The sequence below is a fragment of the Oncorhynchus nerka genome, linkage group LG9b (assembly GCF_034236695.1).
Source record: "Oncorhynchus nerka isolate Pitt River linkage group LG9b, Oner_Uvic_2.0, whole genome shotgun sequence".
Taxonomy (NCBI): Eukaryota; Metazoa; Chordata; class Actinopteri; order Salmoniformes; family Salmonidae; genus Oncorhynchus; species Oncorhynchus nerka.
In genome coordinates, this window is record NC_088424.1 from 26,696,888 (window position 1) to 26,807,316 (window position 110,429).

Consider the following 110,429-nt stretch of genomic DNA (forward strand, 5'->3'; position numbering starts at 1 on the left):
GTCTTAGGTCAGTTAGGATCACCAATTTATTTTAAGAAAGTGAAATGTCAGAATAATAGTAGAGAGAATGATTTATTTCAGCTTTTATTTCTTTCATCACATTCCCAGTGGGTCAGAAGTTTACATACACTCAATTAGTATTTGGTAGCATTGCCATTAAATTGATTAAAATGGGTCCAAAAAATTCAGAAGGTAGTCTTACACAATCATCCCACAATAACTTGGGTGAATTCTGGACCATTCCTCCTGACAGAACTGGTGTAACTGAGTCATGTTTGTTGGCCTCCTTGCTCACACACGCTTTTTCAGTTCTGCCAGCAAATATTCTATAGGATTGAGGTCAGGGCTTTGTGATGGCCACTCCAATACCTTGACTTTGTTGTCCTTAAGCCATTTTGCCACAACTTTGGAAGTATTCTTGGGGTCATTGTCCATTTGGAAGACCCAATTACGACCAAGCTTTAACTTTCTGACTGATGTCTTGAGATGTTGATTCAATATATCCACACAATTTTCTTGCCTCATGAAGCCATTTATTTTGTGGAGTGCTCCAGTCCCTCCTGCAGCAAAGCACCCCCAGAACATGATGATGCCACCCCCGTGCTTCACAGTTGGGGTGGTGTTCCTCGGCTTGCAAGCCTCACCCTTTTACCTCCGAACATAACAATGGTCATTATGGCCAAACAGTTCTATTTTTGTTTCATCAGACCAGAGGACATTTCTCTAAAAAGTACGATGTTTGTCCCCATGTGCAATTGCAAACCGTAGTCTGGCTTTTTATGGCGGTTTTGGAGCAGTGGCTTCTTCCTTGATGAGTGGCCATTCAGGTTATGTCCATTTAGGACTTGTTTTAATGTAGATATAGATACTTTTGTACCCGTTTCCTCCAGCATCTTCACAGGGTCCTTTGCAGGGTTCTTCACAGGGTTCTGGGATTGATTTGCACTTTTCGCACCAAAGTACATTAATCTCTAGGAGAGATCTCCTTCCTGGGAGGTATGATGGCTGCGTGGTCCCATGGTGTTTATACCTGGGTTCTATTGTTTGTACAGATGAAAATGGTACCTTCAAGCATATGGAAATTGCTTCCAAGGTAAACCAGACTTGTGGAGGTTGTAACGGTATTCCTCCTCCTCTTCTGAGGATGGATCGGAGGACCAATGCGCAGTGTGGTAAGTGTCCATAACGTTTTATTTTAGGATATCAACTGAACACTATGAAAATACAAAACAATAAACGTGAACATGAACATGAACGAAACCGAAACAGTACCGTGTGGCAACAAACACACACACGGGAAACAAACACCCACAACTCAAAAGTGAAACTCAAGCTACCTAAGTGTGATTCTCAATACCCCAACATAGAAAAACACACATAGACTGCCCACCCCAACTCACGCCCTGAACATACTAAATAAAGACAAAACAAAGGAAATAAAGGTCAGAACGTGACAGAGGTCTGCAATTTGTTGGCTGATTTCATTTCATTTTCCCATGAGGTCAAGCAAAGAGGCACTGAGTTTGAAGGTAGGCCTTGAAGTACATCCACAGGTACACCTCCAATTGACTCAAATTATGTCAATTAGCCTATCAGAAGCTTCTAAAGCCATGACATCACCTTCTGGAACGTTCCAAGCTGTTTAAAGGCACAGTCAACTTAGTATATGTCAACTTCTGACCCACTGGAATTGTGATACAGTGAATTGTAAGTGAAATAATCTGTCTGTAAACAATAGTTGGAGGAATTACTTGTGTCATGCACAAAGTAGATGTCCTATCCGACTTGCCAAAACTATAGTTTGTTAACAAGAAATTTGTGGAGTGGTTGAAAAATGAGTTTTAATGACTCCAACCTAAGTGTATGTAAACCTTAGACTTCAACTGTATCACAAAGAACTGCAAACGTTTTGAGGATGATTGTACCATACTGAATCTCACTGAAAATGAAAATGAATCAGATGATGAGGAAATCCATGATTTAAATAAAAACATGTTCATTAAACCAGACATTGTATTCTTCTGAAACGGCGATCAACAGAGTTGTTGTGACGGAAGAAGTTGACCGAGATTTGAAATCAGTGGAATGCCCAGATTAAGCAGAGTTTGATAGCTAAGGACATAGAGAACATTTGGATGTTTGATTGCAAATATGCGGAGAGAGTCGAAAAGAGAACACACAGAAGGCTGTTGTATAAAACACCTGTCTTCGGATGACATCTTCAAACTAAGGGCAACCATGGCATCCGTGACAGAGAGGGATAAGCGTTCATCCATGTATACGGGAAAGAAAGTCTAGCTAGCAACATTTTCAGATATTATACATTTCTAATTTTGTCAGAAAGTCATTTTTATTGCAAGTTAAAGCGTTGTGTTAGCTAGCTAGCTTGCATTGAACCTAGTTGGTTATCTTTAGCTACCTGCAGATTCATGCAAAGCTGTAACGTTATGATTTAGGAATATGGTTCGTTGTTAAGAGCTATCTAGCTACATGTCTAAACAAAATACTCTACTATGCAAGTAACCATTTCACTGTAGCGTTTACACCTTCTGTATTCTGTGTATGTGATAAATAAACATACATTTTATTTTATATAGTGTGTGTTTACCAGAGACAGTCATGTGAAGAACAACTTGACCTGCACCAAAGTCAAATTAGAATATAATGTCAGGCCAATGAGACAGTGTCCAAGTTCTAAAATTCTCTGGTAGAATGACCTGCTTTTATTTCGTCACACTCACAACCGTAAACTATTTTCTGTAATTACCTCGCCATTAACTTGTAAGTAATGATCTCGTTGTGAGTTTATTTTCCTGTTAAGACATAGTCAGCTATGATATGGTCATTACTTGAACTTGCTAGCCAGCTAACTTAATGTTAGCTAACTAGCTAACAAGCTAGAAACAGACCACAACGTTGTTTAGAAAGTTCCTTTTAGATGCCTGGTTTGCTAGTTTGACATACACTAAATACATTTTTAAACGGATGGGTTTATTGGTGTTACAATGCAACAGTTATGCTATTTTGGACCACCAGGCTGCTGATTTCATACATTTTCTTTTTGTGTTTATACTTATTTATAACGACAATGACAAGTTTGATCTCGAACGACAATAGAATGTTCATGATGTCACTGTGTCAACTGTCTACAGGCACGTCGATAGATGTACATAGTATAAACCAGCTTTTAGTTTGAAATCTTTGGTTGTTTAGTACACTAACGTACTCACTCTGTTTAGCACATGGCCTCACATGTGAATCCTTTAAGAGGCTAAGGCTTAAGAGGAAGTGAAAGATGCTGAATTGGTGTAAACAAAGAAGAGCTCTCCAGTAGGTGTACCAAAATATTCAAGGGACATTTTCTCAAAGTGGCCCTTGAATACCATGTTCTAGCTCTGAGTCTCTACTTTTATCCAGTGTAAAAAACATAATTTCAAATTTTGCTACATAAGACCGAATTGAGCCGGTCGGTCCAAAATGTTCTCAGTTTGACTAAATTGGCTCAACGGAAAAATAATTCAACCATCAAATATTGCAATCTCATTATCTTGATGAACCTACGATAGTCTTTTTTGTTAGCATGTTCAATGTCCACTCCGTCCGTGCTACCCAATTACGTCTGTAGTCATTGTTTCTAACTTGTGATTCATGGGGCAAAATAATCAGCTATACAACTGGATTTACTACTGAGGTAGTTAGCATTATCAACTTCCAATATAATGTTCTGATGTCCAGAAGCTGTTTTTGGTCATCGGAAATGATGGTGGAGACTCCTGACCAATTCTGCTACTTTATGTTTTTTAACTTCTTCGATATAGGGGGCGCTCTTTTAATTTTTGGATGAAAAACGTTCCCGTTTTAAACAAGATATTTTGTCACGAAAAGATGCTCGACTATGCATATAATTGACAGCTTTGGAAAGAAAACACTCTGACGTTTCAGTTTGCTACTGAGGAGAAACCCAACTGCCACGAAGGATTTATCATCGAATAGATATGTGAAAAACACCTTGAGGATGATTCTAAACAACGTTTGCCATGTTTCTGTCGATATTATGGAGTTAATTTGGAAAAAGTTCGGCGTTGTAGTGAATGAATTTTCGTTTTTTTTTCTTAGCCAAAAGTGATGAACAAAACGGAGCGATTTCTCCTACACAAATAATATTTTTGGGAAAAAATAAACATTTGCTATCTAACTGGGAGTCTCCTGAGTGAAAGCATCTGAAGTTCTTCAAAGGTAAATGATTTAATTTGGTTGCTTTTCTTATTTTTGTGAAAATGTTGCCTGCTGCCAGCACAGCCTAGCATAGCATTATGCCATGCTAAACTTACACAAATGCTTGTCTAGCGTTGGCTGTAACGCATATTTTGAAAATCTGAGATGACAGTGTTGTTAACAAAAGGCTAAGCTTGTGTTTGAATATATTTCTTTCATTTCATTTGCGATTTTCATGAATAGTAAACGTTGCGTTATGGTAATGTGCTTGAGGCTATGATTACGCTAGAGGTTAAGCTGATCTGAACTTTTTTTTGTACATAATAATTTGTACATAACGCCATCATGACCAAAAACAGCTTCTGGACATCAGAACAGAGATCACTAACCTCAATTTGGATGACAATTTCTACTTAAACGAGATGGCAGCTCTAGATGTTCCGCAAACTCTGGACCAGGTCTTAATACGTGGGACTCGAACGAGGAAGCGACGGAGCATGAGAAGCAAACGAGCTGGCATCCTGACGAGACTACGTTGGCGAGAACATAAACCACCTCTACCCTCCGTTCTATTGGTAAACATACAATCACTAAAGAACCAACTGGACGAGCTCTGCTCCAGACTATCCTATCAATGGGATCTGAAGAACTGTAATATTCTATGTTTCTTGGAGACGTGGTTGAACAAGGACATGGATAATATACATCTCGCTGGTTTCTCCATGCATCGTCTAGTATGAAGGCAGTCTTGGGTAAGGCGAAGGGGGGAGGAGTGTGTTTCTTAGTTCACAGCTAGTGTTTAACGTTATTAAGTAAGTCTTGAGTTTTTGCCCGCCTGAGTTAGAATACCTCATGATAAGCTGCAGACCATACTATTTACAGAGAGAGTTTTCATCTATATTTCCGTAGCCGTCTATTTACTAACACAAACTGATGCTGGCACTAAGATTGCAGTCTGTGAGCTGTATAGGGCCATAAGCAAACACGAAAATGCACACCCAGAGTCGGCACTTCTCGTGGAAGGTGATTTTAATACAGGGAAAACTTGAATTACCAGGATGTCACCTGTGAAACTAGAGACAACAAAACTCTTGATCACCTTTACTCCGCACATATAAAAGCATACAACTATCTCCCTCGCCTTTCCTTTGACAAATCTGACTATAACCCTATCCTCCTGTTTTCTGGTTACAAGCAAAAACTCAATCAGGAATTTCTAGTGACGCGCTCAATACGGAAGTGATCTGATGAAGCAGATGGTAAACTACAGGACTGTTTCACTAGCACTGAATGGAATATGTTCCGGGATTCATCCAATAACACTGTGGAATTTACCACATCAGTCAGTGTCAGGCTTTATTAATAAGTTAATGGACAATGTTGTCCCCAAAGTGACAGTATATACATATCCCAACCAGAAGCCATGGATTACAGGCAACATCCGCACTGAGCTAAAGGCTGTTGCTGCCGCTTTCAAGTAGCAGGACACCAATCCAGATACTTTTGCACTCTACACTGCCCTCTCCCACCTGAACAATACTAACACCTACAGTGGCTTGTAAAAGTATTCACCCCTTTTGGCATTTTTCCTATTTTGTTGCCTTACAACCTGGAATTAAAATTGATTTTAGGGGTGTTTGTACCATTTGATTTACACCACATGCCTACCTACCACTTTGAAGATGTAAAATATTTTTTATTGTGAAACAAACAAGAATGCTTCAATACTTTGTAGAGCCACCTTTTGCAGCTATTACAGCTGCAAGTCTCTTGGGGTATGTCTCTATAAGCTTGGCATATCAAGCCACTGGGATATTTGCCCATTCTTCAAGGCAAAACTCCTCTAGCTCCTTCAAGTTGGATGGGTTCCGCTGGTCTACAGCAATCTTTAAGTCATACCACAGATCCTCAATTGGATTGAGGTCTGGGCTTTGACTAGACCATTCCAAGACATTTAAATGTTTCACCTTAAACCACTTGAGTATTGCTTTAGCAGTATACTTAAGGGCATTGTCCTGCTGGAAGGTGAACCTCGGTCCCAGTCTCAAACGTCTGGAAGACTGAAACAGGTTTCCCGCAAGAATTTCCCTCTATTTAGCGCAATCCATCATTCCTTCAATTCTGAAGGAATGATGATTCAATTCAAGACATAGCGTCTTCCTTGATGGCCAAAAAGCTCACATTTAGTATCATTTGACCAGATTATCTTTTTCCATATGTTTGGGGAGTCTCCCACATGCCTTTTGGCGAACACCAAACGTGTTTGCTTATTTTTTATTTTCGCCAAGGGGGATGAATACTTTGCAAGGCACTGTATATGAGAATTCTGTTCATTGACTACAGCTCCATGTTCAACACCATAATGTCCTCCAAGCTCATCACTAAGCTCAGGCCCCTGGGACTCAACACCTCCCTCTGCAACTGGATCCTGGACTTCCTGACGGGCTGCCCCCAGGTGGGGAGGGTAGGCAACAACACATCCACCACACTCACCCTCAACATGGGTGCGTGCTCAGTCCCCTCATGTACTCCCTGTTCACTCACTACTGTGTGACCGTGCACAACTCCAATGCTACAACATGACGGTGGTAGCTAGACCTGATCACCAACAACTATGAGACAGCCTATAGGGAGGAGGTCAGTGACCTGGTAGTTTGGTACCACGACAAGAAGATCTACCTCAACGTCAACATGACAAAGGAGCTGATCGTGAACTACAGGAAATATAGGGCTGAGCATGACCCCATCCACATCGACGGGACTGTAGTGGAGCGGGTCGTGAGCTATGAGTTCCTCTGTGTATAAGGAATTAACATGGTCCACACACGTCAACACAGTAATGAGGAAGGCACGACAATGCCTTTTCCCCCTCCCGAGGCTAAAAATATTTGGCATGGTCCCTCAGATTCTCAAAAAGTTATACAACTGCACTATTGAGAGCATCTTGACTGGCTGCATCACCGCTTGGCATGGCAACTGCTCGGCATCCGACTGCAAGGCGCTACAGAGGGTAGTGTGTAGGACCCTGTACATCACTGGGGCTGAGCTCCCTGCCATCCAGGACCTATATACCAGGCGGTGTCAGAGGAAAGCCCTAATAATTGTCAAAAACTCCAGCCACCCAAGTCATAGACTGTTCTCTCTGCTACCGCACAGCAAGCGGTGCCAATGCACCAATTCTGGAACAATCAGGATCTTGAACAGCTCCTACCCCCAAGCCAATAGATTGCTAAATAGTCTGGGTAGCTATTTGGTTAATTATTTCACTATCTGCATTGACCCTTATTGCACTCTTTTGACTCATCACATACACTGTTGGCCACTGGACTATTTACATTGACATCCCCCCCCCCATTTGTTTTGAACACTGCTGCTACTCAGTGTTTATTATCTATGCATAGTCACTTCACACCACCCTTCACACCATGTACAAATTACCTCAACAAACCTGTACCTCCACACGCTGACTCGGTACCGGTATTTAAAAAAAATATTTTCTTAACTCTTCTTGAACTGCACTGTTGGTTAAGGGCTTGTAAGTAAGCATTTCACGGTAAGGTCTACAATTGTTGTATTCGGTGCATGTGACAAATAAAGTTTGATTTGATACGGCTTACTATGTTATTATCTATCCTGTTTCCTAGTCACTTTACCCCTACCTACAGTATATGTAGCTACATACCTACCTCAATTACGTCATACTCTTGCACTTCAAATTTGTACTTGTACCTCGTGTACGTAGCCAAGTTATCTTTACTCATTCTGTATTTATTCCTTGTGTTATTATTTTTCTAATTATTATATATAATTTTTGCCTTCTCGGGAAAGGCCCGTAAGTAAGCATTTCACTGTTAGTCTACAGGACTAGTTAGCCTTCAATACAACACACTATTGTGCAATAAACCAGGAGAGGACATCTCATTTCGATATTTTTATGATTTACTGTAGATTACTTGTTTTGATATGAGTAGCAATACAATATTTTTTTTTTTAAATGTGTAGCTCATGAAGAGAATTGTGTTGACTGTGTCCTTGATTCCTTACTAGAACACCACAACAGACTGGTGAACCAGGAGTGTTGAGCAAGCCAGGCCAGCTCTGTATTGACTTTCCCGTTACACTGAGTGAGCCCCTGAAAAGCCGCACATCAACACTGGGAAAACATTTAAAAACATTGGCCCACACTCAACATTTGGGAAAAAGTGACATTCCTAGGTTTATCTGTGGAAAGTAATACAGACAGACTTAGCAAACTTGCCATTGTCAGTGACTTTGGGAAGCTGAAGCATAGCAGAGAAGTTGTTATTGTAAGAACCGTGTTGATTCAATGGTTAAGGAATGGAGCTGGAAAAACACATTGAACATATAGGCTTTGAGTCAATCACAGACACTGACAAGATGTGGGGCGATGTGCATTGGACCTGTTATATAGTGAGGGCAATTTGGTAGGATAGTTCGTTTTTTTCTTTTAGTGGCTGATTCATAGACAGAACATACATTACATGACCAAAAGTATGTGGACACCTGCTCATCGAAAATTACATTACAAAATCATGAGCATTAATATGGAGTTGGTCCCCCATTTGCTGCTATAACAGCCTCCACTCTTCTGGGAAGCCTTTCCACTAGATGTTGGAACATTGCTGGGACTAGCTTCCATTCAGCCACAAGAGCATTAGTGAGGTCGGGCACTGATGTTGGGCGATTAGGCCTGGCTCGCAGTCGTCATTCCAATTCATCCCGAGGGGGTTCGATAGGGTTGAGGTCAGGGCTCTGTGCGGCCAACCAAGTTCTTCCGATTTCGACAAACCGTTTCTGTATGGACCTTCCTATGTCATTGTCATGCTGAAAAAGGAAAGGACCTTCCACAAACCATTGCCACAAAGTTGGAAGCAAAGAATCGTCTAGAACGTTACTATATGCTGTATGCTCTACCTTGTCACAACACAACTGATTGACTCAAACTCATTAACTTCTTGGATATAGGGTGCGCTCTTTTAATTTATGGATAAAAAAACGTTCCCGTTTTAAACAAGATATTTTGTCACGAAAAGATGCTCGACTATGCATATAATTGACAGCTTTGGAAAGAAAACACTCTGACGTTTCCAAAACTGCAAAGATATTGTCTGTGAGTGCCACAGAACTAATGCTACAGGCGAAACCAAGATGAAATTTCATACATTCATACATCATTGGAAGATTGACCTTAAGAGACTACATCTACCAGGTGGCCGCTTGGTGTCCTCCATTGCAATTATTGCGTAATCTCCAGCTGCGTGTATTTTTCGTTTGCTTCGAGGAGAAACACAGCTGCCACGAATGATCGAATAGATATGTGAAAAACACCTTGAGGATTGATTCTAAACAATGTTTGCCATGTTTCTGTCGATATTATGGAGTTAATTTGGTAAAAAGTTTGGCGTTGTAGAGACTGCATTTTCGGGTTTTTTTCTTAGCCAAACGTGATGAACAAAACGGAGCGATTTCTACTACACAAGTAATCTTTTTGGAAAAACTGAACATTTTCTATCTAACTGAGAGTCTCCTCATTGAAAACATCCGAAGTTCTTCAAAGGTAAATTATTTTATTTGAATGCTTTTCTTGTTTTTGTGAAAATGTTGCCTGCTGAATGCTAGGCTTAATGCTATGCTAGCTATCAATACTCTTACACAAATGATTGTGTAGCTATGGTTGAAAAGCATATTTTGAAAATCTGAGATGACAGTGTTGTTAACAAAAGGCTAAGCTTGTGAGCCAATATATTTATTTCATTTCATTTGCAATTTTCATGAACAGTTAACGTTGCGTTATGGTAATGAGCTTGAGGCTATGATTACGCTCCCGGGTACGGGATTGCTCGACGCTAGAGGTTAACCTCTTTCAGCTAGGGGGTGGCACTATTTTTATGTTTGGAAAAATAACGTTCCCAATGTAAACGGATTATTTCTCAGGCCCATATGCTAGAATAGGGATATAATTGACAGATTGGGATAGAAAACACACTAAAGTTTCCAAAACTGTCAAAATATTGTCTGTGAGTATAACATAACTGATTTTGCAGGCGAAACTCTGAGGAAAATCAAACCAGGAAGTGGCTTCTATTTTTAAATCTTCTTGTTCCATAGCCTGCCTTTGCTCCATTTAAAGGGATATCAACCAGCTTCCTTTTCCTATCGCTTCCTCAAGGTGTCAACAGTCTTTGGACATAGTTTCAGGCTTTTATTTTGAAAAATGAGCGAGAAAGATAACATCGCGTCATTGTATGGCTGGGTACCAGCATCATTTTGTAAGCGCAACAGAGCTTGGGCAGCCATTGCCTTTCCCTCTCCTACTGAAAAAGACAGTTGCGGTTGATATATTATCGATTATATATTTTAAAAACAACCTGAGGATTGATTATAAAAAACTTTGACATGTTTCTGTGGACATTACGGATACTATTTGGAATTTTCGTCTGTGTTGTCGTGACCACTCTTTCCTGTGGATTTCTGAACATAACGCGCCAAACAAACTGAGGTATTTTGGATATAAAAATCATCTTTATGGAACAAAAGGAACATTTATTGTGTAATTGGGAGTCTCGTGAGTGAAAACATCCGAAGATCATCGAAGGTAAACGATTCATTTGATTGCTTTTCTAATTTCGTGACCAAGCTACTTTGATGCTAGGTGTTCATAATGTTTTGTCGAGCGATCAATAAACTTACACAAACACTTGGATTGCTTTCGCTGTAAAGCATATTTTCAAAATCTGACACGACAGGTAACAAAATGCTAAGCTGTGTTTTGCTATATTGCACTTGTGATTTCATGAATATAAATATTTTTAGTCATATTATTTGAATGTGACGCTATGCAATTCAGCGGTTGTTGATGACAATTATCCCGCTAAAGGGATGGGTAGAGTCAAGAATTAAGGAGGAAAGAAATTCCACAAATTAACTTTTACCAAGGCACACCTGTTAATTGAAATGCATTCCAGGTGACTAACTCATGAAGGTGGTTGAGAGAAGGCCAAGAGTGTACAGAGCTGTCATCAAGGCAAAGGGTAGCTACTTTGAAGAATAACAAATATAAAATATATTTTGATTTGTTTAACACCTTTTTGGATACTATATGATTCCATATGTGTTATATCATAGTTTTGATGTCTTCACTATTATTCTACAGTGTAGAAAATAGCAAAAATAAAGAAAAACCCTTGATGAGTAGGTGTGTCCAAACTTTTGACTGATACTGTATATATATATATATATATATATATATATATATATATATATATATATTAATTGTTGCCTGTTTTACATGTTATTTTGGCATTAATACGTGTCACATATCAGTTTGCAAACAATCTTTGAGTTAATAAAGCTGCATACTAACATGGTCTCTTTTTACTTTCTTGACTATGGCAACTCCAAAATGCAAACGTTTCAGCCTAGCTCAGTGCTTTCTGTGATGGTGGGGCAGCCAGCGGAATATACGGAGCGTAGGGGTTGGTAATGTTCTCTAGTTGCACTGTGATTGGCTCAGTGTTCGGTCACTCATGGGGACACTACTTCAATGCAAAATCCACGGGAAAAGCTTGAAAATTCAAGTGTTGCCATAGAGTTACATTAGAAGTGCCCATCCAAGAAGGCTCAAGGTCAATGGCTACAGATAAAATTACATAAAATCACGTTATATCTACTATAGCTTTGATTGGACTGATCATATGTCACGCACCTGTCCTTGTGCTTGTCTCCACCCACCTCCAGGTGTCACACCCTGATCTGTTTCACCTGTCCTTGTGCTTGTCTCCACCCACCTCCAGGTGTCACACCCTGATCTGTTTCACCTGTCCTTGTGCTTGTCTCCACCCACCTCCAGGTGTCCCACCCTGATCTGTTTCACCTGTCCTTGTGCTTGTCTCCACCCACCTCCAGGTGTCACACCCTGATCTGTTTCACCTGTCCTTGTGCTTGTCTCCACCCACCTCCAGGTGTCACGCCCTGATCTGTTTCACCTGTCCTTGTGCTTGTCTCCACCCACCTCCAGGTGTCACGCCCTGATCTGTTTCACCTGTCCTTGTGCTTGTCTCCACCCACCTCCAGGTGTCACACCCTGATCTGTTTCACCTGTCCTTGTGCTTGTCTCCACCCACCTCCAGGTGTCACGCCCTGATCTGATTCACCTGTCCTTGTGCTTGTCTACACCCACCTCCAGGTGTCACACCCTGATCTGTTTCACCTGTCCTTGTGCTTGTCTCCACCCACCTCCAGGTGCCACGCCCTGATCTGTTTCACCTGTCCTTGTGCTTGTCTCCACCCACCTCCAGGTGTCACACCCTGATCTGTTTCAGCTGTCCTTGTGCTTGTCTCCACCCACCTCCAGGTGTCACGCCCTGATCTGTTTCACCTGTCCTTGTGTTTGTCTCCACCCACCTCCAGGTGTCCCTATTATCCCCTGTATATTTATACCTGTGTTCTGTCTGTTGCCAGTTCGTCTTGTTCATTCAAGATTACCAGCGTTTTTCCTGTCAGCGCCTATTGTTTCCCAGACTCTCTATACTAGTCCTCCTGGTTTTGACCCTTGCCTATCCTGACCCGTACCCGCCCGCCTGACCTCTCTGCCTGACCCTGAGCCTGCCTGCCGTCCTGTACCTTTGCTCCACCTCTGGATTACTGAACCTTGCCTGTCCCTGACCCTGAGTCGCCTGCCGTCCTGTACCTTAGCCCTACCCTGTATTTTCAACCCCTGCCTGCCTCAACCTGTCTTTGCCTACCCCTGTTGCTACAATAAACAGTGTTACTTCAACAGTCTGCACCTGGGCCTTGCCTTGATCCCTGATATCATGTCAACATCATACTTTCAAAATATTAGCTAGCAAGCTAGAAAACCAGTCATCGTCATGAATCAAGTCGACAATCTACTTGCAAATCCTTTTCAATCCTTGTCATATGAAAATAAATTATAGATAAAATGTATCGGTGCTCATTGGCCATTGGACATAAACATATTACAACAAGTTGGAAATCACAAAATCAACAATGAGTGGTTTGAAAGGATTTAGTGGTTGCAAAGCAATCACTAGCCCGCTATTCAGCGGAGTGGGTGTGTAGTCCAAGTCTGGGTTTAAGGGTCTCGTTTCCAAACTTTAAAGGATAAACATTCAACACCATTGGACAGAAAAAGTTGAATAAATTGGCCATGCTGTCAATCAAGCATGACTTCTGCCGCATTCAAAACAACTGGAAAGTCAGAAATCTCAGACTTCAGTGAGTTCAATACAACTGGGAACTTGGAAAAATACGAGCTCCGACTGGGAAAATACATTTTGAACGGTCATCCAACACGGAATTCCAAGTTGGGAACTCGGGCCTCTTTCTAGAGCTCCGACCTAAATATCACAAACATCATGATTCGACCTTCCGAGTTCCCAGTTGTTTTGAAAGCACCATAAATCCATAGAATGCCAGACTTTGATGACATAGTTTGATAACAAATGTGCCCACGAAGGACTGCCTCACCACCTTCCTGTTCAAGATGTGTCCAAAAATGTATTGTATGCTGCTGCATAAATGATGTAATATGCCAGGGAGATATGTATACTGTAGCTAAGATAGTAATACTAAGTGTATGTTGTGTAGTAAGTTGTTAGTAGCCCATGTGTCTCACCCTAATAATTTGGCTTTCCCCCCCTTTCCCCCTCATAACTTAGCCTACTGTTCTGACCTGATTGTGCACATGTAGCCTATAGCCTGTTTTAGAGAAACGTAATCATCGAATATTGTAAGAGCTTTCATTGTCTGCTTATATGCCCCCTTTATTTATCCTAAGGTTCTAACTTGGTGTACAGGGAGAATACTTTAAGGAATTCCAATGTTTGTCTATGGTGATTGCATATATGTGTTCTCAATTTTATACACCTGTCAGCAACGGGTGTGGCTAAAATAGCCGAATCCACTCATTTGAAAGGGTGTCCACATACTTTTGTATATATAGTGTAATCTACATCCACTTGGACCATGGCGGTCCTGATTTGAAAGGTGATTTGAGTATTTCGTTGAGGGACAAACAACATGCCTATCAAGGGGTGACCTCATCCAGGACATGGCTTGACATCTCGGAAAGGCAGAATTGCTGAATATTGGCCTATTTCCTACATCACACACATGCACACGCACATCAACAAAGTAAATGTTTTTTTGTACATCAATAAAGTGTGTTTATTACAAAATCTGAGATAACCCAACTTTACACTGTACAAGATACAACGTTGTTTACAGCTGTAGTAGTCATTTATTTACAAAGTTCTGCGTATCAAAGTGATGCGCTAAAAAGGCATTTTTCAATCACTGTAAGCATTTATAGAAGTAAGGCAAAATACTTGAAACTTGATGTATTTACATTTTTGCAGATCAAGGGAAAGTCGTCATCTCTCTATCTAATGGTCATAGTCTACAGCATGGGAGTTGGAAACACTGTGATTCTACAGCTGCCACAGATGTTGCTAAGTCTGTACGTATTTGCAGAATACTGTTTTCTGTGTGTGTGTGTGTGTGTGTGTGTGTGTGTGATGTGTGTTGTCTATGTGTGTGATGTGTGTCTGGTGCATGCAGGGGTGCATGTCTCTGTGTGTGTGTGTGTGTGTGTGTGTGTGTGTGTGTGTGTGTGTGTGTGTGTGTGTGTGTGTGTGTGTGTGTGTGTGTGTGTGTGTGTGTCACAGAGAATGTGTGAAGGAGCGAGCATACATACGTATGTGTTGGTGGTTGTGCGTAAGAGAGACTGTTCCAGGTTTGGCATTAACTAAAGTTCTATAGCCTACATCGGGGACTCAAGGATGAGGGCATCGCACTGTGGGTCAAAGCCAACGCAACTTACCCAATGCCTATTTTACCGACCTCCCTGTCCCTTCAAAGCCTTGGCTACAGCCTGCTGCGTGTAAAGCCGACACAGGACACACACCCCCACACATAATCCCTATCAGGGCAGAGCAATGGACGAATAACAAGCCTTGATCAATACACAACTCGACAAGTTCATGGATGCAAACAAAGCTATGTCTGACTGTGTGTGTGTTGCACCTGGTTCCCTACATTAGAAATGTAACACTAAGTGACTTACCCTTATGTAAAACCAGACCATTCTGGTTCTAAACAGTCTTACCAAACAGCCATGATTATTTGTTTGGATCCATGAGACTTAAAATATGTCATATGCAGGAAACCATATATCTTGACTATTGAGTGTTTGACCCCCCCTGACCATGACTGAAAAGCCAGAAACCTAGACGGCGGTAGTGCTCCTTTTGTGAAGGACGAAGTACTAAACAACAGGATGTTAGAGGAGCTCATTGCTTTGGTTTACACTGGACAGGAAACAAGACCAGTCCAGACCAGCACTAACAGGTCATGCACTACTAAAGACGTTGTGTCAAAAGCCTTTTGAGATACTTTTTGAATGTATAAAAATGTGTATTTGTGCTATTTCATTTAAGATTTAAGGTCGAACACCCACATGCATACACACATATAAATACTTGTGTATGAATACACACATGCATGCATACCGTATTTACAGTACACGAAAACTAGCCTATTACACCTTGAAGGATGGAATGAATCCTTGGCATAATCAGAGAAGAAGACATAAAAAGTTCCGTCTTTTTATGTGGATAATACTGGGCTGTGCTTTGTGCATGTCCCCCTGTTGGGAATGTACACACACAGAGGGACAACACACTATCACCTGGCTGTCACACTCACTCATACTTCTGGTCATGTCACCAGGAGCCTGATGTTCCCATGCTGGAAGCCGGAAATCTTCAGTTGATTGTGTTTGGTTGCAAACAGTGGCAAGTCACTATTTATGTAACAACAAACTCAATCAAGTCTGCGTGATTTTATCGTGCAGCCATCCTAGGTGTGATTGTCCAGTTGTCCAGTCTGACCATCCTCAGAGACAGGTAACTCCTCGAGGAGCATTTGTGCAGTGGGCTGTCCCAGTATCCCAGTGTACCATTTACCCACAGGAGACCCTGGTTCAATCTTTAGTGGGACCCCCAGTGACTCCTGACGGATGTGATAGCCCAGGACGGGGAGGTCTGGAACTCAAGTTTATAACAGTGCGGCACTTCTTCTCTCCACCTCCCTACACAGCCAATTCTTTCACCCGTTCCACCACCACTCCTCCCACATCTACATCTGTCTCCTCTTCTTCATCCTCCTCTCCCAGTGTGGGCACACAGGGTGAGGGCAAGCATGGCATGGGGTGGATACTGACATTGACACTGGGGCTAGAGCTGCTGTTACCCGTGCCACCGAGGCTAACCATGCTGGCGCGAACTGTGAAGCTGGCGACAGAGTTGACACTGCCCAGTTTGGTGGGAACGCTGGCCTTGCCGCAGGAGTGGGCACGGCGGTTCAGGCTGGCAGAGCGCACCACGGAGGAGGTGGTGGCGCAGCCCGCGCTGTGGACCTTGCCCTCCAGGAAATAGGTGAGCATCTCACCCTTACCCTTCACGCTAACCTTCCCCCGGCACACCAGGTCATAGTTATCCCCCAGGATACGGTACACATCCTCTGTTACCTGGGGGAGGAAAGGAGGGAGTGCGAGAGAAAGAGAGAGACAGGGAGGGAGAGGGAGAGCGAGAGAGAGAGAGAGGTTAAACCACTGTCATACAAATAGATTTACTCACCAACACCAATCTACTCCGGGCCAATCCTCAAGCCTCAAACATAACTCCTAATTGAATACGGTACCTGTATCTTGCCAGGGACTCCGGTGCTGTCCATGCGACTGGCCACGTTCACTGTGTTCCCCCAGATATCATACTGAGGCCTCCTGGCCCCGATCACCCCCGCCACCACCGGACCCACGTTGATACCCACTCTCAAGACAAAGTCGTTGTATGACTGGTAGTTGATTTCATCCAGCACATCAAACATCTCAATAGCATAGTCTGCAACTGTGCTCAGGTGATCATAGACAGATCTTTTGTCCTGTAGAAAGGAAGTAAGAATATATATACTGTATGTCATAATCACATTCATTCATTGTCCTTGTTATATTCATATTTTTTAATTTATTTATCAAACATGCGCAAGCATACACACACACGCGCACACGCACACGCGCACACATACACACACATACACACACACCTTTGTTCCGATGGTGGGGACTAGACCCACAGCTGCCATATACGTGCTGCCAATGGTTTTGATCTTCTCAATGTCCTTATAGCAATCTTTATCCATGAGCTGAGGAAAAAGAAACAAGATTCACAGCCATACACAGAAGAATAGAACACATTCTCCCAGTTAAGTAGCAGCCGAAAGGGCCTCACCTCGTCAAAATCAGCGATGATTTCATTGAGTAGTCTCAGACACTCTACTCCCATGTTGTTCCCATCCAGCTCAATGTAGAAGTCATTGAAGTTGGGGATGGAAGCAAACAGCACTCCGACTTGGGCATAGGACTGGTAATACAGATCCTATAGGAGAACAGATAATCACCCTTAGGCCATACATACAGTGCATTCGGAAAGTATTCAGACACCTTTACTTTTTTCCACATTTTGTTACGTTACAGCCTTATTCTAAAATTGATTCAATAATTTTCTCCCCTCATCAATATACACAAAATACCCTATAATGACAAAGCAAAAACAGGTTTTTAGAAATGTTTGCAAATGTATTACAAATAAAAAACTGAAATATTACATTTACATAAGTATTCAGACCCTTTACTCAGTACTTTGTTGAAGCACCTTTGGCGCCGATTACAGACATTCAGAGACTTGTTATGAAGACACTTTTGTGTTGTCTTGTCTGTGTGCTTAGGGTCGTTGTCCTGTTGGAAGGTAAAACCTTCGCCCCAGTCTATGTTCCTGAGCGCTCTGGAGCAGGTTTTATCTCTCTGTACTTTGCTCCTTTCATCTTTCGCTCAATCCTGACTAGTCTCCCAATCCCTGCTGCTGAAAAACATCCACACATCATGATGCTGCCACCAACATGCTTCACCGTAGGGATGGTGCCAGGTTTCCTCCAGACGTGACGCTTGGCATTCAGGCCAAAAAGTTCAAAAGGTTCTATCCTTTATGAAACATCAATGCTGTCTGTCTGTCTGCCTGCATCTGTCTGTCCGTCTAGCCGCCTGTCCGTCCATTGGACTCACCATGTTTCTGGGGTTGGACAGGAGGAAGTGTTGAGCCACATGAGCAGGAAGTAGGTTGAAAAGAATCCGCCTGTTGTCCAGCTTGACCTTCTCCATGCCGTCCCTCTCCTCCTCTGCCTGACAATGCACACACATGCACGCACGCACCCACGCACGAACAAATACCATATACTAATTAGAATAAAACTGGAACATTACATTCACCCCACAGTACAACTCAAGCCTGCAGTTCAAGGTTCTTACCATAAGGTGTCAGTAAAAACTCTAAATGTACTCCAGGACTGAGGTGCTGTGTTAGCCTGACGTTATGGACAAGGAGCACTAGGTAGAATCAATAGCTATAAGTTCCAAACCATATAATTAAGAATTAGAATATTATATAGCAATGTAATAGGATCTCTATGGTCCATCCTAAAGCCAGCCCCTACTAGAGACCTATCGTTGTCCTATCGTAACCAACATTCCAATATCAGACACCACCACTGCCCGCAGCTTTAACAGCCAATAGCCTGGCACTGGCTGTTACACACAGTGACACACACACAAACACACACCTGTGTGGCCCAAAGAAAATCCAGTCGTAGTTTAAGGTCCAGTTGTCTGGAGTGGAGGGCCAGGGCACTGGTGAACAGCAGCAGGGATAGGATGGGCTCATAGCCCCGGATCTGGAGATTAGACCCCCCACTGTGGGACAAACCAATAGAGACATCGGCAACATATACAAAAGGACTGTACCAAATTATTAATTAAAAGGGGAGTTGAAGTACATGGGGAGACACCCTTCCATCCCCACAGAGATATAACGCTATGGACCCCATCACGGTTGGACAAACCAACAGAGAAGTCAGCAATATAAGTAGGTACACAGTTAGACTGTACCACATCATACATTAATAGGGGAAGTGGGGAGCTGTGGATAGACCAACTGAGACGTCAGCAACATGATACTGTAGGACGGTACCACATCAGTAATAAAAGGGGGAGTGGGTGACCAGATAAATACAGTGGGCAGTACAACTTCACAAGGGGCGGCAGGGTAGCCTAGTGTTTAGAGTGTTGGACTAGTAACCGGAAGGTTGCAAGTTCAAACCCCCGAGCTGACAAGGTACAAATCTGTCGTTCTGCACCTGAACAGGCAGTTAACCCACTGTTCCTAGGCCATCATTGAAAATATGTTGTTCTTAACTGACTTGCCTGGTTAAATAAAGATACAAATAAAATCAACAAGGGAGATGTGGAAAGAACCCCCACTTTGTGAGAACCAACTTTGATATCAGTCAAATGTTCTGTTTAGTATGGATCCCAAACCAATCCAAATGTGGTATGCATCAGTCAGAAAATCGATTCAAATGTTATGAATCGGGGAATCCCATTCTTTAATTAGTTTATTTTTACCTTCCGAAAATACCTCATATTTTGTGACAACTGATGTGTCCTCTTCTTCAGTGTGTTGTGTTGATTGTGTTGACAGTCATTGATCTACATGTCATTTTGAATGACGAGAACAACCCTATGGAATATCAGTAGCCTGGTCAAACTGTACACTGTGCCAGCTTCGCGCACTGACCATCGCCAGGAGGAAGGCGGCCCGTTTCTGATTTAGCAAATCTGAGCGGCACCTTCAGCATTCAAATGCTAAAATGGCATGTGTGGTATTAGGCTTTATTAGGTATGTGACAACCTATGTCATTCGATAGGTTATTGTGATCTGTTCACTGTTGAAAATGGTGTTTTACCAGAATAAAAGGAAACTAATGGAGGCCCAACTCTCATGTGGCTATATCCCACCTGCTGAACGGGGCTTACAATTGATTTCATTTTGATTGTTCGTGTTCACCATCAGCAATCGTCTTTGTAGTTTTGCTTTCTGTTCATATGATCATTTTTATATGGAGAATGGAAAATTAATGTGTTTATGCAACAACAAATTGCATCGAATCGTTCTTGAATCAAACCGAATTGCACCGAATCATTTCAAACTAAAATTCATTGTTCCTGTATCGTATCAGAGCCCATGTATCTAGATACGTATCGGTTCATCTTGAAAGGGAAAGATACACATCCCTAGTAAATATGTGTATCCTCTCTTTCACCTGACAGTGTGTGTGTATGTTCTGTCTTCTCTCTTACCTCGCGGTGCGTCTGAATCCGCTGAGCTCCAGCACAGTGACATACAGCACCCCCAGGAGGAGCAAAAGTGCCATCTTTGGCATCCAGGATACGCGCAGGAAGAGTGCCAGTGTCAGCGTGCCCACAACGCATGACAAGAAAGCGTAGCGGGCACCGTCACATGGCAGCTCCATCAAAGTACGGTTGAAGCTGCGTAGCGGGCCTGCTGTATCCATGTTGACAATGGAGCTGTTGGAGTGGTGGGGACTACCCCACAGCCATGGCATGCAGCCCACCTGGGAGAAAAACATAGGAGAGGAGAGGAGAGGAGAGGAGTATAGAGGAGAAAAGAAGAGAAGAGAAGAGAAGAGAAGAGTATAGAGGAGAGGAGAGAAGAGGAGAGAGGAGAGGAGAGGAGTGGAGAGGAGAGGAGAGGAGAGGAGAGGAGAGGAGAAGAGAAGAGAAGAGAAGAGAAGAGAAGAGAAGAGAAGAGAAGAGAAGAGAAGAGAAGAGAAGAGAAGAGAAGAGAAGAGAAGAGTATAGAGGAGAGGAGTGGAGAGGAGAGGAGAGGAGAGGAGAGATGGGAAATGTTAATACCTCTCGAGCAGTAATTCAAAGGTTGGTTCTTTGCATATTTGATTGACATGACATTTACATTCATGTGTTCAAGAGTACTGCAATGAATATAATGAGTCTAGGTGGTTTAGTGCCAGGTTGTTAACCCTACTTACCACACAGGCCTGGGCTACAGCATAGATTAAGAGCACTATGAGAACACACAGAACAGTACGGATCTGAATAGTGAGGCACCCTGGAAAACACTGAGAGAGAGCGAGAGAGAGAGATTGATAGAGAGATTAAGGAGAGAGAGAGAGAGAGAGAGAGAGAGAGATAGAGATTAAGGAGAGAGAGAGAGAGCGAGAGAGAGAGATTGAGAGAGAGAGAGATTAAGGAGAGAGAGCGAGAGAGAGAGAGAGAGAGAGAGAGAGAGAGAGAGAGAGAGAGAGAGAGAGATTAAGGAGAGAGAGGGGATAGACACAGAGAGAGAAAGAGATTAAGGAGGAAAGGGGAGGGAGACTGGTAAGAATTTGAATTTGAAAATGCATTACATTTGTATAATATTAGCTGAGGGGATTGGGAAAGTCGGAAAAAGTAAAACTGTCAACCTCAACGAAAACTGAAATTAATAGACTTAGCATTGAGTTTGAAGGAAAACTGAGTGTGATTTCCAAAGTTTTCTGAAGGCCATTGACATCAATATACATACACCAGATTCCCATTATAGACTACTTATGAAAATATAATTGAATATTTGCCTATTTAAGCTGAAATGTTTTATATTTGCTAAATTAAATTTACCAGCACTAACTTATGACAAATGATTTATAGCTTGAGCCAAGAGTTTCTCGTGGCCACTTGACCTACCAAAGGAAAACTACTTACAGCTAATGAGCCAGTCAAAAAAGTGAGTGAGTAAATGAGTAAAAGAACGACATGTTAAATCAGATGGTGACCAAGGCATCAAGCAGGCATTTACCTGTAATTTAGTGACATGCAGGTACATGATACAAACTACTAGGAAACAGATGCAGGTGACCAGTAGGACCAGAACCACTGTTCCCCTGGTGACAGAAGCAGGAGAGAGGAGGAATAGAGTGGAAGAAAGAGGGGAGAGAGAGAGGAGAAGAAGAAGGGGGAGAGTTAGTGGACAGAGCCTGTGGAAGTCAACTGAAAAGGCAGCAGAACCAAAGAGAAGAGGAAGATATAGTGTGTTCTGCGGGGGGGGGGGGGTGGCAAGCAACTCTAGTTGCTAGAGGGGTGGGAATGGGTGGGGTTGGGGGACGGGAGGTTAGGTGTGGAGGCTCACTTCTTTTTGTTTATTTTCCTTTACATACTACATGTATTATTATTATTAGTTAACTCTGTGATATGGTCATAATGATCAATACTTTGTATTTATGTACCTTTAAAAAAAGTTTTCTCTTCTTGAGTAGCAGCCCACAGGTGAATATGAACTGAATATAAAATTATATGAATTTCTATATTGTACCAGTAATAGCCACTCCCCACCCGCCCATAAAGAAAGGCAAAATAAATAAACATTTGGTCACAAAAATAAATAAATCATACAGTAAAATGAAAGTGGGAAAGAGAGAGCTGCAGAGGGAGCTGCAGAGAGATGCAGAGAGAGATACAGAGAGAGCTACAGAGAGCTACAGAGAGATACAGAGAAAGATACAGAGAGATACAGAGAAAGATACAGAGAGAGCTGCAGAGAGCTGCAGAACGATACAGAGAGAGACACACAGAGAGAGCTGCAGAGAGAGCTACAGAGAGCTACGGAGAGAGCTACAGAGAGCTACAGAGAGAGTGTGTTGCTGTCAGACATCATATAGTAAAATGAAAGAGAGAGATCGAGGGAGAGAGAGAGAGAGAGAGAGGGAGAGAGAGAGAGAGAGAGAGAGAGAGAGAGAGAGAGCTGCAGAATGAGTTGCTGTCAGATATCCTCTAAAAATGTAATGCATACTGAGAGAATAGAGGAGTAGGATGACACCTCTAATAATCTAATACATACTGTGGTAGGATGATATCCTGTAATAATCTAATACATACTGTGGTAGGATGATATCCTGTAATAATCTAATACATACTGTGGTAGGATGATATCCTGTAATAATCTAATACATACTGTGGTAGGATGATATCCTGTAATAATCTAATACATACTGTGGTAGGATGATATCCTGTAATAATCTAATACATACTGTGGTAGGATGATATCCTGTAATAATCTAATACATACTGTGGTAGGATGATATCCTGTAATAATCTAATACATACTGTGGTAGGATGATATCCTTTAATAATCTAATACATACTGTGGTAGGATGATATCCTGTAATAATCTAATACATACTGTGGGATGATGAGAAAGTAGACAAGGCCGAACAAGGCAGCTAGGATTAGAGAGAGGACAACAGCGCTGGAGAAGTACTCATCATGTAGCTGGTGGTACTGTCAGAGAAACCAGAGAGAGGGATGTCTCAGATATATGCAAAACAATGAATTATGCAGACATGGATGCAATGTCTATGAAAGAGTCCGATTCAAAAGTCATTTTACTCCTTATGTTGCAGAGTGTGCAGTTGTGTGTGTACATGTGTGTTGTAAGTGCAGTACAGTAACTCACCCTCTGCTCACGCTCAGAGCACTTGTACATGAGTGTAAGGAAGTTGAGGTCAGCTGTGTCCGACTCTGTCTGCCTCGCCTCGATCAGACGACCAATGTAGCGGTTGACCCGCGTGCCCGGGCTGGCCTGGCTCACGTTAGCTGACACCGAAGTCCGGTTCCGCAGTTTATCTGGAGCTGTCCGCAGGGCCCTCCGCTGTGGCACAGCATTGTGGGAAACGGAGTCCTGACTTAACTACGTTCAGAGGGTTTGATACCAGCTGTTCAAAACAATGGAGCTTGGAGGAAAAATACTACGGGGCTTTTACTGTCTATTGTTGAGGATCACTGCGGGGTAGAGAAAGTTTATATCTAACTGCATGTAGGTAGGGTTGTGATGATACCAGTATCGCAATATTTGATTTTCCATGTCAAAAAATAAAACACAAAGCAGAAGGTCTTTGGACCTTAAAAACCTACTTTAAGTCAAATATTCTGTGCTGTAGGTGTTTTTAAAGAAAAAAGACCCTGGAGGACAACATAATAATGTTTGTTTCAAACATTAGGGCTTTTTTACTCAATAAATTAAATCTACCTCATTGTTTTGTTTCCTTGCCACGATACGTTTGAGTATCACGTTACTGGTATTGTAACAACTCTATTTAGCAGGTATATCACAAACCATTCAACAACAATATTGACCATGGAGTAAGAAGAGATTTGTTCTAATTGTATTCAATTGGGCAATGAAACAAAGTCAATCATTGTGGTTGACTTGACTTCACATTCTCAATAACTGACATCAACTTAATAAATGCTTAACTTCACACAACAAACAAAAACCCATTGTTCCCTCTACAGTTAACATTCATTATTCCCTCTACAGTTAACATTCATTGTTCCCTCTACAGTTAACATTCATTGTTCCCTCTACAGTTAACATTCATTGTTCCCTCTACAGTTAACATTCATTGTTCCCTCTACAGTTCAGTTAACAGTCATTGTTCCCTCTACAGTTAACATTCATTATTCCCTCTACAGCTAACATTCATTGTTCCCTCTTCAGTTAACATTCATTGTTCCCTCTACAGTTCAGTTAACAGTCATAGTTCTCTCTACAGTTAACATTCATTATTCCCTCTACAGCTAACATGCATTGTTCCCTCTTCAGTTAACATTCATTGTTCCCTCTACAGTTCAGTTAACATTCATTGTTCCCTCTACAGTTAACATTCATTGTTCCCTCTACAGTACAGTTAACAGTGATAGTTCTCTCTACAGTTAACATTCATTGTTCACCCTTCAGTTAACATTCATTGTTCCCTCTTCAGTTAACAGTCATTGTTCCCTCTTCAGTTAACAGTCATTGTTCCCTCTTCAGTTAACAGTCATTGTTCCCTCTTCAGTTAACAGTCATTTTTCCCTCTACAGTTCAGTTAACATTCATTGTTCCACCAAGGTTGCCAGGTGTACGGTGTTTCCTCCGACACATTGGTGCGGCTGGCTTCTGGGTTGGATGCGCGCTGTGTTAAGAAGCAGTGCGGCTTGGTTGGGTTGTGTATCGGAGGATGCATGACTTTCAACCTTCGTCTCTCCCGAGCCTGTACGGGAGTACGGGCGATGAGACAAGATAGTAGCTACTAAAACAATTGGATACCACGAAATTGGGGAGAAAAAGGGCTAAAATAAAATAAAAAATAAAAAAATAAAAACATTCATTGTTCCCTCTACAGTTCAGTTAACATTCATTGTTCCCTCTACAGTTCAGTTAACATGCATTGTTCCCTCTACAGTTAACATTCATTGTTCCCTCTAAAGTTCAGTTAACTTTTTATGGCTGCAGGGGCAGCATTGAGTAGCTTGGATGAAAGGTGCCCATATCAAACGGCCTGCTCCTCAGTCATAGTTGCTAATATTTGCATAGTATGATTAGTATTGGATAGAAAACAGTCTGGCGTTTCTAAAACTGTTTGAATGATGTCTGTGAGTATAACAGACGTCATATTGGCAGGCAAAATCCTGAGTTGAAATCAAAACAGGAAGTCAGAAATCTGAGCTTGTATGTATTCACCAGAGTCCCCAATGAAATCCCCTTGAAATATGAATAATGTTGCACTGCCTAGGGGTTCCAGGAGATGTCAACCATCAATATAAATTTTAATGAGGCTTCTATGTTGTTGTGGGAGTGAATGAGAGCAGAATATATCAGATTTTTATTTTATTTTTATTTCACCTTTATTTAACCAGGTAGGCTAGTTGAGAACAAGTTCTCATTTACAACTGCGACCTGTCCATCAAGCAGCCATTTTGTGATCGCGCTTTTTCCTCATGGTAGTCACTTGCGTTCCATTGCTCATGAAGACAAGAAGGAATACTCCGGTTGGAACTTTATTGAAGCTCTAAACATCCTAGTGATTGATTCTGTACTTATTTTGAAATGTTTCTTCAACCGGTAATATCACTTTTTGAAGTTTTTGTCCGATATAACGCTGACCAGAATTTGCGTTTGGATATGTATACCAAACGCGCTAACAAAAGAAGGTATTTGGACATAAATAACGGACATTTTCGAACAAAACAAACATTTATTGTGGACCTGGAATTCCCGGAGTGCTTTCTGATGTATATCATCAAAGGTAAGGGAATATTTATCATGTCATTTTTTGTTTATGTTGACGCCATCTTTGCGGCTGTGGTGTTTTTACTTTTGAGCGCTGTCTCAGATTATTGGATGGTGTTCGGCGGTCGTCGTCACCGTCCTACTAGCCACCACCGATCCCTTTTTCGTTTGTCTGTTTGTTTTGTCTTATTAGTTTCACCTGTGTTCTGTTGTATGGCTTAATGAGCTTCCCTATTTTAAGTCCGTGTACCCGCCCTTGTTTTGTGCAGGATTGTCTTTATGTTACGTGTGTGCGTTTTAGGTAGAGGTGGATATATTTTCAGAACATGGCACCCTGTGTTTTTATGGTAGTCACTTTGTTGTCCGCGCCCTGTGTTGTTGGGTTTCTCATTTTTGTGTGCAGTATTAAAGAGCACTTTTCACAACTGGAACTCTCTGCGCCTGATTCCTTCACCCACCTAGTCCCGCGTGACAGTTGAATGATGTGGCTATGCAAAATTACTTGATGTTTTTGGAACTAGTGAATCTAACGCGCCAATGTAAATTCTGATTTTTCTATATAAATATGAACTTTATCAAACAAAATATGCATGTATTGTGTAACATGAAGTCCTATGAGTGTCTTCTGATGAAGATAATTCAAGGTTAGTGAATAATTTTATCTTTATTTCTGATTTTTGTGAATGCAATATTTTGCTGGAAAATGGCTGTGCTTATTGTGGTTTGGTGGAGACCAAACATAATCGTTTGTAGTGCTTTCGCTGAAAAGCTTATTTGAAATCGGACACTTTGGTGAGATTAACAACGAGAATAGCTTTAAAATGATATAAGACACATGTATGTTTTAGGAATTGTAATTATGAGATTTCTGTGGTTTGAATTTGGCGCCCTCTATTTTCACTGGTAGTTGTCATATCGATCCCGGTATCAGGATTGTAGCCATAACAGGTTAACAGTCATTGTTCCCTCTACAGTTAAAATTCATTGTTCCCTCTACAGTTCAGTTAACAGTCATAGTTCTCTCTACAGCTAACATTCATTGTTCCCTCTACAGTTAAGTTAAACATTCATTGTTCCCTCTACAGTTAACATGTATTGTTCCCTCTACAGTTAAGTTAACGTTCATTGTTCCCTCTACAGTTAACATTCATTATTCCCTCTACAGTTAACATTCATTGTTCCCTCTACAGTTCAGTTAACAGTCATTGTTCCCTCTACAGTTAACATTCACCGTTCCCTCTTCAGTTAACATTTATTGTTCCCTCTTCAGTTAACATTTATTGTTCTCTCTACAGTTCAGTTAACAGTCATTGTTCCCTCTACAGTTAACATTCATTGTTCCCTCTACAGTTAACATGCATTATTCCTTCTACAGTTAACATTCATTATTCCCTCTACAGCTAACATTTGTTCTCTGACCCAATTAAACACCCTTTTTCTTAAGTGTCCATAGGAAGTAAATATCATTATTATGTGGGGCAGCAGAGCAGAAGCAGTGATTTAACACCAGAGAGAAGGAGGATGCATCCCAGATGGCACCCTATTCCCTTCATAGTGAATGTAGGGAATAGGGTGCCATTTGGGACGTTGCCTGAGTGAGTCTTCCTGGATGAAGGCAGAAAGCCATTGAGCTGTACCACAGTATCACAGTATCACAGTGTGAGAGCCAGTGGGTGGGCAAGGAGAGGCTGGAGAGAGTGGCTTCATAATGGGGTTAGGGGGGTGACAGAGTGAATGACGAATGTTGCAGAAGGTTAACACACACCCCATTGACTTCATCCTCATCATCCTTCATCCTTTAACACCTCTCGCTTTTGTTGGTTGTTTCGGAGGTGTGTGTGCATTCATTATACTAATGAGTATTTATATGTCTATGTTAAAAGCCGTATTTCTCTCTCTCTAGTCTCTCTCTTCAGTTTCCCCCTCTATCTCCCACTGTAATATATTCCCCAGAGGATGTGAACTTCTACATATGACCCAATCGTTTGGAGATGGTCTGGGGAGCATAGGACAGTCATCACATCATACACCCACACCTGCTCTGAGCGCACTCATCCTTTCTCTCCTTCCTCCTCTCCTGTCACCCTCTATTTCTCTCTCTCTATTTCTCTCCCCAAGTCTGTATCATTTCCAACAACCTGGAGAGAGAGTTTGTGTGTGGCCTGAATCCTAATCTTTCATTCTGTGTCGAGTATATTTACACTTTGTCATTTTCCTCTCCTATGTATTGTCTTGTCTATGTCTACATGTTTTCATCCAGGGTTATTACGAAGCAAATGGAAACAGTTTTAAACTGTTAGAGATGATCGCATGAACTTTACATAGTCACAGCTCTATGACATATTACATGAGTGTAACCACATATAGGTAGGTGAGTGTACCAAGTTTCATGCTTTTATCTGAAAGTGCAATATTCATTTGGTTCTCCTCCCTTTTCCACACACATCCACACAGACCCAGGCATCTGCATTTAAATACCCTGAGCATCTGCATTTCAATACCCTGATTATCTGCATTTCAATTACTTGAGCATCTGCATTTCAATACCTTGAGCATCTGCATTTAAATACCCTGACCATCTGCATTTAAATACCCTGACCATCTGCATTTAAATACCCTGGCCATCTGCATTTAAATACCCTGTCCATCTGCATTTAAATAACCTGTCCATCTGCATTTAAATACCCTGAGCATCTGCATTTAAATACCCTGAGCATCTGCATTTAAATACCCTGAGCATCTGCATTTAAATACCCTGACCATCTGCATTTAAATACCCTGAGCATCTGCATTTAAATACCCTGAGCCAGAGTTGAACTGTAGCCAGACCTCAGGATTTCTTCACAAGAATAGCAGGTCAAGTAAACACACTGACACTTAGCCAGATTACCACAGGATTTGAAAGTAAGCTGATGAAGGTCAACTAAGTCTAGGTGGCTGGGACTCCTCATCGAGGACACACACACACATTCCCCCACACACACATGCACGCTCGCACACACTTGCACGCACACACACACACGTGTGTGCTATGTCAACACACACATGCGCATACAACGCCTCTCCCTGTTTCTACATTCCCTAACACAACACACACTCATGTACACACAAAAACACATTTCATGTATACACACACATACAACTTCTCTGTCTCTACACTCCCTTACATAACACACAGACAGAAAGCCCTTACCTTGTCACCATCCTCACAGTTCATGGCGTTTGAGAAAGGTATCTCGGCCTTGAACATCTTCCTACAGTGCATGAGCTGCACCAGCAAGTAGCACACCGTCTTAAACTTCATCTTTTTGGCAGGTTTTATATCCGAGAGAATCAATCCTGGGAATATCTGTCAACAAACAAGCAGTGAGAGCAGGTGTTAAGATACACACTATGATACAGGAGATACACTTCAGTAGATATGGTTTCAACCCAGATTACAGAACACAAACACAGACACAAACACACAACTGTGGCGTCTCCTCTCTCTTAGATGAAGTAGAGTTGTCGGTGCGTCTATTAAGAGGATTAACCAAAGCTGTGTCTTAAATGGCACCCTATTTCCTATTTAGTGCACTTGTTGAAACGTGGTGGACTTCATGGAGAGTCATTTGGGCCACAACCTTAGTCAAGGGTCCCACCACTCACAGAGGAGGAGAGTAGAAAAAGACAGGGTGGTTGAACAGCCCTCTGAGACACTGTGACACTGCTGTAAAGGTTCATGTAAGGATCCACATACATACACTTTTACATCATGTGAAACCTGGTGGATAACAGTGCACAATTGCTAAAGAAAAGTTGTGCACTCATCTCTCCTTCCTTGTAGATTTATTAGCCAACGCTTCGGCTGAAGAGCCTTGACTGTTTCATTTATCTTCCGCTAGTCAGCAGTCTCAGCACCTCACCAGACTGTGCATTGTTCATTTCTTTACAGTGTACCATTGGAATAGCCAAGCAGCATATAATAAATACACAGGCGTCAGGCATCCGGAAGTCAGATCCTCTCTCCAGACCTAATCAAATCTGCAAGACGAGGGTAGGGTAGGAGAAGGAGATAGCAGGAGAGGAGATAGATAGATCACGACGAACAGTCTTGTGCTGACGTTGCTTACAGAGGCAGTTTGGAACTCCGTAGTGAGTGTTGCCACAGAGAACAGACCATCTTTACGCGCTTCAGCACTCGGCGGTCCCGTTCTGTGAGCTTGTGTGGCCTACCACTTCGTGGCTGAGCCGTTGTTGCTCCTAGATGTTTCCACTACACAATAACAGCACTTACAGAACATCAGCGAGACTGTAAGGGAACCCATCTCATCTGAACAACCCTACCAACGTGAGGGAGTGACAACTCAATGAAAACGTACCAAACACTTTCTAGTATACACACAGCATATGGAACATGTAGGCCTACACTACTACAGCACTAAAGTACTGTCTTTCCAGACCTAATAGGATGAAAATGCAGGCTAATGAGAGGTTAAGTCTTTTATAAATCTGGATGTAAAATTGACTATCCATCCTAACTTCTGGCAGTCTTACTGCATCTGTCCATGTGCAGTATGCCAAAGTTATGTGCAGTTCATGTATGTATTTCCAAGTATTTCCAATGTTATTTTGAGTACTGTATATCCAAGCATGTTCAAGTATGTCCCATACTGTGTTTCCTAGTCCAACTAAGAATGCTAGTATAATAATTTAGTAATAATTTGGTGGTTGCTTATATTTGTCCTATTTCACAAATGTACGTGTGATTTAGAAATATATTTTTTGCATATCCCAACTCCCCCTGAGACACCCTCAGACAGTGTGGTCACGGCCAGGGTCAGTCATTATCAGTGGCAACCTTAGAGCAATTAGGGTTAAGTGCCTTGCTCAAGGGCAAATCGACAGATGTTTCACCTTGTCGGCTCAGGGATTACAACAATCGACCTTTCGGTTACTGGCCCAATGCTCTAACCGCTAGGCTACCTGCCGCCCAAAATGCGAGTTCCCATACCGGGAGTTGAACCCGGGCTGCCTGGGTAAAAACCAGGAATCCTAATGGCTAGACTACTGCGAGTAGGCTTACTTCATGTTCCACAGATGTCATCACTGAACCTAAGTTAACTACTAAGACCAAATGAGATATGTGTCCTAAAATGTGTCTATTTTTACTTTGCTTCATAATGTAAACACACACAAACACTCATCCTCACACACACATACACACACCTCTAATCCTACACACACATACACACTCCCATGCAGGAGATCTCACATAGTGTACACACACACACACACACATGCACGCACCCAGACACACACACATACACACACACACACACACACACACACACACACACACACACACACACACACACACACACACACACACACAAACACACACACGTATGCAGACACAAACACACCTTCCGTCGGTGAGTTGGCACAATGAAGAAAGTCTCGATCTGGTGTTTGAGGAGGAAGGCATTTCTCTCATGACCGTTGCCTGGTTCAACCTCATAGTCTCCATTCAGGGAGTCCAGGGTCGCCTTGGTGATGTGGACCTTCCTGGTGGAGAAGGACAAACACAAACAGTCAGCCTCATGTGGTTCTACCTACTGTCGTTGTGCTTTAGAGCAAGGCACTTAACCCCTAATTGCTCCAGAGGTGCTGCTCACAGTCTGTGTTGTGTGTGAAGTTGTTGTGTGTGATGTTGGGACAGTAGATTTTGGCATGGTGGTAACTGGTACTAACCCAGGCAGTCCCCCTGCCTCCATCACGTTGGCCAGTGTGACATCGTTGGACCACACGTCATACTGCCACTTTCTCAGTCCCAGGACCCCACACAGAACCCGGCCCGTGTGGAGACCCACACGCATGTTCAGATTCACCTCGGTGGCCTCCGCTACCGACCTGCAGGTGCACGAGGAGAGTAATTACAATATTAAAACATTGATACTGTGTGTATGTGTGTGTGATTGTGTGTGTATATGTGTGTGTGTGCGTACGTACGTGTGTACCTGCCTGCCAGCCAAGTGCCAAGTCCCTAAGTGTGCCTGCATTCATGTGTGTGTGAGTGTGTGCATACGAGTAGATGTTTGTGTGTACTATAGCATTCCTGTATACAAATAATTTATTGCCTTAGCAGGCAATGTCATAAATTCCACAAATGTTATTCTTCCATGATAAATGGTGCTGCTCCTCTTCACCTAATAATATAGAAAGGCCAGACAGCTGAGTTCCAACCTCCCTCCCTCCCTCTCTCTCTCTCTCTCTCTCTCTCTCTCTCTCTCTGGAGGAAAAAGTACATGTTCTGGGGAGATAAGCCAGAAGGACAAAATGGTTGCTACTCCGGATTCTAAATTATTTTTTACTTTTTTTTTATTAATGTAAGAGTGCAGACAGAGGAAAATTCCACCCATATGGAGGGAGCAGGGTGAGATTTAAGAGCAATCTTTAGACTCTAAAATAAACAGGGCAAAATGCTATACTAGTCACCAATAGGAATATAAATGAATATGCATATGAACTACCGTTAACAGAGAAAGGCATGTGTTTTCATTGTGCATTGTAGCTCTATGTGTCTGTGTATAGTCCTATATTGTCTGTTTATGAATACTGACATCCTTTGTGGCCTTGTGCACATAGAGCCATATAAGACCAAATCCATGGCCATGCATTTAATACGGGATGGGATAAAGCTTTTTGAAGTGTTGAGCTCTTTCTTCTTTCTCCAAATTGTGCAGGACATGCAAATGAGACAAACACTTTCACGCTTCATAAGGAAGCATCCAAATACATTTCCATTCCCGCGCCCTCAAATGAGATTCCACTCTCCACTCTATCTGCAGTCTTGGCATGTATTCATAGCAGCCATTGACAATCCCACTAAGGAATCCTTCAGCCTGGACTCACTTGAACCACTGTGGTTTAGATGAGAAGAATAGAGAATAGCAAAAATATCCCCAGTCTTCAGTTGGGCCTTTATCCTTGGTCAAACCAAATGAATCAATATAATGGCTGAAAGCCATGCAGCAGGCTCATTCCATAGAGCCATACAGAGCTATGTGATATGGTGTCCATCACAACTCAATGTGTCTGTACCTAGGGCTGTGGCAGTCACAAAATGTTGGTCTCATGGTAATTGACCGTTAATTATGTAAACACATTTAGCATCCTCCAGGCTTCCACACACAGCCTACAAGACACTGATGCAGACCTCTGGAACAGCTACATTTTTAAAGTCTAATAAACCCATGTAATACAGCCTACACCATCACAATCACAATAACCTGTCTATTTTAGACAGGTCTAAAGAAGCATGATATGAAGAAAATGTAGTCTATTTCTGTAACGGTTTTCCTCCTCTTCTGATGACGAGTATGAAGGATCGGACCAATGCGCAGCGTGGTAAGTGTTCATGTTATTTTATTGGAACAGAAACACTAAACAAAATAACAAAGAGAGTGAAACGAAAATGAAACAGTCCTGTAAGGTGCAGCAACACAAAACAAAAAAACATAGAACAAAAACATAGAATGCCCACCCAAACTCACGTCCTGACCAAACTAAAATAGAGACATAAAAAAGGAACTAAGGTCAGGATGTGACAATTTCAGAAGAACAGAATCTCTGAGTTGTCCTTATGTTAGGTCCTGATCTGGCTATGCCAAATGGTCGTGTGCTACACTAGTTCATTTAGCAGACAGGTGACGTGTTAACCATGGACGACCCATACAACCTGGGACATCACATCACATCAGCCTGGGACCTGGCCAAGAACAGGACGTCATGGAGAGACAAAGGTGCAAGCAATGACTGAGTGAGTGTTTACCAGAAACCTATAGACTCACGTGATGGTGTCGATCATGTCCAGGCCCATCTCCACGCAGCAGTGAGCGTGGTCAGTCTTGGGCTGGGTCAGACCTGACACACAGTAGTAACAGTCTCCCAGGATCTTTATACGCCTACAGTGGTTCTCCTGTCAATCAGAGACAGAGACGGGGTAGAGAGAGAGAGAGAGAGAGAGAGAGAGAGAGAGAGAGAGAGAGAGAGGGCTATATAAAGCAGGCAGACAGGCATCGAGGCATTCAGTTACTGTTCGATTGAATGTTGTAATGGGCAAAACGAGTGACTTAAGCAACTTTGAGCGTGGTATGATTGTCAGTGCCAGGTGCGCCGGTTCCAGTATCTGAGTCGGCCAGCCTCCTGGGCTTTTCACACACGACAGTGTCTAGCTTTTACAGAGAATGGTGCGACAAACAAAAAACATCCAGCCGGTGGACGTCCTTTGGACAAAAACAGCTCTTTGATGAGAGGTTGAAGGAGAATTGCAAGAATCGTGTAAGCTAACAGGCAGGCCACAAACAGGCAAATAACGGAGAGGTACAGTGGTGTGCAGAACGTCATCTCTGAACGCACAACTCGTCGATCCTTGTCACGGATGGGCTATTGCAGCAGACGACAACACCGGGTTCCACTCCTATCAGCTAAAAACAAGAAGCGGCTCCAGTGTGCATGCGATCACCAACACTGGACAACTGAGGAGTGGAAAAACATTGCCTGGTCCGACAAATCCCGGTTCCTGTTGTGTCATGCAGATGGCAGAGTCAGGATGTGGCGTAAGCAGCATGAGTCCATGGCTCCATCCTGCCTGGTGTCAACGGTACAGGCTGCTGGCAGTGGTGTAATGGTTGCTCAATTGAAACCAATTCAGCAACGTTTCCATACCCCAAATAATTCAGGCAGTTCTGGAGGCAAAGGGGAGTCCGATCCGGTACTATGTGGGTGTACCTAATAAACTGGCCACTGTGTATACCCATAAGCTTTCTAATATTCAGAGCAGTATGCCAGACCTACGATGTTAGATTGCCTGGTGCCCACTATCTCATATTCAACCCCTCCCTATCTAATATCCATTCCCCTAAGCCAGTGGATCTCAATCCTGGTCCTGGGGATCCAAAGGGGTGCACATTTTTTTTTTCTTCCCCAAGCACTACACAGCTAATTCAAATGATCAACTCATCATCAGGCTTTGAGGTTTGAATCAGGTGTGTAGTTCACCCATTTGGGTCCCCAGGACCAGGATTAAGACCCACTGCAAGCCATTCAGGGAACATGCTGTATGTTAACATACTGTATGAAAATCTGTGCATCTGAATTGGGTCTTATATCCATATACAATATGCACTAATGTGCAAATACACTATGACCTATCCGGTCCCACTTTAAACAGAGTACAATTTATAAAGGCTTTATATAGCATACATAAAGGCTTCATAAGCACCTTATATATGCTTCACAAATCTTCTATAAGCACATGTCATACTAGATGGTCTCTAAATATACATATGTCATAATCTATAAATGGTCTATAAACATACATGTGTCACATTTTGCAATTCATTCTACAGTTAGAATTGTTAAGTCCTTATGCCTTTCATTTCATGTGTTAAGAACCTTGAAATGCATGTGTTGTATCAACGTGCTATATAAATACAATTTGATTTCATGTTGTGCTTTATACACCCTTTGTAGAGTATCCCATATGCTTATAGATGATTTGTGAAGCATTTATGTAGTGCTTATGAATCCTTTATGTATGCTATATAAAGCCTTTATAAGTTGTACTTAATTTATAGGGGTACTGCACATTCGGTAGGCTACTGTGCGTGATGTACACACTAATGTGAACATACAGTATATTGCATCATGTTCTGCACAGCACACAATTCTTATATATTTCTTACTTTTTTTTAGGTAGTTTCTTAAAACTGAATTGTTGATTAAGGGCTTGTAAGTAAGCATTTCACTGTAAAGTGTAATGCCTGTTGTATTCGGCGCATGTGACAAATAACATTTGATTTGATTTTATATAAAAAGTAATTCAATGAAAACAGATAAAAACAGTCCCCACTCCAACAAGTACCATCAATGTAGTATAATGTAGGCTACTGTGTGTGAAGTACACGCTAACGTGAACATACAGTTTATTGCAAGATGTACTGTACAGTACAATTCCAACTTAAATGAGGAAATGCTTCTAAGCGCAGAACCACAAGAGTCCCCACTCCATCATATCATATGATCAATGTTGTAGACGTTTGTTGGTGAGTCACACCGCCTGGCTGCCTGCCTGGCTGCCTGGCATGATGTGAAGCTGTGCTCTGTTCTGGGATGAAAGGTGCGGTGGAAGTCTAACCCATCATTAAGGATCTGTGAACCACAGACATCACTGTGAGCTAGCTGAACTAAGGGTGGGGGCTGGGCTGCTATGGGGCAATACAATATCCCAGCTCCCATTGTTTTTCCATGGAAGGGATGTGATCGTGGGCTGAGCAGAGCATGTGAACAAAAAAAACTCAGAAGAAGAACGTGGAGATGGAAGCTCTATTTCTAACATTCATGTCTATTTGTGTTGAATGAGGGAGAGCGAGAGAGCGAGAGAGCGAGAGAGACAGACAGATAGACAGACAGACAGACAGACAGACAGACAGACAGACAGACAGAGAAAGCCCCTTGAATTGAATTGAATTGAGAGAGCTTGTTAGCTGCGTAAAATATGGTTTTACTTTCCATAATTGTACCTACAGGTTACACACGCTTTGTTATCGCTCAGTGGCACTGAGGCATATTTCTTTCAAGTCAGATATTGTCTTAAAAGATAAACATAAAAAAAGGAAATTCTGTGTTTTGATATGAGCTTAACAGCAATAATGAATGATGAAAATAATGTGGAAAAACTCTGATTCGTCTAACGGACAAAATCATCATTCATCATAAATCAAATCACATTATATTTGTCACATGCGCCGAACACAACTGGTGTAGACTTGACCGTGAAATGCTTACTACAAGCCCTTTCCCAAAACTTCCCTTTGGAGTTTGGAGTGTGACTGTTTGAGGTTGTGGACAGGTGTCTTTTATACTGATAACAAGTTCAAACAGGTGCCATTAATACAGGTAACGAGTGGAGGACAGAGGAGCCTCTAAAAGAAGAAGTTACAGGTCTGTGAGAGCCAGAAGTTTTGCTTGTTTGTAGGTGACCAAATACTTATTTTCCACCATATTTTGTCAATAAATTTATTAAAAATCCTACAATGTGATTTTCTGGATTTTTTTCTCTCATTTTGTCATAGTTGAAGTGTACCTTTGATGAAAATTACAGGCCTCTCTCATCTTTTTAAGTGGGAGAACTTGCACAATTGGTGGCTGACTAAATACTTTTTTGCCCCACTGTGTGTGTGTGTGTGTGTGTGTGTGTGTGTGTGTGTGTGTGTGTAAGTGTATGGGTAGAGTCCAGTGAGTGTGCATAGAGTCAGTGCAAAAAAGGGTCAATGCAAATAGTCCGGGTAGACATTATCAGTCCCGAGATCCTAGCAAAAATCAGCTTTTCATTTATCTGACTTATATTTCGACAATTAAGTGTTTTACCATGATCTTTTCAGGACAACCAGTAGAACACAAAATCATTTGACAAAACCAGTTGCATTCATGAGTTTTATTGACAAATGTAAATTTAAAAAAGGTAAGTCGTAGCAAAAACCTGATCAAAAGGAATTTATATGAACTCTGTAATTAGAGAAATGTTTTGCTCACTGGGAAATTAATATCCAACTAGTCAGCGTTAACTGTGTGGAGTTTGGAGTTTGACAACAACTATGTGAGCTTATTACAGAGTTATAGACACTATGTCCTGGGATTACCAATAATCTTCTATTTAGAAGAAGCCCTTACCTTCTAACAACTGTTGTGAGCATCTTAGAGAAAAACATGTTTTTCTCCTTCGGGATCCGCCCTTGCCTGACAAACACAGCTCTAGCTCGGCCCCGTTAATCAAACATACTAATGGTTGGTATCTATGGATGCAGAAGAACTAGACAAATTGCGTGTTTGAGCTACAACAGAAGTCTGTAGCTCAAACACACAATGTTTAAAAAGGGTTAGAAGTACAAAATGCACCAGCAATACGGTGGGACTCATTGGGTTAACTGTTAAGAAGCCTTTTGGTCCAAGACTTGGTGCTCTGGTACTGCTTGCCATGCGGTAACAGAGTGAACAGTCCTTGGCTTTGGGTGGCTGGGGTCTTCGGCAGTTTTTCGGCCTTCCTCTGACAACGTGTGTTCCTCATATCCAGGTGGGAGAGGCCAGTGTGGAGTGCAATAAAGATAGCGTCATCTGTGGATCTGTTGGGGCGGTATGCGAGTTGCAATAGGCGATAGTCATTTAGACAGGTTACTTTGTCGTTCTTGGGCACAGGGACTACAGTGGTCTCTTGACCACATAACCTGTCAAGGCAAAACTAGGTCTTAGCTATCTAATCATAACCAATGAGATGGGAGACACGTAGCCTCACTTCTGAGAAGACAGTAGTATTGATTAAAGAATCGAACAACAGAAAGAACAAATAGAAAAACGTACACCATCAACCCTCCAAAGCCCAAAACTAATCTCAGCTTACTAGCCAGACCCAACTAGGTAGAATGAACAGTGTAACCTAAATCAAATAGACACAAAAATAGTTTGGAACATGTACTGAAACCTCTGAAACTTCAGAGGAGAGCAAGTGTATTGGGCTCTATTTGAGGCCTCGAGCTATTTCACTAGGTCTTTACAGCTGTGCGACTGCAGAAACAACAGAGGCTATACATTTTCATTAGAACTTCTGAGACTCCACTTCACTTCCTCTGTTCCATCGGGCCCCTACACACACATTTCAAATAGACAGCTTAGCTGTGCCAAAGGAGCAAGCCACAGAGTTAAGCCACCTGCGTTAAGGACGTGCGTGCCAGCTGTTCACTAACAGGTAAGTCTCCGTCTACATCCCAATTGGCACCCTATTCCCTACAAAGTGCATTACATAGGGATTAGGGTGCCATTTGACACTTAGCCTTAAAAAGAAAAGAAGAGAGAATTAATTTTCTCTTAGTTTAACACTCAATGGTTGCCAGGCTACCCAGACTCCTTGCTCCGGCTAAACACTATGCCACACCCACGGACATTAGTTTCTTCTCCGCAATGAGTCTGGATTTGAGTACCTCCCCGTCTCTTCAGCGAATGCGAACAAATTCGGGGCTGTCTGATTGGTCCAGAAACCGATGGGTTGGGTAAGAGCCAGAACACATTTGTCGTTGGAAAGAGAGAGACCAGAGAGACCAGAGATTGTTAAAGAGAACATCCTCCTACTGTACAACATAAGAGCTACACTATATAAACAAAAGTATGTGGACACCCCTTCAAATAAGTGGATTTGGCTATTTCAGCCACACCGGTTGGTGACAGGTGTATAAAATCAAGCACACAGCCATGCAATCATAGACAAACACTGGCAGTAGAATGACCTTACTGAAGTGCTCAGCGACTTTCAACGTGGCACCGTTATAGCATGCAACCTTTCCAACAGGTCATTTCATCAAATTTCTGCCCTGCTAGAGCTGCCCCAGTCAACTGTAAGTGCTGCTATAGTGCTGTAAGTGCTGTTATAGCGTCTATGTGCAACAACGGCTCAGCCGCGAAGTGGATATCTTAGGGCCAAGACAGTGAGGGTATAACAGGTGGTGGGATATATAGAGCCTGGCTATAGATAGGCTTTAGTGGGTAAATAGAGGCTGGAGCTGTGGACAGAAAATCCCTGGTGCTTAGAAAGGCTCCTCCTCTCCTCTCAGTCCTCTCACTGTGCTGTGCTGCTTCTCTTCTCCTGTCCCTGTGTTAGTTCATCTGATCTACCTAGTGAGCTAGGGCTTAGGAGGCTGATTCAAACCCAAGCCATGCAGGATTACTCTGGCCCTATCACGTGACCATACCCCCCATGAGCAATCTATACAGCCATAATGTACAGAGTAGAGGTCGACCGATTATGATTTTTCAACGCCGATGCCGATACCAATTATTGGAGGACCAAAAAAAGCTGATTTAAAAATGTATTTGTAATAATGACAGTTACAACACTACTGAATGAACACTTATTTTAACTTAATATAATACATCAATAAAATCATTTTAGCCTCAAATAAATAATTAAACATGTTCAATTTGGTTTAAATAATGCAAAAACAAAGTGTTGGAGAAGAAAGTAAAAGTTCAATATGTGCCATGTAAGAAAGCTAACGTTTCAGTTCCTTGCTCAGAACATGAGAACATATGAAAGCTGGTGGTTCCTTTTAACATAAGTCTTCAATATTCCCAGGTAAGAAGTTTTAGGTTGTAGTTATTATAGGAATTATAGGACTATTTCTCTCTATACCATTTGTATTTCATTAACCTTCGACTACTGGATGTTCTTATAGGCACTTTAGTATTGCCAGTGTAACAGTATAGCTTCCATCCCTCTCCTCGCCCCTACCTGGGCTCGAACCAGAAACACAATGACAACAGCCACCCTCGAAGCAGCGTTACCCCATCGCTCCACAACTTGAAATCGGAGAGAGAGAGCGAGCCAGAGACCAGACAGACAGACAGACAGACAGACAGACAGACAGACAGACAGACAGACAGACATATGGGGAGAAGGGGACAGATATACAGACACACACTTTAGAACACACACATGTATATAGACTCTTGTTGGTGTTTAGGGGTTAATGGGGTTAATGTTTACATCCAGATCCTAACTGTTACATGTCCCCTCCCTCTTCAAGATGACAGGGCGTAGTAGAGAATGTCATCAAGACAAGACGGCCTGGCCATGACCCTAGCCCATCAATATTGTGTTATATTGATCTGTGTCATTGTGTCAATGACAACATACAGGTAACTGCCAAAATGAAGGAAACACCAACATAAAGCGCCTTAATAGGACATTGGACCACCACGGGCTGCTGGAGCCATCAGAACAGCTTCAATGCACCTTGGCATAGATTCTACATGTGTCTGGAACTCTATGGGAGGGATGTGACACCATTCTGCCACGAGAAATTCCATCATTTGGTGTTTTGTTGATGGTGGTGGAAAACGTTGTCTCAGGCGTCGCTCCAGAATCTCCCATAAGTGTTCAACTGGGTTGAGATGCGGTGACACATACACACACACACACACACACACACACACACACACACACACACACACACACACACACACACACACACACACGTTAAAAACTCTTTAAACGCTCTGCCTAATCTCGCTCCGCCTTATCTTAGCTCCGCATTATCTCAGCTCACTGGTCACCATAGCAACACCCACCCATAGCAAGCGCTCCAGCAGGTATATCTCACTGGTCATCCCCAAAGCCAACACCTACTTTGGTCGCCTTTCCTTCCAGTTCTATGCTGCCAATGACTGTAATGAATTGCAAAAATCACTGTAGTTGGAGACGTATATCTTATCTTAGCTCCGCCTTATCTCAGCTCACTGGTCACCATAGCAACACCCACCCGTAGCACGCGCTCCAGCAGGTATATTTCTGGTTTCTGGTTTCACCCTGGTTGCTCACCTGATTGTTTGTGATTGTTTATATTAATTTTAAGCATTAGCTGTCAGAGCAGCTTTACCGGTCGCTGCAGCTGTACACAACCCATCTGTAAATAGCCCATCCAACCAACTATCTACCTCATCCCCATATTTGTTTTTCTGCTCTTTTGCACACCCTCATCTGCACATATCACTCCAGTGTAAATTGCTAAATTGTAATTACTTCGCCCCTATTGGAGTATTTATTGCCTTACCTCCATACTTCATTTGCACACACTGTATACAGATTTTTATATTGTGTTATCGACTGTATGTTTGTCTATTCCATGTGTAACTCTGTGTTGTTGTTTTTGTTGCACTGCTTTGCTTTATCTAGGCCAGGTCGCAGTTGTAAATGAGAACTTGTTCTCAACTGGCAAACCTAGTTAAATAAAGGTGTAATGAATGAAACATTTTTAAAAAGTATTCTCTTTTCCGGCCACTCTTTCAAAGTCACTGAGATTTTAATTGCTTAATTAACTCAGGAACCACACCTGTGTGGAAGCCCCTGCATTCAGAATACTTTGTACCCCTCATTTACTCAAGTATTTATTTTGTCAGTTACTTGTAGGCCAGTCCCTTCCCTAAGGACGCTATGTGACATGGGACTGCTGTGCTCAGCTGTGTCCAATGGCTTCTCTGACACTCCACTCATTTACACAATGATGATAATGTGTGTGTGGTGTGCTGGTGCGTGTGTGTGTGTGTGTGTGTGTGTGTGTGTGTGTGTGTGTGTGTGTGTGTGTGTGTGTGTGTGTGTGTGTGTGAGATCCAAAAAGGAGCTCTGACTTGTTGAAATAATCCAAAAGGTCAGAGGAAGAAATATCAAAGCGTCCAACAAAAAATGGAAGCCCACCAATAAGCGGAGGAAACAGAGGGAGAGAGGAACAGCATGGGGAAGAATGACACCGTTCAGGGAATCAAGCTGCTGTGAGCCGGTCTAAGAGCTCAGATGCAAAGAGGCGTTAAGAGAAGAGAGGAAGAGAGAGGAAGAGAGAAAGGAAAGGGAGAGAAGAGAGAGGGGGGAATAAAAGCTGTGTGAAACTACAATGGAAACTGAGGAAAACACACACATGCACACACGCTCACATACGCACGCACGCACATACAAGCATGCACACACACACACACACACACACACACACACACACACACACACACACACACACACACACACACACACACACACACACACACACACACACCAGAACCATTCAAATGAATTGCATAATATTGCTGTATTAATCAGCCCTGAGTGTGTCTCTTTCTGCACAGAGACTGTTGTTTCAGGTTCTGTCTTGATGGAGAAAAACTAAACAGAGAGAAACAGTGTTTAAACAGTGCTAGAGCAGGAGGGGGATGGATGAAAAAGTGGAATGTGTTTCTTCATCACAAGCTAATTGTATTTTTCCTACCCCTCGAGACCTGATCACAAAAAAACTCCAAGTTATGGGCTATGATAGGGCCTGGAGATGGGTTACAAATGTGTTATGAAGTCATCATTTAGGTTAGGTGCCCTTCAAATAAAGGAGAACCCCATTATTTAAGACAGAATGGCTTAAACAAATTAAGAGTAATGGTATTTTTTTAAACGTATATTTTGACACAATCACAGAGCAACATCAGTTCACCTTAAGGCGCAGGGAGGGCAGTGAAGGAGAAGCTGTGACAGAAGCCAGCGTAATTCAGTCTGTTTACAGCACAGGTTACAAAGAGACTGAGACCGCAAGGGAAGTGGGATCAAGCACAGCGCAGGTTAAATATTTTACAAGCCTGAAGTCAAATAACACTAAGTTATTACTCATTTGCATTGTGCATGTCTTAGGGAGAGAGAGGGGAGGACGGGGAGATAGAATGTGGGTGGGGAAAAAAGAAGTGTGAGAAGTTAGGGAGAAGGAGAGGAGAGCACAAGGGAGGGGAGAGGAGAGCACAAGGGAGGGGAGAGGAGAGCACAAGGGAGGGGAGAGGAGAGCACAAGAGAGGGGAGAGGAGAGCACAAGGGAGGGGAGAGGAGAGCACAAGAGAGGGGAGAGGAGAGCACAAGGGAGGGGAGAGGAGAGCACAAGGGAGGGGAGAGGAGAGCACAAGGGAGGGGAGAGGAGAGCACAAGAGAGGGGAGAGGAGAGCACAAGGGAGGGGAGAGGAGAGCACAAGGGAGGGAGAGGAGAGCACAAGGGAGGGGGAGAGGAGAGCACAAGAGAGGGGAGAGGAGAGCACAAGGGAGGGGAGAGGAGAGCACAAGAGAGGGGAGAGGAGAGCACAAGGGAGGGGAGAGGAGAGCACAAGAGAGGGGAGAGGAGTAAAAGAAAGACAGGCGAGCGGTAGGAGAGAAAGAGAAGAGAGGAGGAGTTGCTAAGGCAGGACATTTGGAGAGAACGCTGCGTTCCTGGCCCACTACCACGGCGGATAGCCAACAAGTCCAACGGTTGGACAGGTGGTGTGTAGGGATGGTGTGGGGACGGGCAAGGACTGGCGCGCTGAGACGCTGCCTGGTGGACATGTGGAATCGCCCGCTCATCGTCTGGAATAGGGAGAGACAGCGTGTGTGTGTGAGTGTGTATGTGTGTGTGCTGTGGCAAGGCAGGATGAGTCACTTGCACTGCCACTTATTGCCAGCCTGGATCACAGTGACTGGGGCTATGGGTCAGGACACAGGGTGGAACCTCTGGTGAGGGAGTTTAAGTCGGGGGACAACTGTCAGTGTGACACAGCCACTGGGGAGATGGAAGTGTGAAAATGTGATAGCTGCAATGCAATACACAATAGTTTATGAGAAATAGCTTAAAGCTCGATTTGAAATGTGGTCGCACATGTCGGTATTTATTTACAATGTACTGTACCTACAGGCTGGCCATGACCTTCTTCTGAATAACTGGTAAGACATACAGTACTGTAAACCAAGGCATTGTAATATATCAAATCAAATATGGAATAATGACAAAATAACCAATGTCACAATGACTTCTAGGAATTCCCTTTTACTATCTTGACTGCCATTCATCACTTTTAGAAAAACTACAGTTGTCTTGTCCGATTCTGTTTTAATGCATGTAAACAAACAGACCTTTGTTCTATAAAAGCAAAAAATGTTTGGTTGTAACCCAGTGGATTAAGGGATTGCACAGGCATGTGCACAGTGTAAGTAATGGGGGCCAGATTACAGAGAGATGTGAGAAAATGATCTGCTGGGTGTGTGTGAAAGGGTGGGGGTCTGAACCCTCTAACTCTAACACAACAAATACATGTGAGCCTAATATCAAGGTCTGGAATTCCCTGTAGAAGAGAAGGGATGGGTTGAGGCTACTACAGTAACCATGCCTCTTGTGAGACCTGAATCTTAGAATTGATTCCACATTTGCATTTTCCCTGATTGTAAGAATATCAATGATAATTGAAACAATCTAAATAGGCCAAAACAAGGTGAAGTACTAAAGTGTAAAGGCTTTTTTTGTTGTTGCATGGACTTTCAAGGCACCAACATAGCAAGAGAGTTGCTAAGAATGGAATACTGTATATTGACAGATGGACCATGCAAATATTGGGAAAGATTGGGACAGATATACAGTAACTTAGTCCACTATTAGTCAACTTTCCCCTCCCCTTTACTCAGTTCATTCAGACTATCACAGAGGAGACATATGAGCTTTAGTCAGGGGTAAATCTGGGATGGATTAAGAGTCCTGTCATCTCTTTCTCAGATGAGAGTGCGTATAATCATATTAAAAATCACATGGGGCCCTGATGTTCCTGATGACATCCTACTAAGCTGTAATGATAGCTGCGAGAGCCAGTCGACTGTATCCCACATCCTTAAATGAAGACAGACACTATCCATATGGCTGTGGGTCAAAACCTGACCGAAGCCTACACAGACCAGGGAGCAAAAGGACAGTCCCTGGTCTAACACAAACTGAAAACATTAGAAAATTGTAGGTTGAAGGCACTGTTGAAGGCAGATAGCGCATCAATTCCACCTGCATTGATCAGTCTCATATCTCGCAAAGGGTAAAGATTAAAAATAGTTTCGGACACAACATGCTGTCACAAATGTTGAAAATATGACTTAGGTGACAGTGTCTGCTGAACCCCATTTCTGCCTCAAAACAGTCCATCTAAAACAATACATCTCTATAATGTTTACCTCTTTTGGTTTAGGTTGAAGATACCCAGGTTAGTACAAATTATGATTCCATGCGCTGTAGCTAACTAGCATATTTGGTTCAACTGTTAAAAATTCTTCCTCATTTATGCAAAACCTATATATATATTAGAATCCTCTAGTCTTAACCTTTGTCATTTTCAACCTAGTTTTGGAGAGAAAATCTTAGTCACACCATTTTTTATCTAGCAAAGGAGTTTTGTGTTTCAACAAGCAGTATTTTCTGAAGACTGACATGAACGCTAGTTTAAATCTGTCCAACATTAGCTTGCTAGCTGAGCCAGTCACACTTTCATATAGAACGAATGGGATGCTGCTAACCAACGAGCTACCCTGTGCTGCACACACAATGCCGAATGCTTCCACCAAAAGCTAGCTAGCTAGCCACTTTAGTAGCTAGTATTATTATGACTTTTCGTCTGTTTTCATGAAGCAGCTGCCTGTTCTGCTGCGAGTCTTCGTAGTAGCCTCCTGAGTCAGCTGCTGCTGCGTTTAGCTGACCCAATGTCACAACATAGCGATCGCGGCACAACATGTTGATCTACGAATTGATTTCTGATAACATTCCCTCTTACTTTTGGGGCAGCATGTCTACAACTTGAGGGTAATTAAACAAACCAAGCAAGCTGTTTAGCTTTCAGTAAGGTAGAGCTAGCTGGCAAAACTGTAAGCTAGCTACAAGTTCTTCTGTGATAAGTCATGAATAAACCTTCAATATCTTCCTCAATGATAAAGCAGCAAATTACTGAAATCCATGTGCCAAATTCCAAATGACCACAGTACATGATTTGGTGTTAGCACTTCAACAATAGGCACTAGGGTATCATGTAGATAAGGATGGACCACGTGACTGTATAGCAACTGAACAACACCTTGACCATGCCAGCATGTCTAGGAGCCATTCTATGGAACAGAGTGAGAATGCTAGTAAGTTCCATATGTGTCCAGCAGTAGACAGCCAGAGAGAGGGAGGACAGGAAAACTGTAGACTCACTGTGGCCAGCTCATCAAACTTCCCAAAGAGCTCGTTGAGTAGTTTGACCAGTTCCTGGGCTGTACACTGGGACGCCAGACTGGTGAACCCCACGATATCAGCAAACAGGATACTGGGAGAGAGAAGGAGAAATAGTTACATACAAGCTATGTTTTATTTAACATTCATTTAACGAGGCAAGTCATTTAAGAACAAATTCTTATTTTCAATGACGGCCTACCGGGTTAACTGCCTTGTTCATGAGCAGAACGACAGATTTTTACCTTGTCAGCTTGGGGATTCTATCCAGCAACCTTTCGGTTACTGGCCCAACACTCTAACCACTAGGCTACCTGCCACCCCATGCTAAGTCAGACTGTCTCATTGGATTTGTTAAATTACATTTAGAAAGCAACTCCAAAGTGGAAGTGAGTGAGCATTGTCTCTATTCATAATGTGTTTTCCTCCAATCAATCAAACGTTGTGATTAAACGAACCGTGACAGCCAATGAGATGATCCCTGTTCTGTTCCACTGACTGACTGGCAGTGAAGTCAAGCAGATGAACTCAGAATAGAAACATGGATAATTCTTCCCTAGATCATTCTCATAGGAATCAAAGCAGAGCCATACCCTGTTAGGAACTAGACAGAAATATAAATACATCTCAACCCTTAGACAAACTAACTAGATGAGTAGATATTTACATTTACATTTAAGTCATTTAGCAGACGCTCTTATCCAGAGCGACTTACAAATTGGTGATATTATAAGCAGACACAACTCATATAGGGCCCAAAGTTTGTCTTGACTGGGGAAAACTCTAGCCCCTAGTTACATGGTGTAACAGGTCCTTAAGGGGACCAAACAACATGAATATGTATCTGTTCAGACCTGAGAAGCTTAGTTATCTTGTATGGAATTGTCCTAACTGCTGGGGGAGCAGGGGAGGTGTGGTAAGTGGATCATTCCTCTTCATCTACAGATGAAGGTTGACCATACTACTTTGCATGTCTGTGTTTAAGGCTCTTGTGGTCGAAGTGCCCTGCTGTCTTTCTTTGGGATGGACTTTTCACAGTGTGACAGAGCATGCACACACACACACACACACACACACACACACACACACACACACACACACACACACACACACACACACACACACACACACACACATAGCGTGTCCCTCCGGCGTGACGATCTGTGAGCTGCTAAATGCCAGTTTGTCATATCCCAGATGTCAATGTAATGAACTGCAATGGATTCAATTTACTGTGATTGTTTTAATTGGAAGCCATCTACGAGCAGCAAACATGTGGAGTGAGAACTTGAAATATTGTGCTCATGGTGAAACATGAGCTGTGGTTAAACAGCCATTTTAATGCAGCTCCAGTCCTATCCCACAGCCCCAAACCTAAATAGCACCAACCCCCAGCTCCCACCCCAAAACCCACCCCAGACACAAAATGAATTGCCTCTTAAGGACATGAACGTTTTCTGAATCAAACAAATCATCCTATTAGGGCCATTTATGTGAGTCAATGTTATTAGCCAAATGTTGAATATTGTCCTCCCCCAGTGCCCCATCACCAGGCCAGGCAGAAATAGTTGACCTTCCCATAGTTGACCTTCCATCATGTCCCCCACCCAGATCTCATCTCATCTCATTCCAAGGACCATCTCTTCTCTCTCCCTATTATACTAATGTGTGGCGAGGTTAGGAGCTGCTGTGACAGCAAAAACTAACACATTTCTGTTTTATCAAGTTTATAATGGACCAATAAAGATTGTATTTTATTGTAATGTCACCAAGTCCCTCTGAAGCAGTCAGCCGCTAACTAGAACTAGACCCACACAGCAACCCAGAGGGGGTCAAGCCTAGAGGTCCCTCAGGGGTGGAGTGTGTGTGTGTGTGCGTGCGTGCGTGCTTGCGTGAAGTAGTTGTTGACATCAAGGCTCTTGTAAAGAGAAGGACAGAAACATTCTGCTTGAGGAGGTGGCGTGTGTTGGGCGCAGCGACTGATCAATGCCACCTTGAGCAGAGGGTCCCTGGCTGGATAATGCTGTTAAATCCCTGTGTGAGAGGACAGGTGGCATGTGGTGCCGTGACACACACACACACACACACACACACACACACACACACACACACACACACACACACACACACACACACGACACATCATCAACAGGCATAAAGCCCCCAGAGGACCCTGCTCTAGGAACACTAGACCTGTCAGGTGTGACAAGAATGTGTCAGGTGGGATTCAGGAGACGACTGTGACGCAACCTGTCTGTCTGTCTGTCTGGGATTACGCAACAATAGCAGACTGTCAGCAGGCTTGGGCATGTTGCAGTAGTGGTACATGGGTAAACTCAATGGGGCATGTTGCAGTAGTGGTGCATGGGTAAACTCAATGGGGCATGTTGCAGTAGTGGTACATGGGTAAACTCAATGGGGCATGTTGCAGTAGTGGTGCATGGGTAAACTCAATGGGGCATGTTGCAGTAGTGGTGCATGGGTAAACTCAATGGAGCATGTTGCAGTAGTGGTACATGGGTAAACTCAATGGGGCATGTTGCAGTAGTGGTACATGGGTAAACTCAATGGGGCATGTTGCAGTAGTGGTACATGGGTAAACTCAATGGGGCATGTTGCAGTAGTGGTGCATGGGTAAACTCAATGGGGCATGTTGCAGTAGTGGTACATGGGTAAACTCAATGGAGCATGTTGCAGTAGTGGTACATGGGTAAACTCAATGGGGCATGTTGCAGTAGTGGTACATGGGTAAACTCAATGGGGCATGTTGCAGTAGTGGTACATGGGTAAACTCAATGGGGCATGTTGCAGTAGTGGTACATGGGTAAACTCAATGGGGCATGTTGCAGTAGTGGTACATGGGTAAACTCAATGGGGCATGTTGCAGTAGTGGTACATGGGTAAACTCAATGGGGCATGTTGCAGTAGTGGTACATGGGTAAACTCAATGGGGCATGTTGCAGTAGTGGTACATGGGTAAACTCAATGGGGCATGTTGCAGTAGTGGTACATGGGTAAACTCAATGGGGCATGTTGCAGTAGTGGTGCATGGGTAAACTCAATGGGGCATGTTGCAGTAGTGGTACATGGGTAAACTCAATGGAGCATGTTGCAGTAGTGGTGCATGGGTAAACTCAATGGGGCATGTTGCAGTAGTGGTACATGGGTAAACTCAATGGGGCATGTTGCAGTAGTGGTACATGGGTAAACTCAATGGGGCATGTTGCAGTAGTGGTACATGGGTAAACTCAATGGAGCATGTTGCAGTAGTGGTACATGGGTAAACTCAATGGGGCATGTTGCAGTAGTGGTACATGGGTAAACTCAATGGGGAAGATAATCCAGGAAAAAAGCCATGTTTCCACCTGTGTTCTGATAATTGCATTGTTTTCTTTATTACTCATTAGTTCTTACACCACCTTGACAACATGGTGACAACAGTCACACAGTGGCAGAGCAAATTCAATATCACATTTTTTATTTGTTATTATATATTATTTATTTTTTTCCTTTTGTTTATTTGTTTTGTTTATTAGTTATATTTTAATTTTAATTTTATTTGTAATTTTTTGTTTGTTTATGATTTAATTTTACTTCAGTTTATTTAGTAAATACCTGTTAAATACTTATGTTTGTTAAAACTGCATTGTTGGTTAAGGGCTTGTAAGTAAGCATTTCACTGTAAGGTCTATCTATACCTGTTGTATTCGGCGCAAGTAACAAATAAAATTTGATTTGATTTGTTTCATCGCAAAACCAGAGAGAAACATCTATCCGGTGAAGTCCACAAAACAAACACAGTTACATGACCTACAGCATGGTAAAGCAAGTCAATGTGTTAGACGTTTTTAAACTGCTAGACTACTATGTATTTAGAATCACGGAGAGTTACCGCAAGTCGCAAAGAATCCAGGAGCTGCCTCCGCTATTCCAGCACCATTTCAACTTCAACATTTCAACATCATCAAATCACCTCTGCTTAGTGTAATACAGTGACAACTTAAATATACCAAGAAAACAATTTAGTGTAATTAAGCTAAATATCATATGGCTGTCCATGGTGCTGATTTCTGTGTGTAGACCTGTGTGTGTATACACACATGTGCGCGAGTAGAAAAAACATGTTTACTCACCCAACTTGTAGAGGAATGCTATGCCAACCTCTCTTTCATGTTGCCAAAACGTCTATGACTCCTGTCACAGAGTAGTGCACGCTTTTAGTATTTGTTGTCCTAGACCACCTTGCTCAAATACTTGCTTGCTTTACTTCCTTTCATGGGCAATGATGAGACAGCTAGTTAACATTAGCCTATACTACATCTAACTTAGTTAGGTACATATTGATAAAACAATTGTTTTGGCCTTACTGCTATTAGCCCATACAAAAGCATTGAATAACAGATTCACTACATGGTAAAACAGATAGTTCCAAAAAAGGGCCTTCAGGCGAGTCTTGTGAGGCCTGTGGGCGTCCTAAAGCAGGCCAACCCGTTCTGATGCTACAGGCGAGTCTTGTGAGGCCTGTGGGCGTCCTAAAGCAGGCCAAACCGTTCTGATGCTACAGGCGAGTCTTGTGAGGCCTGTGGGCCTCCTAAAGCAGGCCAAACCGTTCTGATGCTACAGGCGAGTCTTGTGAGGCCTGTGGGCGTCCTAAAGCAGGCCAAACCGTTCTGATGCTACAGGCGAGTCTTGTGAGGCCTGTGGGCGTCCTAAAGCAGGCCAAACCGTTCTGATGCTACAGGCGAGTCTTGTGAGGCCTGTGGGCGTCCTAAAACAGGCCAAACCGTTCTGATGCTACAGGCGAGTCTTGTGAGGCCTGTGGGCGTCCTAAAGCAGGCCAAACCGTTCTGATGCTACAGGCGAGTCTTGTGAGGCCTGTGGGCGTCCTAAAGCAGGCCAAACCGTTCTGATGCTACAGGCGAGTCTTGTGAGGCCTGTGGGCGTCCTAAAGCAGGCCAAACCGTTCTGATGCTACAGGCGAGTCTTGTGAGGCCTGTGGGCGTCCTAAAGCAGGCCAAACCGTTCTGATGCTACAGGCGAGTCTTGTGAGGCCTGTGGGCGTCCTAAAGCAGGCCAAACCGTTCTGATGCTACAGGCGATTCTGTGAGAAGACTGATTTTCAGGATGTCTCATGGTGTGACAAACACCGCTCTGGCTCTGTCACCTTTCACTGCAGATGTCTCATGGTGTGACAAACGTCACCTTTCACTGCAGATGTCTCATGGTGTGACAAACACCGCTCTGGCTCTGTCACCTTTCACTGCAGATGTCTCATGGTGTGACAAACACCGCTCTGGCTCTGTCACCTTTCACTGCAGATGTCTCATGGTGTGACAAACACCGCTCTGGCTCTGTCACCTTTCACTGCAGATGTCTCATGGTGTGACAAACACCGCTCTGGCTCTGTCACCTTTCACTGCAGATGTCTCATGGTGTGACAAACACCGCTCTGGCTCTGTCACCTTTCACTGCAGATGTCTCATGGTGTGACAAACACCGCTCTGGCTCTGTCACCTTTCACTGCAGATGTCTCATGGTGTGACAAACACCGCTCTGGCTCTATCACCTTTCACTGCAGATGTCTCATGGTGTGACAAACACCGCTCTGGCTCTGTCACCTTTCACTGCAGATGTCTCATGGTGTGACATACACCGCTCTGGCTCTGTCACCTTTCACTGCAGATGTCTCATGGTGTGACAAACACCGCTCTGGCTCTGTCACCTTTCACTGCAGATGTCTCATGGTGTGACAAACACCGCTCTGGCTCTGTCACCTTTCACTGCAGATGTCTCATGGTGTGACAAACACCGCTCTGGCTCTGTCACCTTTCACTGCAGATGCGGAAGTGCGACATCGGCGAATGCAGTGGAATGCATTCGCCTATTGTATTGTATTTTTGTATTATGCGAACTAGATATCCTCGGGGGCCCGGGCATCTACTGTAGGGGGTTAATGCTACGGGCTTGTCATACTAAATGTCATTCCTTCGTTGGCCAGACAGGATCAGATACATGGACTACAGATACTGAAAACAGAGGGGCGCCGTTTCGATTACTGAGATTCTTTCTCTGGTTGAAACATTCAGCTACTTGCGAATTACGAAAGAGACAGACGGTTGGTTTGTAGGCTGCAAGGATAAAGCAAGCCTCTTTTGGTCGCATGAGGCAGATGGCATTCTTTGCTGACTGGATAATGCTACTGAGATATTTTTTTGCTGTTATCACATTGTTAGTTCGCAAACAGGCAAACAGGTCTGATGCATTGCTTTCCTAATTTTCTTTACATCTCTACTTCCCTCTCTTTCTTTCCCAGTATAATTCTGCACACACCAGTGCATATTCTCTCCCTTGTTTTCTCCCTCTCCTCAGTGGAACAGAAACAGACACACACAGATTAATGTGCTGTAAATTGAGAGATGAATAAATACAATCTCAGTTGAAAGCATCTATGAAATTAGACTATACAGTATTACATAATCTAGTTTACAAAGCAGATGCCCATATCAAGAAGACTCACACTATGGCTGGCATTTCATGTGTGGTTATGTTCTGTAACATATGATGGTTTTACTTAGTAAAGGGCAACTCCACCACTTTTCAACCTCATATTAATTATCCCCAGCACCAAGCAAGTGTCTACATATGTGAAAATGGCACATTTCTAAGTTTTATAGAAAAGAATACTGTAATTAAAGCGGAGAAAATACCCTCCCTCTTGCTAGAAACACATTGCAGGTTTTGAAAATGATTGTTTTTCTTACTTTGAATCCTACCCTGTGATGGCACAGAGAAGCACTTTTTATGCTTTTACCACAGATCATAGAAACGCGCCATTTTCACATTATGTAGACACTGGTTTAGTGCTGGAGATAATTCATATTTGAAGTTGAACAGTGGCGGAGTTGCCTTTCATTTTGGCAACGCATCATATTTTAATTGTTTTATTTTTAAGGTTATTAGTACTGTATAATATTTAAGTGTTTAGTAACTTCCCACACCATGCCCACAATCTTGTCTACAGAGATTGTCCAGGTAGACAGATCATCTACAGAGATTGTCCAGGTAGACAGATCATCTACAGAGATTGTCCAGGTAGACAGATCATCTACAGAGATTGTCCAGGTAGACAGATCATCTACAGATTGTCCAGGTTAGACAGATCATCTACAGAGATTGTCCAGGTAGACAGATCATCTACAGAGATTGTCCAGGTAGACAGATCATCTACAGAGATTGTCCAGGTAGACAGATCATCAGCAGAGATATTGCTCCCTGTGTACTCACCTAAGATTATACTTTTCTATCCCACGTATTGTATGACTTTGTACAAAACCAAAATGACCTTTCATGCATATAACAATTGGCTAATGGTATACAAGGTCTGCCAATGGTATAAATACTTGATAGGCCTGCAATACAGAACTACGATACACTCTGAATCTACACAGAGAGCTGTACTAGTGTGTATTCTCTGAAAAGTAGTTATTCTCGGGCAAATCTCAAAAAGCATTTATTTGAATCCCGGTTTCTCTGGAGACAATATGAACTTATCGACAAATCCCCTGTACAAATCCACCTTATGTACTCGTCTATTGTCATAACTGGTTAGAACTAGGTTAAAATGACCTTACATATATGCTAGGCTGTTCTCAGAACTGTAATACAGAAACCAGCTACCCTCCAAATGTACACATAGTGCTGTATTGGTGTATATTCTTTGAAAAATAGTTGTTCTACGGGAAATGTTATATAAATACCAAAATTCCTAAAATATCATCCAATATTCAATATATGCAACTTGTTTCACTAGCAGCAATGCTAATGCTGGCTGTGAGGTAAGTAAATATTAAAACTCTAAGGATCAATGGATGAATCCCTTTTTGTCAATAGAATTAAGTATATTTTAAATGTTGGTGTACTGCCCCTTAAAATGGCAGTCGATTTTGTCAAAATATGTATTTAGATTTTTTTTTAAAATTATACTACAATTAAATTATGGTAAATCGTCTTTTTAGTACTTGTTGTTGGTTTTTTTCTGTTTAACAAATATATGTTTCAAAATAACAGTCTGTTTAGGTCAAAAACATGACCATGTCTAATGATGTTTTTATAATCATTCAGTTTATATTTTGCTATGATTGTTGGTTTTTCCAAAAGTTTCTACTAAAATATGTTGGTAGTATGAGGGTTAATGATCTGATTTATTTTAAATCAAATAACGCCCACAGTTGTGGAAGATAATAATAAAGTATTGACTAAACTGCTGTAATATTGTTTACTTTGCAGTTACTGCCCACCCAAATCCCATCATCCACCCCCTGCAATATGCTTGGATCTCTTATAATGGATCGTCAGTGGGCACTAACTGCATGTGAATAAGGCCTACAGGAAAGCCCTTTGGTGCAGTGAGAGGCGTAGTGCAATTAGAAGCACTCCATTGAGATGTGTCCATGCTTAACCACCACACACCACACACTGTTTTATGCAATACAGTTTAGCCTCCACTGCAGAGGCTTAATGCCGAGGCTAAGCAAACTTCCCACCGCACACCTCAATGCCCCAACGCCCCTCTGACAACATAAAGGAAGAGAGAGGGAAGAGAGAGAGAGAGATGGAGAGAGGGGGCTCGGGGAGAGAGAGATGGAGAGAGGGGGCTCGGTGAGAGAGATGGAGAGAGGGGGCTCAGGGGAGAGAGATGGAGAGAGGGGGCTCGGGAGAGAGGGGGCTCGGGGAGAGAGAGATGAGAGAAGGGTCTCGGGAGAAAGATGGAGAGAGGGGCTCAGGGAGAGAGAGATGGAGAGAGGGGGCTCAGGGAGAGAGAGATGGAGAGAGGGGGCTCGGGAGAGAGATGGAGATAGGGGGTGGGGAGAGATAGATGGAAAGAAGGGGTAGGGAGCAAGAGAGAGATGGAGAGAAGGGGCGGGGGACAGTGAGATGGATAGACGGGGTGGGGGGAGAGAGATGGAGAGAGGATGAGGGGAGAGAGAGATGGAGAGAGTATGAGGGAGAGAGATGGAGAGAGGGGGCGGTGGGACAGTGAGATGGAGAGAGGGGGAGGGGATGGTGAGATGGAGAGAGGGGGTGGGGGGATAGTGAGATGGAGAGAGGGGGTGGGGGATAGTGAGATGGAGAGAGGGGGCGGGGGATTGAGAGATGGGGAGAGGGGGCAGGGGGATAGTGAGATGGAGAGAGGGGGTGGGGGATAGTGAGATGGAGAGAGGGGGCGGGGGATTGAGAGATGGAGAGAGGGGGCAGGGGGATAGTTAGATGGAGAGAGGGGGCAGGGGGATAGTGAGATGGAGAGAGGGGGTGGGGGATAGTGAGATGGAGAGAGGGGGCGGGGGATAGAGAGATGGAGAGAGGGGGCGGGGGATAGAGAGATGGAGAGAGGGGGCGGGGGATAGAGAGATGGAGAGAGGGGCGGGGGATAGAGAGATGGAGAGAGAGGGCGGGAGATAGTGAGATGGAGAGAGGGGGCGGGGGATAGTGAGATGGAGAGAGGGGGCAGGGGGAAGTGAGATGGAGAGAGGAGGCGGGGGTTAGAGAGAGAGATGGAGAGAGGGGCGGGGGATAGTGAGATGGAGAGAGGGGGCGGGAGATAGTGAGATGGAGAGAGGGGGCGGGGAGATAGTGAGATGGAGAGAGGGGCGGGGGGATAGAGAGATGGAGAGAGGGGCGGGGGATAGTGAGATGGAGAGAGGGGCGGGGGATAGAGAGATGGAGAGAGGGGGCGGGGGATAGAGAGATGGAGAGAGGGGCGGGGGATAGAGAGATGGAGAGAGGGGGCGGGAGATAGAGAGATGGAGAGAGGGGGGGGGGGATAGTGAGATGGAGAGAGGAGGCGGGGGATAGAGAGATGGATGAGAGAGGGGCGGGGGATAGAGAGAGAGATGGAGAGAGAGGACGGGGACAGGGGGAAGGTGTAAACAAATTACTTAGACATCAAAGCTGGTTAATCATATGAAAGCAGATCCACCCCAAACCTCTAATTGATCACTGGCTGTTTGTTTACTGGACAGGGAGGGAGGAAGGGAGGGAGGGAATACAGAGGGAGGGAGGGAGGGAGGGAGGGAGGGAGGGAGGGAGGGAAGGAAGGAAGGAGGGAGGGAGGGAGGGAAGGAAGGAGGGAGGGAGGGAGGGAGGGAGGGAGGGAGGGAGGGAGGGAGGGAGGGAAGGAAGGAGGGAATACAGAGGGGGAGGGAGGGAGGGAGGGAGGGAATACAGAGGGATGAGGGAGAGAGGGAAATACAGAGGGATGAGGGAGAGAGGGAAATACTCCAACAAGAAAGCCATCTGGAAGTGGAAAAGATACTGAAGTCCATGAAGAAGCACTCAGTGAACCCACTAACTAAATCGCTGGTCCCCCTCCAGCGAAACCACAGTGTATCAGCCGGTAACATTCTGTGCAAGCTAATGCCATTTGGCAAAAACTGACACCCACCACTGACTGAGACACAATTCCTCTCTGTCTGCTCACAAGAAGCTCTGCTCAATGCCAACGTAACCACTACAATAGTAAACCCTCCAGCAAACGCAACAGCATCCCAACTCATACATGTCTATAAATCCACTGGTAATGGTATAGTGGATTGCTAGTGGTATAAGGCTCTTTTAACTGGAGTTTAAAGCTCTAATCTAGAGGAGACGGCGTGAGCAGGTAATATGATGCTCTTATAACTGGAGAATAAAGCTCTATTTTAGAGGACACGGAACGTGAGAATTTGAGCTCAGCCAGTAGGGGGCTTGGTTTGGCGGCCAAGGCAGGATATTGCTTAAGAGCCGGAGGAGTCTACTGCTCACTGAGCGTTGCTTAATCCACCTTTCACTGGAACCTAGAGGAACTATGACTCCCCAGGCCATGTTTCCCTTCCCCAGGGACCCAATAAGATGTGACGCTCCCAGAAGTTGTCATGTTCACCCATGGGCCATGGCATAGTGCCCTCGGTCTGGCCAAAACATGGCGGCATCCTGACCTTGGCGTGAGTTGAGGTTGGGGGAGCGTTCACTACAACTCACGTCGCTACTTTATTATTGTTGAAAAACTGTTTCGATTTTTGCCCACGGAACCAAAACTTGCCGGTTCTAATCCTGTGAGGGACAGTGTAGCCTTTAAGCAAGGCACTGAATGGATGATGGAACTACTCTATTTAGAAACGCAATATAATATTATGCAAGTGACCTTGAGTTGGATAGGGGGTACATTTCACAGTGATAAAAAAACACAGCAAGGAATGAATATTACAATCAATCGTAATTCTGCAGTAACGATGGATTTGGATGCAGGGTCTTTCTGGGACAAAGCACTCTGCTGTAATGTTAGATTGTGTTACTCTCTCTCCATCTCTGAGTTTAGCTACATCCACAGGGCATGTTTGATTTCCTTTTGTGGAAATATTATAACACAACCAGACAGTATTTATGCTTCTGCTTTTAGCTGAAAATGACTAAGAGGAGAAAATGTCTCAGTCTGTTAATTCATGGCTAAATGATTCAAAGAGGGTGTAGGCAATATGTGTGGGGAGTTTTGAGTTGTTTTAAATGAACCAATGCCAAGTTTATCACCCTGACGCTGGGTTGGGAGTTCGGAGATTGGGTGGGTGTCCTACCTGACGTTGTCATGGCGTTGGATGTAGATCTTGTGGAAGATCCTTTCAGGAGGCTTCAGGAAATCTTCTTTCATCTCCATTGCCACGTTCCTTGGCAACAAACTCATCAGAAGGCGCTCCTGTGTGTGTGTGGGAGGGAGAGAGGGAGAGAGGGAGAGGGAGAGGGAGAGAACGAGAGAGAGAACGAGAGAGAATGAGAGAGAACGAGAGAGAGAGAGAACGAGAGAGAGAACGAGAGAGAGAGAGAACGAGAGAGAGAACGAGAGAGAGAGAACGCGAGAGAGAGAGAGAGAGAGAGAGAGAGACAGAGAGTTATACTGTATCAGACTTGAGAATAGGAGAGGAGAGAGTGTTGGTGCAGATAAGAAAAGTGAGAGACAAAAAGGTGGTGTATCAAACAGAATTGAAAAGGTGTGTGAATGAGTCACCAAGTGTGATAAAAAAAGAAAATGGGGGGATGAAAGGAACCATGCATAAATGAGACATCATACACGTGATTTGAACCTTATGCCTTCTGTTAATGTGTGTGTGTGTGTGTTTGTACCTGTTTCTCATTCTCGTCCTCCATGCGTAGCCTCTCCTCGATGCAGTTGCGTGCCTGTAGGAAAGCCTTCCTTTGGGCTCGCTCAGTCAGGATGCGCACAAACAATCCAGACAGGTTCACACTGGTAAACAGCACTGTGTTGGCCACCAGCTACAAGCACAAACAACAAACAACACAACATTATGCCACTTAGCATATGCTTTGATCCAAAGTGACATAGGATCCCTGCAGAAACTGAACGTAATGACCTTAAGAGTTGCTAGTGCCACGCTCTCACCAACTGAACTACACACGACTAGGTTCTCAAGGCAAGACTGTCGTAAATAGCAAACACATGTATTGACTGTCTGATAATTGTGTAAGTACATACAGTATGGTGATAGTGAAACTACACATTGACAGGTAGCTTGCTAACATGGCTATGCCCCCATACGATGACAATTCCCCCATCCACGGGGCACGAGTGGTCACTGAACGTTTTGATGAGCATGAAAACTATTTAAATAATATGCCACGGCAGTCTCAGTCACCAGATCTCAACCCAATTGAACATTTATGGGAGATTCTGGAGCGATTCCTGAGACAGCGTTTTCCACCACCATCAACAAAACACCAAATGATGGAATTTCTGGTGGAAGAATGGTGTCGCATCCCTCCTATAGAGTTCCAGACACTTGTAGAATCTATGCCAAGGAGCATTGAAGCTGTTCTAGTGGCTTGTGGTGGTCCAACGCCCTAGTAACACACTTTATTTTGGTGGTTCATTCATTTTGAAAGTTACCTGCATTATATCTTTAAAGGGGATATCTGTGATTGCTACATCCATTTTTGGACTTTTAAATTCACATATACTGTATATCCATAGATTTTTAAAGAACATAAACATTTTTTGTTAAATTGTCTTATCCCATCAGAACCCCAAATATAAGCTTGTTTGACCTCTTTTTTTTGAAAACCATGTAATTGAAAACAAGCACTGTATAGCCTCAAAACATGACTAAAGCTATCATGGATGGTCAGTCCATGTATCCATGTATCCATAGCTCTGTCAATGAATTGTAGAGAGGTACAATTTCCCAGTCCTATCCCTCAGTGGTGGGTTGTCCGCTTTGTTATTGTTTGAACTGCAGATTGCCCCTTTAACGCATGAAGGGCCAGGTGAAGCTGAGGTATCAGAAACCATCTGGCCTAATCCCATAGCACACTGACAGACTGATGCACTGTATAGATAAAGGAAGAGAGAACAGCTGTACTGTACATTCACAAACATAATTTTGAAGCCAAAAATAACGTATTTGTTTTGTCTTGTGTCATTACACATTTGGAAACAATCAATAAATCAGTGTGTGTATGTGTATGATGAGTTACATCATTGGAAGCCAGCGACGCAGACAACTAAAGAGAGAGTCTTTCTGGGTGAAATAGTTGAGTGTTCTGCTTCATATAGGTAGGCCATCTTCCAGCTATCACACACCAAACTCTCCTTGGCACAGATGGGTCATTGTGTGTGTGTGTGTGTGTGTGTGTGTGTGTGTGTGTGTGTGTGTGTGTGTGTGTGTGTGTGTGTGTGTGTCAGCTGTGCTTCCAGCCGAGCATAGGACATGTAGGAGAGAACAACGGAACAACAGAACAACAGAGGCTGGAACAGTGAGTGTTTTCCATGTGGCTGGGCATGACTGGTCCTGGCACAGTGTGACCTTTACAACAACAAAACAAGGCCTGTACACAGAAGCACACATACACAAATACACACACACACACACACTAGTCCATTAAAACTCTGGATAACCTCAGCCAGCCTTCCTCACCTGGAGCAATACTCAACATGGAATAATTTATTCCACAGACCCTGATTGGGGATTGGTCACTGGTGTTTACAAAGTCTACTGTAATATAGGTCATTGACAGAGTATGATGACTGGTGGCGAGAACAAGCATTTAGAAAACACAATACAGGCAACAGCAGCCAATGGGATAATTAGTTACACAGTACTGTACTGTGGGGTTTGTGATTGTATTTGATGAGGGCAAGCTTGATACTGTCAACCTGAATACCAACTGTTATAAACAGGGATCTGACCTGACCCCCAAGGCACAAGAAATCCATGGTCTCACAAGACTGCCATACAGACGACGACTCTCGAATATCCGTAAGTGTGTTGGTGGACTCTTATAACAGAAGTCAGCCAAATAACGGCTGCAGTGACTAATCAGGAGAGGGGAAAGAAAGAGTCTAGCTCAAGTCCTTCTCTCTCTGACTGAGGCAAGGCATGGCTATTGTTGGCTTGTTTACACCACACATAGACACACTGAGGCTCTGAAGAGAAGGTGGTCTATAGGTCCTGTACGGTTACACCGCTGAGCTCATCTTCAGGATTAAGGGATTAGCTTTCCCTCCCCAGGCTGCACTCTGCTTCTGCTAGCACTGTCCTTCACACACTGTCTTCCTGCCCCACATACAGTATAGGCTACAGGCATGAGATATTATAGGCCACATGCTAAAAAACAAAAAACACACACAACCTTAACCTGTAAGGAGAAGAACTAGAGCTGATTTGATAGAGCTCAACCTATCCAGAGAGAGAGAGAGAGAGAGGTAGAGAGAGAGGTAGAGAGAGGGGTAGAGAGAGAGGTAGAGAGAGAGCGAGAGAGAGAGGTAGAGAGAGAGGGAGAGAACGTGTTGAGATTGTCAAGACATTTTAGTCATTTCTGTCCTGAAATAACTTTTCTAGCTTTGCAATGCCCTTTATTTAACTGTCTGGTTGTCTGGTATCTGGTTCAGATCCTCAACCTTGACCTACTTTGGTTCTGCATCAAGGATGTTTTATCCTCATCCTCTGAGGCCTAAGTGGACCAGATATTCCCTATGAAACAGAGGCATATGTGAACCCTGTCTGAACACTGTCTGTCTGCTCTCTCTGTGTGGTCCTGTTTGTTTTGTTTCACTCTGTGTTGGCGGTGTAGGATGATATGAGGTTGGGTCATATTATTAGACATATACTCTCATTATTAGCTTGATTTTCTATCAGACATGGCGGCTGATCACTTGATCTCAAAGGTGAGATTCCAGTAAATGTTGGATGTGCTTCAGAACAAGTATAATAAGTGAAGAGGCTTTCCATTTTCAGATAATGTGCACTGTGTTTTCATATTTGACATAGGCAGTTACAATATATAAATGGGGAATTGTACATTTGATCGGGAGTGTGTTTTCATAGATGATCCCTATTCCCACATCTTGTGCGATATTGAAATTCATACCATAGACCCAAGTCATATCAGTCACACAGGCTATTTTGAAGTCAATGGTGTGAGACAGACACAGCTCTATAGGCTCTAGTGGATACTGCTCATTCGCCTGCCGCTACCACTATCAGGCTTGAAACTGAGTATGCATGTCGCACATGGCTAGTCGAACGCCAAACGCTTCATTGAGACAATGTTGAAACATCAATCCATGGGGGCGGAGTCAGTGGCACATTTTTATTTGTGCCGATGGAAAGCGGTTTTGACATATATTCATTGATTGATTGATTTTTTTTATCGATCATTAGAATTCTTGATATCAATAATTCATTTTTTTTATTGATGATTATATTATATACATCAATAATTATATGATAATGACATTGATGAGAGCGGGATTGCATTTGCATGCTCCTACATACTGTTGCTAGTGAAAGTCTACACACCCCTTGCTGTCTTCACATTTTGCTGCCTTTTAAAATCATATCTAATAAGAGATTACTAGATTTGATCATTTTCCTATAGATCTACACAAATTACTCCTCTTTTTAAAAATTGTAAGAACATTTTTGGAACATTTTCCAAATTCATGATAAAATATGTTTTCAATGTATTGATTGAGTATGTCTTCACAGCCCATTAGTTAATACTTGGTGGAAGCACCTTTGGCAGCCATTACAGCTGTGATTAATTTGGAATAAGATTATACTAACCTTGCACAACTCTTAGGGAATCATATCCATTATTTTTGTCAAAATGACTCAAGCTCAGTAAATTTGGTTGGGATTCACTGATAGACTACTAAACCATTCAGGAACACTCAACACCTCTTAGAAAGCCATTGTGTTGATTTTTGGCATTAGCATTTGTGTAACTGTTCTGCTGAAAAATAAAACTATGGCAAGGTTAGATTTTCAGCAGACTATTGCAGGTTTTCCTCTAACTTTTTACCTGTCAAATGTATTTTGATGCTAACATACTCTCCAGCCCCTGCCGGAAACAAGCATACCCATAACATGATGCTGCCACCACAATATTAGTCTTATTCAAAATGAATCACTAATGATGTTTCCACCAAGTATTAACTATGGCACACCATTTTTGATTCATTTTAATAAAATCTATTGACACAAAGTGTTAAAAAGAGTAGCAAAGTGCTTTTCTTTTTACTGATTTGCCTCATGATTTGTCAACTCGTGCACAATTTCTCTGTCCTTCACATCGGAGTGCTGCTGCAGGCTCTGTGCGTGTCTTGACCAATCAGATTCACAGAAAGGTCACATGAGCCGGGCAGGTCGCACGTGCCGGGCACAACGCACAAAGCTGAAGGCTCGCTTTCCACTTTCCGCCGGCATTTATTTAGCAGGCGTGATAACACATGATGAATGCCTACAGGTCAGGCTACAGGTCAGGCTACAGTCTCTATGTCTGCCCTGCTGTTAGGCAGTTTTATTGACAGGGGTACAAACTAATGTTTATATCTGTTCAGCCGGCATACAGGCACCCTGTAACGCCTCCTCCATGGCATCAGCTGGAACTCTGTGTTCAGTGCGTGAGTGGGGTCCCACATGACCTTTCTGGCCAGTCTGATGGTGGTCTCATCAAAAAAATGTCCTGGAGAGAGGAGGGACGTGTCATGCCTATAATCTTCCTTGCTGTCTTGGTCAGTCTCAAAATGTGGGCTTTGAGCTGCACTGTCAGGTTACCAAATCATGTAACAATGCCATAGAGTAGGATTGACTCAATTGTGGATCTATAAAAGAGGAGCATGATCTTCTGGTTGACACAATAGACCCTGTGTCGACAAATACAAGTGCTGTTGGACGCTTGAGCACACTCTCCACACGGATGCACCAGCACAGCCCACTGTCAATGTGGACTCCCAGGTACTATGAGTTCACCTGCTCAAGGTGCTCTCTGTTTACCACTATGGGGCTGTGGTACCCAATGGACTTAGGGTCAAGGATCATCTCCTCTGTTTTTTTTCACATTCAGTTGTAGGTGATATTCATCACACCAGCTGACGAATCCTTCAATCTCTGCCCTGTGGCCAGTGGTGTCAAAGACTTTGTTTAAGAGCCTGAGGGCAGCAGTGTCGCCCAAGAACTTAACTGTGTAGTTGTTGGGATGCCTGCAGGCGTAGTCCCCTACACAGCATGATGCGTATAGGAGAACTTGGTTGAAGCACCATTGGCAGCCATTACAGGTGTGAATGATTTTGAATGAGATAAATATGCTTGTTACCGGCAGGGGCAGGGAGTACTGTATGTTAGGATCCAAATGAACTTGAAAGGAGCAAAGGGCAGGTAAAACATGAAGAGGAAAATCTGCCATAGTCTTCTGAAAACCTAACACTGCCATAGTTTTATTTTCAGCGAAACAATTTGAAAAATTCTAATTCGAAAGACACAGCAGGACGGCTTTCCAAGAGGTGCTGAGTGTTCCTGAATGGTCTAGTAGTCTCAGTCCTGATCTAAATCTCCTTGAAAATCAGAGACAAGAATTGAATATTGTTGTCTGGCAATTATTCCCAAACAAATATACTGAGCTTGAGTAATTTTGGCAAAAACAATGGATATTTTGCCATTAGAGTTGTGCAAGGTTAGTAGTATCTTATTCCAAATGATTCCCATCTGTGATGGCGACCAAAAGTTATTCCAGCAAGTATTACCTCTGGGGTGTGAAGACATACTCAATCAATACATGCAATCAACACATTTTCATTTCTTACTTTTTAAAATTATTTTGAAAAAAGGTTCTAAAATTTTAAAAAGAGCAGTACGTTGTGTAGATCTATAGGAAAATAATCAAATGTCATCCATTTTTTGATTCATTTTCATAGCAGCAAAATGTGAAGACTGCAAGGGGTGTGTGGACTTTCACAAGCCACTGTATGTAGGAGCATGCAAATGGAATTCAGCCCCTATGAAGGTCATTATTATATGATTATTCATATTTATATTTAAAAAAAAACATTAATTATTAACATAAAAAATATATAAATATATGTTAAAATGGCTTTCCACATAATGTGATATATTTTAACATTACTCTTTTTTTAACACACAAACAAACGTTAATTATTAAAATATGTAATCAGTCATCTCTCAAATGAAGGGGGTGATGACGCAATCTTTGCAAGAGGGAGGGAATCTGATTTCATTGGTCCTCAACTCGTGGCTGTCATTTCATTCATGATAAGTGAAGATAGCGATGAGTTGGCCTGCCCCGGAGCAGGTTAGTTTTGAAGGACTCCTTGCCATAGAAATTTACCTGTTAAAAGGTGACACACTTTCGTATGGCCAGTTATCCTGAACTGAAGTCAAGTGTTGACCAAAGTTACCTCCTCAAACCTGCTTCGTGAGATACCCCTCTGCTCTACTGTCTGTAGTGGTTATCAAATTTCGCCTCACGTCGTTGAAGTCCGAGTTTAGATTGAGCTACTGAGCACCTCTCCGTTCATCATCTCGCACAGCCTTGCACTTTCTACAAGCTACTGTAGAGCCGTGCAAATTCTACCAGCCTACTGTAGGCCTACATCCAGCACACGCTCGTTATGAAAAGGAAATGCATGGCTTGAGTTCACAATTGTTTCTATTCTACATAAATCTAAAACATTAAATATAGAAACATAAAACATATTTAATTTAAGAATTTAACTTTGTAGGTCTTCCACAAGCGAGACATTGTAGTACGGTGTGGCTCATTTGTTAGAGCATGGCAACGCCAGGGTTGTGTGTTCGACTCCCACGGGGGACCAGTATGAAAATGTATGCACTCACTACTGTAAATCGCTCTGGATAAGAGTGTCTGCTAAATGACTGAAATGTATACGAATGAAAAGCTGCCGGTCGCTGTCCAGTTTGACGGTGCTGAACTTCATATTGACATAGGCCTACTCATTGCTTCCTCTCGCGGATGTTATCCCTAATCCGTTCTTCAAAAAAGCCGTTACCCATGCCTTGAACAGTCTGGTGGTTAACTATGTATACACACATACAAATTAGTATGCACCCACTTACCGTTCTCCATAATTTCTGCGTCTTGACTGTCACCGAGGTCGCTGTCACAATTACATGAGAGATGGCAATCATTATTCCAAACACTACTGCTAACAGAGTCCGCACGGGCAGGAGTGAGTAGGCGACGAATGTAACCAGCATGAGCTGCCACATGCCTTGCTCCGGGTTGGTCGGGGGCTCCAGCCCCACGGCTCCGAGAGAGAAGGGACAGCAGAGGAACGAGAAGGTGAAGGCGAAGAGCAAGGTCAGGTTGACGATCTGCTGGAGCTGGGTCACCTGTAGGTATTTGACGTTGGTGACAATGAAGAGGGATACGAAGACGATACAGTGGACAGGATGGGACCCCTTGGGGATGGTCAGATTGGGCCCGGAAAGCAACTCCACCACGGCCAGCGTCGATGCCATGATGATGAGCACCGCCAGGGCTTTGAGAGTGGACGTCTGCTCCAGCTTTAGGTTGTAGTTCTGGAACAGAGACTCCAGCTCCTTACAGTCGAACTCGTCCTCGCATGCAATGGTAGTCAGAGGGACGCCGGGTGGACAGTGGCTTTTCTTCCGCCGGGTTTTGACTTTCTGAAACGGAATTTCCTCCATGTCAGGGCCATTCATAAACGAGACACTGGACCACACAGCGCGCCACAGACCGACGCCGGGAAACAATCAAGCACGCAGCCGGCTAGAGGGGAGAGCGTCCCGAATCCCTATGGCTGGAAACTGGCGCACGCCACGCAGTATCCACAGGTTGAAATCTGTTGTTCGTGGAGATCAGTCACCAAGGAAACGTGCAAGCATTTTCTCCCCTTTAGGAAGACTCCAAAAAGTAGGCTCTCGGCGGTTTTTGTTTCACTCCTGCGAGGAATACAGTGTGGAAACAGACTCGAGCACACGATGGTCGAGTTCTGAATCTGACAGCTTTTCGCTAGGCTTAGATTGGATCACGCCTGCGCATTATGAAGTGGAGATAAGACACGTATTAGTAACTCAACAGATCTCCAACACAAAACAGAGATTTGAGAGGTAGCTGGCACTACAGTCCCCACACAGAGCAAATAACTATCTTTCTCTGGGCTTAGTGAACTATACTGTAGCCTATTTACTGTAGTTTTAAGTCAGAGAAGTATTTCGATTATTTCTTAGAACAATTCATTTGCACAAACTAAAGTAGACTACTGGGTTTCATATATACAAATGAAAACAGGTATGGCACTTCGGGGCCTATGCACAGAACACAATTAATGTCTGTGTATAACATGTATCAGCTAACAGGCATATACATAACATAATTGCTGTATAACTGTTATATATTGCACTATAAAATGATATCCATTTTGATCCATTAATAGACTTTGTCCATTCCCCAATTAAAGAAACAGTAGCACATTCGCATATCTGTGAGCAGCTGTAAAAATAGCAATGCACAAGGGAGGCCACCTGTGTATTTTTATATAGACAGATATATCACCTCTGCCAGGTGAGAGAGTTGTTTGGAAGATATCAGGAATCATCACAGTACTCATGGATGTGTGAATCCTTGTGCGTATTGCTTGTGTGTGTGTATGTGTTTGTGTGTGTGTTCTGTGTGTCTGCGTGCGTGCGTGCGTTTATGTGCGTGAGTAAGAACGGAGGAGGGAGAGCATTTTTCATGTCTAAGTCATCTTTTTAAAGTTTAAAGTGAAGTTGTCATGTGTAGGAGAGCAGCTTGTGAGATCTGGAGAGGCAGAATGAACACCAAAAAAAAGGAAAAAGCAAGAGAGAAGGATAAATCCTAAATATCGCTTTGTCATTCTCCGTCTTCATCGCTCTCCTGTCTTGAACAAAAAAAAGACCCAGTATTGCAGAGCTCACTATAGACCGAACCGACAGTTCCCCTCTTCTCTCTCTGGTAAACTACAATATTATCCTATTTTTAGGTCCTAATCATTGAATACACAGAAAATCCATAAGATACAATGTGATTCCACATGAAAAACTCCTATATTGGAAACATCTGTGAACATACAGTACCAGTCAAAAGTTTTGACACACCTGCTCATTCAAGGGTTTTTCTTTTTTCTTTTTCATACATTGTAGAATAATAGTGAAGACATCAAAACTATGAAATAACATATATGGAATCATGTAGTAACCAAAAAAGTGTCAATTTGGTTAAGGTCAAGTGATTGTGGAGGCCAGGTCAACTGATGCAGCACTGCATCACTCTCCTTCTTGGTCAAATAACCCTTACACAGCCTGGAGGTGTGTTGGGTCATTGTCCTGTCGAAAAACAAATGATAGTCCCACTTTGCTAAAACTAGATGGGATGGCGTATCACTGCAGAATGCTGTGATAGCCATCCTGGTTAAGTGTGTCTTGAATTCTAAATAAATCACTGGCAATGTCACCAGCAAAGCACCCCCACACCACCACACCTACTCCTCCATGCTTCACAGTGGGAACCACACATGCAGAGATCATCCGTTCACCTTCTCTGCTTCTCACAAAGACACGGCGGTTGGAACCAAAAATGTAACATTTGGACTCATCAGACCAAACAACAGATTTCCTCCGGTCTAATGTCCATTGCTGGTGTTTCTTGGCCCAAGCAAGTCTCTTCTTGTTATTGGTGTCCTTAAGTAGTGGTTTCTTTGCAGCAAATCGACCATGAAGGCATGATTTACGCAGTCTTCTCTGAACAGCTGATGTTGAGATGTGTCTGTTACTTGAACCCTGTGGCGGTCCTCACGACAGCCAGTTTCATCACAGCACTTGATGGTTTTTGCAACTTCACTTGAAGAATTTTACACATTGACTGACCTTCATTGCTCTTACAGCTACCCCCCTACTTTGTGCAATTTCCACCTGAAGACATACCCAAATCTAACAGCCTGTAGCTCAGGCACAGAACCAAGGATATGCATATTCTTGGTACCATTTGAAAGAAAACACTCTGAAGTTTGTGTAAATGTGAATTGAATGTAGGAGAATATAACACAATAGATCTGGTTTAGATAAAACAATGAAAAAACATACGATTTTTATTTTTATTTTTGTATCATCATCTTTAAAATGAACAAGATAAAACAAACATTCAGATAAGATGATGGGGACAATTTCAGTGACAAATATAAGAGGGCAACAGTACTTTCAGAAGGATAACTTCCAAAATGAGTGTGCTAGTCACCCAGGTGTCCCACACAAGTAGCCCAAATGTACCCAAGTGGCCAAATTGGTGAAGGTATACATTTTGAAACAAATAACTATATACAAAATACCAAAATGGTATTCTAACACCCCCCCCCCCAAAAAAATGGAGAAAAAAAACATGTTTTTTATTTATTTATTATTGATTAAAAAATATATGAAAAAATATATAGATATACATTTACAAAATAACATGGGTAACTATTTACACACTTTCAATATTTGGAAGACCCTCAGTCCTCTATCAAATCAAATCTATTTATATAGCCCCAGCCTAAAACCCCAAACAGCAAGCAATGCAGGTGTAGAAGCACGGTGGCTAGGAAAAACTCCCTAGAAAGGCAAAAACCTAGGAAGAAACCTAGAGAGGAACCAGGCTATGAGGGGTGGCCAGTCCTCTTCTGGCTGTGCCGGGTGAAGATCACAGTGGTTGTAGAGGGTGCAACAGGACAGCACCTCAAGAGTAAAAATGAACAGTTTAGGGTTCCATAGCCGCAGGCAGAACAGTTGAAACTGGAACAGCAGCAAGGCCAGGTGGACTGGGGACAGCAAGGAGTCATCATGCCAGGTAGTCCTGACGCATGGTCCTAGGGCTCAGGTCCTCAGAGAGAGAGAAAGAGAGAATTAGAGAGAACATACTTAAATTCACACAGGACACCGGATAAGACAGAATAGGTACTCCAGATATAACAAACTGACCCTAGCCCCCCGACACAAACTAATGCAGCATAAATACTGGAGGCTGAGACAGGAGGGGTCAGGAGACACTGTGGCCATTCGATGAGACCCCCGGACAGGGCCAAACAGAAAGGATATAACCCCACCCACTTTGCCAAAGCTCTACACAATATTGTGCTGCTGATGCCAGGTGCCATAGCAGTCTCTTTCTGCTGTAAAGCAGAGGGTCACCAAGCATGTGGTGCAGGTGATGGGGAACTTCATTTAGCAAAGAACACAGCGACGCATCCATGCTGTGCCCTTTTGGCCCTGAGGCACATCCATGCCTGCAGAAATACATTTGGGCAGATGAACACCACTTGTGGCAGGAGCTGGATGAACCAGCTTCAGTGGGGGATGGAAACCTTGGCCCTGGGGGCTGCCATTATGACCTGCTAGATCTACTGTCTCTTTTATATTATGACGTTTCAGCTAGATCTACTGTCTCTATTATATTATGACAGACCAGCTAGAACTACTGTCTTTATTATATTACAACAGACCAGCTGTATCTACTGTCTCCATTTCACTTTGGCCGTTGTTGTGGGCCTGCCCTCCCCTCAACAGCCTCAAATAGACTATTTCATGTGGGTTGGGGTGGGGCGGCAGACAAGCATCTCACATTTCATGACATTACATGTTTATATATTGCTTCTAAAATCAAATAAAAATCACAAATAATATTTTATATTATTAATTTCAAACAAGGGCATTAGCATGATAAGAACTTACCAGTCCAAAACGATGTCCTCTCCCATTCAAAAAATATTCCTCCATAATCGCTAAATGAATCGTCCTACAACAATCTCTGTCTCACTTTCCCAATCAATTTATTCTAAAATTGTGTGTACATCTGTATATCTAGACTTAGATTTAGCTTTCCCTGACTTAGTCGCCATAATGATTGATATATAAACAGCTGAATCTGCGCGTTTACCAAACAATGTAGTGCGTAATATGTGTTTCTCCTTCCAGTATGAAACTTCAATAGCGAATGACGCTCGTTACGCTGGAGCTTACTACATGGGTTGGTCTTGCGACACATAAACATGACCTATTGCCGTTTAGCTCAGCTCATTGGTTATCTACCCAGCTAGATTTCAAGACGATCAGTGGTCATTGGGTTAAAATACAGTCAATCAACGAAACAGCGGGCAAATCATTGGTGCACAATGATGTCATGACTTGTTGTCTTCAAATCGGTTTCTTTCACTCAATATATGTCCAGCGAAATGGCCCATCATGTTTGATTGCAGTGAATTGTTACAAACAAACCAGTTGATTGCAGTGAAACCAAACATGACTGGAAAAGTCACTATCTGTGTCGATTATTTACCTGGAATGTGTCGTCGAAAATGGAATGAGGCGGGTTCACAAAATATTTTGTGTTAGGCTATAAAAACGGATTTTATCAAACAAAAGATCATTCATTGTGTAACAATGAACATTGGAATTGCAAACAGACGAAGATCGTCAAAGGTAAACTATTTATTTGAATGCAGTTTGTGATTATGTTACGCCTGTGCTGGTTAACTTCTTGTGGCGAGCCATGCCGGATCCGGTAGCGTAATCATAGCCTCAAGCTCAATACCATAACGCAACGTTAACTATTCATGAAAATCGCAAATTAAATGAAATTAATATGCTAGCTCTAAAGCTTAGTCTTTTGTTAACAACACTGTCATCTCAGATTTTCAAAAATATGCTTCTCTACCATAGCAAACTAGCATTTAGCATTTAGCGTTAGCATTTAGCATTAGCATTTAGCGTTAGCTTTAGCAGGCAACATTTTACATTTACATTTACATTTAAGTCATTTAGCAGACGCTCTTATCCAGAGCGACTTACAAATTGGTGCATTCACCTTATGACATCCAGTGGAACAGTAGTGCATCTAAATCTTCTAAGGGGGTGGTGAGAGGGATTACTTTATCCTATCCTAGGTATTCCTTAAAGAGGTGGGGTTTCAGGTGTCTCCGGAAGGTGGTGATTGACTCCGCTGTCCTGGCGTCGTGAGGGAGTTTGTTCCACCATTGGGGGGCCAGAGCAGCGAACAGTTTTGACTGGGCTGAGCGGGAACTGTACTTCCTCAGTGGTAGGGAGGCGAGCAGGCCAAAGGTGGATGAACGCAGTGCCCTTGTTTGGGTGTAGGGCCTGATCAGAGCCTGGAGGTACTGAGGTGCCGTTCCCCTCACAGCTCCGTAGGCAAGCACCATTCAATAAATCATTTACCTTTGAAGAACTTCGGATGTTTTCAATGAGGAGACTCTCAGTTAGATAGCAAATGTTCAGTTTTTCCTGAAAGATTTTTTGTGCAGGAGAAATCGGTCCATTTGGTGCGTCACGTTTGGCTACCAAAAAACCCCGAAAATTCAGTTATCCAAATGCCAAACTTTTTTCCAAATCCTCAAGGTGTTTTTCACATATCTCTTCAATGATGTATCGTTCCTGGAAGTATGAGCCTCCTTCTGTATCGCATGGTACAAGGATTGTCACTGGGAATTACGCACCGACTTAGACAAAGGACACTGGACGGCCCCCTGGCAAATGTAGTCTCTTATGGCCAATCTTCCAATGATATGCCTACAAATACGTCACAATGCTGCAGACATCTTGGACGAACGGAAGAGCGTATAAGCTCGTTCACAGCATATTCACAGCCATATAAGGAGACGTTAGTAAAACAGAGCGTCAAAAATCCTGATCATTTCCTGTTTGAAGTTTCATCTTGGTTTCGCCTGTAAGATCAGTTCTGGGGCACTCACAGATAATATCTTTGCAGTTTTGAAAACGTCAGAGTGTTTTCTTTCCAACGCTGGCAATTATATGCATAGTCGAGCATCTTTTCGTGACAAAATATTGCGCTTAAAACGGGCACGTTTTTTATCCAATAATGACATAGCGCCCCCATAGGTTGAAGAGGTTAAAATTGTTTTTTTTATGGGGCTCTATGCTCAGATAATCGCATCGTATTCTTTCACAGTAAATCCTTTTTAAAATCTGACAACGCAGTTGGATTAGCAAGATTCTAGGCTTTCAATACATGTGAGACACTTGTATTTTTATGAATGTTTAATATGACTATTTATGTAGCGATCACCGTATGTTGTGGCATTTCAGCCCGCTTGCGGGTTTGGTGCGCAGAGAGGTTAAAGTAATGATGGACTGTCGTTTCTCTTTTCTTATTCGAGCTGTTCTTGTCATAATATGGACTTGGTCTTTTACCAAATAAGGCTATCTTCTGAATACCACCCCTACCTTGTCAAAACACAACTGATTTGCTCAAATGCATTAAGAAGGAAAGAAATTCCACAAATGAACTTTTAACAAGGCACAGCTGTTAATTGAAATGCATTCCAGGTGACTTCCTCACAAATTTGTTTGAGAGAATGCCAGGAGTGTGCAAAGCTGTCATCAAGGCAAATAGTGACTATATTCTCATTTTTTAAACACTTGTTTTGGTTACTACATGATTCCATATGTGTTATTTAATCGTTTTGATGTCTTCACTATTATTTTACAATGTAGACAATAGTAAAAATAAAGAAAAACCCTTGAATGAGTTGGTGTGTCCAAACCTTGGAGGCAGGCCAGGGTATAGAGCATAGAGCCCCATATGACTGGTACTGTATATATATTATTTATGTCTTAGTGAGGGTGTGAATACAGTATAATTATGATTACAATATCCGGTTACTGCATTGAGCTAGCTGAGTGAAGAGAATAATTTCCTTCAAGCAGCCCCCTCTTAATTTTGCACTCTTGTATGTGTTTTATTGTATTTCATGGTCAAAAGCAATGAAACACGAAAGCTCATGTTGTACACAGGAGTTCTAGATACTATCAGTCTGAATCAGACACAGCTAGGGAATTCAGAAACACATGTCTCCTCTTTAAAATTCTTTGGGGTTTCATGGTGTTGTAGCCACTCTCTGTCTCCCTCCTCTCTTTCTCTCTCCCCTCTTTCTCTCCCTCTTACTCTCCTCTCACTCACCCTCTCCTTCTCTCCCCAACTGTCACTCCCCCCCCCCCTCCTCTCGCTCCATCTCCTCTTATCCAGCTGCTTGGCATTCAGAAGGTAGCTCCTCCTCAGTCATTACCAGGAGAAGATTAGTCATCCATCAGAGGCAAAATGACGGCCACACACACACACACACACACACACACACACACACACACACACCATGACCCATCTGTGCCAGGGGGAGGTTGGCGTGCAATAGCTCAAAGATGGCCTACCTATGTAAAGCAGAACACTCAACTATTTCACCCAGACAGACACTCTCTTCAGTTGTCTGCATCGTTGGCTTCGAATGATGAAACTCACTCTGAATAAGTGATTATGCCATAACATGCAAACAGAGAGACGATGAACAGGATGTTGATGTTGTGGTGGAAGGAAGAAAAGAGACAAGAAAATTTGAGAAAGTTGATATCTGATACTGTACGTATATCAATGTTAGGGTTTGTGTAACATTGGAATTTCAATTCAGTTCCTTAACTGACTGTTCTGAAATGGCATTGACCCCAACCCAAGTATACAGTAAATCACAAACGTTATTCCAACAATCACACACCATATGATGACCTATTTCTGGTTCACATCTAGGGATCACCAACTCCTCAGCATGACAATGAGAGGCCAAGGATGTGCCCCAAATTGCACCAAATTCCCTATAGTACGCTACTTTTGACCAGAGATATGGTCAACAGTAGTGCACTACATAGAGAATAGGGTGTCATTTGGGACAGAGCCGGAGTGTGCATCTGTCAACTGCACAGACCACAGACAGCCTCTGGGCTCCTTCCCCAAAGGGCCTGGGCTTGGCACTGCTTTTCATCAGTGACATTTCAACACCTCGCTGGCCTAAAGAAGTACAAAGATGTGGGACTCAGGATGTCGACCACAAATTATTATGAGCCTGACATTCTGTCTTACATGTCTTGAGAACATATTGCTGCTCGGTAGTAGCTACTGTACATCCTCATGTAAGAGTTTCATTATTACTGACACAGATAGATGGACAGAACGACAGACAGACAGACAGGCAGACAGTCTAAGTTGGGTGAACAGTATCTGATTAATCTGCTGTTTAATAAATATCTGGTATACACATGATGAATATTGCATCAATGGCTTTCATGGATTTTCAATTTCAACCTCAATAAAAACAAAAAAAATACTCTGAACTTCAATCCCCATGCATTCTATAGATGGATGTAAAAATGGATGATGACGAAGAGAACAAACAGATGCCAGTGAAAATTAACTAATTGTGTTGTGGTGCGTTAACAGACGATTTAAATGGCTGCTTCTGGTATCAGTCTAGCAGTTGAGATTGGCCCCTGGATAGAGACATACATGAGGAACTCCTTAGAAATGTTTATTTTTAGAACAACCGGTTGTCTGAGCTGCCTGTCACACTCTAAAAACATCCCCCACTCTAGGTTAGGCTCACACGCACGCACACACACACACACACACACACACACACACACACACACACACACACGCTGCTGCTCATAGTAATCTTCTCCATCTCCCTTCTCTAGCCCTTCTATGAACTGCCTCTGTTTATGTTATTGGGCAACAATAACACAGGTTCATTACTAATCCACAAAGTCGCTATGGAAGAGAAGGGGGAGTGAGAAAGAGAAAAACAGAGCAAGAGAGCAAGAGAGAGAGATCTGGTGAGTAAACTGATAAACTAAGGTGTCTTGTCCCCACCTGTATTTCCCTTTATTGGGCAGAGGCTAGAGGTTCTGGGTAGTGAGGCTAGGCTGATTGGGAGGGAGTTGTTTTTAAGACAGGCTGAGAATGGGGCTCAGGTGCAGGCTAATCTCCTCCAAAGCTAGGATAATTAGGATCAAGGCTAGCGGCCACCTAATTATTGATCATGGCCACAAACCCTGGCCTGCCTCAGAACCCAGTCTGGACACTCACAGGATAAAAGCAGAGCATAGAACATGAAAGAAACCGACATGAAAGAAACCGACATGTCAATTGATTAAAATCAAATTTGATTTGTCACATGCGCCGAATACAACAAGTATAGACCTTACCGTGAAATGCTTACTTACAAGCCCTTACAACCAACAATGCAGTTTCAAAAAATAAGAGTTAAGAAAAATATTTACTAAATAAACTAAGTAATAAATAAAAGAGCAACAATAACGAGGCTATATACAGGGGGTACTGGTACCGAGTCAATATGCGGGGGGGGGTCAATGCAAATAGTCTGGGTAGCCATTTGACTAGCTGTCCAGCAGTCTTATGGATTGGGGATAGAAGCTGTTAAGAAGCGTCTTGGACCTAGACTTTGCACTCCTGTACCGCTTGTCGTCCGGTAGCAAAGAAAACAGTCTATGACTAGGGTGGCTGGAGTCTTAGGGAATTTTTTGGGCCTTCATCTGACACCGCCTGGTATAGAGGGCCTGGATGGCAGGAAGCTTGGCTCCAGTGATGTACTGGGCCGTACGCACTACCCTCTGTAGCGCCTTGCGGTCGGAGGCCGAGCAGTTGCCATACCAGGCGGTGACGCAACCAGTCAGGATGCTCTCGATGTTGCAGCTGTAGAACTTTTTGTGGATCTGAGAACCCATGAGGGGGAATAGGCGTTGTCGTGCCCTCTTTACGACTGTCATGGTGTGTTTGGACCATGATAGTTTGTTGCTGATGTGGACACCAAGGAACTTGAAGCTCTGAACTAGCTCCACTACAGTCCTGTCGATGAGAATGAGTGTGTGCTCGGCCCTCCTTTTCATGTAGTCCATGATCAACTTCTTCGTCTTGAACACGTTGAGGGAGAGGTTGTTGTCCTGGCACCACATTGCCAGTTATCTGACCTCCTCCCTATAGGCTGTCTCATCGTTGTCGGTAATCAGGCCTCCAACCGTTGTCATCTGCAAACTTAATGAGGGTGTTGGAGTCTTGCTTGGCCACACAGTCATGGGTGAACAAGGAGTACAGGAGGGGACTAAGCACGCACCACTGAAGGGCCCCTGTGTTAAGGATCAGCGTGGCAAATGTGTTGTTGCCTATGCTTACCACCTGGGGGAGGTCTGTCAGGAAGTCCACGATCCAGTTGCAGAGGTAGGTGTTTAGTACCAGGGTCCTTACCTTAGTGATGAGCTTGGAGAGCACTATGGCATTGAACATTGAGCTGTAGTCAAGGAACAGCATTCTCACATAGGTGTTCATTTTGTCCAGGTGGGAAAGGGCAGTGGTGAATGCAACAGAGATTGCATAATCTGTGGATCTGTTGGGGCGGTATGCAAATTGGAGTGGATCTAGGGTTTCTGGGATGATGATGTTGATGTTGATGTGAGCCAGGATCAGCCTTTCAAAGCACTTCATGGCTACAGACGTGAGTGCTATGGGTCAGTAGTCATTTAGGCAGGTTACGTTGGTGTTCCTGGGCACAGGGACTATGGTGGTCTGCTTGAAACATGCAGGTATTACAGACTCGGCCAGGGACAGGTTGAAAATGTCAGAGAAGAGACTTGCCAGTCAGAGTACAAGTCCTGGTAATCCGTCATCCACACCCCCTCCCAAAATGGCTGCTGTGCCATTTTTTCCCCTTACATTACTTGACATAGATCCAGAAAAACTAGATGTGTAAATCTAGTAAGTCCAGAACTGGCATAGTCCTTTAATGGGTCCTTTAAGACAACGGGGCAGATATTGAATGTTACCAGTGAATGTTGACCTGTCTTACTCACATTGGTTACCAGGAGCGTGATCACACAGTCATCCGAAATTGCTTTTGCTCTCATGCATGCTTCAGTGTTGCTTGCCTCTAAGCGTGCTTAGAAGTCATTTAGCTTGTCTGTTTGGCTTGTGTCACTGGGCAGCTTGCAGCTGGGCTTCCCTTTGTCATCTGTAATAGTTTACAAGCTCTGCCACATCCGACGAACGTCAGAGCCAGTGTTGTGTCTTAGTCCTGTATTTACGCTTTCCCTCTTTGATGGTTCATCTGAGGGCATAGCGGGATTTCTTATAAGCGTCCGGGTTAGAGTACCGCTCCTTGAAATTGGCAGCTCTACCTTTTAGCTCAGTGCGGATGTTGCCTGTAATCAAATTCTTCTGGTTGGGGTATGTACATACGGTCATTGTAGGGACAACGTCATCAATGCACTTTTTGATGAAGCCGGTAACTGATGTGGTATACTCTTCAATGCCATCGGACGAGTCCCGGAACATATTCCGGTCTGTGCTAGAAGAAGAGTCCTGTAGTTTAGCATCTGTGTCATCTCACCACTTCCATATTGAGCGAGTCACTGGTGCTTCCTGCTTTAGTTTTTCCTTGTAAGCAGGAATCAGGATGATAGAATTATGGTCAGATTTGCCAAATGGAGGGTGAGAGAGAGCTTTGTATGTGTCTCTGTGTGTGGAGTAAAGGTGGCCTCGAGTTTTTTACCCTCTAGTTGCACATGTAACATGCTGATAGAAATGAGGAAAAATGCATTTAAGGTTCCCTGCATTAAAGTTCCTGGCCACTAGGAACGCTGCCTCTGGATGAGCATGTTCTTGTTTGCGTATGGCTGTTACAGCTCGTTAAGTGCGGTCTTAGTGCCAGCATTGGTTTGTGGTGGTAAATAGAAAGCTACAAAAAATCTAGATGATAACTCTCTTGGTAAATAGTGTGGTCTACAGCTTATCATGAGATACTCTAACTCAGACGATCTAAACATTGAGACTTCCTTCGTATTTGATTTTGCGCACCAGCTGTTATTGACAAATGGACACAGACCGCCACCCCCTGTCTTACCGGACACAGCTGTTCTGTCTTGCTGACGCATAGAAAAACCAGCCAACTGTATATTATCCATGTCGTCATTCAGCCACGACTCTGTGAAACATAAGATATTACCGTTTTTAATGTTCCGTTGTTAGGATCGTCTTGATCAGAGTTCATCCAGTTTATTCTCCAATGATTGCATGATGGCCAATAGGATGGATGGTAGAGGCGGGTTACCCGCTTGCCGTCAAATTCTCACAAGGCACCCAGACCTGCGTCCCCTGTATCGGTGTACGCTGGTAGTCGGAAAGCAAGTACAGGGAGTGAATTTAATAATAAATGTAACACGAGTAACGTACAGACATGAAGCACAGAAACAGAATCAGTAACGCCTGGGGAATTAACCATTCGGAGTGACAGATATAGGGGAGGTAATCAGGAAGGTGATGGAGTCCAGGTGAGTCACATGAAGCACAGGTGCGTGTAACGACGGTGGCAGGTGTGAGTAATGATGAGTAAACTGGCGGCAACGAGCACCAGAGATGAGGAGCAGGAGTAGACGTGACAGTACCCCCTCCCTGACGCGCGGCTCCAGCCGCAGGACACCAGCCAGAAGGACGGTCACAAGGACCAGGAACCTGTAGAGCCATGGCTCGTTAAAGAAAAAATCTTAGTACAGTTTGAGGTAAGTAATCGCTGTTCTGATGTCCAGAAGCAATTTTTGCCCATAAGAGACGGTGGCAGAAACATTATCTACAAAATAAGTTGCAAACAACGTTCAAAAACACACAAAATAGCAGAATTGGTTAGGAGCCTGTATAACGGCAGGCGTCTCCTCCGGCGCCATTCTTCTTCCATTGATAGAATGGATGGGTTGTATGGGACTTGAACAGGCTCTGTTCTATTTTCTTCCATTTTAATCTGTACATTGGAATTATATCCAGGTATTATCATGATGCATTAAGTTCTACCAGGTTTGAAAGCAAAAAAATGCATGTTAATTTGGTACATTATGTTAATATGTTACATTATGTTAATCTTGTACATTATATTAATGTTTTACATTATGTTTATATACTGAACAAAAATATAGACACAACTTGCAACAATTTCAACGATTTTACTGAGTTACAGTTCAAATAAGGAATTCAGTGAATTAAGCCCTAATCTATGGATTTCACATAACTGGGCAGGGGCACAGCCATGGGTGGGCTTGGGAGGGCATAGGTCCACCCAGTTGGGAGCCAGGCCCAGCCAATCAAAATGAGTTTTTCCACACAAAAGGGCTTTATTACAAACAGAAATACCTCAGTTTCATCCAGGTGCCTGGTCTCAGACGATCCCGCATGTAAAGAAGCCGGATGTTGAGGTCTTTGGCTGGCATGGTTGTGAGGCCGGTTGGACGTCCTGCCAAATTCTCTAAAATGACATTGGAGGCATGCAGCATGTCAACATGCCAATTGCACGCTCATTCAAAACTTGAGACATATGTAGCATTGTGCTGTGTGACAAAACTACACATTTTAGACTGACCTTTTATTGTCCCCCAGCACAAGGTGCAACTGTGTAATGATCATGCTGTTTAATCAGCTTCTTCATATGCCACATTTCTCAGGTGGATGGATTATCTTGGCGAAGGAGAAATGCTCAATAACAGGGATGTAAGGGCCTCCCGGGTGGTGCAGTGGTTAAGGGCCACCAGAGACTCTGGGTTCGTGCCCAGGCTCTGCCGTAACCTGCCGCGACCAGGAGGTCTGTGGGGCGACACACAATTGGCCTAGCGTCGTCCGGGTTAGGGAGGGTTTGGCCGGTAGGGATATCCTTGTCTCATCGCGCATCAGCGACTCCTGTGGCGGTCCGGGCGCAGTGTGCGCTAACCAAGGTTGCCAGGTGCACGGTGTTTCCTCCGACACATTGGTGCAGCTGGCTCCTGGGTTGGATGCGCGCTGTGTTAAGAAGCAGTACGGCTTGGTTGGGTTGTGTATCGGAGGACGCATGACTTTTGACCTTCGTCTCTCCCGAGCCCGTACGGGAGTTGTAGCGATGAGACAAGATACTAGCTACTAACAATTTGATACCACAAAATTTGATTTTATTATTTTTAAATAACAGGGATGTAAATACATTTATTCACAACATTTAGAGAAATAAGCTTTTTGTGTGTATGGAAGATTTCTGGGATCTTTTATTTCAGCTCATGAAATATGGGACCAACACTTCACATGTTGCGTTTATATTTTTGTTCAGTGTACATTGCTCTTCTTATTTTCCACATACCTTGACAAACCTGTCTTGTTTTTGTTGTTGTCTTATTTGTCTTGTTTTTGTTGTTGTTCTGAACGTCACATTTGTTTACCTGACCCTATGACAACCAGTCTTTATGACTGTTGACCCTCATCCACTTATATCGCATAACTTCCTGCACAATCTTCTCTCGGTCTCCCTAGTCAAGGTCCCCAATATATCTACACTAGAAATAAACCATATCTGACTCATAGGTGTTACCTCTATTATTGCCATCAGACACCAATTTATAGGTATTTTCTATTCCTCCTTTTTCCTCTTCCTCTATCTGTTTCTCTCTCTCTCTCTCTCTCTCTCTCTCTCTCTCCCTCTTTCTGTATCCCTCTCTATGTGTGCCTCTGTGTGACTCTGCGAGGGGGTGGGTGTGTAGCCTCCCATGTTCAGGGTAAGACCAACCTTGCACTGCATTTCAGTTCAGCATCGGGCACGTGGAGCAAAGCCCTGGAGGGAGGAGACAGGGCACATGGGCAAGCACACACACAGTGACTGGCCTCTACTAGATTACTTGCCTATCAGCAGCATTAAGAGGATTCTCCTGTCTATTGATCCAACCTAAGCTAGAGTACACACACACACACACATGCACACAAACACACAATGTATGGCAGAGGGAATTAGTTTTGGAGCCTTTTAGGTCTACTGGGTTTTGATCATTAGCACTTCATTAGAGCATAGAAGTCCTCATACAAGTCCTCACAGGTAAAGTACTCATACAAGTCCTCACAGGTAAAGTACTCACTCCATAAAATAATATGTTATCCTCTAGCAGTAGGAAATAGCCTGCTGCTTTGGGGTCTGGAATGCACACGCTGATGTAGAATAGGCCCAGATTAATAATCCCAGTTCCCTGGCTGTTTCTCCAGATTGGATTTTTGGACTGAAATCCTCCAGGCAATAACTAATACACAGTTTGTTAGGAAGAACAAATATTACTCTAGAAAGAAAAACTGCTGCTATTTTTAGGCAGCCTAAGCTTTTTAGCGAGTCACTTTGTTTACACACTGATTTCCTGCTTGGTAGCCTAATTAATCTAGAAATCAATAGAAAGTTAAATAAACAAGCATGGCCATATACTAAAAATGTATGGACTCACTGTAATGTGAATTGATTTATGGATATTGGAGTTGGCAGTGTGACTGGTACTACCATATTTAATAAAGCATCTCAGAGTAAGAGTGCTGATTTAGGATCAGGTCCGCCCTGTTCATGTGATCTTGTTCAATATTATCCTAAAGTTAAAACTGATCCTAGGTCAGCAGCACCCAGGAGCAGCAGGGTAGCCTAGTGGTTAGAGAGTTGGACTAGTAACCGAAAGGTTGCAAGTTCAAATCCCCAAGCTGACCAGGTACAAATCTGTCGTTCTGCCCCTGAACAGGCAGTTAACCCATTGTTCCTAGGCTGTCACTGAAAATAAGAATTAGTTCTTAACTGACTTGCCTAGTTAAATAAAGGTTAAAAAAGATACATCAGTCAGTCAACCACTTGAACAGAGGAACTGGATGAGTTGAGAGATGCACCAACAGATGCCAAGCTATTAGAAGGGATTAAAGTAGAGAACTGTGTTCATGATCTATACTACTGAAGTAGTGAGGCTTCTTTTATCTCTGGTGCCTGGGATTTGTGTCATAGTTTCATAGTTTCACCCGTATGTTGAAGAGCATGTGTAAGAGCTTTAAAATGGTTTATTATAATTCTGTACTTTAGTTCTAATTCCACATTGACATTTTGTTCTCGTCATCACAGTATCGAATCCCTTGCCTGACAAAAGAAAAGCCTCACTTCTATCGTACTGTGTTGAATATTGGATTGCAATTAAAATATGTGAACTGTAACAGTGTTCCGATGGCACTTAAAGTGTTTGTTGTATTGTATTAGTGTTATCACAGATACTGTAGATATCACTGTTTAGCAGTCACATACCGTTATTTAATGACAGGCAATTAATTAATTAAATATTAATTTCAAGCATCTGAAATGTAAATTCATAATGGTTTAGCAACACATTTGACTTATGTTTTCCTTTTAGGTTTCAATTGATTTGAGATATTATGGAAATGTAATATTTTTAAAAGTTTCCTAGGCTATTGGCTATTTTGATACTCTGTCTCTGATATAATGACAGTTCTGTTTCAATCTCTGAGTCTGGCTTTTACTGCTCTTTGTCGTTTCTCTCTGAATCATGTTGCTTTTCCTCTGCTATTGTGAAATATTGTGCTCTCTCTTTGTTCTTATGGGCCATTCACTATCACTAAGATGACCAAAATAATTTGCACTAATGCCTGGACAATGGGCAAGAGCCTGGACGTTGGGTTTTGCTTGGTATTCTATGCCCTTATTTATTCCCACCTGGGTGTGTATGTGAGAGAGAAATATAGAGAGAGAGAGAAAGAGAGAAAGAGATAGAGACCAGCCGCAGCCTCCCCTGCATAGTTGTGAAGCTGATTGACGGTTACTAAGAATAGAAAGTACCTACAGTGCCAGTCAAAAGTTTGGACACACCTACTCATTCCAGGGTTTTTCTTTATTTTTTACTATTTTCTACATTGTAGAATAATAGTGAAGACATCAAAACTACGAAATAACACATATGGAATCATGTAGTAACCAAAAAAGTGTTCGACAAATCAAAATATATTTTATGTTTTATATTCTTCAAAGTAGTCACCCTTTGCCTTGATGACATCTATGCACACTCTTGGCATTCTCTCAATGAGATTCATGAGGTAGCCACCTGGAATGCATTTAAATTAACAGGTGTATCTTGTTAAAAGTTCATTTGTGGAATTTATTTTCTTCTTAATGCGTTTGAGCCAATCAGTTGTGTTGTGATAAGGTAGGGGTGGTGCACAGAAGATAGCCCTAATTTGGTAAAATACCAAGTCCATATTAGTAAAGTTTCTTCAAAGGCAGTCGCAAAAACCATCAAGCGCTGTGTTAAAACTAGCTCTCTTGAGGACTGCCACAGAAAAGGAAGATCCAGAATTACCTCTGCTGCAGAGGATAAATTCATTAGAGTTACCAGCCTCAGAAATTGCAGCCCAAATAAATGCTTTACAGAGTTCAAGTAACAGACACATCTCAACATCAACTGTTCCCACGGAGACTGAGTGAATCAGGACTTCATGGTCGAATTACTGCAAAGAAACACAACTAAACGACACCAATAAGAAGAATAGAATTGCCTGGACAGAGAAACACGAGCAATGGACCATTGGAAATCTGTCCTTTGGTCTGATGAGTCCACATTTGAGATGTTTGGTTCCAACCGCCATGTCTTTGTGAGAAGCAGAGTATGTGAACGGATGATCTTTGCATGTGTGGATCCCACTGTGAAGCATGGAGGAGGAGGTGTGATGGTGTGGGGGTCCTTTGCTGATGACACTGTCAGTGATTTATTTAGAATTCAAGGCAGACTTAACCAGCATGGCTACCACAGCATTCTGCAGCGATACACCATCCCAGCTGGTTTGCACATTTGTTTTTCTACAGGACATTGACCCAAAACCTCCAGGCTGTGTATGGGATATTTGAATAGAAGGATGTTGATGGAGTGCTGCATCAGATGATCTGGCCTTCACAATCACTAGACCTCAATCCAATTGAGATGGTTTGGGATGATTTGGACCGCAGAGTGAAGGAAAAGCAGCCAACAAGTGCTCAGAATATGTGGGAACTTCTTCAAGACTTTTGGAAAAGCATTCCAGGTGAAGCTGGTTGAGAGAATGCCAAAAGTGTGCAAAATTGTCATTAAGGCAAAGGTTGCCTACTTTGAAGAATCTCAAAAAGAAAATATGTTTTGATTTGTTTAACACTTTTATGGTTACTACATGACTCCATATGTGTTATTTCATAGTTTTCATGTCATCACTACTATTCTGCAATGTAGAAAATAAAAAAAATGAAGGAAAACCCTTGAATGAGTAGGTGTGTCCAAACCTTTGACTGGTACTGTACATCAACTTCTGCTTGTCTGTTAGAATATTTCATAGCAATGTTGAAATGTGATTTTATTTTACACAAAGTGGCACCTTGTTTTGTAGGTAATTGAAATAATATCTGTCTTCACTAAGCTACCATGCTCTTTGAATCGGTCAAATTCATGGTGTGTTTTTGCTGACCTGGATAGCTCTGACAGTCCTATCAGTCTGCATAAAGAGAAACCCGCTTACGCACACACACACACACACACACACACACACACACACACACACACACACACACACACACACACACACACACACACACACACACACACATACACACACACCCTGTCTCCTGGTCAATTTCCTTTTCATTCAAATAGACACAAGGATATTTGCAGAACTGATACCAATGATGATGGCTCTATAAACCTGCAGCTTCCTGGGTCAGACAGGGACCTCTACATATCAACCATCTCATCCCTCCCTCAGTCCCCCCTCATCCCACTCACCTGCATCCAGTCACTGCCAATAAAACCACTCACACTCCAGCAGGCTTGCTCAATTGAGGCTTTAAAACCACTGTATCACATTATATCGAAGCAAGGAGAATCTTATCCTCTATTTAATGGCTTCTTTTTAGGATGTGAAAGGATGTTAGGATGTGAAAAACCATATAGTGTTTTCCCTCACCTGACATTAGACATACTGTTTATAGAAGATAAAGAATATGAACAAAATAAATGGAAAGAAAAGGAAAGGAAAGGGAAAGGGAGAAACCAAGTCAGTTGTACAACTGAAAACATTCACATTTAACTGAAATAAAGAGGTAAGAAGAGTAGGAGAAAGGTTCTGATGATAGTCATCATCATCATCAATGATAATCAACATTACAGTAGAAGATTCAATATGGTGGACATAAGGAGGATGTAATTTAGCCCTTAATTGTTGGTAAAGAAATGAAGCAGAGAGAAGCCATGAAGAAAAGGGAATTACTCCTTAATGAATGGGAAATGGGAAGGGGTATTTTTGGACTTGATGAGTCTAGACAGGGTTGTGATGCATGTCTTTGTGTTTTGTTCCCTCGGTTTTGTGCGTGTGTGTGTGTGTGTGTGTGTGTGTGTGTGTGTGTGTGTGTGTGACACTAATTTGATAAGAGTGCTGGAAGCAGGGTGGGCATGATATGAACTGGGCCTGTATGACTCCCCTGGGTCGGCAACAATGAATCACCTTGCCCACACACACACACACAAAATACACTGGGTGTACAAAACATTAAGAGCACCTTCCTATTACTGAGAGCACCCCAGCCTCAATTAGTCAGGGAATGGACTTTACAAGGTGTCCAAAGCGTTCCACAGGGATGCTGGCCCCAGTTGACTCCAATGCTTCCCACAGTTGTGTCAAGTTGGCTGGATGTCCTTTGGGTGTTGGACCATTCTTGAAACTGTTGAGTGTGACACAAACCAGATTATTTTGTGCCCTATAGAAATGAATGGTAAATAATGTATTGTGTCATTTTGGAGTCACTTTTTTTTAAATAAGAAAATAATATGTTTCTAAACATTAATGTGGATACTACCATGATTATACAGTATATAATCCTGAATGAATCGTGAATAATGATGAGTAAGAGCGTTAGAGGCTTAAATATCATACCTCCAAAAAATGCTAACCTCTCCTGTTATTGTTATGGTGAGAGGTTAGCATGTCTTGGAGGTATGATATTTGTGTGTCTGCGTTCTTTCTCACTCATCATTATTCATGATTCATTCAGGACTATCCATAATCATGGTAGCATCCACATTCATGTAAAATAGAAGTGACTCCAAAAATGACACAATACATTATTTACCATTAATTCTATATGGCATAATCTGAAACACAGCCAAAACAAACAGCAAATGTAGAGTCACAAGCTTGATGTAATCATTGCATGCTAGGAATATGGGACCAAATACTAAACTTTTTACTATTTTAATATACAAAAGTGAATTTGTCCCAATACTTTTGGTCCCCTAAAATGGGGGGACTGAGTCCAAAAAGTCCTATAATTTCTAAACATATCCCCCGATATAGATTAAAATACCATTGAATTTAAGCTGACAGTCTGCACTTCAACCCTCATAGTATAATATCAAATCCAAAGTGCTGGAAAACCAGGTTCACCTTCCAACAGGACAACAACCCTAAGCACACAGCCAAGACAAAGTCTCTGAATGTCCTTGAGTGGCCCAACTAGAGCCCGGACTTCAACCTGATCGAACATCTCTGGAGAGACCTGAAAATAACTGTGCAGCGACACTCCCCATTCAACCTGACAGAGCTTCAGGAGGATCTGCAGAGAATGGGAGAAACTCTCCATATCAGGTTTCAGGTATAATCAAGATGTAGACAGTGTTGAAGAAACAAATGTTTATTTCTAGTACAGGGGCAGGCAAACGACAGGTCAAAGTCAGGCAAGAGGTCAGTAATCCAGAGAGGGTGCAAAAGGTCCAGAACGGCAGGCAGTCTCAGGGTCAGGGCTGGCAGGCTCAGGGTCAGGGCATGCAGGCTCAGGGTCAGGGCAGGCAGGCTCAGGGTCAGGGCAGGCAGAACGGTCAAAACCGGGAAGGATTAGAAAACAGGAGCAAGATCAGACAGCAGCATGGGAACAAACGCTGGTTTCACGAAACAAAACGAACTGGCAACAGACAAACAGAGAACACGGGTATAAATACAAAGGGGATAATGGGGAAGATTGGCGACACCTGGAGGGGGGTGGAGACAAGCACAAAGACAGATGAAACAGGTCAGGGTGTGACACCCCAAATACAGTTGTGCCAAGCTTGTAGCGTCTTCCCCAAGAAGACTCAAGGCTGTAATCACTGCCAAAGGTGCTTCAACAAAGTACTGAGTTCAGGGTCTGAATACTTATGTAAACGTTATATTCTAGTTTTTTTATTTGATTAAATTAGCAAAAATGTCTAAAAACCTGTTTTTGCTTTGTCATTAGGGGGTATTGTGTGTAGATTGATGAGGAGTAAAAAACAATACAATCCATTTTAGAATAAGGCTGTAACATAACAAAATGTGGAAAAGGTCAAGGGGTCTGAATACTTTCCGAATGCACTGTATACTTAGTTTCATCCACATTCAATACTAGTTTAATGTCACTTAAGGTTTACAGTAAAACAATGAAGGCAGACTGTAGCTCAGACAGAGCTGTGTCAACAGAAGGGGCAACACAATACACAGCAGTATCATCCGCATACAAGTGAAGGTTACAATTTTTTTCACAGACTAACCAGTTTCATTTATATAGATAGTTAAAAGTACAGTACCCAAAATCGACACCTGTGGGACACCTTTCATAATATCAAAGAAACTTGACTTAACACAATTTAAACCAATTACATATAGCTTGACACAGGCCAATTTCTGACAACCTTTGAATTAATAATGAGTGGTCCACAGTGTCAATAGCTTTTGACAGGCCAATGAAAAGGGTAGCACAATGTTTCCTTTTGTTTATATTTTTAACTATATCATTTATAACCAGTGATGCAGCAGAGAGAGTGTTATGGCCTGACCTGATCCCAGATTGATGAGCATTTGGAATACATTTCATAGACAGGAAAGATCTTAGCTGAGAATGTATCAAAGATTCAAATGTTTTTTCAAGGCAGGACATTTTAGAAATAGGGGGTTAGTTACTTAGGTCACCAGGTTCACCACCAGTGTACACACACACGCACACACTTGGATGGACACACGGACACACACACACACACACACACACACACACACACACACACACACACGGACACACACACACACACACGGACACACACGGTCCTGCTTGGATCTTAGCATCCAGATCCTCTCCCCATACCCCATGCCTCCAAATCATGCTCTCTCTGGTTTCATAAGGTTTCTCATTCACTCAATAGATCAATAGAAATGGAGAGTAATTTGAGAATACATATGGGAACAGAAAAATAACTAAAATAGCTAAACAGGGTCATACAATGACCATGAACCTGTAGTCAATGTGGCTAGTAGTTGACGCCTACATGATAGTTTTATTTTACAACATTATGATGGTTTGAATGAGCTCCCTGGGTCTGCAGTCTACTGCATTACTGCCAGTGTTAGCTCCACCTCGAGCAGAGCAAAACATTGTCGCAGGAGAACACAACTCCGTACTTCCTCTCACTCATTCATACAGTATATACGTATACATATGAGATAAATAATGTATGGTATGACTGCAGCCTCTCCTGACTATTCTGTCTGTCTGTTCAGAGGAGTTTGTTATTGAAGCTACAGAATGAGGAAGAAGAAGCTAAACTGAACAAAAATATAAAGTCTTGGTCCCATGTTCCATGAGCTGAAATTTAAAAAATACCAGAAATGTTCCATATGCACAAAAAGCTTATTTCTCTAACATGTTGTGCACAAATGTATTTACATCCCTGTTAGTGAGCATTTCTCTTTTGCCAAGATAATCCATCCACCTGAGAGGTATAGCATATCAAGAAGCTGATTAAACAGCATGATCATTGCACAGGTGCACCTGTGTGCCATGTTGTGTGAGAAAACTCATTCTGATTGGCTGGGCCTGGCTCCCCAGTGGGCGGGCCTTTCTGCTAAGTGGGTGGGCCTATGCCCTCCAAGGCCTACACATGGCTGCACCCCCTCATTTCAATTGACTGCTTTCCTTATATGAACTGTAACTCAGTAAAACCTTTGAAATTGTTTCACTTTGCGTTCATATTTTTGTTCAGTATACATACTGGCATCTACTGTTAGCTTTGGGAACTCCCCCAATGACTCATAGCTTATTATGTAGAGACCGTTCACTGAAAGGACTGCAGTAATGATAACATTGTGTGAGACAAAAAAGGACAAACGTAATGAAAATGTATTCATAATGGTGTTGACAGTATTATATTTTGAAGCATTGCATATGAGATCTCAACACCTACAATAGCTAGTGGTAATTGTACAAAAGTACAAATACAATCATTGTATCGAAGTATATGCAGTGCATTTGGAAGGTATCCGGACCCCTTAACTTTTTCCATTCCTCTCTGCAGATCCTCTAAAGCTCTGTCAGGTTGGATGGGGAGCATCGCTGCAAATTATTTTCAGGTCTCTCCAGAGATGCTCGATGAGGTTCAAGTCTGGGCTCTGTCTGGGACTCTCAAGGACATTCAGAGACTTGTCCTGAAGCCAGTCCTGCGTTGTCTTGACTGTGTGCTTCGGGTTGTTGTTCTGTTGAAAGGTGAACCTTCGTCCGTGTCTGAGGCCCTGAGCACTCGGGAGCAAGTTTTCATCAAGGATCTCTCTGTACTTTGCTCAGTTCATCTTTGCCTTGATCCTGACTAGTCTCTCAGTCTCTGACTCAGCATGACGCTGCCACCACCATGCTTCACCGTAGGGATAGTGCCAGGTTTCCTCAAGACGTGATGCTTGGCAGTCAGGCCAAAGAGTTGAAACTTGGTTCCATCAGACCAGAGAATCTTGTTTTTCATGGACAACTCTCGCCAGTCTGCACAGCGCGATTCAAACCAGAGCAATTCAGACTTATTTTTTCCATATCTCCGGATTCCTACCGCAAGCTCTGAACCCTTTTTTATTTTTTTCCACCAGGATCGCCGCAGCTAGCTAGCTACTATTCGAGTGGCCACTCCTGGCTAATGTCACTGTCCGGAAGCAATAACCAATTAGCCTGGAGCTAGACTTGCTAGATCCATCTCCCGGCTAGCCAAAGAGGTCCATCAGCCACTACTTTGGCTACAATACCTATTTTTGCCAACTGGCTTGGAGCCCCACCGACTCATCACGACTGGACCACCGACGTGAATAGCCCGATGGGGTTTTTCTCAACTGGCTCCGCCGTCGCTTCGTCCCCTGAAATCCCATCCACTAGCATGCTAGCCGCGGCCTGCTAGCTGTCCGGAGCACATCGGACTGTTAGCTTAAGAGGCCTTCCGGACAAATTATTTGGCCACTATACCTATTCTGCCAATTGGCCTGGTTTACCACACGGAGCCCTGCTGATCTGTCTGCCGACGTAACAGCACGAGGGGGCCACAACAGACTTTCTTCCGTTGCGACGTCCCTCCAAGGCCCTTCTGTTAGCTTGCAAGCCCCGGCTCGCAAGCTACCTGAAGCCACTCACTGGACTCCCTTTAAGAGTGTGCTCCTAATCTCAGCTCGTTACCTGTATAAAAGACACCTGGGAGCCAGAAATCTTTCTGATTGAGAGGGGGTCAAATACTGATTTCCCTCATTAAAATGCAAATCAATTTATAACATTTTTGACATGCGTTTTTATGGATGTTTTTGTTGTTACTCTGTCTCTCACTGTTCCTATAAACCTACTATTAAAATTATAGACTGATCATTTCTTTGTCAGTGGGCAAACGTACAAAATCAGCAGGGGATCAAATACTTTTTTCCCTCAATGTATATTACCCACCACTGCGACCTGTACTCGTTGGCTGGCCATCGCTCTTCACCAAACCCACTGGCTCCAGGTCATCTACAAGTCTCTGCTAGGTAAAGCCCCGCCTTATCTCAACTCACTGGTCACCATAGCAGCACCCACCTGTAGCACGCGCTCCAGCAGGTTTATCTCACTGGTCACCCACAAAGCCAATTCCTACTTTGGCCGCCTCTCCTTCCAGTTCTCTGCTGCCAACGACTGGAACGAACTGCAAAAATCTCTGAAGTTGGAGACTCTTACCTCCCTCACCAGCTGTCAGAGCAGCTCACAAATCACTGCACCTGTACATAGCTCATCTTTAATCAGCCCATCCAATCTACCTCATTCTCATGCCATGTAACAACAGTATAACCAATCTACCTCATTCTCATGCCATGTAACAACAGTATAACCAATCTATCTCATTCTCATGCCATGTAACAACAGTATAATACTTTATGATAGATATCAATATGGTACATATTCAGGGACTGAAATACAATAGCACAGGTTCAAATGATCAAACAAAAGCCCAAACTCTTCCGTGTCTCTGTCCACCTCCTCTTTCCCTTAGCAATAGCCAGCTCAGTGAACTTGGCTGAAACTCTCTCTGTGGCATTGCCATGTACTTGATGTATTTGGTCATGGTTGTGTGTATTTGGTCAAATCTGTGTGTATTTGGTTGTGTAAACAGTTGACCAAGCATATGGATTAGGTATTGTACTGGGTTATAGTTTATACAGTTCACAAGGGAAATAGTGTAAACATTTCCTCCATAGAGAATAAAAACAAACATTCAGGTATATGATTACATTACTGTATGATCATATGGTATGCTATAAAAAAATATATATACGTATATACAGTACCAGTCAAACGTTTGGACACACCTATTTAATCAAGGGTTTTTCTTTATTTTTACTATTTTCTACATTGTAGAATAATGAAATGACAGATATGGACTCACGTAGTAACCAAAAAAGTGTTGAGGTTCTTCAAAGTAGCCACCCTTTGCATTGATGACAGCTTTGCACACTCTTGGCATATTCTAAACCAACTTCACCTGAATGGCTTTTCCAACAGTCTTGAAGGAGTTCCCACATATGCTGAGCACTTGTTGGCTGCTTTTCATTCACTCTGCAGTCCGACTCATCTCAAACCATCTCAAATTGGGTTGAGGTCAGGTGATTGTGGAGCCCAGGTCATTTGATGCAGCATTCCATCACTCTCCTTCTTGGTCAAATAGCCCTTACACAGCCTGGAGGTGTGTTGGGTCATTGTCCTGATGAAAAACATATGATAGTCCCACTAAACTCAAACCAGATGGGATGGCATATCGCTGCAGAATGCTGTAGAACTGTAGCCATGCTGGATAAGTGTGCCTTGAATTCTAAATAAATCAATGACATTTTCACCAGCAAAGAACCCCCACATCATCACACCTCCTCCTCCATGCTTCCTTGTGGGAACCACACATGCAGAGATCATCCGTTCACATACTCTGTGTCTCACAAAGACATGGCGGTTGGAACCAAAAATCTAAAATTTGGACTCATCAGACCAAAGGACAGATTTGCACTGGTCTAATGTCCATTGCTCAAATCAAATCAAATCCAATTCTATTTGTCACATACACATGGCTAACAGATGTTAATGCGAGTGTAGCGAAATGCTTGTGCTTCTAGTTCCGACAATGCAGTAATAACCAACGAGTAATCTAACTAACAATTTCAAAACTACTACCTTATACACACAAGTGTAAAGGGATAAAGAATATGTAGATAAATATATATGAATGAGTGATGGTACAGAGCGGCATAGGCAAGATGCAGTAGATGGTATCGAGTACAGTATATACATATGAGATGAGTATGTAAACAAAGTGGCATAGTTTAAAGTGGCTAGTGATACATGTATTACATAAAGATGCAGTAGATGATATAGAGTACAGTATATACGTATACATATGAGATAAATAATGTAGGGTATGTAAACATTATATTAAGTAACATTGTTTAAAGTGGCTAGTGATATATTTTACATCAATTTCCAGTATTAAAGTGGCTGGAGTTGAGTCAGTGTGTTGGCAGCAGCCACTCAATGTTAGTGGTGGCTGTTTAACAGTCTGATGGCCTTGAGATAGAAGCTGTTTTTCAGTCTCTCGGTCCCAGCTTTGATGCACCTGTACTGACCTCGCCTTCTGGATGATATAGCGGGGTGAACAGGCAGTGGCTCGGGTGGTTGTTGTCCTTGATGATCTTTATGGCCTTCCTGTGACATCGTGTATCTTGGCCCAAGCACACCAGGCAAGTCTATTCGTCTTGTTGGTGTGCTTTAGTAGTGGTTTCTTCAAAGCCAAATGAGATGTGTCTGTTACTTGAACTCTGTGAAACATTTATTTGGGCTGCAGTCTGAGTTGCAGTTAACTTTAATGACTTTATCCTCTGCAGCAGAGGTAACTCTGAGTCTTCCTTTCCTGTGGCGGTCCTCATGAGAGCCAGTTTCATCATAGCACTTGATGGTTTTTGATCTTGAAATTTTCCAGATTGACTGACCTCCATGTCTTAAAGTAATGATGGACTGTCATTTCTCTTCACTTATTTGAGCTGTTCTTGCCATAATATGGACTTGGTCTTTTACCAAATAGGGCTGTCTTCTGTATCCCAGCCCTACCTTGTCACAACACAACTGGGTGGCTCAAACGCATTAAGAAGGAAAGAAATTCCTCAAATTGACTTTAAACAAGGCACATCCAGGTGACTACTGTAACGAGTGCGCTGAGAGTCGGGAAGCAAGTTCAGGGTGTGAGTGTTTTAATCATTAAATGAAACAATAAACATGTAAGACAAACAACGCACCAACATAAAAACAGTCGATAACACCTGAGGAAAGAAACAAGGGGAGTGACAGATATAGGTAAGATAATCAAGGAGGTGATGGAGTCCAGGTGAGTGTCATGAGGCGCAGGTGCCCGAGACGATGGTGTGCGGGATAATCAGCAGCCTTACCCATTTTCTTATTTCAGCTGAATATGCACTTAGCCCCTTTTCTGCCTTTCAAGAACCAACAATTACACACATACCATCTCAGTTCCAGTTAAGTTAACCTAACAAGTATCAAGTATCCAGTCAGACTACTCAGCTCTACTATTCAGTCTTCTGCAGCAGACAGCAACACTCCCTCCACCAAGAATTCCTAGTTGAAAGTGTCTTCAGGTTGTTTGGATCTGAGAATAATTGCCATGGAATTGAACAACCCTGGAGTGGATATGAGAAGAGCCCCAGAGGTCAGACCCCATCAGACCCGCCCCTCGGATAAATTCAGACGTTGACGCGCCAACGCCAGGGGTAGTGTGGTCCCACACGGGCCCTGAAAATGGTACCTGTACAGCAGCATGCCGCGTCACACACAAGACAAACACCTGACAATGCATGTATAAAAGGAGTAATGTGACAAATCAGTCTACCGGTCTCCACAGTATCTCCCTAAGGAATAGTGTCCCAAAGGTTATTGATTTTGCTGCTGTACAAATTCAAATCAAATCAAATTGTATTAGTCACATGCACCAAATGCAACCTTACAGTAAAATGCTTATTTACGAGCCCCTAACCAACAATGCAGTTTAAAAAAAATACGGATAAGAATAAGAAATAAAATAAACAAGTAATTAAAGAGCAGCAGTAAAATAACAATAGCCAGACTATATACAGGGGGGTACAGGTGCAGAGTTAATGTGTGGGGGCACCGGTTAGTTGAGGTAATATGTTCATGATAAGTTATTAAAGTGACTATGTTCATTATCAGTTATTAAAGTGACTATGTTCATGATAAGTTATTAAAGTGACTATGTTCATTATCAGTTATTAAAGTGACTATGTTCATGATAAGTTATTAAAGTGACTATGTTCATTATCAGTTATTAAAGTGACTATGTTCATGATAAGTTATTAAAGTGACTATGCATAGATGATAACAAAAGAGTAGCAGCGGTGTAAAAGAGGTCGGGGTGGGGGGGATGCAAATAGTCTGGGTAGCCATTTGATTAGGTGTTCAGGAGTCTTATGGCTTGGTGGTAGAAGCTGTTTAGAATCCTCTTGATCCTAGACTTGGCGCTCCGGTACCACTTGCCGTGCGGTAGCAGAGAGTGGTGACTACGCTGGCTGGAGTTTTTGACAATTTTTAGGACCTTCCTCTGACACTGCCTGGTGTAGAGGTCCTGGATGGCAGGAAGCTTGGCCCCTGTGATGTACTGGGCCATTCGCACTACCCTCTGTAGTGCCTTGCGGTCGGAGGCCGATCAGTTGCCATACCAGGCAGTGATGCTCTCGATGGTGCAGCTGTAGAACCTTTTGAGGATCTGAGGACCCATGCCAAATCTTTTCAGTCTCCTGAGGGGGAATCTGTGACACACATTTGATCAGATATAAGTCTAATGAGCCATTAAAGCTGACTGATTTTAAACCTAAACTGTGTGGTGGAGTAGAATAAAACACATGTTTTGATGAAGTATCCCCGTTTGATGAAATATAATGTTTTCCCCTACAAAAATGTATTAAACTAAATACCAAAATAAAAACTTTTATTAAAAAAAAAAAAATTGCATCTTATAATAGTGTCGTGGACGGCTGTGACACAGCCCGGGATCAAACCTGAATCTGTAGTGAAGCCTTAACCACTGGAGAGCGCCACTCGGGAGGCCCCTCATATATTATATTTTGTGCATAATGTATATAAAAAGTGGGTGTTTAAAGAGGGCATTTGCCAAAAATAATGAATGAGATTCATAAGATACAGATTGAACATAAATTCCACAAATGCACCACGAGACACAGATAACAGGTGTCCAGTACTGTCTCCGCCTTGGTCGGGATGTGCAGGTCCAGAGTTTCCCCAAACCAGGTCACATTGAGCCTGAGCAGAGCATGACAGGCTCTCTTCTCACAGCTGCACATAAAACCACCGCCAGACAACACCACCATCAGACACATGCAGGTTAACATCACACATAACAGGTATATATGGTTACTTAGGATTGAGAAGAAGTTCAGTTAAAAGCAAATAACTAAATATTGCCACTATGTAGAAAATGATTTAGTAAAATATGTCAACAAAGAGACACAGAACCAAACTAATCGCCCCTACCTTGGCAGCTCCTCAGAAGGAAACTTGGCATCACTGGTATCTGGGTCAGTGGAACTGTGGAACAGTGGAACAAATTAAAACAACAAATGTTCTAAAAGTCAAGTCACACAGCCAATGCAGACAATTCACCGGACCCAAATGGAGAATGTTCATCATGTTGAGACAGAGGAATGTTCCTGCTGTGAGCGGGTGGTTGTGCTGTACTGAGGGGCTGTTTTGCAGCCGTAGTTACCCTTTCCCCTCTAGGGCACATATAGGGCTGCCCTGGTTCACAGCCACATGTCCACAGCTCACACAGCACAGACCTGATGATTCACAGGGGAGGAAAACACAGAACACCAACCAGACACTTATCGAGAAGAAAACAATGTATTTCTCTCTCCAAAGCATGCTGACAATGACATTTGTCCAAGAAGAAATTACATTTATTTTTAATTTCACCTTTACGTATACAGGTAAGTCAATCAAAAACAAATGATTATTTACAATGATGACTTGTCAAACAAATCAATAAAGAATTACAATAAAGAGCACATCAATTACACAACACATGAAAAGCAAACACAAAAATACAGTAAGCAAAACAATCATCTGAAAAACAAAACACTGTCGAAAACTCAATCCACCAACTTTAAGGACTTTTGGAGAGCATTCCACATGAGGCACAAAAAAACTGAAAGCAGATTTACTTAACTCGGTGGAGATTAAAGGGATCTCCAGGGTTAGCCATCCCTGAGCACGGGTCTGAAGGTCAACAATGACGTAAGGTATGTCGGACGTTAATGCAAAAAGAGTGCAATGCATCAATCCTTGAGACTTCAGAGAGGGCCAGCCTACTTTCTCATTCAAAATGCAATTACCTGTAATCGCTCGTAACAAAGCGCAATGTTAAACTGTGTCCAAGGGCTTCAATGCAGTGAAAGCTGCATTCCTATAGACGATATCGCTGATATCGCTTCAACTGTAACGATGTGCATGAGAGACGGCAAGCAAATCAGGGAGTGAGTGTTTTAATAAATAAACACAACATAATACAAAATAAGAAACACGAACAACGCACAGACATGACACAGAAACAATAACGCCTGGGGAATTAACCAAAGGGAGTAAAATATATAGGGAAGGTAATCAGGGAAGTGATGGAGTCCAGGTGAGTCTGATGGCGTGCAGGTACGGTAACGATGGTGACAGGTGTGCGCCATTACGAGCAGCCTGGTGAACTAGAGGCCGAAGAGGGAGCACACGTGACATCAACTTTATGGTCAAGATTATTACTGACAATGCCCCTGGGAAGATGTGTACCTGTAGCAGTACGATAAGGCTGTGACATACTGGGAATGGGATAAGTTACCTCAGCAGGGGTTTGGCTGTTTTTGAGTCAATGTTATGTTGGCCGAGAGAACGTATGCCCCTTTCATAATTGGATGCAAGCCATCCCTCTTGTAAAACTGGGGCCTCTCCCAAAAGTGCTGAAAAATGGTCAATGTTTTCAAAATGCATCAAGGAACAGTAGGATTTAAGCCAGAGGTGTTGCCAGAGGAGACGACTAAAGCATTCCATTCAGTCAGTGACCCGGAAATGAGAACCCACTGCCTAGCCTGCCTATGAGCCCTCTGAAGTCCTCTTTTAATTGCTCCGATTTATGAAGATTGTTGTGGTTTGTACCAACATTATTTTTTATTTAACTAGGCAAGTCAGTTAAGAACAAATTCTTATTACAATGACAGCCTACCCCGGCCAAACCCGGACGACACTGGGCCAATTGTGCACCACCCTATGGGACTCCCAATCACAGCCAGTTGTGATACAGCCTGGATTCAAACCAGGGTGTCTGTAGTGGCACCTCAAGCACCTTAGACCACTGCGCCAATCGGGAGCCTGTGCTGACTGTGTGAGAATTTGGATGCTTCTCCATCACAGCATGGTCCTGGTGATCTATGTCACAAACACGGGCTCCAGGGAAGCAGTGGGTACTTGCTTCCACATCCACCACATCCCTAACTATGGAGCTCCCTATAACTACCACTAGTGGAGGACGACGAGAATGTCGCTGCGAGCCTGTGAGGCGTGTTATGATCCAGGGGATGGCCAGCTCATTAACCCAGGACCACATACAGAGGAGCTTGCGCTGGGTGCTGAGGTGGAGTGGGAAGGCCTCACCGGAAGGCCCCGGTGATGTCAGGGGGCTCAGAGCCATAAAACGGTTAGAGAGCCGCAGGTCTGGACGTGAGGGCAGAGGGAGGATACGTTGGAATGTTCCTCCTCTTTTACCTCTAACGCCAGTCCACTTTGCCTCCAATGGTGTAAAGCAAGAAACAATAGTTCTCCAGTTCTCGTGTGTGAGATGTTAATCTTAACATTTTCTACTTTTGACAACTAGTTTTGGAAACCACCACTAGAGCAAAGGCTAATTATCTGGCTACTGTATATCCTTTCAGTTTAGTCATAAACAATGGAGCCTCCCTTGAGGACAGGTCTGGAACCGGCCTGGCAGTGCAGATCATCTATGACCTGGGCGTTGACTACCACAGACCGGACCTGCTTCCCCTTACTCAGCATGTTTTCTCAACCATGAGAGGTGCAAGTTCTGAAAGAAGTCCTCAGGGGTGGCTAGGTCCTGGGGACAGAGATTGACAGGGACATGGAAGGTTAGAGGTCAGCGTTTACAGGGCAAGGAGGTAGAAGTCGCATTACCCTGCTCAAACTTTGCATGTATCAACCAATGGTTGTGTGCCACGTCATCGACTGTGTCGTCGACTGACAGATTGCTATAACATACGATGTGGTTAGCTGATACTTAAAATAACTATCCAGGCATTGTAAGATCTGTCAGGCGTCAGCAATGCCTGGGCAGCGGAACGCGGACAGAGTCTGAGGGGTCAGGGTGGAGAGGGGTGGGTTAAGTTTACAGTGTTAGGGGCTGGTTGGGTGAGACTAAGTAGGTAGATATTTAACAGAGTGGGAACAAGCTCCCGTAAATAAACACTTTGTGGGCACTCAATCATGCAGGATGGAACAACCTGAGACTGTCCCACTTAGATGAACTGACACTGGCTCCAGCTTCTTGGCACTGCACACAGTAACCGTGGTTACACAAGTAACACCCCACCCTCCTCCACCTTCTCACTTTTGTTGTCAAGATAAATCTGTTGATAGGGCACAGAGCCATATTATGTGAAGAAACAGACAGACCCCCATTACCACAATGACCCTGGAGCCACCCTGATGCTGAGATCAAAGACTAAACTTTGACCCAGCAACAAGACGGGAAATATTACATATATTTAGCCACACACACACACACACACACACACACACACACACACACACACACACACACACACACAGTGTGTTTATTCTACAATTTCATACAGTACATGTCATACAGTATGTGGGAGTTTATGTAGATATGAGAGAAAGAAAGTGCAGTACCAGTCAAATGTTTGAACACCTACTCATTCCAAAGTTTTTCTTTATTTTTACTATTTTCTACATTGTAGAATAATAGTGATGACATCAAAACTGTGAAATAACACATATGGAATCATGCAGTAACCAAAGAAGTGCTACACAAATCAAAATATATGTTATATTTTAGATTCTTGCCTTGATGATGTGGGGAGGCAGGTAGCCTAGTAGTTAGAGCGTTGGACTAGTAACCGAAAGGTTGCTAGATCGAATCCCCGAGCTGACAAAGTACAAATATGTCGTCCTACCCCTGAACAAGGCAGTTTAACCAACTGTACCAGGCTGTCATTGTAAATAAGAATTTGTTCCTAACTGACTTGCCAAGGTAAATAAAAATGACGGCTTTGCACATGCTTGGGATTCTCTCAACCAGCTTCATGAGGTAGTCACCTGTAATTCATTTCAATTAGCAGGTGTGCCTTGTTTAAAGTTAATTTGTGGAATTTCTTTCTTTCTTCTCAATGCGCTTGAGCCAATCAGTTGTGTTGTGACAAGGTAGGGGTGGTATACAGAAGATAGGTAAAATACCAATCCATATTATGGTAAGAACAGCTCAAATAAGCAAAGAGGAATGACAGTCCATCATTACTTTAAGACATGAAGGTCAGACAATCTGAAAAATGTCAAGAACTTCGAAAGTTTCTTGCAGTTGCAAAAACCATCAAGCGCTGTGATGAAACTGGCTCTCATGAGGTCTGCCACAGGAAAGGAAGACCCAGAGTTACCTCTGCTGCAGAGGAGAAGTTTATTAGAGTTGACTGCACCTCAGATTGATTCAACCAATGTGCGCCTGCCCTGTACGATTGTTGTCGGATTATGCAGTCTGAATGGTTTTTACAATTGAGATGGGTTGGGATGAGTTGGACTGCAGAGTGAAGGAAAATCAGCCAACGAGTGCTCAGCATATGTGGTAACTCCTTCAAGACTGTTGGAAAAGCATTCCAGCTGAAGCTGGTTGAAAGAATGCCAAGGGTGTGCAAAGCAGTCATCAAGGCAAAGGGTGGCTACTTTGAAGAATCTCAAATATAAAATATAATTAGATTTGTTTAACACTTTTTTGGTTACTACATGATTCCATATGTGTTATTTCATAGTTTAGATTGTTTCACTATTATTCTACAATGTAGAAAACAGTAAAAATAAAGAAAACCCTTGAATGAGTAGGTGTGTCCAAACGTTTTACTGGTACTGTATATCTGTAGCATTGTGGAAACATCGGTGTGTACATGAGCATAACAATCATGACTATGAAATGAATGCCTGTAGTTCTATGTATGTGTGTGTTTTACATTACCTGAGATTGCCATTTCCTCCAGTAGCACCCCTAAAGGTAGGAACTCCACTCTTTGTAGGATTATGCATTCTGAATGGTGTTAACAATGTAGGCAAACCTGTTGGTTAAGGCCCCATTAGGCACAGACGTCAATTCAAGGTCTATTCCAGGTTGGTTCAATGTTATTTCAGTGTGGAAACAACGTTGATTCGACCAATGCGAGCCTGCCCAGATGGAGTCTACCCAATGTTTTAAAAGTTCTGAATCTGAATGAGCAAACTCGTTCAAATCAGCTGGGGCTCGTAATTGAAATTGTTTTTAGAAAACATTTAAATACAGCTTTTAATAAAAAGTCATATAATTTCCTCAACGATACATACAGTGAGTTGATGATCAATCAAGTCAGGATAAAATGTACATGCGGGCAAATAAATTGTGTATCGATCACTACATTGAATAGCCTGTGTTCAGAATATCTTGAGTTCATACATAACTTTTGTAACACGCCCATACCGAACCAGTAGAGTTACCAGACTGCGAGGCAGAGTTTGTTTACTTTTCTTACAGTAATTAGTTTGAAAAACCGTAAAGACTCCCTTACTGTCACAAAGCATTGAACGTTTCGCTCCAAAATTCGGTCATGGATAGAAGGGATCCAGCTTTTGTCAAATTATCTTAACAAGTATTTTTTTGTATTTTAGCTAACTCTAAACCTTTTCATAACCTGCTATGTTAATTATCCTGACCTGCTGCGTAAATTCTCCTATACGAAATGTCAAATCTGACGTTAATTTACCAAAAACTGGATCCTTTCTAGCCAGACCCCAAAATCCACCGAGGGGAAAGATATAGTCTAGTTTATAAGGACCTCTGGTGGTGTTAAAACATAGAACGTTTTTCTCAATTTTCATTCCACTTTGCTGAAACGTCCATAAAGGACCCAATATTTCTAATGTAATTCCACAAGATGGCGTTGGATAGGCTATTTTGAAAAAGTATCACGAATGTATTACACAATTTACAGTTATGTCTTTTGGTTTATCATAGTTTACATACATGAAGGGAAATAATGTTAATGTTCTCATAATGTTAGCTTTCATAGGCTTTCATATGTTAGTTCAATAACCTCGAATAAATGCACTGACTGGTCTGATGTTTCCATTTGAGCGATTTCCCCCCTCTGATATTCCATTCTCATTCCACTCTGCTGTTGGGTTATTACGGAGCTCTGTAATAGCAGCTCCAAGCCTCGCTTCAAATCTCCCAGCATCTCCTTCTCCTGTTCTACCCTTTCTATTTCTTTCTCTCCCCATCAATACCTTCCCGTGGTCGGCCGTGGCTCTGTGTCTGTCCCAACACGCCAGTCGTCACTGGACGCTGCTCAAATTGATGGCGGCTTCTCCGGAAGACCATATAGACCGCCGGCGGATCAGGAGAGTCCGGTCCAAGAGCGATACCCCATATCTCGCCGAAGCCAGAGTCTCCTTCAACCTGCATACAGGTAGGCTTGTTCTCACGTGTGGCCATTGATTCTCGGAGCACCAAACCTTTATATTGTACACTAACGGTTTTGTAAAATAGAATTATATTTTATAGTTATTTTTACTGAGACAGCTCGATCTACACTAGTGCATATATAATGTGGACATTTGGATTTGCCTATTTTGCCATTTTGGACACATTTATCATATCGAATAGTTTGATTGGGGAATTGATAATTTGCTATTAGGCTATGTAAGAATAAGAAGAAGATGACTGGTCATTGTACAACGTGTGAGATTTTATTTCGTTAAAGAACGGCATTAGGTCCTCTAATTCATTTCAGTTACATAATAGAGGGAGCATTCGACTGACAATCGAGCCCCAGCGTGATCGTGTAGTCACCAGCAAGGTGTTCAGGATTATGCCGGAGATCCCTGACAGAGAGCAGATTGGTGTTGACTGTTAAAGCACCCGTTTTTGTTAGATACATCCAAGTTATTATATACAGTGCAATATTATTGATATATTAGATGTTGATTATATTAAGTTTATGGCTTGTGGGAAACGTACACAAAGTGCTCCCCTCCGAGCGCCTAGGTGTATTGCATCTCTTGTTACCATGGTGACTTGGCATAATTTTCGGGCTGAGTCTGTTGTTAGCCCACGAGAGGCATTCATATTTTTTTGCATTGTAATAGCATACAACTTCAACCAAATACAGCCACGTGTAGCCTAGGCATCCGATCACATATCGCAGTTATTCGTAATTCGATATCATGCTAAATATGGTCTATGCGATTGCATGATTGCCATGATGAATTTGTTCAGAAATAAATAGCCTTGGAGCCTTTTGCATGGTTTTAGTTGGCATATAGTCCGCGCATCAGTTCAATAGTATTGCAGTGCTTCTGTCACCTGGCCGGAGCTGTCCACTGTGCTGTGGTGCTGAAACTGCTATATAGCCCAAATTGCTTTGCGTACGTGGACAAACTTCAAATAACTTAAGGTAAAGTCTTTAAATGTTTTCTTTTCAGATCTTTTTTCTGTATTAATCTGCTACATTTTGTTTCACCGTTAATGTTATGGTCACACCCACACCATGAGTGATCTTCTGTGACTAAACTGCAGCATCAGTCCCTATGGTGTTTAGATGGACTTTACTGTGTTATTGATTAACAGTCAATATTGCACCGACTTGTAGTCCTTTGCATAGTTTCAGGAATAAATACTGTTCAGGTTATTGATGCATTCTGGAATTGTTTACTATCTTGTGTTTTGATTTGTCCAAACCATGTTTTTTTGGCTATCAACTGCAACTGCAATTTAAAGAGGACATTTGGAGCAGGTTACTTTCCCCCCCACCTTTCTAAAACAGTGCTCCCAATCCTATCAGGTAGGCTAAATGCTGTCCGCTATTTTGTGTGCTGTATGGGTGTGCCTTGAGGGAGAGTGAGAGGGAGGGAGGGAGGTACAGAGGGAGGGAGTGGAGGAGGGAGGGAGAGCTAAAGAGTGAGAATGATAAGAGAGAGAGGGGGGAATGATGTAGGAAGGGAGAAAGAGATGAAGAGAAAGAGGAAAGTGGTGATGAAGGGAGAGAGCAAAATGAAGGGAGTGAGAGAGAAACAGAGCAACAGAGACAGAGGGTTTACATATGGTTTGAGGCCAGCAGGAGGCCAAGCAGAGCTTCTATGTGGAAACAAGGTCACCAAGTAATTTAGTCCAGATGAGCCCTGAGGTAACCTGGACCCAGTTCACACTGTCTGTTCTAATGAGCCGGTCACTCTGTGGCAGGTAGCATGCTGTGAGGGTTATGACTTTGCATGTCTGTCCTCCTTTTGCCACCTTTTTGGGAGGTGGCCTTAGTGGAAAGGGGACAGAAGAATGGGGACCAGCACTTACAGGATTCATGGAATAGGAATGGAATGCTGCTGCTGGGTCGGAGTATGTGTTACTGTGAGTGTGTGACTGTGATTGTATGCTATCTGACCCCGTATTGTGACCTGTGTGTGGTGTCTGCAGCAGACAGATTGTCATACAGTATACAGTAGCAGCATGCTTCAGGTCTATTCCATGAATCCTGCAAGTGCTGGTCCCCATTCTTCTGCTCCCTTTACACCAAGGCCACCTCCCAAAAGGTGGCAAAAGGGGGACAGACATGCAATCTGTCTGCGGCAGACACCACAAATCACAATACGGGGTCAGATATCACCCAAACTCACAGTCCCACACACTCACACATACTCTGACCCACCACAACTCAGATATCTGAGGACAACAGACAAAACATTCAGAGTGGACAACAGTTGAATTATCTGAGGACACAGTTCAAAAGGCAGACTATTGTCTGATTGGTTGATGGACATGTTTATCCAGGGTCAACATAATAAAGAGGCGTCAGGAACATTGACAGCTTGGAGAAATCAGGACGTGCAGTGCTAGTTGTACTCTGAACTGTTCACCATTTGTGCTGAAACTGTTGAAACATTTGGATCTCTGTTCTTCCAGTATCACATACAGTAGGCACCAACAGACATGATCGTCTTGTTCTTAGCTCCTAGACAACTTTGCAGTATTTTTCTTTTTTTGTGTGTTACATTTTACATTATTTGCTCAGATGAAAATAACTTTTGGATATTAGATTGGTGGTCACTTACCAGCATTTCGACCAGAAATGTGACTTCCCTTTATTGGATTCTTTGTTTGTACCCCCTGAGGCAATTCCACTCATCCCAGGGGCTGCCCCAAGACACCGTCGATGGAGAAGAGGAATATGGAGTGTGGTTTTTATCAGACTCAGGAGGCATACCGCTTCCGAGTATATTGCTCGCTAATGTTCAGTCCCTAGACAATAAAGTAGATGAGCTCAGAGTGAGGATCTCCTTCCAGAGAGACATCAGGAACTGTAACATACTCTGTTTCACGGAATCATGGCTCTCTCCGGATATACTGTCCCCATCCATACAGCCAGTGGGGTCCTCCGTAGATGAATAAATAACTCTCCTGTAAAAAGAAAGGTGGAGGGAGGTATATGTTTCATGATTCACTAATCATGGTGTGATTGTGGTAAAATATAGGAACTCAAGTCATTTTGTTCTCCCGATCTGGAATACCTCACCATCAAATGCCGACCGCATTACCACCCAAGATAATTTTCTTCGGTCATCTTCAAGGCCGTGTATATAAACCGTCAAGCCAACACCACGCCAGCTCTCGAGGAACTACACTGGACTTTGTGCAAACTGGAAACCACATATCCTGAGGCAACATTTATTGTAGCTGGGGATTTTAATAAAGCAAATCTGAGGAAAACGCTTACAAAGGTTTATCAACACATCTCCTGCGCTAATCGCTCATCAAGAACCCTTGACCATTGAAACTCCCCCTTCAGGGATGGCTACACGGCCCTCCCCCACACTCCCTTCAGCAAATCAGATCACACCTCCATTCTGCTCCTCCCCTCCTATAGGCAGAAACTTAAACAGGAAGTACCCGTGGTAAGGCTCGTTCAACATGGTCTGACCAATCAGAATCCAAGGCTTCAAGATTGTTTTGATCATGCAAACTGTGATGTGTTCTGGGTTGCCTCTGAGAATGGCATTGACATACACTTTATATACAAAAGTATATGGACACCCCTTCAAATTAGTAGATTCGGCTATTTCAGCCACACCCAAGCAAACTCCGTAGGCTAACATTGGCAGTAGAATGGTCTTACTGATGACCTCAGTGACGATCAAAGTGGCACCATCATAGAATGCCACCTTTTCATCAATTCGGTTCTTTAAATGTCTACCCTGCTAGAGCTGGCCCGGTCAACTGTAAGTGCTGTTATTGTGAATTGGAAACATCTAAGAGCAACAATGGCTCAGCCACAAAGTAGACCTCAAAATCAGGATGCGCAATGCCAAGAGTTGGCTGGAGTGGTGTAAAGCTTTCCGTTGCTTTGGAGCAGTGGAAACGGGTACTCTGGAGCGATGAATCCCGCTTCACCATCTGGCTCACCATCTGAATCTGGGTTAGGCAGGTGCCAGGAGAATGCTACCTGCCCCAATGCATAGTGCCATAGTGCCAACTGTAAAGCATGGTTCGTGCTAGGCCTCTTAGTTCCAGTGTACGCTACAGCATACAATTACATTCTAGACGATTCTGTGCTTTCAAGTTTGTGGCAACAGTTTGGGGAAGGCCCTTTACTCATTCAGCATGACAATGGCCCCGTGCACAAAGTGAGATCTATACAGAAATGGTTGGTCAAGATCAGTGTGGAAGAACTTGAATGGCCTGCACAGAGCCCTATCAAGAGACCTCAACACCATGTTTGGGATGAATTGGAACGCCGACTGCGTGCCAGGCCGAATCACCCAACATCAGTGGTCGACGTCACTGATGATCTTCTGGCTGAACGGAAGCAAGTCCCCGCAGCAATGTTCCAACATATATATATTTTTCCACCCTTATTTAACCAGGTAGGCCAGTTGAGAACAAATTCTCATTTACAACTGCGACCTGGCCAAGATAAAGCAAAGCATTGTGAAAAAAACACAACACAGAGTTACACATGGGATAAACAAACGTACAGTCAATAACACAATAGAACAATCTATGTACAGTGTGTGCAAATGTAGTAAGATTAGGGAGGTAAGACAATAAATAGGCCATAGTGGACAAATAAATACAACTTAGCATTAACACTGGAGTGATAGATATGCAAATGAGGATGTGCAGGTAGAGATACTGCGGTGCAAAAGAGCAAAAAATAAATAAATAACAATATGGGGATGAGGCAGTTGGGTGGGCTATTTACAGATGGACTGTGTACAGGTGCAGTTATCGGTAAGCTGCTCTGACAGCTGATGCTTAAAGTTAGTGAGGGAGATATACGTCTCCAGCTTCAGTGATTTTTGCAATTCGTTCCAGTCATTGGCAGCAGAGAACTGGAAGGAAAAGCGGCCAAAGGAGGTGTTGGCTTTGGTGATGACCAGTAAAATATACCTGCTGGAGCGCGTGCTATGGGTGGGTGTTGCTGTGGTGACCAGTGAGCTGAAATAAGGCGGGACTTTACTTAGCAAAGACTTATAGATGACCTGGAGCCAGTGGGTTTGGCGACAAATATGTAGCGAGGACCAGCCAACGAGAGAATACAGGTCGCAGTGGTGGGTAGTATATGGGGCTTTGGTGACAAAACGGATGGCACTGTGATAGACTACATCCAATTTGCTGATGAGAGTGTTGAAGTCTATTTTGTAAATGACATCGCCAAAGTCAAGGATTGGTAGGGTAGTCAGTTTTACGAGGGTATGTTTGGCAGCATGAGTGAAGGAGGCTTTGTTTTGAAATAGGAAGCCGATTCTAGATTTAATTTTGGATTGTAGATGCTTAATGTGAGTCTAGAAGGACAGTTTACAGTCTAACCAGACACCTAAGTATTTGTAGTTGTCCACATATTCTAAGTCAGAACCGTCCAGAGTAGTGATGCTAGTTGGGCTGGCGGATGCTGGCAGCAATCCGTTGAAAATAATGCATTTAGTTTTACTAAACATCTAGTGGAAAGACTTTCCAGGGGAGGCTGTTATAGCAGCAAAGGGGGGACCAACTCCTCTCCATATTAATGCCCATGATTTTAGAATGAAATGTTCGATGAACAGGTGTCCACATACTTTTGGTCATGTAGTGTGTACATTGACTCAGTGACTGAGTTTATCAGGAAGTGCACAGAGGATGTTGTTCCTCCTGTGACGATTAGAACTTATCCAAAACTTGGACAGACGGCAGCATTTGCACAAAACTGAAAGCGCGAACCACTGCATTTATGCACAGCAAGGTGACTGGAAACATGGACGAGTACAAACAGTCCAGCTATGGCCTCTGTAAGGTAATCAAACAGGCAAAACATAAGTACAGGGACAAAGTGGAATTCAATGGCTCATACACAAGACGTATGTGGCAGGGACTCCAAAACAATCACGGATTGTCGCGGACACCGATGCCTGTCTCTTTGAAAAGCGAATCACTTTCTGCTTTGTGGAAAACACTGTGCTGCCGGGCACTGGCCACCGCCGCTCGCCAGGCCTGTGAGCCCTTGTTCTCCTTGGCCGACGTAATAAAGACATTTTAGCGCGTTAAACCTTGCAGGGCTGCTGGCCCAGACATCATCCCCATCCTCAGAGCATGCACAGACCAGCTGGCTGGAGTGTGAACAGACATATTCAATCTCTCCATATCCTAGTCTGTTGTCCCCAATTGCTTCAAGATGGCCACCATTGTTCTGTTACGAAGATAACTGAACTAAAATACTATCACCCCATATTACTCACTTCTCTCATCATGAAGTGCTTTGACAGGCTAGTTAAGGAACATATCACCTCCACCTTTATCAACACCCTAGACCCACTACAATTTTCATACCGCCTAAAGAGATCCATGGATGACACAATCACCATCGCACTGCACTGGCTTGTCCCATCTGGACAAGAAGCAGCTGATCGTGGACTTCAGGAGACAGCAGAGAGAGCACATCCCCATCCACATCAACTGGGCTGCAGTAGAGAGGGTGAAAAGCTTCAAGTTCCTCTGCGTGCACATCACTGACAACCTGAAATGGTCCATCCACACATACAGTGTGACGAAGACGCCACTACAGCACCTCTTCAAACTGAGGAGGCTGAAGAAATTAGGCTTGGCCCCTAGACCTCACAAACTTCTACAGATGCACCATTGAGAACATCCTGTCGGGCTGTATCACCGCCTGGTACGGCAATTGCAGGACATCTAGAGCACCCAGTGTTACAGGAAGGCCAAGAAGATTATCAAGGACCTCAGCCACCTGAGCCGCAGCCTGTTCACCCTGCTACCATCTCAATGGTACATGGTTATTGAACATTGGTCACTTAAATAATGTTTACATACTGTTTTACCCACTTCATATGTATTTACTGTAACTACTGCTGTACACACCTTTTCTATTCATATACTGTCTGTATACACACCATCATATACATATATATTTATATTCCAGACTCTGACATTGCTCGTTCTGATATTTCTTAATTCCTTTCTTTATGTTTTGGGAATTTGTGTGTATTGTTGTGTATTGTTAGGTATTACTGCACTATTGGAAACATAAGCATTTCACTGCACCCAAGATATGTGTATTTAATATATATATATATTTTTTAAATGTAACCTTTATTTAACTAGGCAAGTCAGTTAAGAACAAATTCTTATTTACAATGACGTTCTATCGGGGAACAGTGGGTTAACTGCCTTATTCAGGGGCAGAACGACAGATTTTTACCTTGTCAGCTCTGGGATTCAATCCATCACCCTTCGGTTACTTGCCCAACGCTCTAACCACTAGGCTACCTGCCGCCCCAAAAGCGGCAGGTACACAACCAGTAGAATTTGATTTGGAGATACAGTCTCTGCTGAGGGGCTAGCTCGGC

The 110,429-nt window shown here is 43.0% G+C and overlaps 2 protein-coding genes across 4 annotated transcripts in view; one reads left to right on the forward strand and one right to left on the reverse strand.

The window, feature by feature from the left end:
• Positions 1-14,396: 14,396 nt before the first annotated feature.
• On the reverse strand, positions 14,397-67,193 carry LOC115114521 (adenylate cyclase type 1-like). Of its 2 annotated transcripts, none has more exons than XM_065013464.1 (19): positions 66,289-67,193; positions 59,021-59,170; positions 58,477-58,595; positions 46,853-46,964; positions 34,106-34,233; positions 32,007-32,165; positions 31,679-31,820; positions 29,467-29,622; positions 23,676-23,870; positions 23,403-23,500; positions 22,023-22,107; positions 21,217-21,306; positions 20,507-20,781; positions 18,931-19,060; positions 18,377-18,493; positions 17,547-17,693; positions 17,362-17,460; positions 16,960-17,199; positions 14,397-16,786 (listed from the first exon to the last, which is right to left on the reverse strand). In XM_065013464.1, the coding sequence occupies exons 1-19, from the start codon at positions 66,895-66,897 to the stop codon at positions 16,349-16,351; spliced, it is 3,489 nt and encodes a 1,162-aa protein (XP_064869536.1). In that variant the 5' UTR covers positions 66,898-67,193; the 3' UTR covers positions 14,397-16,348. The 2 variants fall into 2 exon arrangements, with proteins under 2 accessions (XP_064869536.1, XP_064869535.1); XM_065013463.1 differs by having other exon boundaries at positions 23,676-23,909.
• A 35,540-nt stretch (positions 67,194-102,733) lies between these two features.
• Positions 102,734-110,429, forward strand: part of LOC115114523 (phosphatase and actin regulator 1-like) — an 86,982-nt gene continuing 79,286 nt past the window's right edge. Inside the window, exon 1 of one of the 2 annotated variants that reach the window (XM_065013467.1) lies at positions 102,734-103,009. In XM_065013467.1, coding sequence (XP_064869539.1) covers positions 102,898-103,009 — 112 coding nt within the window. In that variant the 5' untranslated portion in view covers positions 102,734-102,897. The remainder of the gene's footprint in view (positions 103,010-110,429) is intronic. The other variant, XM_065013468.1, reaches the window with a different exon arrangement.

Excerpts from the sequence above, each read along its gene's own strand:
- LOC115114521 (XM_065013463.1), bottom strand. The coding sequence starts at position 66,897 with ATGAATGGCCCTGACATGGAGGAAATTCCGTTTCAGAAAGTCAAAACC. Across the intron at positions 59,171-66,288 it reads CGCAGAAATTATGGAGAACG|CTGGTGGCCAACACAGTGCT; the intron begins GTAAGTGGGTGC and ends TTGTGCTTGTAG. Across the intron at positions 46,965-58,476 it reads CAACGCCATGACAACGTCAG|TATCCTGTTTGCTGATATCG; the intron begins GTAGGACACCCA and ends TCTCTCTCCCAG.